Source organism: Furipterus horrens, unplaced genomic scaffold (genome assembly GCF_987537825.1).
Source record: "Furipterus horrens unplaced genomic scaffold, mFurHor1.1.pri manual_scaffold_5, whole genome shotgun sequence".
NCBI classification, from domain to species: domain Eukaryota; kingdom Metazoa; phylum Chordata; class Mammalia; order Chiroptera; family Furipteridae; genus Furipterus; species Furipterus horrens.
Window position 1 is genome coordinate 149,793,105 of NW_028327175.1, and position 133,416 is coordinate 149,926,520.

A 133,416-nucleotide genomic window follows, 5' to 3' on the forward strand; every position below is an offset into this window, starting at 1 on the left:
AAAGTGGAGCCAAGTAGTAGAAGAGATAAGATGAAAATGAATGAGACTCCCCCAAAAGACAAACATGTCCATTCAAATAAAAGTCATGCCAGGAAACTACACACTTGCCAAAAAGAGACAAACCATATGCCTGCTGGATGGCTGTGGTGGCTCTCCCTGTGCCTGACCCCTTTTTGTCCCCCTCACGATGCCCAGCCTCTGGATAATCTAGGCAGGAACTAGCTCAGCAGGACTAAGTGGGCTCTGTTGAAGACAAGGTTACTAGCTCACACAAGTGTGGGTTTGTGAACCCCCCAAACTATGGACATCAGGGCTCCAGATTCCCTTTTTTTAAACAAGGCCTCCTCTTGTGACCAGAAGACCAATCTTAGTCCATTCAGGCTGCTATAACAACATAGCACAGGCTGGATAGTTTATAAACAGGAATTTTTTCTCACAGTTCTGGAGGTTGGAAGTCCAAGGTTGGTGCCAACATGGTCAGGTTCTGGTGAGGGCTCACCTCTGGGATGCAGACTGCCAACTTTTCTCTGTGTCCTCACATAGGGGATGGGGTGAGCTAGCTCTCTGGGGCCTCTTTTATTCCGTTCTAATCCCATTCATGAGGGCTCAGTTCTCATGACCTAATCGCCTCCCAAAGGCCCCACCTCCTAAATACAACACTTCCTCAAATAGCATTGTTGCATTCAACGTTTTTCCTTACAACATTGACAAGCAAAAAATAGTTTCCCATCTGGAGTCAACATCTGTGTGGTGTTTGAATGATCTTCCCATGTCTACATGGGTTTTCTCTGGGACTATGGTTTCCTCTCACATCCCAAAGCTGTACATTTGAGGTGAACTGGCACATCCACACCGTCCCATCTGAGTCACTGTGGGTGTGGGTGCCTGGGCATCCCATCCAGGCTTGGTTCCACTTCGTGGCTTCCTAAGCTGCCAGGACAGATTCTGACCACCCCTGGCCCTGAACTGGAATAAGCAAGTTGGAGAATAATGATTTATTCAATTTTCTTAAATGTATGTATAACTCACATATATTCCAATGTTTACTATTAGCAGGATTTTGAGTCTTTCTTTAGAAGTTTGGTAATGGTTTTGTAACTATCAGTAAGCCCTAGGAATTTAAGTCTTGCTTATATCGATTAGCTTGTGGTAAAATTGGTTTCATTATATGTCCTTTCACTTAGAAGTCTCCATTTCTAAGAACCTATTGACGACATTAAGTAAAGACTTATATATTTAGTATAAATAACCCATGGACATGGACAACAGGGTGGGGAATGACTGTGGGAGAAGGCATGGACTGGATGGGGGGGAGAAATGGGGTGAAAAATGGGACAACTGTGATAGAAAAACATTAAAATGAAATTAAATTTTAAAAAAAGGCTTACTGTATTGTTACCGTGGGCATTAAATTTTTAACATATGAGTTTTGGAGGGGCACAAAATTCAGACCACAGTTATCCCCACACACATATGTAAAGTGATACAAAGGTGGCATTCTCCTCGTGAAGCACATTTCCAAGCGCCTCCAGCTGTGTCTAAACTGAGCACCCTATCACGTGAACTGACTTCTGTTAAACCTTCCCCAGAGAACCTCACTTTGTCACAAACCTTACCCTTTGTGTTTGTCCCAGACCTATGACATGACACTTATATGACAAAACTCAAGAGGAATTAAGTCTCCTCACTTTATGGTAGTTTTTATTCTAAATAAAGCCAGCCTTGAGGCAGAATGGTGGGGAAAGGAAAAGCCACAGTCTTCAGAGAGAGACAGATCTGAGATTCAGTCCTAGCAACGTGGACTCAATCTCCTTAGGCCGATCATACAACTTCTCACAGGTAAACTGGAGATAATAATGCCTATTTGTAGGTTTTCATGAGTTTTAACAAAACCCAATAAAGTCTATTTCCTTTCAACTTCCTCTTATTTAACTTTTACCCTTCAGTCTCCTTCTTCCCAGACTTACCAGACTTAATTTCAACTAAAGTTTGGCTATCGACAAAAGTCATTTTCATAGGATGAGCATTTATCACTATTGAGTTACAAAGAAAAAAATGCTTCATATTTTTAAGGTAATTCATAAGACTGTTTCTCAAAATACACCAAATAGCGGCAGTAATATTTACTGAAAGTTGTTTAAAGACTCCAAGGCAATACAGTAGTCCTTCTCTATATTGCGGTTCACTTATCACGGCCTCACTGTATCACGGGATTTTTTTAAATATTATGTTTAATTATTTATTACGAATTTTTCGCTATATCACGGGATTTTGTGGTACTGTATACGTATGTTGTTAAAGTTATGTAGGTTTAAGAGTGTAGAATATGTTTAAGAACATAAGTAGTGTTTATAAAAGTGTAGAAAAGGTTAATAAGGGAGTGGGAAAGGTAAATACTAAAATAAATGTAAGGTTCCTACTTCGCAGATTTTCACCTATCACAGGGTGGTTTAGAATGTAATACCCGCGATAAGTGAGGGAATACTGTACTCTGAAAATAATAATAGGCATTCTATGAGTTCTAGCCTATTGAAAAAAGAATTAAATGTATGACAATTGTCAGTCATGCTTGTTCATTTAAGCATCTGCTCTTTTGAAGTAGCAGTGCTCTGCCCTGTGAGAAAATGAGTAAGATTCAGTCTTTGTTTTCCTACCTAATTGATAGATATGTTTTGAGAATTAAAGTAAAATGACATATGAAGTATTTTGTAACAATCTAAATCAGCGGTTCTCAGCCTGTGGGTGGCGACCCCTTTGGGGGTCGAACGACCCTTTCACAGGTGTCGCCTAAGGCCATCGAAAAATACATATATAATTACATACTGTTTTTGTGATTAATCACTATGCTTTAACTATGTTCAATTTGTAACAATGAAAATGCATCCTGCATATCAGATATTTACATTACGCTTCATAACAGTAGCAAAATTACAGTTATGAAGTAGCAACGAAAATAATTTTATGGTTGGGGGTCACCACAACATGAGGAACTGTATTAAAGGGTCACAGCATTAAGAAGGTTGAGAATCACTGATCTAAATAAATAGGGGAAGTTATAGTCATGAATTTCTTAGTCACAAATGATACACCCAATTGGCTTAAACAAACAAACAAAAAGGGAGGGGACTTCTTGGCTGAAGCAATTGAAGTACAGGAATATTAAGCTTCAGAAATGGCTGAATCAAAATGCTCAAGTGATGTCATAACCTGTTTCTGTGTTTGTATGTGTGAATTCCATCCCAGCATTTTTCTTATATTGACTTCTTTTTCAGACAGGTCCTCCTATGTGCTAATTAGAGCCTTAGATTTAAGTCCTATAGTTGAACAACTGTGATGGAAAGAGAGCTTCTCTTTCCTATTACTTATAACAAAAGCCACAGATTGCATCTTATTAGTCTGGTATGACTCATGTGACTATTCATTAACCAATTACTGAGACCCAATAGATAGAATGCAAAAACACTGTAGAGTGTGAGAGTATTAGTTAATATTTTGTTAGAATGAACCAGAATAACCAAAAATCATAGTGGTTTAAACAAAAATAGAGGTTTATTTCTCTCACACATTCAAGAAGCCCAAAGGTAGTATGAACTGTTAAGGCAGAATATAAGAGATCCAGGCTCAATTATTGGTTGCTGCCCACTATGGGGTTTCCATTCTATTCTAAAGATCACCTCATAATCCAATATGGATGCTGCGGCTGCAGCTATCAGATCCTTATTCTACCCAACCAATAGAAGAAAGTATACAACATGCGGAGGTCCTTTCTACCTTTAAAAACAACTTCTATTTATACCCCATTAAGTGGAACATAGTTATTTGACCATATTTAGCTATGAAGAAGGCTGGAAAATATTATCTTTGTTCTGAGTAACCATGCAACACATCAAAAATTGGGGTTTAATATCACTATTTAAGATGGGGATGATGAATACTTGGGGAAAACTGAAAGTCTTTACCACCGAGATTTAAATAAAAATTTGTAATATAATACAAGTTATTAAGTGATAATAAGATGAAATAAGAAGATGATGTGTTTGACTTTATATATCTGGAATACTAATCAGCTAAAATTCAGATTGGTCTGCTGTTAACACTGCTAAACTAGGTAGCTATTGATCCAAAAAAATAATAAATAATAATAAAAGTAAAATTATGGCAGCTAAATTGTTTAGACACATCACTTGAATATCTTTAGGATACCGCTAAATAATGATAAAAGTAAAACTGAGGCAGCTAGAGTGAAGTGTTGAATATGGTCGGGGACGCAGAGATAATTCCAGCAAGCAAGATGAATGGCTAGTACGCAGAGAGGACTGTGGCTCACTCAGACCATCAGCGAAAGAGCTAGAGGTCACACTGTCCTTTTATTAGGATTTCAAAAGTTACTAGAACAGGGGGTGTGACTTTCCAGCCAACAATAAAAGAATTTTTACAAGTGAAAGAATTCTTACAAAGTATCATTAATATGTAAAATACAGCCAGGGTAACTTCTGGTTTAGATAACACCTAACAGGGATGCAAAGCAGATCCACTAATCATCAAGACCAGCCCCAATTTAAGACTTTACCTTCAAGGAGGCAGATGGAGTACTCGACAGACCTCTTTGTCCTCAGGATTCCATTACCCAGTGGCCTGAACAGCCTAAAGCCGCAGGCGGGGACAAGATGAGCTCATCATCTCCTGAGTCACAGGACACCTGGGTGGAGGGGCATGGGAATGCCCCTACTCAGAGATCTGTGTTCCTGCAACACTAGGGACTACAAGCACATCAAGTACATAGATTAGGCATTCACCAAAGACATAGTTTTGAGAAAAATAATGAGGTCATTTTTTAGACATTGGGAGAGTATCGTTTCTTATCTTCAAATCATGGCAATTTTGACAATAATATTAAGTAAATGTTTTTTCTGTTTTATTAGTAAGGAATCAAAGCCAAGACAATGAAGTATTTAAGAATAAAATGAAGAACTTTGTTTCAAAGATTCTTACCATTATGGATCCAGCTTCCATTTCCAGGATTCCCTCCTAGAGATTCCCAGCATAACCACACCTTCATTCTGCACTGTTCTATGTTTTCAGTGCAAGCTATTGGTGATGCTGGATACTCTCAGTGAACCTCCCTAAAAACATTTCTTCTTAATGAAATCCCACCCTTCTTTTTACAGTTGCAAATGACTAAAGGAGAACAGATGAACACAGCAGGAGAGAGAAATAATAACTAAAATGAAGCTCCCCTCTCAAAATAAGAATGCACTCCAAATGCCACAATAATTGAAAAAAATCTAATCAAGCCAAAATGTAAATGCAATCAATTTCTGTAATTGTTTGAAAAGACCAAAATAAGTATAAGATGCTCATCAAAATAAATGGGAAAATCTTTATCCTATAAAGAACAACTATAATTACAAAATTATGTTATAGACTTATAACATAATCCTCTAATAAACTGATATAACAAGCAGACAAGATTGTCTTCATTTATTCTTCAAAGACATTCTATCAAAGACATGAACAATAAACATCAAATCAACATATTAAACATATTAAATGTATTAATTATATATTGAAACACACAAACACATACAGAGCCAATAAGGAATATATGCTTTTTGGATACTCATGCAACATCTAAAAAAAATAAACCATTTTGGGTCCTTGGAATAATCTCAATAAATGCCAAAAGATTAATATAAAATTCAGGCTATTTGCTCCAACTGTATTTCAATAAAATTAGAAATTAACACCACAAATATAGCTATTAAGACATTTCAAATGTTTGGGAAACAAGTAACATATGTCCAAACAACCCATAGGATTCAAAATAAATCCCAAAGGAAAATAAGTTCTATGTAGTACTGAATACAAATGAAACACAGTTCGTGTAAAAATTTGTTTGACGTACTAATACAGTACTTAGGAAAAAATTATTGTTTTACATGCAGTTATTAGAAATTAAGAAAGGTTAAAAATAGACATGCTTACTATTCTTTTTCTTATCTCTTTGGATGTGCTTTGTTAGTCATTTTCAACTTATTGTTGAATGACTAATAAGTACATGAAAAAACATGCTCAACGTCATTAGTATTCAGAGATAAATGAAAACAATGACATAAAAGACTGGTTTGTTATATGTGCCTGCATAGTCCAAAATGGCTGTTACTATAGTATTTCATTCCAGCTGTCAGAAAAAGGCTTATGTGAGCTTTTTTGAACTCTCACACTTCTATGAGGGATCCAGCCCCCTAGTATGTTCTCGATTGTTCATTTTGTTGTGAAAAAAAGTCTTCGCTGCCCAAGATTTGGAATTTCAGAAATAGGCCAAAAATAGCTTAGAATGAAAAAAAAATATTCATGCAAACTTTTCTTTAAGAAACTGTTGTTAAGCCCTGGCTGCTGTGGTTCAGTGGATTGAGCGTCGGCCTGGGAGCCAAGTGTCGCTGGTTCGATTCCCAGTCAGGGCACATGACTAGGTTGCACGTCAGGTCCCCAGTTGGGGGCGTGAGTAAGAGGCAACCACACAGTGATGTTTCTCTCCCTCTCTTTCTCCTTTCCCCTCTCTCTAAAAATAAAATAAATAAACAAGTAAATACATTATTTTTTTTAAAAAAGAAACTGTTGTTAACTTTATTTAGTCTAGTATTTAATTAATTGAAACATTTAAAGCATGTACCTTTTACGGAGTTTTTGAAGTGATGCTATCTGTGACCTTATAAAGTGGAAGTGATAGTTCAAACCCTGGGGGTTGATGGCAGCCAAGTACTTATAGTTAAAAATCAGACTATTTACATTTCTGTTTATGATATTCCATGCTTTACTAATATTTTATCTTTTCAATTCTTTACACATTAAATAACTATAAGCAATAAACTATAAAAAAGAGGCTGAACATAAACCTTCCTGAATGCAGTGACAAGGATTTTTAATACCTCTTTCATCTATCAAGAACACCATCTCTGGAAAATAAATGGGCATTTGACAAATCAATTAATTTTTAATTGAATTCAAAGTAGAATATTTTATTTGGAAGAGGTGACTCCTCCCAACAGATAAAATGCCATAATTTCTTCTCACAGAATAGTTTCAGTTATTTTCTGAGAAACAAGATGACCCAGAGTTATCAATTTACAAAAGCCTGATTTCTTTATTCAGAAATATTTTAGTCTCCAACCTTTAAGCCCAAATCTTAAGATTCAGTCAAACACTGAATGAATGAAGAGACCTGTTGACACCTATGATTTGTGACAGATAAGAGTAACCAGAAAAATGAGAATGAATGGGGAGAAAAGTAAAGCCAAGGGAGGGAGAGTTGTGACAAAAGGCTAAGAGCTGTTATGCTTTCAGTGCCTGTATTAGAGTTCAAGGTCATTATAATCACTCCAAAGTTAATCGGGTCCAAGATCCTCACCACATTGCCTGAAAAGGGATGAAATACCACTTTCTACTATACCTTTTCTCTGCAACCTCCCCCCACCCCAACAACTCACAGAAATGTAGTAAAATCAATCTAAAAATCTATATTTGTTCAGGAAAATATATAAAAGGGAGAGGAATATAGGAAGTGACAACACTATGTCTTTACTGCGATGCCCTGGGATGCCTGCCAGTTAATGCCCAGTCCTAGATTAGGAACTTATTAGGCTGTATAGATGGATCTAAATATAGTCAGTGGAAATTCACTTCTTTCAGATGACACATGTACTTACCTGGGTCCCAAGCTCTGAAATGTGTGCTTGTGTGCATGCATTTCCTGAGGTTCCAGTCTTGCACTGTTGAGTGATGGTAGTTTCAGGACCAAGGACAGAGCCAATGTCCCTCTCCCATACATTATTTTCTATCTGCGCCTGCAGGAATGGTATGATCTGATTTCCCCCAGTCACAGGTTAAGTCAGATCTTTCACACATCACTCTAAGAAAGAAATACTAACGGTAAAATAATAGAAGCAATACAGGTATTATTTTATTTAATTCTCATAACAACCCTGTAAGGTTGGTATTTTTATTATCCCCAGCATATAGTTGAGAAACAAATTTAGAAGGAGATCAAGTAGTTTGTCCAAGGTCACAGATAGGAAAAATCAGAGTCAGAATTGTAATCTAAATTCAGCATTTATTACTCTTATTCACTTTTACATCTCTAAGTACACAACTTTTGGCCAAAATTGTCTCTCTGAGTAATTTTTCTTTAATAAAGCACAATTTTCTAGTTACACTATCAGAATTACATGCATTTCACCATATGGATGCTGTTTGTTGAAATGTAATTAATCTTGAGACATTGAGCTCCCATGTAGCCAGGTCCCCAGCAAGGAGTCATACTTTGAGACTAAGTCCGGATCCCCCATTTAACCATTACTTTCAGTCTTAGCTTGTGAGTCACTGCCACCAATCAGGAGGAATCCAGGAGAGCAATGAGAGTCATGGAATACTATCTTTCAGGGACTTTTCTAGGCATTTTGGCAATATTTTGAAATTTAATACTTTAAAAAATAAAGTTTATTACAGCTTTTTTCATTATAAATACCTACTAGAGAGAAAAATAAAGCCAAAAAGCACTTGTTTTTCATTCCCAAAGATAATCAGTCTTTCTACTTGTGTTTATTTAACCACAGTCTTTTCTTTACAGAGCTAATTTCAGCAAGCGTGGGAGCAAGTGGGCCAAGATCTTGACCCCTCACCCCTACTTCAAACAAAGTTGTTAAGCATTAAACAGCTATATTGGGGCTCCAAGTACTCTCATTTGGATAAAATACGTCATTTTTTTAAATTAAGCCTTTAAAATTTTATCAGGTGAAGATTTTAGATAAACTTGTGGATATTTTCAAGTTGCACTTCAATTGTAAACCATAAGCATTTATAGCTGATCGAGTGAGCCCATAGAAAGAATCTCAAGTCTGAGGATTTCAGATATCAGCTTGCTATCTACTTAAACAACACTAGGTGGTACTACATGATTTTTCTTTTCTCTTCAAGCAGTAAAATAATTGTGTGTCACTGTTTTCCTCCCTCAGGCCTGTTAAGAATAGTGGGGAAAAAAAATGCAAATAGGCTGCAGGGAAATTGGGGGCCAGGGGGTGGGGGGAAGTGAGAGAAAAGTTAAAACTGGATTGTGATGATGGCTCACAAATTTAAATCACAAATTTACTAAAAAGCCTTGAATTATACCTGAATAAAAGTGTAAGAAAAAATGCTAAAATTAATTTTTCCATACATGGTATATCTTGAGAGCATTCTTATACTTTATTCAGAAGAAAGATCTTTGCTTAGCTACAAGTTAAATTTTTAAATTCATTTATAGAATCTGAAATGCTTCAACCACTGTACTTTTATTCCTTTAATCTGTGTCTTTTCAAAGTTGTCTTACAACATCAGAAAACCACCATAATGCTGTAAGTAACTAATTAACCAGTATAATGATCACACACTTAAAATCTTTTCCTGGGTTATGCAGTACTATAGAAAGAGCAACAACCCAATTTTTAGTTCTGGTCTTTCAACATCTCCTTTAATGTAGAACACCTTCATGAAGAGTAAGAGTAAAGCTACCTTTTTAATTTGGATAATATTTCCAATATTCAGTTTGATTATAGATGTTTCTCTACAATTTTACTACATGGTACAACATGTTCGCACTAATCCAGACGTCCCTTGTTTGGGAGGTTAGAGCACTGGGAAATAAGCAAATCTAGTGTGGTAGTTTAGCACCTTGGCCTCTTAGACCTAGCATGAACTTGTAATAAAGCTCTATTAACTTGGACAAATTACTTAACCTCTCTGGGCCTTTACCTAATCTCTAAATTTGGAATTATGTAAACATTCTCATAGAGATTTTGTGAGGATTAACTGAGTTTGACACCAGTAACATAGAAGAAAAAAATGTTACTAAAACTACCATAGCAATTATGCTTCTAAAAGAGTGGCTATCATAATTCATCTCAGTAAAACTAAATCTCCCTTTGCTACTTACAGATACTATTGGGAAAGAGGAAACCAAGTCAGAAAGCCTTGGCCAGTGATGTTAAAGTTACAATCTGAAGCAGGCAAATAGCCTCTTATTTTTAATAAACACTCAGATATAGAAATATTAAAATTTTTATTAACTGGGGTGGAGGGACTAAAGCACTGAAGTTTAAGACAAAAATGTTTAATGTTCTATTCTAATTTGTTTGTGTTATGGCACTGTAGCCAAGTTTTTCATTCCCAAGCCTCCTATAAAGCCTGGTATAAAACAAAAGCCCTGTGTGAGTAGTTTGAGAGAAAATTAAGGCAAAGGAGCTGAGTCCCATCCCTGGCTTTATATGGAGCAGACAGTAGCTTCAGGACCAACAAGACCAAAGTCTTAGGAGGAAGATGAACTTGGAGCTGGTTCTTTTTGAACACAAGCCTCTAGGATTTCACAGAAGTCTTGGGAAGTACATTAAATTTTTAATATAGGATGTGGGATAGATGGATTTGATCAGTTATGTTTAGACCCCAAACTAAAAGAATTGGGTTATAGATGGAATCATATATAAATTATTGATACGGTGGCTGGTAACACACACACACTATATCTAAACAGTCGAGCCTAATTATTCATGGAGTCTATATTTGGTAATTACCTACTCACTGAAATTCATCTGTAGCCGCAAACAATATTGATGAAATTTCTGCAGTCATTTGCAGACATTCACAGAGCAGCAAAAACTTTGAGTCACCCAACGCATATATTCCCAGCTGAGGCTGACCATGGCAAAACTCCACCTTCTTGTTTCAGTTCTCATAAAATGTGTCTCTTGCAGTTTATTTAGTGCTACATTTTTCACATTCTTGTGCTTTTTTGGGCTGTCTGTTTAAAATGCCCCCCACCCCCAAGCACAGTGCTGAACTGTTGTCAAGTGTACTTAAAAAGGCTTGACGAAGAAAATATATGTATCATCTAAGCCTTGCTCAGTTATGAGTTACAGTGCCCTTGGCCATAGTTTCAGTGTTAATAGAGCAACTATATATATTAACTAAGGTATCTTTAAACAGAGACACACATTAAGGTACTGCGATACATGTCTGTCACACACCACCCAGGGTTAGTGTCGGACTCCAAAGGTTAAACGGCACAGTCCCCAGCAACACAGCCATTACTTCAGACACTAGCCACGAATTTGGGAGGCTCCAGGCCATCCACACTTCTGACCAACTAGCTACAAATTTAGGGGTTCCAGTGACCCCCTCAGGTTCAATACTTCACTAGAATGACAGAACTCAGGAAAGCACTAAGATATGATTAGTTTTATTATAAAGAGACACATAGGGCAAGGTCTGGATGCGTGTGCATGGGAGGAAGAGGAAGCCTAATTGGAGTGGGTTTACAGAGACTAGGAGAACTGGAGATAAATTGAGCAATTTGCTGAATAGGGACTAAGGGAAGGGGCAGTAGCTGAAGGGGCAAGGAGGAAGTCAGTATAAGATGTTTAAGAAGGTCTAATACACATATGGCTGATATACTGATGAAAATAATACAGGAAAGAGGGACAAATTCAAGTTTCAGAGACACAACTGCACCACTGATGTTTTTTAATATGTGAGAGTGTATCAAAGCTGAAGGCAACAATAGAAGAGTCGACTTCATAGAGAAATTCAAAACGTTCATCCACTATAACATAGAGAAGAAAAACGTGTGAGTCTAGAAGGAGGTAGATTGATTGATAAATTTGAGGGGGAAATGATGTGAATTTCTTTTCATTGCTACCACTTTCTTAGTGTACAAGAAAATTCATGAACTAAGAATTGAGGGAGGCGGCATGGTGATCAGCTGTCTGGAAGAATGGTGGAGAACTGACTTGGGAATTGTACGATTGCCTCAACAATATCGAGATCACTTGGAGTTAGAAGTCGCAAATTTCAAATGGCACCAGTTTGATAGCTGTACTTACTGTATTCTTCCTTAACCATTTTTAGCTCTAAGGTACAGATATTGAGCTGGTGGAAACACTGAAGGTAACTGGTGCTGGGAATTTGTCAGGTAAATATGATAGAGGGAATTAGAATGTCCATCTCCTATACTTTAATGGTTAATTTAAATGGTTTTGTTTAGTTATACTAGTTGTGTTTAATTTGTTTGGGCTAGATACAGCTCAAAGCGGTCATTTATATGAAATCTTCTAGGTGTAAACTAGATGCTTTATGTTTAAACTACGCTTTGGATTATCCAAGCGCACTTTCCAGTACGCTTACCTTGTTACGACTTATCTCCTCTAGTACATGTGATGGTGTGTTAGTTGGAGTTTGTTAACTATCGTGGGTAATCGAGGAGGGTGACGGGCAGTGTGTGTGTGCTTTATGGCCCTTTTCAACTAAGCACTCTATTCTTAGTTTACTGCTAAATCCACCTTTAGGACTTGATTTCACAAGGGCTTTCGTTTTGGGGAAACCTGTCAGTCAGGGAATGTAGTCCATTACTTTCCAACCCATGAGCTACACCTTGACCGAACGTTTTTATGTAGTATATTTAAGCTTACTGTTTTCCCTTTTTTGGGTTTGCTGAGGATGGCGGTATATAGGCGGAATTGGCCAGGGTTGGTGAGGTTTATTGGGGTTTATCAATTATAAAACAGGCTCCTCTAGAGGGATGTAAAGCACCGCCAAGTCCTTTGAGTTGCAGGCTTCAGCTAGTAGTACTCTGGCGAATAGTTTTGATCATTATAACGTCTTGGGTTTAGGACTAAGCATAGTGGGGTATCTAATCCCAGTTTGGATCTTAGGTGTCATGGGGTCAGTATATTTTAAAGCTATTTTCGTTAAGGGTCTTATTGTAACTAAGACTTTTTACAGATTAGTTATAATTCAGCTTTATTGTTAAAGTTATTCTTAAACACCCTTTACGCCGTAGTTTTATTAGTTTGGGTTAATCATATGGCCGCGGTGGCTGGCACAAAATTTACCAACCCTGAGTAGCATAATGTGGTCAAACTTTCGTTCATGGCCTATTTTTTATCACTGCTGTCTCCCGTGGGGGCGTGGCTAAGCAAGGTGTAGTGAGCTGCTGTGGCGTGCTTGATACCTGCTCCTTTTTGTCACATTGTGATTTGGAGGGCATTTTCACTGGGATGCGGATACTTGTATGTGTAACCTTGCTAATAATTAATAAAAAGGCTGGGACCAAACCTATTTGTTTATGGAGTTTATTAACTCATCTAAGCATTTTCAGTGCTTTGCTTTAATTGTTAAGCTACATTAACGGTAAAAAGAAAGCTAAGGGATTTATGACTGATCTAGAGGATTAGCTAAGGAAAATTAATTCCTTAAAGTAGTAGCGATCGGTTATTAATTTATTCAATAGGCTGATCATGAGGTTGTTTTGGGTTTATATAGTTTAGGCTTTGATCTGCTTTGTATCTGTTCTGTTTTGGGGGTTTGGCAGGATGTATAGATATTGAGCATAGGGGATTAACGAGGGTAAGGGGGTTTATCGACCTAATAAAGCTATATACTTAACGCATGTACGTGTACGTGTACGCGGATGGGGAGTCTGTGTGGCTGGGGAGACCATTATGAAGGGTTCTAGAATCCAAGTTGTGTAAGGATGAAAATGAGGACGTGAATATGATGGACAAGGCAGTTAGGGTTAATGCACCAGAGCTCCTAGAGGAGGAAAACACACACACACATTGACCTAAAGGTAGTAGAGAGAGGAAACTCTTAAGCATAGGAGGTAGTCAGAGTGGGATAGTAATGAGTAATGTCTAGGGTATGCCCACAGCAATGAGTGGTAGCTGAAGTGGGGGTGGAAAACATAATCATAATGAAGTAGTCAGGGATTGAGAGGGCAGGGTATTGGGAAAATCACCTATGTGCCCATGGAAATAACCAAGAATAACTTCAAAAAACTCAGGTGGACACTGATTGTAAGCTAGGTGCCGTATTTGACATCACTGGAGGGACAGTGAAGAGATGACTGCAATAAGGAAAGCAGGTAGTTATAGGTGCTTGCTTTTGCTTTGTTTTGTTTTGCTTAGTGAGGGAGGCAGGACTGATAACCATTCTGAAAGCAGCTACAGAACACCTATCACCTCCTGGTCTAAAGTTATTTAGGTATGGGGAAAAAACAATCACCACTTACCTTCAGTATCCTCTCTTGAAAATATTAGGCTGGCAAAAAAGTTAATTTGGTTTTTTCCCTAAGATGGCTCTAGTAGTGCTTAGTTGTTTTTATCTTCATTCAAAACAGTTCTGTTAAATCGTATTGTGACAGCTGTTATATCAACATGCGTTAAAAAAAAACTTGTAATTGGAGAACTTTTGTGTAGCTATTTTAATATTGAAGATGAAGACATTTTGGGCATATTATGCTTTATTATTTCAAGAAAGGTAAAAACACAAGTGAAACACACACAAAAAGATTTGTGCAGTGTATGGAGAAGTTGCTGTGACTGATTGAACATGTCAAAAATGGTTTGCAAAGTTTCATGCTGGAGATTCCTCACTGAATGATGATGGTCCACAGTCAGGGAGTCCAGTTGACATTAATTGAGAACAATCAACTTACATCATGTGGGAGATAGCCAACATACTCAAAATATCCAAGTCAATCAAGTTATTTGTGAAAATGAAAAATGTGTCTTTTATTCTATAGAAAAGGCCACAAAAAGCTTTTTGGCCAACCCAATGTAAGGAATTATGCAATGCCATTTGGAAAGGCAACTATGAACAGTTTAAAAACACCATGTTACTTGAAGTCATTTATAGATTTTATGTGGAAGCTCCTAATATTGTTAGTTATGGCTTAATTCAAAAGTTTATAAATGTATTCAAACAGTCAAATACTTGAACCCTTTTGTAAAAGCAAGGTCTCTACAAAAACTATAAAAAATTAAAATTAAACAGCCAGGAAGTTATAGCATATACTTGTGAAGTTACTCAGCACATGTCTGATTAATCATCCTACTTGAGGTTAGATTTACTATAGAGATAGAAACGAGAAATTAGGAATTAACCCACTGACTGCTTTGGATAAGTTAAGTCCAGCATGCTAGATGTTTTCATTCTTAAAAAATTTACCATTTTATTTTCCCCAAGAAATATATTCAGAACAAATTAGAAAAGTAAAAAACATAATAGTATCCCCTCTAGGGAAAATGGATGGGAAATGCATAGGAAAGGGAAATTATGAAGTAAACAGACGATCTTCCTAAGAATTTTTACCCTCACTGGTATATTGTATACTAATAATAGAAAAAAATAGTAGGGAGAAAAACAATTTATAAATTAATGTGAAATTCTGACTTAGAGAAACTAAAACCCAGCTGGCAATTAAACTGCACATTCAAGTTCAAATGGCATTTTAGAATTAAGTAGCCCTTGTACCTAAAAATTGAGCCAAAACTAGTCCAATGAAGAAAAAAAATTAACATCAATTGGTGAACTTGTATCTATAATTCATAGTAAAAAGTATCTGGTTTTGGATAATTTTTGTCATAGCATAAATTTGTACACACTTGGAAGAAAGTCAACTTTAAATGAAATTATCACCAAGGAAGCGCATGAATAAGACAAGATGGCTTAAAATATCACACCATTCCCAAGATTATAACAACACAGTAATATAAATTAAAGATGGCAACACTGTACAACTACCCAGTCAGTTCTACCTAGAAAAGGAGAGGGATAGAAACATTCATGAAACGTTTCAAAAGATAAATAATGAGATTTTTAATTTGCCTATGCTGCTTGTCCTGCTACATCTGTTCTAATCAGCTGAATTAAATATCCACATTGTTTCACTTGATCTGATATCGCTGCCTGATAAAACCATGCCCACGGTGCGGCACGCCAAGACCCAATTTTCTGGTGCCCTGGGTGAGTCGGTCTGAGATTGGAGACCAGCGTCCAGCACCCTTGCCCCCACTCGGCTGGCCTGAGTAAGTCCAGCCCAAAGCAGCAGAACCACCCAAGTGACTTTGGGGTGTTATGCAGCATTCACTGCTGACAGAGCAGTCAGTCTAGCCCATTACTTAGACTGCCATCTCTGCCTCTGGCATAATCTAAATGGGTTAGGGTCAACCATAATTGGGAGTGGAAAATGAAAGCTAAGACTGATGACAACTAAAGTTATGGTATGGCTTTTTCACAAATTACCGTAACAATATTCTTCGAACTGGACCCAAGCCATACAAGCTATAAATTAAGCCTATTTACCTAAGTTTACAACCTTCAAGATGCATGAGGTGACACTGCTTATTCTTTCAGACTAACAAGTATCCACATGATACTTCTATAGATTTGACTTAAAACATTTCAGAGTATCCAAACCAATTATACCATTTATGCCTAACGCATCTCTTCAGAATTTTGTTAGAAGGCAAGTACAGCAAAATTAACAAGCGCGTGCAGAACGTTTTCTTCAGTTGGCAAAGTAATCATCACTCACACACACAAAGGCCAATGGCAAAAATAATTTAAAAGACAACTCTATTATTATAGGATTTTTGAAAAATTGTCCTTCCAACTGAGAATAGTTAGATTATCTTGAGCCATTTGCTGGCTGTACTTCCTCACATTCTAAACCCATTTCTTTCTCAGCATTCTCTCCTGGCTTTCAAACAGCTCTGCTTGCTTGTATCAAAGTGATCCATGTTCTACTGTGAACTCTAACCCCAAAGAACTTTTTAAAAATCTTGCTTCTCAAAGGGTGGTCCACAGACAAGGAGCATCTCAGACTCCATCGAGGCCTACTGAATTGGAACCTTTTTTTTTTTTTTTAACAAAATCCCCAAGTGATTTTCACTTTTTATTTCATTTCAGCTTTTATTTAGTTCTCACAATTGTAACTTGGAGACTATGGCAGTGGGAGTCCCTGCTACTTTCAGCAAATAGGAAGCCAGTCTTGAAGAGAAAAAAAAAAAAAAAAAAAAAGAACCGGCTTCACACAATACTCCTCTCCAGTGCACAGCAGCAGGCACAAAAGCTGTATGACCTTCTGGAGCCTGACTCACAACTGTTATAAGGCTATGAACCACACATTCTCTTCTTCCTCTTTTTTTTTTTTTAATTTATTTTTTTTAGAGGGGAAGAGAGGGAGAAGAGGGAGAGAAGCATCAATGTGCAAGAAACATACTGATTGGTTGCATCCCACATGTCCCCAACCAGGGACATGCAAACCAGGCACATGCCCTGACCAGGAACCAAACTGCTGACCTTTCGGTTCACAGGTCAGCACTCAATTCACTAAGCCACACCAGCCACGGCTCTTCTTCCTCTTGTATGCATCAAACTGACTCTCCTATTTCACACAATGCTACATGCTGATAAATTGATAAATCAATCATAGCCCCAATAACATTTTATACCACATTTACGTTTTTTCCGTACCAGTCAGTACGCATCTCAAGTACAGCTACTTAATCTCTTAATCAACTTTCTAAAATCCCCAAAGCCAAATACAGTGCCCAATAAAAGGGAGGATTACAAGTGCCCTCTCCCCCACCTTTTTTTTGTTGTTATAAAATTAGCTATGAGACTATTTCAGTTTATTATACTTTTTAAGGTTTTTTGTTGTTGTTTTTCAATTACAGTTGTCCCATTTTCCCATTTCTCCCTTTTAAAAAAAGATTTTATTTATTTTTAAAGAGAGGGTAAGGGACGGAGAAAGAGAAACATCACTGTGTGGTTGCCTCTCACGCACTGCCAACTGGGGACCTGGCCTGCAACCCAGGCATGTGCCCTGACTGGGAATCAAACCAGCAACCCTTTGGTTCACAGGCCGGCGCTCAATTCACTAAGCTACACCAGCCAGGGAGTGCCCTCTCTTTTTAATGAATGAAAAGAATAACTTGGTTACGGATTAATCAATTCATGAAATTTCAAATACATGCAAAAATGTCTTACCTACTTCTTCAGTTTTAAAGTTATAGTATATATTTTCACAGCCAAGTGAATCTGTTTCTCCTATAGTCCATTTCTATCGGGTTGGTTCTAAAGATTTTGGTCCATATGACAGAAAAATAAACAAATATTCATGTAAAGGTTTACATACTTTTTCATTTCCAATACACATGCTTCTATTAACATCCTGTCTTAATCATCTTTGAATCCTAATGATTTTTTAGCTTCTAGTACCTAATATGCACTCAAATATTTGAATGAATAAGTTATTTTTAAACTACCATGAGTCTGTTAATATATTACAATTAAAGAAAAAAGAGCTCCAATGCAAAACATTTTAATAGGTTGTCAAATATACAGTATTAGAATTATCTAAATATTACTTATAAAAATTGGTATATCACATTAGATGATTTTATAAAATAAAATCACACATTGACAATAACCCCTGCAGTCCAAGAAAAACCCCCCATTAATAGTACAAATTAAAAACACATTTAAAAAGAGACATTAAACCAAAGTAACTTTGACTAAATACATTCATTCATCAAGTACAATAAACTTAGCATAATCACTAATAATACAATTTCAGGTGCAATTTCACATGCTTTCATAAATCTTCCAGTACAGCTCCCACAGTAAAGTGTCTTTGTGCACGCCACTTTCATATGCAGGTGCATCATCATACTTAAGACTATTTCACTTCATAACTAAACTTGTTAATATTTAAGTGAACACCAGGCCAAAATTCAACCCCAATGATGAAAAAGTTCAACAATTAAAAAGAATTCTTGAGTATATTTTAATTTGTTTAATTTCATTACTATTATTTCCTCTTACTAGATGCTATCAAAACAATAATTTAAACATCAACTCCCCCCAAATGGAAACTAACCTTCCTTAAGAATTAACTAGCATTTTAAGTAATAATAAAGTAATTCAGTAAGTCAAAAAGTAATTTCATATTCATTGCCAAATTTAAAATACCAGTGATCTGAAGATTGAGGCCAAAAGCATTTGTACTAAATTATAAAATACAATGTAAGAATGTGCAGTAATTTGCTTGTGAAAATATAATGGAACATTTTTCACAGTAATGTTATGTTAAACACTACTCTAAATGAACAGTGTAAGTAAACGTACCTTTACCAGCAAGAAAATGGTAAAATTAAGGCCTTTTTATGCTATTTATAATCACTACCTGAACTAAAAGTCAGTTTAAAATGCTGTGAAGTATTTTCAACCTCTCTAACATTGTTAGTTGCTTCATTTCAACTCAATAATTACTACCTTATCTTTACACAAGCTGAAATGCTAGTTAATTTTATCATCTTGAAGTTAATATTTCTCTATACTATCTTTATTTTAATTCAGCCCGAACCCCAACCCATCTAGACAGAATTCTGGAAATAGGGCTTTGTCTGATTGGTTCACGACTGTATATTCAGGGGCTAAAAATGCTTGGTACATGGCAGATACCCAGTAAATATTTTTGAATTAACTAAGAAGCCTGGCCTCCATAGGCTACTCTACTTGTTTTCCCAAAGCAATAATAGACTAAAATGACAATTTTTAAGAAGAAACTAATGTCCCCACTATGATAAAACAAAGAATGTAATGGAAGGACAACTGAGGTTACACATACATCAAATCAAGGTTAAAGGCACTGGATCAGAAAGATTATTACAAAGCATTGTAAACAATTTTTAAAGCAAATCAAGTTTTAAAGTATCAAATGTCGAACTGCTATGAGAAAATGGCACTAAAATAATGACGATGCTTTAAAATAGTGGACAAAATTTCTGTAATTTCACAAATAAAATTTTTCATTGTTTTACCATTTTCTTTTATCCTATGTCTTCTACAATATTCCAATTCCTAGAAACAAATGTTTTCAGGTGCATGAAACAAGAAAAATGCAACCGAAATATCTCTGAGAATTAATTCCTTTTTCTTAAGTCATGTTATAAATTTGATAGATGTTATAGAGATATGAAGAACTTGAAAATCATAAAACAGTAAATTATACTCAATCAAAATCAAGAAAAAAGTTCTTACTTAGTTAACACGATCTAAAGCCCCATGACAGCAAATTGTAGTGTAAGAGACATATATAATAAGTACAATCTTTCCAGACACATAAAGAATAATGAATACTGAGTTGAAATTCCATAAGCTCCATGTTAGAGCTATTTAATATACACATTTTCACAACTGTTTCTTGAAAAACTATTTAGATAAAATATTTAGTAGTTATCAATTTTGTTTGAATCTATGCAACTTCCATCTGTATTAAAATATCAATTAATGTAAATACTTTATTATAAAACTATTATACAATTTTAATTTTTATTAGAGAAATGTATTATTCCCTCATAATTTCTTTAAGTTCTTTTTATGAGTGCATTCCATAAGAAATACATTAAAACCATTATTTGTGTTTCCTAGTGGAAAAAGTTTGACAATCTTATTAACCCAAACTATATCCTTATTATGCGTATTTCTTAAACATTTACATGTTTAAATGATTAGTGATCATTCTATTCCCACAGTGGTAAATTTCAGCCTAATGCTACATGACTGGACTACATAGTAAAACAGTCACATGTAGATTATATAAACAGATATTTATTCTGTTATACATAAGTTTACTTATAAAGCAACATAAAATCAGCACTGGGTAACAGTAATAAAAAATGTAAACAAACAGAATTAAATGTTAATCCCTTCCCTGAAAAACAAAAGATAAAAGAGCTTGTTTTATTAAAATAAAACAAAACATGACTTTACAAAACTATATTTCCAAATATGGATATAGAAAATCTAGAACAGCTGACTCATACTTTATTGAGCTAAAATGTGCAAAAAAACCTGCTAATACTTAAATGTATTAAATTCATTTTACACAGGCTGATACCATTCCTTACCAAAAAAACAATAAAAAAAGCGCCTCTTGTTTATTTTGGATTCAAAATAGTGTCTATCTGAACTGAACCACTCTCCAAATAACAACAACAACAAAAGTCTATATTATAGGAGAAATCAAGTAAAACTAGAAAACTTCTTACTATTAATTATGACTTGAAATTCATCCCTACAAAAAAAACAAAAGCCAATACCCATTTAGGCAGTAGAGAAAAATATGAAGTCCCTATAGAAAACTTAAAATGACTCTGAATAAAAAATTAAAAGCAATCAAATTTTGCTATAACAAAATGCATATGAATTTTAAACTTATCCAGGTTTAATAGATTAATTAAACATAGAATTCACAGTGCACTTGGTACTTCTGTTTGTGCTCAGATATTTGCAAAGTGACCTCAGAGAGGGTTGGGATGGTGACATATAATCATAAAATTGTGATACCTTCTTCCACGTCAGAAAGAGGTAAATTTAAAAGTTTTAATTCTAGAGGGGTGGGGGCAACAATTCCCAACTCTAAAACATTTTCCAAGAATATGAATTCTGAGAAACAGCGTTTTTAGCAACATATATTTACACTACTGGTTAACTAAATGGGCACATAATTTTTTTTTTTAATTCAAAAGTTATTTATTTAAAGGATAAATAAAGACAAACCTTCGATCACCCACATTTTGAAGTTGCAGTTAAAACTTATTATACAGTTTATAATACTTTCCACAATATAGTAAATATATATTCTAATTTGCTCATAAATGAAACATTTTAAAGGAAAAACATGTTCTTTGCAAGTAACATCACTCGTCTTGCCCTGGCAAGAATAATTATTAGGGTGCTTAATTTCAAGATTTTTGTTGTTGTTGTCTGTCTCAATTATCTTTTTCATGAAATATAGCATGTTGCAATATGAACATAAATAAAAATTAAAGGGAAAATCTGCTTTTGGAATGCAATAATTCAAAATCATCTCATTAAGAAGCACCTTTTAATATGCTGGTCTAAACTTTAACATAAAACCTAAACAGTACTTATTTCTGAAGTAGAATTTTCTCCAGTTTTAATAACTTCATGCAGTAATACTAAGGACATCAACCTGTGCTTCCTAGATTTTTGAAAGTGTTCTCATAATGTAATGAGTTCAGGTATGGCTCATTGTTAAGGTTGGGTGGACAGAGATTTCATGATAAACTGGCTACAAAAAACTAAACTCTTAATGACTAAATAATGGTTTGCATTTTGCTTGAGCCAAATAGATGTTTAAACCATGTACCACCACGTTCCCTGCTTAACATTCCAAAGTTTCTTTATTCTTCATAGTTTTCTAACGAACAAATAATTAGTTTTCCTGAGTAAGATTATAAAAAAGTTAACCCTTCTACCAAAAGTATAAAGACAAATAAAATGTAGACTCACAATACAAACTTTTTACATAGCATTACAAGTGCTGAGATAGACTGCTGCTATTCACAATGATTGCCCCACCCCTTAAAAGGACTGCAGCAAAGGGTTCATTTGTCTAAAATACTCTGCAGTACAGTAATTAAATGCTTCAGCCCATAAACATATCCCTCATCTATTGTGTTGCTAGGGAAAACATGAGCAAAATCTATCATTCGCACTTCTACATCCTCAATCTCTTGGCAACCAGTGGGAAGGTGATAGAAAACTTTTTCCAGTTGGGAAAGTACATTTCCGTTTAAATGTTCCTGTGACAAGCTTTTCCACCCATTGTCTTGTTCTATATTTTCACCTTTCAGTGAAATCTGACTGTGATGCTTTTTTGAATACATTTTTCTGTGACGAGCATACATCTTGGACAAGCTTTTGCCTACTGAAGCCTCTATTTTTCCATTCGTTTTGGAATTTAACACTCGAAAGTTATTATTATACTCCAGTACATCTGTGTCTGAAAGCTGCCCTTTGGACAAAAACTTTTCTGCCAAAGTTCTGTCATTTGATTTTGTAGTAGTTGGCTGAGATGAACCTTCATAAACAAACAGTAATGAGCTTGCATAAAAGTTAAGCTGCTTCTGGCTTTCAAACCACTGCAGAATACTCTCAACCTTCTGAATACTGGCAGCAATAGCATCTTTTCTTAAGCAGAATCCATTATGAAAAAATCTGGAAACTCCTATAAAAAGGAAAATATAAAAACACTGTAATATTTTATTATGACTATAATATCATTACAAACAGTTACCACTCGGGAACTAAACTCAGATACAATTCTTCAATTTTTCCCATCATCCCTTGCAATTAACTGAACAGGTAAGAATTGTAGTCAGACATAGAAACCTGGACCTCAACTTAATTTCTGGTGAAGATGCTCTTACTAGAAAACATTTAAGTGACACTTATGTAAAGTGAAATATCATATTTAGACAAAAGTATTTATTACAGATAGACTGGTAGTATAGTTCTCTCTACTTATATTCTCTTAAGGAATGTATTCCAAGATTTGCTTCATTCACTATGAATGATTTTATAGAAAGCTTACTTGGTTGTTAAGAGTCACATTTAAGAGCTAAACTAAAACTTGGAGCCATATCATAAACATTTTGAATGGTGTCAATGGCCCATTACCAAAATACCTAATCATAGCTGTACTAAATTTTTCTGTTCCTAACACTAAGTACGTCTTTTCACAAAAGTTAAGTTTCCTTTTGGGCTTAGCACTATTCCAGTTTGAGTGTATTATCCAAAATTGAGATTTTGAAATATTTTAATCTATCAGATTATTAGGCCACTTTTAAAATTATTTATGTTCCCCACTATGGGACAGAAACTGCTAAAAAGTATATTCAGATTAGCTTGGGAAATATTTTAATAAAGAGCCAATCTTCATATTATCTTGCTATTGGCCAAAGCAAATATTAATTAAGAGCACACTGTGGGATGTCTGTTTTCTACACATAAAACAAAAATTCTTCTTTAAACTTTTTACACTACATATAACCTGTTCCCCACCTTAGGCAGAGCTAAGAATAAACTTCCAGTAGAATAGTATTTCCAGAAATCTAGGATATCATTGCTTTTATCTTGTTCATAAATATTTTTAGAAGAATATGCTAATAGATTTATTTAAACTACTTTTAATGCCACCTGTTTACTCATAATGTAGTTCTAGAAGCTAGTAATACATAGCTCACTATAAAAGGGAAATTTCAATAAAAATAAATTACATGCTACAACACACTTTAAAGTCTCTTATGTAACAAGCAGTTTCAATATACTATGATCTATATACTATGATTTTAAAGACAACTTCTAGTTCCAGTGCTTAGACTACACAATTGTTTCACAGATGTTCATTTTTATTTAAGTATATTAATAAATTAATGAAAGTGTAAGAGGACCATTCATGACTCAGTGGGATTATGATGTCAATTCCGTGAATCTAAGGTTCATTTTTTTAAAGATTTACTGTGAAGTGAATCATACCAAAAGAGAATTAAAATAAAAATCACTAAAGAATTATTTTTGATAACTGTGCAGTAATAAAGGCATTGAAATGTGGTTTTTCAATCCTTACCATCCTTTAGAGTTTCTTTTGTTAAGCTTCTTCCATAGTGCTGGTTTTGTGTCTCATAGCTATCAGAATGAACATGATAAACCTGTCAGAAAAAGCAGTGAATACTAAAAATGAATATTCCTTGACCTAGTGGATTTGATTTCAGCAATGGTTAATGACAGAAAGATATATTCATATGAGTCATTCTAACGGATTTTTTAAAAAACATGTCATCATTTCAATAGATTCTGAAAAGGCATTTAACAAATTTAAATCCACTATCAATGAAAGCTCTTTAAAAAAGAACAGGTGAACATTTCCAATGTGAAAAATTATATACCTCAATCTACCAAAGGTTAGCCTCAAGTTTAAAGTGAAAATAAAGAAGCACCTGACCTAAAATAAAAGAAGCTTCCAAAAAAAGTATTCTACCACAATGTCTCTTATCACTACTATCCAATATTATTCTAGAGTCTCTAGCAAATGCAAACAGGCAAGAGAAAAAAGTTAGAAATATAATCACTTGGAAAGGAGGTGATAAAAATGTTATTCTTTATAGACAATGGCTATATATACTGAAAAATCAGCTGCAAAACTAATATAAACAATAAAAACTTGAAATGGTGACTGAATACAAATTAGTAAACAGAGCCTTAACTGGTGTGGCTCAGTGGGTTGGGTGTCATCCCACATACAAATTAGTAAACAGAGCCTTGACTGGTGTGGCTCAGTGGGTTGGGTGTCATCCCACAAACAGAAAGGTCGCCTGTTTGATTCCCGGTCAGGTCCGAGCACTTGTCTGGGTTGCAGACCAGGTCCCTGGTTGGGGGGATGTGAGAGGCAATTGATAAACATTTCTCTCCTTCCCTTTCTCCCTCCCTTCCCCTATCTCTAAAAAATAAATCAATAAAATCTAAAAGAATAAAAGAAAAGAAAAAGAAAAGCAAATCTTTACCTTTAAAAAAAAGTAGTAAAGACTTCCCGGCCAAGATGGAGGCATAGACAGACACGCTGCGTCTCCCTCCACAACTAAGAAGGAATACAACTACCTCAAAACTAGAAATAACCAGAAGTTCCAGAAAATCAAAGTGCATGGAAGTCCAGCAAACAAAGATAAAAAGAAGAAATACTCATCCAGACAGGTAGGAGGGGCGGAGCCGGGACAGAGAGGACACGGTGTGGTGGTGGCAGCAGCGGCAACAGCAACAGGCAGGCGGAAAGCAAAGTTACACGTTTTAAAAAATCAGGAGGTGTGGACACCTGGGAAGCGTTCCCAGCTCCTCACCAGACTGCACAGCTCACAGTCCCAGCACCAGGGAAAATCAAGCCTCATTGCTTTTGACTGTGCAAACCAGTGGGGGTTGGGACGGAGACAGAAACTGCTGGTCTCTCAGCAGAGTCCGCTTGTTTAAAGGGCCCCCACGGACCTAGAACATCCGCAGACCCACCCACTCTGGGAATGACGGCCAGGGCAACAGCTAGAGGGGTGGCAGTCCAGTGTGGAAGTGGGAGAAGTGCCTGGAAAGGGGGTGAGCACTGGGCAAGCAGCATTGTTCCTCCTCAGATGCCTCCCCCACATACAGCGTCACAACGTGCTGAAACAGGTCACCCGTTACTGACGAATCCCTAAGGCTCTGCCCCTTACAACGTACCAGGAGCGACAGCTCTGCCTGGGACATGGAAGCAAACAAACATAGGAGACTTCCAGCTGAGATGGAGGCCTAGACTGACACACTCCGTCTCCCTCCACAGCTAAGAAGAAATACAACTACAGCAAAACCAGAAATAACCATAAGTTCCAGAAAATAAATGGAAGTCCAACGTATGAAGTTATAAAGAAGTGGTGCTTGTCCGGACAGGTAGGAGGGGTGAAGCCGGGGAGGAGAGGTCAAGCTGTGCTTGCAGCGGCAGCTGTGGTGATGGTGGCAGGACAGCAGTAAGCACAGACACCTGTATTTAAGGGGAGGTGAGAAGAGCCTGGGGAGCACCCCCAGCTGCAGACTAGACCCCTCAGCTTGCAATTCCAAAGCCGGGAAAGGCAGACCTCCAATCGCCTTGGACTGTGAGGCTCGGAGTGGGTGGGGACGGAGGAGGAGGTTCCTGGTCTCTCAGTGGAGAGTGAACTGCAGGAATCCATCTTGGACCCCACCCCCACAGAAAACGCCAGAGGGTGGTGAGAAGGGTCACCGGGCTTGTGACGAGTGCACGGGGCTCCACCCCCTATAGGGTAGAAGGTGTGACAGCCCCGCCCAGGAAGCAAAGGTAAACACAAAACTGTCAGGATGGCACAGATCATGATAGAGATCCCGGTGACGCAACTGACCAGACAGCAAATATCTAACCTAAGGGACCAGCAGATAGATAATCTTTCTGAGGCTCAGTTCATAGCTTTGGTTATAAAAATGCTTACAGACCTAACAGATCTTAAACAAGACGGGGAAGGAATGAAGGCTAGTCCTGCTGAAATGAACAAAAACACATACGAAACTAGTGGTGAGGGCAAGAAAATCAGGGATCAAATCAACAAATCAGAACATAAGGAAGGAACAAACAGTCAACCAGTGCAGAAAGAGGAAATAGGAAGTGAGGAAAATGAGGAGAGGCTCAGAAACTTATCGGACAGTTATAAGCTGGCCAACATTCGAATCACAGGGTTGCCAGAAGGCGAAGAAGATGAACTAGAAATTGAAAAATTATGTGAAAAAATAATGAAGCAGAACTTCCCTAACTTGGGAAAAGAAATAAGACTTACAGGTCCAGGAAGCACAGAGTTCCAAAACAACTGGACCCAGAGAGAACCAAGACACATTATAATCAAAATGTCAAAAATTACAGATAAAGAGAGAATCTTAAAAGCAGAAAGAGAGAAGAGAATTATGTACAAAGTGGTCCCAATAAGACTATCAGCAGATTTTGCAAAAGAAACTCTGCAGGCAAGAAGGGACTGGCAAGAAATATTCAAAGTAATGAAAAGCAAAAACCTACAATCATGACTACTTTATCCAGCGAAGCTGTCATTCAGAATAGAAGGGCAGAGAAAGCGCTTCCAAGACAAAGTAAAACCGAAGGAGTTCATCAGATCCAAACCACTATTATATGAATTGTTAAAGGGACTTGTTAGGAGAAAGAGGATCAAAACTATGAACATTAAATGAAAACTATATCACAACAACCAACAACAGAAGCTAGGGAACCAAAACAAAGGCAAACTAGGCAATGAGAGTGGGAAAAGAATTATAGGTATGGGGAACATTATGGGGGGAGGTCAGCTGGGAGGGGAAGGGGGAGAGGGAGGGAGATGGTACAGGAATTAAGAAGCATAGTAGGAGGGAGTGGAGTAGACAGGAAGATGTTGAGAAGAACTATATGCACAATCAATGGGCATGGACTAAGGGGAGGGGATAACTGGAGGGAGGGATATCACTGGGTGGGGGGAACAAAGGGAAAAGAAATTGGGACAACTGTAACAGCATAATCAATAAAGTGTATTAAAAAAATAGTAAAACGGAAAATAAGCTCTATACTAATATATACTAGTATATAGAAATATATATATTAAGTATATATAGAAGAAAATACTAACATATATACTAATAACTGGTTAGTAACATTAAATAAAGGCTTCATTTACAAATGTAACAAAAAAGAAACAAAATGTAGAATACACTAAATAAAGGTATAATCTATACAGGCAAGAAGAATGTCAAATGCCTTGCAACTGAATGTCTTTTCAATAAGACAGTCTTACAGATGTAGAGACTTGTTTGTGGGTTATGTTACATAAATTAACATGTGTTTTCTGTTTTCAAAGGGCATAAGCCTATGATCTCATTACCTGAGTGATTGTCCTGTCTGCATTGCTGCCTCCTGAGACTCAACAGTGTGGCTGAACTAAGTGGCTGGGTTGGTGAAGTATGGGGTGGTCTGTGGGCTTCACTTTAAAACTGGTTTCTCTTTTCTATCTTAATGGCTTGGACAGAAAGGGCCCAGAAGTCTGAGAGGGGGGAAAACCTAAGATATTTCCCTCAGCCCAAACTAAGTATAATGGGCAAAAGGGTTTTGGACAGGTGAGATGTGCCTGGCACACCTTCCTCCAAAGAAGCCCTTCAATGTGGGACATTGAAAAATTAATACCTGCCTTTTGTCATTTAGTGGTTATGGACTGAATGTCTTTTAACCCTGTTGCCAAATCTGTTGCCCCCAGAATAAAACAAGGATGCCAGCCTATTAAACCAAGCATACCATTGTCCGGGGACAGCCAACTGACCTGAAGTCAGTTGGGATTGTTATTTTTTATTGTTAAAATAATTAAAAAATTTTTTAAAAGAAGAATATATTAAAGGATGAAGCAGGAGAGCTTGTATGTACGACCCATGGGCATGGACTTGGTGGGGGGATTGCTGGAGGAGGGGCGGTGCTGGGTGGAGGGGAGCAAAGGGGAAAAAATTGGAACTACTGTAACAATATAATCAATAAAATATTTTTAATAAAAAAGGTATAATCTATATAAAGACATTTTTAACAAATTCCTAAAACCTATACAAAAACACACACCATGGTCTGAGAGAGGAAGACTCAACATAAAAGATATTAATTCTACTTAAATTAATCCACAACTAAAATGAAAGTATAATGAAACATCAACAATTTGTATAACCACATAAGCTGATCTAAAGTTCATATAGAAAAGCAAGAGTAGCCAGGAATAATCAAAATGAGATTAATAAGGAGGGACTAACCTTGCCATCCTTCTAGATATTAAAACATACTTCATCTATATTTTTCCAACTTAACTATGGAATAAATGACAATTATAATTGTACATATTTAAGGGTACAATGTATATTGTGGAAAGCTTACCAAGATCAAGATACTTAACGCACCTCTCGCATCACATGGTTTATGTGTGTTTGTATGGTGAGAACGCTCTGGATCTACTCTCAGCCAATTTCAAGTACACAATACTGTATTATTAATTATAGTCACCATGCTGTACATCTTATAACTGAAAGTTTGTATCCTTTGACCTATAGCTCCCATTTCTTCCTCCCCCAAGTCCTTGGAAACCACCTTTCTAATCTGTTTCTACGAAATCAGCTTGTTTTCTTTCTTTATTTTATTCCATATACAGGTAATATCATACAGTATTTGTTGTTCTTTGTCTGACTTATTGTACTTAGAATAATGCCATCAAGGATCATCCATGTTGTCTCAGATGGCAAGATTTCAAATGCTAATAGGTATAGCATTTCTTTTGAGGGTGAAAAAAATGTTCTGAAGTTGAATATGGTGATGGTTGCTCAACTCTATAAATATGCTAAAACCAATGAATTGTACACTTTAAATGAGTGAACTGAATGCTATGTAAATCATATCTCAATGTTATTTTATTTTTAAAGTATATTTTATTGATTATGCTATTATAATTGCCTCAATTTTTTCCTTTGCCCCCCTTCACCTGGTACCCCCTTTCTCTCCAGCAGTCCCCCCCACCCTTAATTCACGTACATGGGTTGTGCATGTAAGTTCTTTGGCTTCTCTATTTCCTTTACAATTCTTAACAGCCCCCCACCCCCGTCTATTTTATATCTTTCCCCCCATTCCCCTCCTCGCTAATAACCCTCTACATGATCTCCATATCTATAATTTTATTCCTGTTCTAGTTGTTTGCTTAGTTTGTTTTTGTCTTTTTAGATTTAGTTGTTGATAGTTACGAGTTTTCAATGTTATTTTAAATAATACAGTATTCCCTCATTCATCGCGGATATTACATTCTAGAACCCCTGCGATAGATGAAAATGCATAGGAAAGGGAAATTAAGTAGGAACCTTACATTTATTTTAGTATTTATATATATTTTAAGGCTTTATAAACCCTTCCCACACACTTATAAACTGTTCCCAGTCCCTTATTAACCTTTTCCACACTTTTATAAACACTACTTAAGTTCTTAAACATATTCTACCCTCTTAAACCTACCTAACTTTAACAATATATGTATACAGTACCGCAAAATCCCGCGATATAGCGAAAAATCTGCGATAATTAAATATAATATTTTAAAAATCCCGTGATACAGTGAGGCCACGATAAGAGAATTGAGATATAGAGAGGGACTACTGTATATCAAACAGAGGAACCTCTATTTGCAGAAACAACAGATGCGGTGCCTTATTTATTTATCCTGTGTATGTAACCTAAGACAACAGAAACCCAGTGAAGAGTTTTTCTTTTAAATACTCATCACTTTTTAAAAAGATGTTATTTATTTATTTTTAGAGAGAGAGGAAGGAAGAGAAAAAGAAGGAGAGAAACATCAACGTGTGCTTGCCTCCTGCACACCACCAACTGGGTACCTGGCCCTCAACCCAGCATGTGCTCTGAAGGGGAATCAAACCTGTGACCCTTTGATTCCCAGGCCGGTGATCAATCCACTGAGCCACACCCCAGGGCCCAGTGAAGAGTTTCTAATAGGTGATGCCATGATTATGTTGCAATGTTTGGAAAACAGATTTGAGGGAAAAAAAAACTGAACTTGAGAGATCAATTAACAAACGAGTCTGGAGAAGGATAATGATGATAAAGGGATTTTAGATGCTTGGGAATTAAGATCAATAGGTTTGATGGATGGCTCTGAGAGGAAAATGGCAACTACACGGTATCTAGTTTGTAAAATTAGTGATGCCATTTATTGAAATAAGGAATAACAGAGATTTGTTGCTATTGTTTTAGTTGGTTGTGAGACAGATGAGTGCATCACTTTTTTATTATTAGTTCTAGACGTTTTTAAGTTATCCAAGTAAAATTCCTAGTAGAATCTTAGCTATACAGATTAGGAGACCAATGAAAAAGCTGAGACTAAAGCTATGCCCTTGGGAGTTATCAGTGTAAGTGAAACTGAACCAAAAGAACAAAGGAAGAACTAGAAAAGAGGGAGGCAGTAAAATGGAATAGTGTAAAATACTTAAACATTTAAAGAGTAAACAGAAAATAAATGAGCTGTCAAAGAAAACTACAAAGTAATCTTTGGAAAAAAACAGGAGAGGGCATAGTGTCATGGACACCAAGAGGAATGTTTTGAGGAAGACCTAGTCAGCCTTGAAGCTGCTTTTCAAAGTGGAGTAAGGTGAGTAATGAAAATGCCATTTGCATTTAGTAGCATGAAGATGTCTTTAGGGACCTTAGTAAGAAGCCAATCTGGATGAGGGAGCAAAAGCCAGCTGGAGGTTGAAAATACTAAGTGGGAAGTAAGGTTATGGAAATAACTAGTTTGGTTGTGAAGAGGAGGCAAGTTAAAAGTGGATTTTGAGGAGTTTTGTTTTTCTTTAATTGAGTGATCTGTACATACATAAAACAAAAGGAAAAGAGTCAGGAAAGAGAGCTAGAAGTTGAAGATTTAACACAAGAGAGAATCAGTACTATTAGATTTCTGAAGAGGTAGAAGGGAATGAGATCCAGAAGGCATAGGGAAGGGCTGTCCTTAGGATGGAAAATTCTTCAATGTGACAGGAAGGAATAAAGAGGGAATGAACGCACTTGCAGGTTGTGTTTGTATATTTGTTGGCAGGAAATTAAAGGAATTCCTGTCTGATGGCTTTAATTTTTTCTGAAGCAAGAAGCAAAGTCCTCTGCTAAAAGTGAGGAAGAAATTGGGAGGGTAAGATTTGAAAACAGTGAAGGTTTAATTAGTTGCCCAGTCAAATTCCCGTGGGGTGTTTATTTCTTGTTTAACATTATACCATTAACCTTTTTCCCTTTTACTATATACCCACTGCATCAACAATTTCTTTGATCAGAATGCCAAGTTCGACTGTGCTGTTATAACCATCACATTATCAATCCATCTATAACGCTTCCTATTAAAAACTCCAAAGATCCATTTATTGTCTTTTATGATGAATTTTAAAACTATCCCATCATGCTTATATAGGTACACAATCATGAATCAATTTAACTTCCTCACGTCTAGAAGATATACTGAATACCATTTGTTTAGAGAATTTTGTTCTACATTACTTCTTAAAAAAAAAAAAAAAAAATCCTCACCCTAGAATATGTTTCGCTGATTTCAGAGGGAGAGAAAGGGAGAGAGAGACATCAATGTGACAGAGAAACAACAATCAGTTGCCTCCCATATGCACCCCAATCAAGGATCAAACCTGCAATCCAAATACATGCCCTGACTGGGGGACTGAATCTGCAACCCTTTGGTTTATGGGATAACACTCCAATCAAATAAGCTACCCAGCCACAGCTCTACATCTTAATTATGGCTTATTGTTGGCAAAGATGGCCTCAACAATCCTTCTCATCTTTATGCACACTGCCATTTGTATTGTGACTTCCCTATTCCCACTATCAGAAGTGGAGTCTATTTCTCCTCCCTACCAATAATATGGACTGACCCTGTGCTATACTTTGACCTATAAAATTCTGGAAAGTAACTTCCTAACCTAGATTTCAAGAGCCCTTGTAGTTCCACTTGCCCTCTTGGATGTGGTACATGAAGAAGTTCCAGCTAGCCTCCTGCAGAATGAGACCACATGGAAAAAGGCCCAGACTCAAGCGTGAAGTCATTTTTGACCATCTAGCCTCAGCCAAGCCATCAGATGAGTGCAGCCACATGAGAGACCCCAGGTGAGGTCAGCAGAACTGTTTACTTGAGATCAGCTCCAATTGCCAACCCACAGAATCATGAGCAAATTAAACTGCTTTTAAACCACAGTCTGAAACAGTGACCTAATTTTAGTTTTCCTTTTCTATTTTAAAAATATAGAAAAATTACTGAATATATAAACTTAGCACTTTTCTTATGGGAAAATCATAAATAACATTTACATATCAGGTTATTTAATGTTACAGTTAAACTTAAAGCTTCTTTAAAACAAAATTACCAGAGTTGGAGTCTTGAGGGTCAATCATTCATAATATTATTTATTAGTCAAATACTAAGTGTCACAATCATTCCAGACACTGACAATATATCAGTGAACAAGAGATAAAAAATCTCTGCCCACACTGGGGAGTTATAGACAACTGAATTCCAAAATATATCATTTTCTGATATATCAGGATTATAATGACATCCAGAATTTTCAAGAAAAGAACATGTAAAGAAAATGTGTGTATCATTACTAATAATCACTCTTACCCGCATGCCAAGCACCAAGAACCCAATCTCTTCCATTAATGGGTACTTGCTGACCTGTTGCTGAATCTTCTCAGATGAGGCAAAAGGATCATAGCTTTTTCGCCCTATCTTTACATCCATTATACAGGGCTTCTTAAATTTATGGGTCACATCTTCCAGTTTTAGGTATAAATCTGTTATTAAAGAAAAACTTTCATTAGTAATAGGCAAACATATTACTACTCAAGTAACTTCTAGGGAAACAAAATGAGGAAAACTTAAAACTGAGAAAAATATTTAAGCAACTCCAGACTCAACAATTAGTATAAATATCAGAGAGAAACTCTTGCAGGAGGTGTTTAAATAATATTCAACCATAAACAAAAGGTATTAAGTAGATATAAGGTCTCCAAGGGCATTAAAAAAAGGCAATGAGATTACTTCAAAAGCTGTTCCAGAATGAATTCCCTTTTTAAATACAATTTATGTCATGTTTGCCTCAGCAGATCTCTTAGCATTTTAGTAATTTTTTTTAAAGCTTATTCTTCATTTAAAATTAGTAATAGGAATAAATCCTTCCCACAGAATATACAATAGAATTATGGGTTAAGAAAACTAAATCAGCCCTGACTGGTATGGCTCAGTGGGTTGGGCGACATCTCGCAAACCAAAAGGTTGCTGGTTCAATTCCCAGTCAGGGCACATGCTTGGATTGTGGGCCAGGTCTCCAGTTGGGGATGAGAGGCAATGAGTTGATGTTTCTCTCCCTCCCTTTCCTTCTCTTTAAAAAATAAATAAATAAGATCTTTAATAAAGTAAATCAATCCAATAATGGCCACTGTCAAAAAACTCTCCACTCTCACTAGTCTCAAAAGAAAAACAAGTAACTTGCTTTTTAGAATACAAATATCCTCAATCCTCAAATTCATTTATAAACCACTTTGCTAACCTGCCTACATCTTACTACAGAAAATTACAAACAGCTATTCAAGTAAAAAATTATAAAATCCTCAGTTATCACACTAGCTGAACTATTCACAGTGTTGGCTTGAAAGGAAGAGTCCAAGTACACAGAGAAAAGGAAGGAAAGAAATTCTTCCTCCGTTTCCTGGGTGAAAGAATCTTCCCAAAGTTCTGAATGATAATGCAATCTTAAGTTATAAATACAACAAAAAATATTTTTCCTAAAAGCTTTCCTCGAAGACAAGAGATTATATCTGCTTTTGATCAAAGTAACATATAAAGTTAGAGAAGATGTATATTTTCTACAAATTAAATAAAAGAATACCAGGAAGAAAAGAGAAGAATTACCCTCTACCTTTTCCACTGTCCCACTATAGACTTGTAATTATTGTTTTACAAACCACCTATATTTTTATTTATTTGTTCTAAATCAATATTTTTTCCAATTATAGTTTACATTCAATATTATTCTGTATGTTTCAGATGTACAGCATCTGAAAGAGTATGATGTTTCAGATGTACAGCAAAGTGGCAGAAATCATGTACTTTAAAGCCCCCCATGCCTCAAGCACCCATCCACCTGAACTCGCGGTCATCACAACACTACTGACCATACTCCCTGTGTTGTAATCCACATCCCTGTGACTATTCTGTAACTACCAATTTATAGTGCTTAATCCTTTCATTGTTTTCACCCAGCCCCCATAATCCCTCCCATTTGACAACTGTCAGTCTATTCTCTGTATCTATGAGTCTGTTTCTCTTTAATTTTGTTCATTAGATTCCACATATAAGTGAAATTATGGTATTTGTCTTTCTCTGACTTATTTCACTTAACATAATACTCCCTAGGTCCATCAATGCTGTTGCAAAAAGCAAGATTTCATTCTTTTTTATGGTTGAGTAGGATTCCACTGTGTATATGTACCACAGCTCTTGTTATCTACTCATCTATTGATGGGCCAATAAAACATATGAAAAGTTGCTCAGCATCACTAATCATCAGAGAAATGAAAATCAAAACCACAATGAGATATCACCTCACACCTGTTAGAATGGCCATCATCAATAAATCAACAGCCCTGGCTGGTGTGGCTCTGTTGGTTGGTCGTCCTCCCGCAAATCAAAAGGTCGGGGGTCCGATTCCCAATCAGAGCACAGGCCTGGGTTGCAGGTTCCATCCCTGGTTGGGGCACATGAAAGGCAACCAATCAATGTTTCCCTCTCTTTCTTTCTCTCACCCTTCCCCTCTCTCTAAAAAAAAAAAAAATCAATAAACATGCCCTTGGATGAGGATTAAATAAATAAAATCAACAAACAAATGCTGGCGAGAATGTGGAGAAAAGGGAACCTTGGTGCACTGTTGGTGGGAATGCAGATTGGGACAGCCACAAAATAGTGTGGAGGTCCCAAATAAATTAAAAACGGAATTGTCGTATGACCCAGTGATACCACTTCTGGGAAGACATCTGAAGAAACCCGAAATGCTAATTTGAAAGAATATATATATATATGCACCCCTTTGTTGATTGTAGCATTATTTATAATAGCCAAGATATGGAAGCAACCCAAGTGCCCATCAAGAGACTTGTAATTTAATAACTAAAACTAGCAGTTATTAAATTATAAGAAGGAAGTCAGTGCTGAACCAAAAGTGAGAACAACCTTGGTAGGGGTTTGAGAAAGCTTTAAACCCCTTAGCTTTAAGAAATGAATTTAAGGATAAGAAATAAAGAGATAAACTGTATCCCTTAGCCAAAGGAAGACTCGGCAGAGGGTGAGGGGGTGGGGGGGTATGACTATGCAGAAAGAACTAGGTGCAGTCAAGTTCAAATATGACAAAAAAGGAACTGCAGCCTAAGGGACCAGCACTGGCATATAAGAAGGAACCTTTCACATTTTAAAGAAAGGAGCTCACAAACAGACATCTTCAGCAGGATAAGAGATGACAAAAGGTCTGGGCACAGATATGAAACTGCTAACAGTGAAAGGTAATGGCACAAGTGGGAATATACCACTCAAGGAAATGGAAAACCCCTCACCCCAGCTTCTGTGCTTTAAAAACTCATCACAGATTGGATGAGAAGATAGGAAGGGAAGCAGCACAGGACAGTCCCCTTCAGATTCTCTCCTCCCATCTCCAACAACCTTAAGCAAAAGGGAAACTGATTCATCCTCTCTCTATAGCTGTATAAAAATTTCAGTAATAAGGCTTTTATTTCAAATATTGGGAAAGACTAATTAGATCCTAATACAATAGATAACTGCATTCAAAAATTTATCATCACTAATATCCCTAACTCATGAGACCCTAAAAGTATTAATGAGGGGAGGCTCACTAATGAGAGTATAAAGAAAGTGAGTGAAGACCTGGCAGCTGTGGCTCAGTGGATTGAGCGTCAGCCTGTGAGTCAAGTGTCGCTAGTTCAATTCACAGTCAGGGCACATGCCTGGGTTGTGGGCCAGGTCCCCAGTTGGGGGCGCGAGTGAGAGGCAACCACACAGTGAAGTCTCTCTCCCTCTCTTTCTCCTTTCCCCTCTCTCTAAAAACAAAACAAAAAAAAAACAATAATAAAAAAATAAATAAATTGTTTTTTTTTTAAAAGAGAGTGAGCGAACCTAGCTGACTATCACAGCATCTATATCTCAGTATAGGGTCATTATCTTCTACTTGCCAATTTGGTAGTGATTAAAAATAAACACTAAACTTGTTTTTTTACAATGAGATAGAAATGACAGAAGCTACAGTAGAGTAGAGCAAATCTGAATATAAAATCCTTCTTCCTTTTCTCCTTGGGAAGAAGGAAAATGCAAATGCCAACTCTATAGATGAGGACGGACCCCCCAAAAACAGAATTTATTTATAAAAAATTGTGCATTTATTCTTACATGTTTAAACTTCAGCCATCTTCAAAGTATTCTCCATTTAATGAAATACACCTATCGAGACCTTTTTTCCACTGCTCAAAACAGTTTTTGAACTCGTAGATTTTGATGCCTTTTAGTGCTTCTGCTATTTTTTGTTTCACCTATTCCACACTGGCAAAACATTTCCCTTTGAGGACTTTCTTCATCCCGGGAAACAAAATGAAGTTGCTCATGTAAGATTGGGTGAACAGGGAGGGTGGAGTATGCGGGTCATGCCATTTTGGGTCAAAAACTGCTGAACACTCAGCGCAGTGTCATAAATCACCCATCATGAAATGAGCAAACATGTTGAAAGAGTCTTAAAAAAAAATTCACTGAAGCTGAGCACAGCCTCTCACAAGAATGCCAGCTGATACACACTAATACAGACAGGTTCCTAGCAGGGTAAGCCTGTACAAGGGGCCCGCCCTCCAGAAGATATTCCTGGTTGTTTGGGATCCTCCCTTGTACAGCAGGGATACAATATAGTACGTTCACTAAGTGAACGTTTGCCCTTCTCATTCCTACTGCCCAATAGGACTCTGGACTTGGCCTTCCTCACACGGTAATAAACTGAGTCATTCCTTCAGTAAATAAGCCTGAGTGGTTTATTTAACATTTATTTTGACTAGCCAAATGTGTTTTTCTTTACCTCACTTTTGGGTTCTTCCTATGTTTTATGTGATTAGAATTCCTAAAAACTGCTAGATTATAGATTAATAGCCTTCAGTAAATGATTCTTAGGTTAAGGCCTACTGAGAGTTGGTTTAGTGTTTCCTTTTAGATCTCTGACTTCTATTTTTTTTAAGTGAAAAGTAAAAATTTCAGATTCTCATTTCTATCTTACCCTCTAGGTTATACACATCAAAAGCTTTGGAGATGCAGAGTTTTTAAGAAGAAAGAGTATGATGTTACAATGCATCTAGCAGCTTGCCACAAGTGCTTTTACATGAAATAGGTAAATAGGAAAATGGCGTATGATCTGAGCATTGAGATCTTTGCTGATTTTTCTACAGGTCATCATCTCTAGAAATAAATATGAACACTAATTCACTCTGAAAACTGCTAATTGCAAATTATCTCTCTAGAATAGAGTTTAAGGCATTTTACTATAAGGAAGCCTCACAAGGCAATACCACACACTGGATAACAAGGGACACATTTTAGCTAGGCCTCTCTGGGCATATATTGTTATAGCATTTTTCATTTTTAGGCAAACAGAAAATAAGTTCTAAAACTCATCCAAAAAGTCTGATGGACTAAGAATAAATATTCTATCTGGAATAGTTGAGGTTCATTCTGACTGAAGTCATGGAAACAAATTAATTATTCTGATTTTCTGGAAAACATCTTAGAAAATAATTATGATATTCATTATTTGATATGATGTAACTTACATGTAGATAGAATTCTGAATATTAAATGAAGAGAGCTGATTTTTACATATATACATATATGTATTTATGTGTGTGTATATATAAATCATAAAGATAGAGAGTATTATAACTAGATTTAGTTTTTCAAATTCTGGAAAGCTCTATTTAGGACAACAGATTCCGATGAAGCTAGTCTGTCAGAGATCCAACGACTGGCTTTTGTGAACCTTAGATCTAAGAGGGCTATTCTATAATATTCCATAGGATTAGACTTGGCATTTGTATAATAAATAAAAGCACATTTACTTTTTATATATACATGGAGTATTACAAGAGATTACATTGACTAGAAATAGAGTTAAGTTTAAGAGCTTATGGATTTAAGAGATAAATCTATTATTTATCTGTTAACTTATGGAAAGTATGTAGAGAATCTCCATAGTTTCTTAATTTTTTGAGGTTAAAAATCATGAAAATAACTACCAGGTATGGCAAAATACACCACTTCATGCTGTTATAAGCAGACTATTAAGTAAGATTTCTCAGTGGCTTTACCAATGCCATGGTTACCATGCTCAAAATATTTATATACTTCATGCTGTTGATGACAGTGTAAGATTACATATTACTAAAAATGAAGGAAGCTTGTATATTTTAAACGTATTTTCTATTTATAATTATCGTAAATATAAATTAAATACAGGGTGAGGCAAGAGTAGGTTTATAGTTGTTCATATGAAAATAATGCAATAATTAATAATACAAGAATAAATTGTGTTTAGTGTACTCACAATTATAAACCTACTTTTTTCCCACCCTGTATAGTACTGATATTGTTTTATAACATATTAAGCATAAAAAAATTCCTATAGCAAATTTTCTACTGTCGGAATACAGTCCTGACACTGAGAAGCGGACAATTTCCCAGTATTCAAGGATGAAAAAATGTAAACATTTGAAACATTATGGAAAAATCCAAAGTGAAAAAATGTAAATATTTGAAATATTGTGGAAAAATCAAAAGAACTACAAATAACTACATAGAAAAGATGAGATAACTAGTTCCTTTAAAGAAAAGACAAGGAAGAGGGCACACAGAGAGTTGAAGAAGGCTTATTTAGCTCTTCTTAATGAGTATTTTTGATTGTATAAATTATGAGAATATGAGTCCCGAGTTAATCAAGCTCTTCCCACCATAACTAGAAAGTGTATTAGGCATTGACCATCATCTTCATTTCTACACCTCCCCCAAAGAAAAAGGCCAGGAGGGAAACCCCTGCCAACTATGGAGCCAAATGGAAAAATAGAAAACCTTGCTTCTGCTTTCCACATCAATCATCAGCCAATTCTGAAAGCAGCAGCAGATGAAAGGAGAATTAAAAGTAGACACTGAGCCTCCAAATTTGGGGTAAAGAGGGAGGGAGGGAACAAACGTGTGGGCCAGCTTATGTCAAATACATGCTTCCTGAAACTTGACTAGTAATTGGATCCAGAAACCTACGTAGCAATGAGGCTGGACATTCTATTTGAGAACTCTCAATCTGCTCAAACCAGCTTGAACAAATAGTTTTTCTAGCCTTCCAAATAACTGTCAACAATTATATTTATAGTACAATTCTATAAATATACTACAAACTACTAACTTGTATACTTTAAATGGGTGAGTTTTGCCCTAACTGGTGTAGTTTAGTGGGTTGGGCATTGTCCCACAAACTGAAAGGTCGCCAGTTCAATTCCTGGTCAGGGCACTGGTTGCAAGTGAGGTCCCTGGTTGAGGATACGTGAGAGGGAACCTGTGGATGTTTCTCTTCCTCTTTTTTACCCTCCCTTCTACCGTCTCTCAATTAAAATCTTTTTTTTTTTTTTTTTATAGGGGGTGAGTTTTATGGTATGTGAATTTTATCTCAATAAAACGGTCAAAATTTTTTAAAACAAAGTATTGTAAGCACATTCTTATGTTTCTCTCAGGTTACAATAATTTACTCAGCAAATTGGTAGGTACTTTCAATATTTTACTACTTTGGATTTAGGAATTATATCAAGCTTTACAAAACTCTACCCTCAGCACATTAGATGCCCAAATAAAAATAAAAGACCAGTAAATAAATTATGTCATTAATTTAATACTATGTAAAGTACAGTAATACAAACCACAGTATCCAACTAAAATCGAATTAGATATTGTTGACCCATGAACAACAGGGGTTGGAAGTGTGCAGGTCAATCCACTTCTTAGACTTTTTCAATAAATAATGTAAACATACTTTCTCTTCCTTATGATTTTCTTAACATTTTCTTTCCTCTAGCTTACTTTATCGTAAGAATACAGTATATAATACATATACAAAATAAGTGTTACATTATTAGTAAGGCTTCTAGTCAACAGAAGACAATTAGTAGTTAAGTTTTGGGGAGTCAACAATGTTATACATGAATTTTTGGCTGTGTGGGAAGGTGGGGGGCTGGGGTCAGCACTCCTAAGCTTTACATTGTTCAAGGGTTAACTCTATTTTCATGATCCTGTAGGCTAAACATGTATAAAGGTTTCTGATCTTATATTTGTTTCATTTATAATCAGAAGGATAAAAACAGAAAGATGATTCCATTAACTCTCCAACAAAATGAAACAAACAACCTGCATGGTACAACAGTTTTGTCCAACTTCTTCCAGAGCTAACAAAGTACGAAAGGAACAGGAAATCCCGAGACAACTGTTGTTATATTGAACCACTCTATACATGTATACTTCCTATTCCCTGTCCTTTTTCCCTTTCTATTTCCATTTTCTCCCATCATTTTCCTCACCTCGTCTTCTCATTTCAGTAGCACCAATATTTCCAGTTATATTCAAATAAGAGTATTAGTTTGCAAAGCACTCTCACATAACATAACCTGCCATTTTCACAACTCTATGTGGTATTATTCAATTTGTAAATGAAAAAGGTAAATCTCAAACAGGTTAACAAATTAGCCATGTTCACAAAATCTGGAAATAAGAAATAAGCCAAGTTTTTTACTTTATAAAGTTACTGCTCTTTCTGTATTAGCACAAAGGTTCCTCAAGGTTATTTAGTATTAAAGACGAAAAAGGTTGTTGACTGCCACTGCCAATGAGCCTCTGATGTTTAACTTATGTGCTAGTAATCCTAAACAATAAAATGTGATTTTTAATAAAACTACTTCTCTTATCCACATTCTTTCTGTATACTCTGCTTTTCAAAATACAGTAATGATGTTTGCTCAGTTATTCTACCCCTGAGCATTTAATTATCTTGATATCTAATCTAATGCTATCAGTGGCAACGTTTCTTAAATCTTCAATGACACTTTCTTGAGGAATAATGATTTGCTCTAAGTTAAACATCAATCAGTTGCAAAATAAATTGAAATTTAAGTATCTTACACGACAATGGAAATCCCTATGATCATAATGATTTGTAAAATAATTTAAGCAACCTGCTGATCTGAATCAGAAACTTGTATCTGGGACTAAGACAAGAGGTAGGGAGGGGAAGGGAGAGGAGGAGAGGGGGAGGAAGAGGAGGGGAGAGGAGGGGAGAGGAGGGGATGAGGGAGAAGGGAAGGGGAGAAGGTGGAAAGAAAGGGGAGGGAGGCTTGGCTCACTTGTTTTTTCCTCCATACAACTAAAGTACAGGAGAATCCTAAATACCCAGGGGAACCATGGATTTAGTATTACCTGAGGATATTTGCAGGGAGATACCATGATTCCCTATTAATGAAACTTGACACACAGTCAATGAGTCAAAGGAAGACAAAGAACTGAGGAAAAGAATAAGCTCAAACTGGAGCTCCCTTCTTTCCAGTTATCAAAATGTGGTTCAAATACTATCTACATTTAAAAAGCGTATAGCTTTTATTTAAGCATATCACTGAACTCCAGCATAAATGTGCATTATCAAAATGTCTGAGCAGTGAGCCTATTAATTTGTATTTTAACAAGACTATGGGTTATTCTTCAACTTAGTCAAGTTTGAAACTCTTATCACATTCATGAACCTTCACTAGTTACATAGTCAAGCTGTTTGTTAAATTCTGTCTATTCAGTCAAAGGCCCTAAAGTGGTAAATACTACTTCAAGTATTAACTAATATTGAGAGACAAATGCTGTGCCCTTACATAGATCACAATTTGTCCTCTGTGAAACGTACTGGTATTTTTTTTAAATACTGCAAACTAAAGCCCATGGTAGGGGATGAAGGAGTGGAATAGGAGACAAGGAGGAATGTATGTAAAGAAAATATAATTTATGATGTTTTTTCCTATTCAAAATGCAAAAAAGAAAATTGCTCACAAAGTAGGAAAAAAGAACATCTGTAAATTAATACAGTATTAAGTACTAGTATACATTATTTTCATTTAATTATAACAAACTGATCAATAATTTATATATGCCAGTTAATAAACTGGTTATGAAGAGCGAAAGTAGAGGATGATAAAAAAAGGAAAACACACACATATTCTGTTTTTATACTAGGCTTACTTTTATACAAAGCCTTTTAAAAAGCCACTCTCCTGAGTTAAAACTAAAAGATAAATTGTTAGGAAAAGAAATTACCATTTGGTGCAGTGGGAGGTGACCAGATGCCATAATATTTTGGCAAATATTTTCGTAGCTCTAAAAGAACACCATCAGTACAATCAGCAGCATAAACCTGAAATAAGAAAATAAAACTTGCATGTTAGTTTCTTATAACGCTCTATAATTACCCTATACATTTCTCAACTGAAATAATACTGTTATTCATAATTTATCTGGCATGAGTTTCAACTGGAAGTACATTTGGAATAAGAAAAAAAGAGTACTGTGTTTCCAATGAAAAACTATGTATTGTTTAGAGGACGTTCTTGATTATCTAATTCTAGCCTTTCATTGTCCTTGAACTATTTCACGACAAAAGAAGCTGTAAATAACTCTTAGCAAGTGCAAAATAATTCTTGTACATTTATCTGCAAATGAATTCCGGCCAGAGAAGGTTCAATGGACTTCCCTTCACCCTCTATGGTAGGAGGGAGTTTAGTGTCTGTATGTAAATTCATTTCAACTTCCCTTTAGTTCAGTGGTTCTCAACCTTCCTAATGCCACAACCCTTTAATATAGTTCCTCATGTTGTGGTGACCCCCAACCATAAAATTACTTTCGTTGCTACTTCGTAACTGTAATTTGCTACTGTTAGGAATCGTACTGTATCTGATATGCAGGATGTATTTTCATTGTTACAAATTGAACATAGTTAAAGCATAGTGATTAATCACAAAAACAATATGCAATTGTATGTGTTTTCCGATGGTCTTAGGCGACCCCTGTGAAAGGGTCGTTCGACCCCCAAAGGGGTCGCGACCCACAGGTTGAGAACCGCTGCTTTAGTTTATGTAAATTTTTGCTTCTTTGACTTTTCTATTGAACAAGTTTTAACATCTGCCTGGTTCCCTCATTAAATAGTAAGTTTAATAAAATCTTTCACACACTCTTATTTTATGTCTGTAAGGGAACTGTGATTTTACCTTTAAAAAAATATATCCTTTGGCTCAATGTATTGTAAATCTAATCACTGCTCATCTAATTCCTTGATTTATAAGTAATAATTCTAGAAAATACTAGAAATGTCTAGCTATCCTAGAACTAGATTCTTAATTTTGTTCCTTGAAGAAAATATTTTTGTTTTAAAAACTTGTAAGATATTTAATTATTTCAGATATGGTTTATCTAAAACCATTAAAGTTCACTGCTATAAAATGCTAATGAAATCCTAGTATTAGAGTTCTTTTATATATATGAAACCATATTCATGTTAAGTGGTTACATATAAAACAGTTCTACAGAATATAACTCAGGTGTGTCAGAGATTCACCAAATATTCATGTGATACACTGTATTTTCCAGCCTCCCCTGTAGAAATGTGAGCAGAAGTGATAGCAGTCACTTCCAGGCCAAGATAATTAAGAGCAGGGTGTACATTATTATCCCTCTGGTTCCTAGCACAATGGCAGTGAGGGCAATGTTCATGATGCAACAAGATGGAAGACCCAAGTACATCCCTATGTACTGACCTAAAGAAGTTCATGATACATTTATTAAGTGAAAAACATAAAAGAATTAAGGAGTCCTCGGCGTCTGCTCGCGGAACCTTTCGCGGGAGTCCTCGGGCCCACCAGGAAGAGCACCGGAAAGCACTTGTGAGAACGATTTAGAAAGGAAAGCGGACCGATAAACCATGGCGTCTGTGGTTGCTCTTTGCAGTGGCCCAGGGAGGAAAAAGCTGATGCACTTCTTAACGGCCGCTGTCAGCCTCCCACATCCCGGAACTCACGCCGTGCTATGGAAAAGTTGTTCACAGTATCAGCGGGTAACCAGCAATGAGGACCTGCCTGTTCCAATGGAAAATCCTTATAAAGAGCCTCTTAAAAAATGCATTTTGTGTGGAAAACGTGTAGATTATAAGAACATACAGCTTTTGTCTCAGTTTATTTCACCATTTACTGGATGCATTCATGGAAGGCACATAACAGGTCTTTGTGGGAAGAAACAAAAAGAAATCACAAAAGCAATTAAGAGAGCTCAAGTAATGGGGTTTATGCCCGTTTCATACAAGGATCCTGCATATCTCAAAGACCCTAAAGTTTGTAACATCAAATATTGGGAGTAAATTGTATAAAGTTATCAATAAACTTATTTTAAAATAAAAAAAATAAAATAAAATAAAAGAATTAGAAGAGCAATGAAGTAAACTTTCTCTTCTTTTTAAATATTTTTTTACAGTAGTAGAACTGGCATTTACTATATGCCAGACAAGATAACCTAAAAACCTTTCTAGTTAGAAATGTAGGATAAAATAAAACAAATATTTTTTAAATGCACAACTGAGCTCTCAAGGAAAGAAAAGGACATTCCTAGGCATCTAAAATAAAGAGAATACCAAATGTTAAGCTGAGCAGCTGTATTTGGCTTTCACAGAGGTCCACACTTAAGACTTAAAGCAAAGGGTCTCTGAACTTCAGGTCCAGGCAGAGATGAGGACAGCTATACTGAAACAGGGAGATCACATAAAAGTCTAAATACTGAATAGTTAAAAATCTTGGCATCCACCCTGGCCAGGTAGTTCAGTGGTTTGGAGTGTCATCCCCATATACTAAAAGGTTGTGAGTTTGATCCACAGGGAGGCAACCAATCGATGTTTTTCTCTCTCTCCCCTTTCTTCCTCTCTCTCTAAAATCAATTTAAAAAACAAAAAAACACATCTTCTGGTGAGGATTAAAAAAAAACAAAAACAAAAAACCTTGTCCTGGCCAGTGTAGCTCAGTGGATTGAGCGCCAGCCTGCGAACCAAAGGATCACTGGTTTGATTCCCAGTCAGGGCACATGCCTGGGTTGTGGTCCAGGTCCCCAGCTGGGGGTTTGCAAGAGGCCACCACACATTGATGTTTCTCTCCCGCTCTTTCTCCCTCTTTTTGCCCCTCTCTAAAAACAAATAAATAAAATCTTTAAATTAAAGAAGAAAGGAGATCCAAGATGGCGGAAGAGTAAGTGGAAGCTACACTAACCTCCTCCCAGGACCAGTCTGGATTTACAACTTAATTTTGGAGAAATCATCTGGAATAACCAACGGAACACTAGCTGGAAAGAAGTCTTATAACCACGGAGAGACAGAAAAGGCCGCTACATCACAACGTGACCGGTAGGGAGTGCGGAGACGCGGAAGGGCTGGCTGGGCTCACACGGGTGGCTGCTGAAGGGACTGAGAAACAGCTCAGCAGCCGGGGATTCCCCCTGAGAAGGGCAGGGTCTAAACCCCCAGCTGGGCTTCCCAGCCTACAGCGACAGAGTGGAAAGTAAAATAGTATCAGCTGTGAAAAGCGAAAAGCCACAGGCTTTCTTGCTAGCCGGAGAGAAACAGCAGGAGAAAAAGAGCTCTTAAGTGGATCACATACGAAAATATTTTGGCCACCACTTACCCTGGGCTCAAGCAGAGGGAAGGCAGAGAGGACTGGAGACACTTGGGGAGAATTTGGCACGGTGGCTTTGAGGGGAGAACTGGAGGAGCAGCTGACTGGGTCCCAGTGCTGACTCATCCCCAGTACTGCGGGTAGACCATTCCCCTCCAAGTGGCGTCAGCCTGAGGGGAAGCAAAAGCCCTGCCCACAGGAATTAAGCTGCCACACCCACAGTCCTTAAGCCTGACAGCTAATCACAGATTGAATAGATTAACAATCAAAGAAGACAGACAACAGCAGTAGATCCCTGGAAGTCTCCAACAGGCTGCCTAGGGCCAGACTGGTACAGGATCTGACGCCACCAGAGGCAGATCCAGGAAGTGCAGATCATTCCAAAAAGCACCAACAAACAATAGGAGTCAAAAAAATGGGGAGACAGAGAAACAACCTCCCATCAAAAGGAAAGGTAGAATCCCCAAAAAGAGTGCTAAATGAAATAGAGGGGAGCGAACTATCAGATATGGAATTCAAAACATGGATTATGGAGAAGCTGAATGAGCTCAGCGGAAACTTCAAAGAACTCCAGAAAAACTACAAGGAACTCACAGAAAATTACGTGAGCATGAAAAAGGACATAGAAGCTATCAATAAGAGCCAGGAGGAAATGAAAAATACGATCTCTGAATTGAAGAACACAGTAGAAGGAATTAAAAGCAGGCTAGAGGAAGCAGAAGATCGGATCAGCGAGCTGGAGGACAACCTACACAAAAACTCCCAGACAATGCAACAAAATGAAAAAAGACTGAACAAGACTGAAGAGGTTCTAAGACAGCTGCAGGACAACATGAAACGTAATAATATCCGTATCATAGGAATTCCAGAAGGAGAAGAAGAAGAGGAAGGGATAGAAAACCTCTTTGAAAAACTAATGACAGAAAACTTTCCTAACATGACGAGAGAAAGAGTCACGCAAGTCCAGGAAGCACAGAGGGTCCCAATGAAGATGAACCCCAACAGGCCCACCTCAAGACACATCATAATTAAAATGGCAACATTCAAAGACAAAGAGAGAATCCTAAAAGCAGCAAGAGAGAAACAACTAATAACATACAAGGGTACTCCAATAAGGCTATCATCAGATTTCTCAGCAGAAACACTACAAGCCAGAAGGGAATGGCAAAAAGTATTCCAAGCAATGAAAAACAAAGGCCTACAACCTAGAATACTATACCCAGCAAAGCTCTCATTCAAAATGGAGGGTGAAATAAGGAGCTTCCAAGACAAAAGAAGGCTAAAAGAATACATCTCCACCAAACCAGCAATGCAAGAGATGCTAAAAGGTCTGCTCTAAGAAGATAAAGAAACAGAGAGAGACAGAGAAGAACACGAGTACAAAGGGGAAAAATGACAATGAATAAGTACTTATCGGTAATAACCTTAAATGTAAATGGATTAAACGCTCCAATTAAAAGACATAGGGTAGCTGAATGGATTAGAAAGAATGACCCACATATATGCTGTCTACAAGAGACCCACCTTAGAACAAAAGATCTACACAGACTGAAAGTAAAGGGATGGAAAAATGTATTCCAAGCAAATGGACATGAAAAAAAAGCTGGGGTAGCAATACTTATATCAGACAAAACAGATTTCACAGCAAAGTCCATAAAAAGAGACAAAGAAGGGCATTTCATAATACTTAAGGGAAAAATCCATCAAGAAGATATAACCCTTATAAATATATATGCACCAAACTTAGGAGCACCCAAATATGTAAGGAAACTTTTGAAAGACTCCAAGAAAGATATAGACAACAACACACTCATAGTAGGGGACTTTAACACCCCATTGTCAACAATGGACAGATCTTCGAAGCAAAGAAACACCAAAGATATGGAGGCACTGAACAACACTCTAGATCAAATGGACTTAGTCGATATATATAGAAGTTTTCACCCCAAAGAAGCAAAATATACATACTTCTCAAGTGCACATGGAACATTTTCAAAGATAGACCACATGGTAGGACACAAAACAAGCCTTAACAAATTCAAGAAAACTATGTAGCAGAAAGAAAGAAGGAACTTCTACCATTTGCAACAACATGGATGGAACTAGAGAGAATTATGCTTAGCGAAATAAGCCAGGCAACGAAAGAAAAATACGTTATGCTGTCACCTATTACAGGAAACTAATGAACAACACAAACAAATGAGCAAAATTGAACCAGAGGTATGTAAACAAGGAGTAGACTAACAGTAACAAGGGGGGAGGGGGGAGGGAGAAAAGGGGGTAAGAAGGGGAAGTGTAAAATCAAAGAACATGTATAAATGACCCACAGACATGAGCAACTGAGTGGGGACTGAATGTGGGGGAAAGGAGGGGCAGGATACAGGGAAGCAAGAGGGGAAAAAAAAAAATAAAAGTGAGACAACTGTAATGGAAAAACAAACAAAAAAATTTTTTTTAGTGGGGGAAAATGAAAATATGAAGAATGGAAATGCCAGTTCGGTGAATATTAGGACAAAGATTTTCCTTCACGTTGTATATTTTTCTCCCTATTTGATCTCTCCAGAGTTTGGCATTCTAAACAAGTAAGTAATGACTTAAGTTTCTTTGCATGGACCTAATAAGACCAGTTGTTAATAGAGGTTCCTTTTTCTGAACAAGCCTTTGACTGGAATGTCAAGCCTAAAGGAGACATGCTTGGGCTCATGTTGTTACCAAAAAGCCCTAAGGAACTGGGAATGACTTTCAAAGGTAATAAAAGCCCGCGAAATAAAAGGCCTGCTGCCATGGTTGGTTGTGCGGTCCACAGCAATCTCTCCAGGGAAGGAACGAAGGTTGTTTTCCTGAAAGATGGCTAGAAGGGACCTTAAGGCACAATGGAAAACCAGAAAGACTTGGAAAGGACAGGTGTGTACAGGCAAGGATGAATGCCAGGTATGTGGCCCAGCTTCTGTGCACTGAAGAGCAGACTGAGGGCCACCCTAAATGTTCCTTGGGTAAGTTCCAGCAAAACAGAACTAAAGATCATAAGTGATCATTTGCTGCTCTTGTTATGCTTATGCAAATGAACAGGATAAATTAAAAATGGACTTAATGTAGTCCCTTTAAAGACAAGGAGAGTAATCTTAAGGAGAAAAATCAGTATTCAAGGAAAATCACAATGATCAGTGGCAGACTGTAAAGTAGGGCAGCTAACCGTCTTAAAAGTTTCTTCTCATTTAAAAAAAGGTTTCACTTGAAAATTAAACCATATCTGTGATATCACCAAAGAGATTCAAGTTGCAGGCAAGTAGAAGGTCAAGTGCCTTGCAACTGTATGTCTTCCCAATAAGACAGTCTTACAGATTTAGAGACTTTTTTGTTGGTTATGTTACATAAATTAACATGTGTTTTCTGTTTTCAAAGGGCATAAGCCTATGACCGCATTACCTGAGTGATTGTCTGTACGCATAAGCCTCACTTAATCCTCTCTGCAGCGCTGCCTCCGGAGACTCAACAGTTTGGCTGAACTAAATGGCTGAGTTGGTGAAGAATGGGGTGGTCTGTGGGCTTCACTTTAAAACTGAATTCTCTTTTCTATCCTAATGGCTTGGACAGAAAGGGCCCAGAGGTCTGAGAGGGGGGAAACATAAACTATTTCCCTCAGCCCAAACTAAATAAAATGGGCAAAAGGGTTTTGGACAGGAGAGATGTGCCTAGCACACCTTCCTCCAAAGAAGCCCTTTTTTTTTTTTTTTTTTTTTTTTTTTTTTTCTCCTAATGTGGAACATTGAAAAATTAATCCCTGCCTTTTGCCACCTAGTAGTTATGGATTGAATGATGCTTTTTAACCCTTTTTGCCAAATCTGTTGCCCCCAGAACACAACAAGGATGCCAGCCTGCTAAACCAAGCACGCCGTTGTCCGGAGACAGCCAACTGACCTGGAGTCTGCACAATCCTTCCCCATGTGGGAAGGCCACCCTCCCCTCCACACCCCCACTGTTATTAGGGATTTCTGGACCCAAGGGTAGGTAGGACGACGACCATGTCCAGCTTGAAGCAGCTAGAGGAGCTTGAGACCTTCGCCCATTGTCCTTTACAAGATTACAAAGGGTCTTAATATCTGAGAGGGAGGGATAGTTATTTTTTACGAACCATGGGTATGGACTTGGTGGGGGATGCTGGGGGAGGGAGATACTGGGTGGAGGGGAGTAAAGGGGAAAAAATTGGAACTACTGTAACAACATAATCAATAAAATATACTTTAAAAAAAAAATAAAATAAAATAAAGAAGAAAAAAACCCTGGCATCTTCTCCCTTCCCATACCACCACATTGCAACAAAGCTGGTGGCCAAGCTGATTGGGAGAAAGAGAGGAAGCAAATAAACAATATGAGGAATAAAAAGAATCACAACTAGATACAGCAGATATTTTTAAAAATACTATAAAAAACTTTATCAACTGGGAAACTTTGTATAAAAATCTAATTAACTATGTTTTTACTATCACATTAAAAACAACAACAAAAAAATCAGGACATTTAAGAAACTGAATCGCTGGTTAAAAATATATCCCTTTCTAGGAACAGAGAAAAGAATGAAAGGGAAAAAGAAGGATGGAAAGAACAAAAGGAATAAAGAGAGACAGGAATAGGCAAAAGGCTCTGATGAATTTATAGGTAAGTTCTATCAAGCCTTTAAGAAACAAAATTCTTACATAATAGAATAAGAAATGCTCAACTCATTTATGAAGCTAAAAGAAACTGAATATAAAAACCAAACAAGGACAACAGTTTAATCTCATTTATGAAGCACAGCTATACAAAATTTGAAATAAAACACTAGCAAACAAAATTTAATAATGCATATTATTAAAAATAAAGATATATCCTCACTGGTTTTATTCCAAAAATGAAAGGTGATATAACATTAGATTATCTATAATGGCACTTATGACATTAATAAAGGAGGAAACACGTACCATCATTTCAACAGGTATAAAAAAGGTAGCTGAAATACTTTCAATACCTAGACATATTTTAAATTGTTACCTGAAATGAATATATAAAGGATGCTGTATGTCTTCTCTTTTCCACCTCCACAATATTCTACCCAAGAAGCTGACCTGAATCAAGGCCACCTTGCCCTCTTGTCATTGTCTCTTACTGGTGCAAGAGAGTGGAGGGTAGAAGAGTTGAAGTCAGGCTATTTAGTTCTCTAGTTCCCTCTTTATCAATCCATATCTTCTCATAAAGTTACCTTCCTTGAGTTCCAGTAACCACTCCCTCTCTTTGCCCTTACAGGCCTAGGGATTGTATAGCATTCTCTCTTTCTGGTGACCTTAAACTCTGGTGACGCCTTTGTCAACAACCCCTTTACTAAATTGACAAAGTACATCATTTGTTTCTTAAGAGAACCTTGACTCAAACAAAAGGCAATTTCCTTAACCTAGTGAGAAGTATCTACCAAAACCTTACAGAGAGGCATACTTTAACACGGAAAAGTTAAAAGCACTTTTGTTATACGAGAGGAGGATACCCCCATTATAGCTTCTACAGAGCCCTGAACTGGAAGTCCTTGAAGAAGTATATGGATTCAAAAGGGACAAACAAAACTTCCAATCACAAAAGATATAATTGTTTATATCAAGAATTATCAAAATTGTTAGAGTTTCAGATAAATACAAGTTAAAAATAGTTCAGCAAGATTACTAGACATAAGGACACTAGACAAATATCTATTTCATTCTTATATTTTAGCAATTATTGGAAAACTTAATTTAAAAAATACTGTTTATAATTGAAACCAAATATAAGGTACCTAGAATTAATCCAACAAATTATGTATAAGACTTTTACAGAGTAAATATAAAATACTTTCTTCGAAAAAGAGGCAGTATGCAGCAGTTACAAGCATATATTCTAGAGCTAGATTTTCTGTGTTCATCCTGAGATTACCATTTACTTTCGCATGATCATGATCAAATTATTTAAATTAATTATGCCTTAGTGTGCACATGTATAAAATGAGGAAAATACCAGTATCTAGCCCATGGGTAGTTGTGAGGCTTAAATGAGTTAATATTGGTAAAGCATTTATAACAGTACTTGTATTTTTACTTTAGCTTGTATTTTTTTACTTGTACCTAAACTTCAGAGCTCAAGTCATAAAATTTAGATGAAAACATAAGCATATTTATAACTTTAGATATGACATCAAAGCACAAGCAACAAAAGAAATAACAGATACACTGAGCTTCAATATTTAAAAACATTTCTGCTTTGAAAAACATATGAAAAAAGTGAAGAGACAACCCAAAGAATGGCAAAAATATCTGCAACTCATAAAACTGATAAGGGACTTGTATCTAGAATATGTACAGAACTCCTACAACTAAATAAAAGACAACCCAATGAAGAAATGAACAAAGGATCCAAACAGACATTACTCCAGAGAAGATTTACATATGGTCAGTAAGTACATGAAAAGATGTCCCACATCATTAGCCATTAGAGAAATACACTCACTCGGATGGCCATTAAGGGAAAAAAACACAAAACAAAAAACTAACAAGTGTTGACGAAGATGTAGAGAAATTGTAACCCTCTTACATTGCTGGTAGAAATATGAAATGGTACAACCAGTTTGGGAAACACTTTGGCAGTCCCTCAAAAAGATAATAAATTACTGCAATACAGAATTACTGCAGGACCTGCCAATTCCAGTCCTAGATATATACCCCCCAAAATTGGAAAAAAGTACTCAAATACTTGTACGTGAATGTTCAAAGCAGCTCTACTTACAAAAGACAAAACCTGGGAACAACACAAAGGTCATTAATGGATGAATGGATAAACAAAGTGTGGTATGTAAGTATAATGGAATAGTACTCGGCCATAAAAAGGAACAAACTATAAATGTATATTACAATGCAGATGTAGCTTAAAAAATTACACTATAAAGAAGCTAGACACAAAAGGTCACATATTGTCACATAAGCAGATGGGTGGGTGACAGGGACTGGGAAGACTGACAAACCAGAGGGCATCATGCCTTCAGAGTAACAGGGTTTTCTTTCAAAGAAAATCTTTCAAATGAAAATCTTTTGTAATGATCGCAAAATATTGTGAATGTACTAAAAAGTGTCCCTAGTCATGTCATATGTTTAATTAGATATTATGTCTGCCCCACCAGAAAACTGAGAAACACTTTGAATACAACAGAACAAACCTTACCTCACTTACCATATTATAGAATTCTAGCTCTCTTGGACCCCTTGGAGGTGGCTGTAGCTGTTTCAAAACTGTGCCATCTGGATGTTGCAAAATACCTAAGAATGAAAATTGGGTATTTGTTAATGCTTTAATAATAGTGTTTCTTGCATCCTAGGATAGATTTAGATTTGTTCCTGAAGTTACAGGTAAACCACTCTCATAAATTTAAGAGTTTCCTCTTACTTATTTCAGAAATTTTAACATTCAATCAACATGTTCAGTGCTTATTATATGCAAAGCACCAGAACACAAATTCGAAATAGCTTGGTTTTATTGTCTCCAATTATTTCCCTTATAGCCACTCAGACTTTCTAATAAATGCATAAATTTTTATAGAAATTCTTAAGTAATACTTTTCAAGAGATGTTATAGTTAAACAAGAAGCAAGTTAAAAGTAGCAAAAATTGATCTCACTTTTATAAAGACAGAAAAATGTTAACAGTAGTCTTATATGAATCTTCTACTTGTAGTTTCTTATGTTTCTTTTATCTGTTGTAAGAAATCAAATAAACGTTCTTCCTGATTGAGTTGCACTGTGTACAGTTGTAGAGACAGAATGAGGGCGCCTAGCCAATGGGAAAAGTGGGGGCATCAAATCTGAAGCAGGAAGGGGCACTTTTGTGTAATCTGACCACTCAAATAAGGAGCCTTTTCCTGAAGTCATTATGGACGTACTAGGAATGGCCTTGTCCCTATACCATAAAGATGCATTCCCAATTTTATGTTAAAATCTTAAATTTTCATATATTGTGTTTTCACAAAATCACGCTAGTTATAACACGATAAGGCTCAAATAAATCTATATTCAACTTTGATAAAATATGCCACTTAAGTTTCTATGCTGTTGACAAGTGTCTGAATTTGTTTTCCTTCCTTTTTTAAATTGAACTTATTGAGGTGACACTGGCTAATAAAATTACAGGCTTCAGGTGCACAATTCCACAACACATCATCTGTACACTGTATTTGTATTCATCACCCAAGTCAAGTCTCCTTAAATCACCATTTATACTCCTCCACCTCCCTACTTTTGAAGTGTGAGAAATTTTTAATCACGACAAAAATGGAGAATTTAATCAACAGAAGCAGAGTCTCAATTTAAGAATATAATCATCAACTTATTTGTTTTAACACCTAGGTTTAGGATAGGTAAATATTAATCCATATGGATAAGGTTGGTTAGTAAGCAGTCAAAGGATTGGGAGACTTCAAGAAGTAGTCTAGTATAACTAAAAATTAGTGAAGAAAAATTCTACGCCCACGGTAAAAGATAATTTCTATGGGCTACAGGAGAGTGGTAGATGAAAAGAAACCTTGATGAACTTAATTCTAAAAGGTGGGGAACATGGAGAATTCATAGATAAGGAGAGAACCATGGCAGCTTCTCTACCTTGGCGCAGGCACCTAGTTTACATACAGGCGCACCTGCCATTAAACAAACACATTTTATCAGGCAAGCAAAAATCAGCTCAATATGGGGTGGCAGGATGGATTAGAGACAACAGTCCTAACAGACTGCGTGATCCAGCAATTTTCCCGCACTATTCACTCTGCAACACACCCCACCTAACTTTTCAGAAAAAGTAGCCATGGAAGAGAATGTGGTAACCAGGCATTCTCCTTGTGAAATGAATTCCAGGATCCAAAAGTAAATGAACAGTGTCTTACTTAAACTGCAGACAAATTCCTCCCAGATGAAAAACTGTTTAAAAAAAAGCATCTTGGAAACTGAGCCAGTAACAGATATATTGAGTAAGACTTCAGCCCAGCAACAGCTTAACTAAATTCTAGAAGGAATATGATTTATCAGCCTGTTACCCTAAGAAAGAACTTATACTCTCTGTGGAACAAAACAAAAAATAATACAGTTCATTCCCCACTGTTCTTTAAATTAAATGTAAAAACTCCAATAAAAAATAAGACATATCCAAAAAAATCAACAAAATATGATGCATAATCTAGAGAAAAGTCAACTGACGAACATAGAAGCTGACAATCAAGTAATTTTCTTTGATCAAGTAATTTTAATTAGCAAACAAGGATGTTAAAACAATTATAAACGTAAAAAATAATCGAAAAAAATGGATATAAATGCTGAATAGATGAGGTATTTCAAGAAAGAAGCAGAAATTCTTAAGCAAAGCATTAAACAGGAATATTGAAAAAAAGCCCGCTGGCAAATCAGCCTCATTCTAAACATAAGATTACAACAGAGAAACTCCAAGCCCATGGTGCACTACAGGCTTATCAGTCTGCTCGGGCTTCCATAACAAAATTCCATAGACATGTGGCTTAAACAACAAATACTTATTTTCTCACAGTTCTAGAAGCTACAAGTCCCAGATCAAGGTGCCAGCCAATTTGGTGACAGCTGTCTTTCTAGCTTGTAGCCTTCTTACTTTGTCCTCACATTGTGAGGGGAGGAAGGAAATGAGTGAAGGAGGGAGTGGGGGAGGGAGAGAACAGCAGGAGAGGGACAGGGCGAGAACATCATCACATCTGTCACATCTCTTTTTATAAGAACACTAATCCTATTGGATCATGTCCCAAACTTGTGACCTCATTAATCTTAATTACCTCCACAAAGGCCTTATCTCCAAATACAATCATACTTGGGGCTGTTGTTTTTTTTAACATATGAATTTTAAGGGACACAACATTCAGACCATAACAGAAGGTAACCACAACAATAACAAAATTCAAACTTGGCTCTACTCCTGACTACATTGGTTCAATCACCAATATTAACAGCCTAGCAGAGAGGCCTATTAATTTCACGCAAAAATACTGTTTTGGGGTAAGTTGCTTCATCCTATACATCATGTCCAGAATTTAATTAAAACTTACAAGACATATAAAAAAGCAAGGGGAAAAAAGTCACTGTCAAGAGATAATGCAATGGATAGAATAGTTTGACATGACACTGATATTATAATTACCGGAGTTTAAAATAAGCATGATTAATATTTTAAAGGTTATAACAGAAAAGGTAAAATAAAATGCATGAAAAGATGGGGAATTACAGCAGACAGAAAATTTGAGAGTCAAATGGGCTATTAGAAATAAAAAACAAGGTAACAGAGTCAAAAAATGCTTTCTATGGGCTCACCAGTAAACAAAATAGCAGAGGTAGTAATCAGTGAATTTGGTATCAAGTCAACAACAATTACCCAAATTGAAACACAATGAGGAAAAAAAAGAGTGGAAAAAGTCCTAAGCAAGCATCCAAGATCTGTGGAGCAACAGTCTGAGAAAACTATCATTTGAAACCCCCCCCCCCCAAAGAGTTACACCCCTGTTCTTTGCAGCCACTATTCATAATAGCCAAGAGGTGGAAGCAATCTATATGTCCACCAATAGATGAAATGAATTCTTTTAAGTGGTATATAATTTACTAGAATATTATTCAGCCTTAAAGAAGAAAATTATTTTATATGTTACAACAGGATGAACCTTGAGGACATATGCTAAGTGAAACAAGCCAAACACAGAAGTACAAACACACTTAGGAACAGCAATTACAATGCTGTTTCCAGGGGCTGGGAGGACAAGGTGGAAAGAGATTTGTTGTACAATGATTATAGTTTCAGTTTTGTAAGATGAAAAGAGTTCTAGAAATATATTGCACAAAAATGTGCAACTTAAAAATGGTTAGAATGGCAACAATAAAAATAAAGATAAAAAAGAATTTAATGGTTAGAATGGTAAATTTTGTTGTTTTTTGCCACAATAAAAAACTTGTGTGGCTTCTGGCTAAGATGGAGGCATAGACAGACACGCTGCGTCTCCCTCCACAACTAAGAAGGAACACAACTACCTCAAAACTAGAGACAACCACAGTTCCAGAAAACCGAGCTGCATGGAAGTCCCACAAACAAAAATATAAAGAAGAAATACTCATCCAGACAGGTAGGAGAGGCAGACCCGGGGCAGAGAGGATGCAGTGTGGTGGTGGCAGCAGCAGGCTGCTGGAAAGTGCAGTCACATGTTTTAAAAAGTCAGGAGGGACACCTGGGGAGCACTCCCAGCACCAGACCAGACTGCCCAGCTCAAGGTCCCAGAGCCGGGGAAAATAAAGTCTCATTGCTTTTGATTGTGCAAACCAGTGGGGGTTGGAGCGGAGGAAGAAACTGCCAGTCTCTCAGTAGAGTCCGCTTGTTTAAAGGGCACCCACGGTCCTAGAACTTCTGCAGACCGACCCACTCTAGGGGACAATGGCCAGGACAACAGCTAGAGAGGCACCAGTCCCATACGGAAGTGGGAGAGGTGCCTGGAAAAGGGGAGAGAGCTGAGCAGGCAGAATTGTTCCCTCTCGAACCCCTCCCCCACACACAGCACCACAACGTGGTGAAACGGGTAGCCCTCTACTGACGAATACCTAAGGCTCCGCCCCTGAAACGTAACAGGAGCAACAGCTCTACCAAAAACACAGACGCAAACAAACACAGGAACCTGTCAAGATAAGGAGACAGCGAAGTATGGCCCAAAAGAGAGAACGGATCAAGGTTCCAGTGGGAGAACTAAGTGACAAGGAGATAGCCAACCTAACAGACGCAGAGTACAAAATACTGGTGATACAGATGCTCACAGACTTGATGGATATCCTTAAGTATGGCAAATGCATAAGGGAAGAAGTGAAGGCTATGCTAAATGAAACAAAGAAAAATACACACAAAACCAATGGTGAAGGGATGGAAACTGGGGTTCAAATCAATGATTTGGAACGTAAGGAAGAAAAAAACAGGTCAACCAGTACAGAATGAGGAAACAAGAATTGAAAAAAAGTGAGGAGAGGCTTAAGAACCTCTGGGACAACTTTAAATGTGCCAACATCCAAACCATAGGGGTGCTAGAAAGAGAAGAGGAAGAGCAAGAAATTGAAAACTTATATGAGAAAATAATGAAGGAAAACTCCCCAAATTTGGCAAAGGAAATAGACATACAAGACCAGGAAGCACACAGTCCCAAACAAGTTAGACCCAAAATGGACCATACTAAGACACATCATAATTAAAATGCCAAATGTTCAAGATAAAGAGAGAATCTTAAAAGCAGCAAGAGAAAAGAAGTTACCTACAAAGGGGTACCTATAAGACTATCAGTTGATTTCTCAAAAGAAACTTTGCAGGCAAGAAGGAACTGGCAAGAAGTATTCAAAGTGATGAAAAGCAAGGACCTACAACCAAGACTACTCTATCCAGCAAAGCTATCATTTAGAGTGGAAGGGTAGATAAAGCGCTTCCCAGACAGGGTAAAGCTAAAGGAGCTCATCATCCCCAAGTCATTATTATATGAAATGTCAAAGGGACGTTTTTAAGAAATATAAGATCAAAATTATGAACCTTAAAATGACAACAAACTCACAACTAACAACAACTGAATCTAAAAAAGTAAAAACAAAATCCAGCTAAGCAAACCAGAATAGGAACAGAATCATAGGTATGGGGATGATTTGGAGGGTTATCAGCTGGGTGGGGGAAGGGGGAGAAATGGGGAAATGGTGCAGGGATTAACAAAATAGACAGGGAGGAGTTAAGAATAACATAGAAAAGGGTGATGCCAAAGACTTATGTACGACACATGGACATGAACTAAGGGGTTGGGACTGCGGGAGGGAAGGGGGATACTGGACAGAGGGGAGCAAAGGGGGAGGAAAATCGGGACTACTATAACAACATAATCAACAAAATACACTTAAAAAAACTTGTGTATTAATTAAATAGGATTACAAATATGAAGAATAAATGCATTTTAAAATCTCTATCTGTGGATGGAACATTCTGGTTAGGTTTTACTTATATTTTTGGTAACTTTTTCCAGAAATTTCTGTAATAAACATACACTGCTTTTATTATTAAATACATGACATAGGAAAATACATAAATGCAAAAATGATTAAATATTCTCTAAAATCTAAATTATGTAAACAAGTTATTAAAAAATACTGAAAAAGTTTTAATTAAATAAAGGGTTTGAGGAAATACTTAAGACAATGGTTGAGATGTTCTAAAGTTAATGAAAAACATTAAAATACAGAGCCAAGAAGCTCAGAGAATCCCAAATAAAATAGGAAAAGAAAAATATAATCCCTCCTAGATATTTTACATATAAAGACACAGATGGGTTAAAAATAAAAGGGGAAAGAAAGCTATACTAGCAAGTACTATTCATAAGAAAGTTATGTTAATCTCATATATCAGACTATATTAATATCACACCAGACTTCAAGAATGTTATATGTAAAGAGGAACATTTCATGTTAAGAAGGTCAATTCATTAAGAGAAAATGATCCTAAATGTGTGTACCTATAACAGTTTCCAAATACATGAAACAAAAACTGAGAGGACTGAAAAGCTAGACAAATCCACAATTACTCTCCATAACTGATAAACAACTATATAGAATATTAGTAACGATATATAAAACTTGAACAAGAGTATCAAACAACTGACACAGAATGGTATATCCAACAAATTATATGATTTTTCCTGTACAAATAGAACATCTACCAAGACTGAGCAACCATGTAGTGAAACATAAAAAGCAAGACTAAAATCAAAAAGAATTAAAATCACACAGAATATTTTCTGACCATAATGGAAGTAACAGTAAGATATTTGGGGGAATATCAAATAGATGGAAGTTAAGCCTACTTCTGTTTAATCCATGGAAAACATTCAGAAGGAAAATTAGAAAATATTTTCAGCTAATGATGATAACTCAACATATCAAAATTTGTGGATTGCAGCTAAAGTACCACTAGTACTTTGAGGAGAATGTGTTGTTTTAAGTACTTGTATTATAAAAGTAAAAAGAAGGTTCCAAACTAGATGCCAAAAAACGAACACATTAAGCCCAAATAAGCTGAAAAAAAAATTAAAAAATCGATGAAATAAGAATGGGCAGAGAAATGTCAATGAAACTAAAAGATTCTCTGATGAACCTCTAGGTAAATATATCAAGAATGGTAATTTAATAAATTACCATTTTTAGGAATAAATGTAAAATGAGATATCGGTATAAATCCTACAGACATTAAAAGCATAAGAATTATGAACATCACACTAATAAATCTGACAACTTAGGTAAAATAAATTCCATTTGACACTAATTATTAAAATACAAAAAGAAACAAATAATCTGAATTGTCCTATGTCTACAAAAAATATTGATTCATAATTTTAAAAACCCTGAGGCAAACATAGGCTGAAATGTTTCACTAATAAATTCTATCAAATATTTGCAGGAAAAAAAAAACAATCTTAACAAATTTATTCAGAAAACAAGAGGAGAAAACATTTCCCCACACATTTTTAAAATATATTTTATTGATTATGCTACTACAGTTGGCCCAATTTTACCCTTTTAGTCCCCCTTTGCCCGGTACCTCCATTCCTTCCAGCAATTCCCCCCCTTAGTTCACGTCCATGGGTTGTGCATAGAAGTTCTTTGGCTTCTCCATATCCTATGGTATTCTTAACATGCCCCTGTCTATTTTGTACCAACCAATTATGCTTCTTAATCCCTGCACCATTTCCTCCATTCTCCCTCCCAGTTTATAACCCTCCAAATGATCTCCAAATCTATGATTCTGTTTCTGTTCTGGGTGTTTCTTTAGTTTGTTTTTTGGATTCAGTTGTTGATATTGGTGAGTTTGTTGCCATTTTAATGTTCATAGTTTTGATTTTCTTCTTTTTCTTAAGTAAGTCCTTTTAACATTTCATGTAATACTGGCTTCATGATGATAAACTCCTCTAGCTTTACCTTGTCTGGGAAGCACTTTATCTGCCCTTCCATTCTAAATGATAGCTTTGCTGGATAGAGTAATCTTGGTTGTAGGTCCTTGCTTTTCATCACATTGAATGTTCTTGCCAGTCCCTTCTTGCCTGCAGTTTCTTTTGAGAAATCAGCTGACAGTCTTATGGGAACTCCTTTATAGGTAATTCTCTGCTTTCCTCCTGCTGCTTTTAAGATTATCTCTTTATCTTTAACCTTTGGGATTTTAATTATGATGTGTCTTGGTGTGGTCCTTTCTTGGTGTAGTTTGTTTGGGACTCTATACTTTCTAGACTTGTATGTCTATTTCCTTCGCCAAATTAGGAAAGTTTTCCTTCACTATTTTTTCAACTAAGTTTTCAATTTCTTGCTCTTCGTCTTCTCCTTCTGGCATCCCTATGATTCGGATATTGGTGCGTTTGGAGATTTCCCAGAGGCTCCTTATACTATCCTCAGTTTTTAAAAAATTCTTTTTCTTTCTCTCTGTTCTGTTTAAATACTGATTTCTTCCTTAAGTTCTAAACTATTGATTTGATTCTTGACTTCATCCCCTCCGTGTAGATTTTTCTTTATGTCACTTTGCTTAATCTTCATTTCTTCCTGAGTCTTTTTTATTTTGTTGCATCTGATAGGTTAGTTATCTCAGTTTCATTTAGTTCTTTTTTTAGGGTTCTGTTCTGTTCTTTCATCTGGGCCATATTTCTTTGCTTCCTCAATTTGGCAGCCTTCCTGTGTTTGTTTCTGTGTACTAAGTAGAGCTGGTTTGACTCCCTGTCCTAGTATCATGGCCTATTGTAGAAAAGGCACCTGTCTGGATGAATGTGGCTTCTTTAAATCCTTGGTTGTCAGACTTCCATATAGCTTAATTTCCTGACAGTTCTGGGTTTTATTTGTTCTGAGGTCTAGTTGTAATTCTTTTTGTGGTTGTGTGAGGAGGCAAAGTGTGTTTACGTACACCTCCATCTTGACCAGAAGTTCCCCCACATTCACATTTTATGAAGCCAGAATATTCTTGATTTTTAAATACCCGAACAAAGGCTTAAAAGAAAATTACAGACCATTATCTCAAATGACTACAGTCACAGAAATATTTAACACTAGTAAACCTAATCCAGCAATATATATATATATATATATAGAGTTATTTAACACAACCATGTGGACTTTATTCCAGGAATGCAAGGTTCTTTTAAGTATTTCAAAATGAGTAAATACATTGATGTTTTAAGGAGACAGGGTTCTCAGTGAGAAAAAAGGGAGATACAAAAACAGATATAGGAGAAGCAAAGAACCCTATGGTGTTAGCTTAAATTGTAAGTATAAGCCCAAATTTTTAAGAATATAGAATTATGTATTTCTTAGTCCAATCTGTTGAGAGGACAAACAGAAACCGCATGCAAAAAGTAATAGCATATCTAGTGTTCGGATCTTGATTTTTAAACACCATTTCCCCCCTAAAAGAACCAAGTTCTTGAAGAAATAAATGGCTCATTCCAGGGCTGGGACAGGGAAAGTATAAGATGAACATTGAACATCTTTTTATTGCAGAAAGTGAGAAAATGCTTTAAAAGAAAAAAATGGGAAATGTTTAGAAGACACAGGAGCCAGCTTGATAAAGCCCCCACTGCCCAAATCTGGGACAACATAAGTATCAGAATAAGCAGCAACTATAATGGCTAAGATCCATATATGGAAGTTTGAAAATTCCATTAGTCAAACTTAGGAATGAATGAATGAACAAATGAATGAATCAAAGAAAGAAATAGGAGAGAGAAAAAGAGAGAAGGAAAACTATTCCTTAAAGGAGAATACCAAGTAACAAATGTAACAGGAATGACAGTTTGAATAATACCATTTTGCAACTACCATGGCAATAAGTGAAATGGTCAAATATTGTCAATGAATGCTTTTAACACTGAGTGAAAACTTTGACAAGAAACAGTATATTTAACAGTCTGAAAATACTCCTCTAAATTACTCAATCACAATAGGAAAAAAGATGACTTTACAGTGGAAAATCTGGCAGACATCACTTAACCAGGAAATCAAAGTTACATCACCAGTAATGTAACTGATATTCTGTGTCTTATATGATGCTCCAAGAACACAACATAACTAATATAGTATTTTACCAAAAAATGCATGCATCTGAATCCAGTCATCTTAAGGGATATTCTAAAAACCCATATGCTTATTATATTCTTCAACTATTCATGGTTATGGAAAATAAAGATGAAAAATTGCTCCAAAAGATAGGCAACTAAGGAGTCATAACAACTACATGCAGTGTGTAGTCAGGGATGGGGAAAAATTGCTATAAAAAGATGTTGTAGCCCTGGCTGGTGTGGCACAGTTAGATAGGCATCAGCCCACAAAGCAAAAAGTGGCTGGTTCAATTCCCAGTCAGGACACATGCCTGGGTTGTGGGCCAGGACCCCAGTTGGGGGCATGCAGGAAGCGGCCAATCTATATTTCTCTTCCTCTTTCTCCCTCCCTTCCCCTGTCTCTACAAATAAATAAATAAAATATTTAATATATATTATAGTATAATGGCAAAAGCCAAAATGTTAAATATTCTGAATTTGATCATTTTACCATGATTAAGAAAACATTCTTAATTTTAGGAGATAAATACTTAATAATTTAGAGGAAAGGAATCATGATGCTTATAATTTAGTCTTAAATGGTTCTGCAAAACCATTATCATATACCACAGAGAATGATAAACTAAGTGTTTTAAGGCTTATTTTAAGGCAAAATATTAGTAATAGGTAAATCCAGATAAATAGTACATTCATTGTACTATTTCTGCAACAATTCTGTAAGTCTGAAATTTTTCCACAAACAAAAACAAAAAAACCTTCTTTAAAAAAGCAGTACAATTCCCAGTAGGGAAAATCTAACGAATACTATATAAGACCTCTACACTGAAAACTATGAGTAAGAGAAATTAAAGAAGGCTTAAATAAATGGAGATATATATACCACATTCAAGTATTGGAAGACTAAGTATTATTAAAAAATTAATTTTCACCAAAGCAATATATAGATTCAAAACAGATACAAAATCTTATCATGTTTCTTGAGAAAAATGACATGTTGATTTAAAATCTATATGGAAATGCAAAGGGCCAGAAAAATTCAAGACAATCTTGAAAAACAAAGTGTAATGCTTACTCTTCAGTACATCAAGACTTATTTTAAATCAACATGAATTAAAACTGTGAGGTATTATTGCTAGGATAAGCAAATAAACCAGTGAAAATAAACAGAAGTCCAAAAGCAAATCCAGAGAACTGACTGAAAAAACGGGGTATATATGAATAATGGAGTACAACTAAGTTGTACAAAAGATGGCAAAGCTCCCCATGAACTGCCATTACTGACTTCTAGGACATAGTGTTAGTTTAAAAAGCAAAACACAAAACAGTATATATAGCACACTGCTTTCTGAAACAGAACTGAAAACTCAAAAAAACAATAACACTGGTTACCTACAAGGGATGCTAAGGGAAGGTGTATAAGTGGTAGGGAATGTTGTGCCACTTCTGGTATACCTTTCTGTAAAGTTTGACTTCTTTATAGGCAGTCAAAAATATCTAGCTAAATAAAAATGAAGGAAGGGAACTAATTTTAAACAGAAACCAATGACTCCAACTGTACTTCATAAGAATATTGTCAGAGAACAGGGGTAAAAATACCCCCCCAAAAGCCCTTATCCAAATAACTTTTTAAGAACTTGCAACCACAAACCCTCAGTGTAAAGGAATCTCATCTTGAATTCCTTATCTTGGTTTGTTTTCTGCAGCAGTATGGTTTAGAATCTCTAAAAATTAAAGGATTGAGCAAGAAATATATATATGTTAACACTGCTGAGAGCCAGGGTTCTTACTGAGATAGATGGAAAATACAAATTTAGAATCAGAACAGAAAGATCTCTGGAGTTAGAATAAAATTGAAAATATCAGTATGAAATTATAACTTTAAAATATTACACATACTTTTTAGTTACAGCCATGCAAAGATCTAGAAGCAATGACAATCCAATGGCACTGAGCACACCTAGCACCCAGATCTTGATTTCTAAATACCATTTCCCACCCAAAATGAACTAGAACCTTTGGAGAACTGGTTTGTTCTAGAGTTGGGAAGAGATGAGTCTAAAATAACTTGAGACAGAAAGGAAGTGCCACTGACCAAATCTGGAACAATTTGAACAGTAAAATAAATAAGTTCTAATAGGTTACAACACTTTATAAAGTAAGAATCCATGAGTCCAAATTGATCACATATAAGGCCATACATCCATAGGAGTACAGTAGTCCCTCTCTATATCGCAGTTCACTTATCACGGCGTCACTGTACCACAGGATTTTAAAAAATACTATATTTAATTATTTATCACGGATTTTTCGCTATATCGTGGGATTTTGCAGTACTGTATATATTTGTTGTTAAAGTTATGTAGGTTTAAGAGTGTGGAATATGTTTAAGGACATAAGTAGTGTCTATAAAAGTGTGGAAAAGGTAAATAAGGGAGTGGGAAAGGTTAATAAGGGACTGGGAACGGTTTATAAGTGTGTGGGAAGGGTTTATAGAGCCTTAAAAAATATATAAATACTAAAATAAATGTAAGGTTCCTACTTCGCAGATTTTCACCTATGGCAGGGGAGTCTAGGACATAATACCTGCGATAAGTGAGGGAATATTGTAAAGGGGAGGCTATTTCTTCTAACATAATGCTGATTGTTAAAATAGGAAGAGTGGTAGAATTGTAAGAAAATCATAACTTTTCAACTATCAGAGTAAAGACGATCTTGGGCAAGAATCATCAATAGATGCCAAATCTAGGGATGAAGTATAATGAGGATCCAGATATCTGTATAATCTTAAAATTAAAATGTCTCCCCTCAGATGCTTAATAGTTGCAGGGGGGAAAATATTAACTATATATTGGAGAAGCCCAACCTCACTTGGGCCAGATAAACAAAATTGATAATGGGCACACAAACATTGTGCGCCTCCAGATGTGACACCTTAAGTAGGGACACAGTTGTATAACTTTCCAACCAAAAATTTATTACCTGAATTTCATCATAAGAACCCATCAGAATTCCAAATTAAAAAACATCTCATAAAATAACTAGCATGTATTCTTCAAAAATGACAAGGCTGTAGGAGACAAAGAAAGGCTGAGGCACCAGCCCTGGCTGGTGTGGCTCAGTGGATTGAGTGCCAGCCTGCAAATGAAAGGGTCACAGGTTCAATTCCCAGTCAGGGCACATGCCTGGGTTGCAGGCCAAGTCCACAGTTGGGGGCACGCAAGAGGCAACCACACGTTGATGTTTCTCTCCCTCTCTTTTTCTCTTCCTTTGCCTCTCTCTAAAAAATAAATGAAATCTTTTTTAAAAAAGTAATACAAATAACACAATTTTGTAAAGTGGGGGTGGTGCAGTAAATAACAAGCAGAAATAAATGTATTTTTTTTTAAATGGCTGAGGAACTGAAACAAATTAGGATTCTAAAAGACATGACAACTAAATGCAATAAATGACCCTAAACTAGATCCTGTGGCAAGAAAAACAAGTATGATACATTATTGGAACAGGTGACTAAATTAGAATATGAAGTATAGATTCACAGTTACAAATTTATCACTCTTAAATTTCCCACATTTTATGAATGTGCTGTGGTTACAGAAATATACACTTAAGTATTAATGTGTAAAGGGGCATGCAACCTATTCTCAAATAGTTCAGGAAAAATATAAATTTATAATCAAAAATTCAGAAAGATGTTAAGTTCTCTGCATTGTTCTCACAACTTTTCTATAAGTCTGAAATTATTTTAAGTCAATTAGTTTCAGAGGATAGCTAATAAAATAGACTAGTAAACCAAAAAGTTGTGGGTTTTTCCCCAAAAACAGTTATTAGTTTAAATTCCTTTTCCCTATAGATTACCTCACTCTAAAGCCTAAATTGGATCGGGATACAAATACCAGATTTCAACTATTTGTCTAAATCTTCAAGGACTTTTGAAAGAAATTAATGGTACATATTAAATATTAAAACAAAAGGGATTTTATGCTAATTTTGGTGAGTTCTGGCAATTTAATTGCTAGCAATAACACTTTTAAACATTCCTATAGAAAAAGTTACACAATGTGCAAAGTATACTGTAATAAACAAGAATGTTCAATACACAACATAATAGCAAAATTGATAAAAATCTAAAAATCCAACATTAAAGGAATAAATTATGGTATTACATTCATACAATAGTTTTCTTTAATTAAGTATATCCTAAGTACAAAAATATGGATATACTACATGATATAATACAGATGGAAACAAAAAGTTGCTGATATACATATTTGTAAGAAAAATCAGAATTGTGTTATGTGTTTATGTATGTGCCCAGAAACAAAGGCTTGAAAGGATACACCCAACAGTTACCAGCTATTGCCCTTGGGAGACAACAAGCAGGGGGAAGGGCACTACTATACGCTTTACTCTTTGAGTTTTTTTCCTTAATGGTCATGTACTAGTTTTACAATTGAAAAAGGGGGGAGTGGGGCTTTGTATTGTTAGAAATATGATTTCAGTGAAGACCATAAAATACAATCGATATCAGAACTATAACATTTTTGTCACTTAATTATAAGATCTATTTTTCTGTTCAAGTACTGTTATACTATTGGTTCTGTTTTTTAATTTCTGACAAAGGTAATGTTGATGTAAGAAACAACCAAATCTGTAGGGAATTTTTATAAGTTTATTTCAGCCCAAACTGAGGACAATTGCCAGGAAGCAAGATCTCAAATGCCCCGCAGAATGGCAGTTTGCAGTTTCTTCTACACATTTGAAATTAAGGAAGACTACCTGAAGGTGGAAGAAAGCTAGGGCAGAACTGAATTACAGGATAGCAAACACGATTATGTGCTCTCTAGAAATTGGTTATTCCAAAGACACGTTAATCTTAGATGCAAAAAACAATGAACAGGGCTTGCTTAAGGCAAAGATAAATCTTTTACTGAAGTTATATGCCTACCATGACTTGCCCAGTTAGGAATTTATGATCAGATCACCCTGTGAGGTTACTTTCCAGAATCCTTTTTCCGTCCATACCAACAACTCCTTTTTGGAAGTAGGTAAGATATGAATACTAAATCAAAAAACCCTGATTAATGATAGTAACAAAAAATTTTAAGAACAAAACAAAAACAAATATCCACATAATGTTTTTAAGAAAGCTTATTCTGAGAATTTCACTTGACAGCCAAACCAAACTGTGACCTATGAATACATAAGGTACTTTAGAACTATAAGTGGTTTATTATACTGGAGAGACATAACTTCTTGAACTCTGAATTACTGTCTTGTTATCCATTCTATGAACAGGGAAATTATCATCATTCAGTGTCCTTTCACTAACAATATAAGCAAGACTATGTAAATAACTGAGAATTAAATTCATCAAATATATATTAAATTGCTAGCACAGTATGTTTGAGGCACTGTGCACTGGTGATACACAGTCCCTTAGTCTTACAAAAAATTTTTTTTTAAAGTTTATTATAAACTGAATGCAATGAATTTAGGACTCCTTCCTCTAGAATCTAAACTACTCCCTTAATTAGGTAATATGGGCGACAAATTCTTTCAGCCTGTGCAATGCAGTTTTAAGTCACATTCAAGGTACATTTGTAGTTGAGTCAGAGATAACTCACTGAAAAGGCTATTACATACTTGATAAGCAGTAATTACACTCTAAAGTGACAATCATTGATTCTGTGTTTGAGATTTTTCCTCTCTTCTCCTTTATACACAAGTCAATCTTGATGGACCCTTAGAATAGTATTAGGAATATTATCACTACAATTCATCAATGTAAATCAATAGGTATGCACAGAAATCTATTAACAGTAAATAATTCCTTAGGTACTCTCAAATTCTCATTTCCTCAAGTGACACACAAGAAGGTCTACGCTAAGCATCTTGAGAACGTTGTTTTCTTACATTATGCTAAACACCTTGAGAATATGTGTTTCCTTATCTGGTGTACTAAAGGAATGGTCAATTTTCACTCTTCCACTCCTTCCCGAGTTTAACTGAGCCCCATGTACAAGGCTGCAGGCAATAATAGATCAGGTCTGGAACCTGGAGGGACTCACCATTTGGTGGGGAGAATCACACATAACTACATGACAACATCATTAAGGCCTCACTTGCAACAAAAGGAGGTAAAGATCAAAGTAGTGGGAAATGCTGCTCTTCGGGAAGTAACACAGTACATTCAAACAAGCTCTCATCCATTTTCAAAAATCTTTGACTTATCCTCAAGCACAATACAAGGCGGAAGAATGGTGCACTGAAGCAGGACCCTTGGTGTCCTGATTCTAACACACGGCAACTGCGCGACTTAAGGCTTGTCACTTAACTACACTTGGCTTCAGTTACTTCGTCTAAAAATGTCAGTACGTACTATCTAACCAGCCTAAACTCAAATCATCTTACCAGCAAAAGCCAAATTGTCTCTAGTGGTTTTCCGGTCTCAGATCTATCTGTTTTACTCACCCACTCATCCATCAGACTCCTCAAGGAATCACGACCCAGGTAACCAGAGCGGTAAGCTAAGTGCCTTAGTTTCTAAAGAGAACGGTACATCACCAAGATAATAAACTGAGATAGGCCCTGTATCGTGCTTTAAACGTTGTGAGCTCATAAAAAAAAAAAAAAAAAAAAATGTATTGCACAGGCCACGATAATCTTCTATAAAGATGGGTCAAGAATGATTGAATGTCCTGTCTGTGTAACATTCTAGTACAACAGCAGGGTGTTGTTTCCTACCAGGAATCCGAGTTTCTGCTACCGGAACCACGCCTCCCGAAGAAATCCACCAGACATCAGGAAAACCTCTCAAAAGGCAGGGAGGGATCTCAGATAAGACCAGACAAGCTCTCAGATAAAGGGAGGTGGGGGGGGTGGGCTATGTTTTTTCCTCCCCTGAGGCTAAGCACTGAAAAAGAGGCACTAGATTAGCATCATCTGTACTTCATTCCAGCTCTTTTGCAATAGCTACACTGTAATAAACAAACCTCGTGCTCGGGGGAGAATTTACTTCCCCGTCCAGTAAAAATGAAGTTCCTTATTTTCACTAACAACGCTGTCTCCAATCAACACCCTCCCTCCCTGGGGAAGAGACCAGGCACTCCTCTCCCTGCCACCTCCTGCTGCAAGCCTGACGCCCCACACCCTAGAATCGCCCCACTTTTCGACACCCTGATGCACTGGTCGCGAGGCTCTGGGGGAGAGCGGAAGAGGCCCGCGTGCGGACCAGAGGGGCGTCCGGCCGGTGGGAGCCAGGCTGCCTCCGCCGGCCGGGAATTCGCGGAGCCGAAAGGGGTGCGGCGAGCCCCGCGCCACCCCCACTTACCCACTTTGTCCTTCCCGTACTTGTGCCCGGCCACCTGATGCGAGAGGGGCACGCAGCCGTTGAGGAAGCGGAGCCTGCCGCCCGCCGGTTTCGGGGTGCTTTCGGAAACGGCCTCGCTCGCCGGTGGGATCCGCATTTCTAGGCGGCCAGGCGCCTCGAGCCGGAAGGGGGATGGCGGCTCCGTTGCCATAGCCGAGAGCTGAAGCGGTAGCGGCGGCGAAGGCAGGGGGTGGAAAAAAATAGGGCGGAGGGAGAGTGAGCCGGAGAACCCTGGGGTCGCTCAGACTCGGCCTCGAGGAGGCCCGGGGGTTCCCGCGGCTGGTGCCCGCTGGGGCCCGGGGAGGGGGCCCATGACGCCGCGGAGGCGAGGGCGCTGCCCTGCCCAACTCCCGGCGGAGCACGGATCCCGCGTCCCACTGCCCGGCCGCCGCGGCTGCGAGCCCCGGCGCAGCCCAGAGACGGAACCAAGCCGAGGCGCTCCCTAGGGCCCTGACGGAGACGGCAGCCCCACCTCCCGCACTCCCGCCCCTCCCCCTCCCACCGTCCTCCAGTCCCCGCCGCTGCCGCGCGCGCGTCAGCACTGCCTGCACAGCCGCCGCCTCGAGCTTCCGACTGCGCGACCCGCAGCGGCGGCCGCCTACTGAGCATGCCCACGGGCCGCCCGGCGGGACCCCCTGGGGCGGGGCGGGGTGGGCTCGGGGCGAAGGACCGTGACCTGGTTGGGGCGAGCACGTTCTCTGTCGTTCACTTCCCACCCGCCCCCACCCCCGGCCAGCGTTAGCGGACGTCAGAGCTGTTGTGCTTTCATTCATTCAGTGCGCGTTACAGTGGGGCTTCTAGTTGTGAGGTCAGTCACGTGTTAAGAGAGTTAGGAGGCAGCTGCAGCGCCAAGGGTGGCCTGGGAGGCTACCCCTTCCTTAACTGCAATCAACTGCCTCAAACTCCCACACAACGCAGAAACGACAAAGGAAAACCAGGCAGCTTCTTAGAATATGCGCCTTCAAAACACCATTCAAGTTCATCCTAGCCTCTCCCTAAACTGGTGCCCCTAAACGGCTCTTATAAAAAAAAATTTAAAAATGTTTGAAACAGAGCGGATAACCTTAATTCTTTTTTTTTTTTTTTTTAAGGGAGCACATATTTTGAAGAAATTAGCCCTTTTTTCCCCCTCTCTCCCACTCGACCCTTAGCGCAGGTCCCTAGGTTCTCAACCGATGACTAACTGGGTCAAAGGCAGAGAAAGGAATGCACACCAGGAGCAAGGAGAGATTCCGGAATGGGACTCCACGCTTGATTTGTGTCTGCCACTAGCATTTTATATGAAACCTAGACCTGGCCTTGAAGGTACTGGACTGGACAAGATATTTTTAGGTAAAAACTTAGGTATCTGATTATGGCAACTGTACTTCTAACACCTGTCCAATGTCTCAAGAAACCCCACACACCTGGGAAAGACATAAAATCTGGCCTGGATTTCCTATTCCCAAAGCCCTGCCTTGGGGCTCCAGGACCCCGCCCCTCAAGATTGCGCAAACTCAGTTGCTACCTCTCTAAGTCTCTTCCTCCTCCCACCTCCTGCAGCTGTCAAAATCCGGAATGTGCACTTCCTTGAAGCCCGGGACGCAGCTCTGCGCATGCTCAGCATAAGCTAGGGTGGATAATACGCACGTGCTTACGGACTGCAGTGGCGCCTGCGCTGTAGTTGCCTAGAGTCGGTGCTCTTAGGCCGCCTTTCGCACCTTGACTCCGTCTGTCGGCGCTAGCCCGTTTGTGTTCAGTGTCCTGTGCACACGCCTTGCAAGCGACGGCGCCATGAGTCTGACTTCCAACGTACGAGGTGAAGTGGGGCCTGGGAGCGGGTGAGGCTGGCGGCCTGCGTACCAGTTGCAGCTCCGTCAGCACCTCTCTGGGCTGTTGCCGCTGCTCTGCGCGCCCTCTGGTCCTGTAACCTTGAGATGTAGGAGGGCACGCTCTTGGCCGATCTGCGGGCTCCCTGGGCGGAACCGGGAAAGTGGTGTGGATTGGTGTTATCCCCGGGCATAATTGGCGTGGGGGCCACACACGCATCTACCCAGGTCTGGATCACGTTTCCGCTAACTAACGAAACCCTAAAACCTAATGATCCCTATGCTAGCTTTCTTGTTTTCTCTCGAGAGCCCCTTGTGTTCTGAAGTCATAGGGCTTGGAAAAAAGGAAAGGAAAAAAAAAAAAAAAACTGTTCCCCTTTCTCACGCTTAAATCACTGTGTAGTTAGTGTGTACGCCAGCAACCCTGAAGAGATGCGTGACTAATCACACTTTAGTTTTGCACCTTTTTTAAGAGAAGAAACCAAATTTGAGGTCTTAAGTTTTCCCAGTTTTTCATTATGCCTCTGGCATCTGGCGCTTCGTGGCTGTTTTCCAATAGAGAGGATTGAAAACCGAGCTCATTGAGCCTTCAGTTTTTTCAGCCTTGCTTCCCTTGTGCTGGTACCTAGCGTTTGGAAATGCCACTTAACAGAAGGTCAAATAAAATTGAGACTTTCTAAAAGTCAATTAATGTGAACTTCATTTCATAAAAATTCGTGGCGATAGTATGATTAGTAATATAATACCAGCTACGTGATAACATGTGATCTCTGCCCAATATAAAACGCCACACCTCAAGGTTTGGTCACCTGTAACAGTAGTTAAGTATAAAGGTAAAGAGATTGTCCAGAAGTTCATAAAAAATAGCCCCATTGATTTATTTAGTAAATATTGAGCATCAAGAGTGCCAGGATCTGTAAAAAGATTCCTACTAATATGAGCCCTAATTTTGTAGTAGATTCTATAAATTGGAGGATTCCATGTCTGTTGTCAAAAGTTACCTGGCAGAGTGAGGGTGACGACCCATGACATCTTTAAGTTACTAATAAGGTATGTAGGAGGTGATCATTTGCAAAAGTTATTTCAAAGAATACTCAATTTGAGTCTCAAAGGCACCTTGGTATATTTAAAGTAGAGAATGATTTTTGTTTGTGTTTTGTTTTTTAAAAATCCAAACCTGTACTTTCTCAGGAATAAGACTATTGTGTAAAATGAGATATCCATGTGACTTGAGCCACTAATCATTTTATAGGAAGACAGTTTGCACTTGTGTGATATTGGTGGAAAGGTTCCAAATGTGTCTTTAAAATGTGGAGTCATTTTGTTTAAGTGGGCATTAAACTCTATGTAGGTGGCATACTATTGAAATATGAAATAGCCGAACCGTAAGGCTTCTTAATACAAACTACAGGCTAATCACCACAGATTTGTTTTTTGGATTTAAATCTAACCATAGGGGACTCCAAAGATGACTTTCCTCTTAGTTTGCAATTTTCTACAGATTAGGAAATTTCTTGGTGAAGAGGGTTATTAATCTTACTCAACTTTGTTATGAGAAGCAACTACTTTTTATTTCACCTAAAAGCATAAAGGTTGTTGTGAGGACTGTGGTGAGTCTTTGTAAATCTCTTCTGCCAGCACCTTCTTTCTCAAATATAGTCATGTGGCACAGTAGGGACAGACATTGTCTTGGGAATCCACCTTGTAATGATTGGAGTTCAAATTACTCTCTCAATTTTAAAGCCAAACCTATTGGTTTATACAGATTGAAAATCATTTTAGATCATTTGATTTTGGGGAAGATGACCATATCTCTACTTAGTTAAGTAAATCAATAATTATAAAGTGCTTAGGCCCTGACTGGTATGGCTCCATGGGTCGGGCATTGTACTACAGACCAAAAGGTCACTGGTTCGGTTCCTGGTTAGGACACATGCCTAAGTTGCAGGCCAGGTCCCTGATTGGGGACAACTGATCAATGTTTCTCTCCCTCTTTTTCTCCCTCCCTTTCCCTCTCTCTAAAATTAAATAAAATCTTTTTAAAAAAATTTTAATAAAGGGCTTAGAATGGTATTTGATAATGGTAACCACTGTATATGTTAGATAAAAAAATAAAAGGGTATGTTGTACAAACACAATTCTTGTTTATATTCAGAAGAAAAAAAATCCACCTTAACGAAATATTTTAGAAGGCATTCCTTAATCTGCTGCCCACTCAAATCACTTTTATTTTTCATAGTTTGCTTTATCCTCAGGTTACAAAATAGGTGTTCATCTATCTACCTTGTGCTTTATTATTCATCCCAAACCTTGAACACTATAGCTTCAAGGTTTGGGTATGTAACCAAAACTAAATTTCATAAATTCTTATTCTCTGACTTTTATATCCTTGTCTATTTTTTTAAAACTAATTCATTTGGGTTCAATAAATGCATTGAGTCATTTAAAGTAACTGTTTCAGGGTTTGGTTTTTTGAAAAAGAATGTGCAGATCTGACTGAATAAAGAAGAAGTTTCTATACGTTATAAACAAATAACTGGGGGCAGGGATTGGGGGGAACATAGAGGAAACAAGACTGGTGGTGAGTTGATACTTCTTGGAGCTGGGTAAATGGGAGTTCAGTAGAGTATTCCCTGCCTATGTCTGAAATGTTTCATAATGAAGTTTTATTTTTAATCTCAGTAAATATTTAAATTTCACATTTTGATACAAGAGGTTAAGATGAGGCCAAAGATAAGTTATTTGGTGTAAGAGCAATGTGTTGGTCTGATAGGCAGGTGGAGCTATAAATTAAAATTAATAATCTATTATTTCTTTTTACTCAGTTTTTATTAAATACTAACTGTATGCCAGGCGTTGAGAGAAAACATTGCCAGGCACAGCCTACCAATCTGGGGAAGATCTAAAGGAGGGAAAGATTTAAACACAGCTCCCTTCCCCCTCTCCTGAGATGAAAGGAACATTCTGACTTTGTGGCAGTTGGCACTGGCTGGAGAGGACAGTTTGGGGCAGAACTGTGGCTAAAGGAAAAGAAGCAGGGTGAGATTAGCAAAATTCCCACACTAGAGGAAAGCAGAGGAATGGATTATAAACAAGAATGTAAGATTTGGGAACAAGCTGATATTTTCTCTCTCTCTGAATAATTCTAATTGAGAAAACCAGAAATTATATAGTAGTAGGCCAAGGGAAGAGTAAGAAAGGGAGGGATTATTTAGGAATGTATTTTCTGTACTTTGTTCTTTTCGTTGGCTTATTCATGGTATTTGTGTAGCTAGAAAGCATTGTTAAGTAAGGTTGGATAAGCCAGGGTTTGATCTAACTAGAGGAATATTGTGCCTTGAGAGATGTCTAAAGAAAATGGAAGTGATTATAAACCAGAAGAGACAGAAATAATGATTAGGATTTTTCTGTACTCCAGAATGTCTGAAAGTTAGTTGTCAACTGAATTATCTTTAAAAATTGGGTCTTGGTAAAGTCCCTGTTGCCTCTGAGATTCTTAATAGGCATATATACTATCAAGGACTAAATGTTACTTGGGTGTTCAATTCTTTTTCTATTCTAATTGTTAACTTTTGAATCTACCATCATTCTTATCTGCCTTCATACTGTTTCCTTTTCCTTCTTTCCCCTAGTTGTCAGTGGCATCCACAGCTCTTTGCCAGAAATGACTGATAGAGGCTGTAGTAATGAAATGATAAACAGCATTTTTCTTATTTTGGGGAATTTTACCTTTGTCGCTAATAAAATTAGAGAATTAGAATTTGGGAAGGGGAAAAAGAAGAAACAAAAATTCTTAAGATTTTCTCTTACACTGTAATTTTTAAAACTCACTGGAGCAAATACAAAACCATTTTTCTAGCACATGTGTGTGTGCACACGCGTGTGTGTGTGTGAGAGAGACATTTATGTAGGGTCATAGGTGACCCTTGTTAGGAAGTAGGGTCACTGCATGTTTTGATTCCCCATGGGGCAGTTGCTCGGATGATATCTAGAGTCAATTGCCATTTTTTTCATTTGCTGTTGCCTCTTTTTGGTGTCAGTTATTCTGTTATTTCTTCCCCCATCAAAAAATACAAGGGAGGTAAATGTTTTTGTTTTTGTTTTAAAAAAGCTTACCATACCATGTGGATTCAGTTGGTAATATGAGAAAAGAGAATAGAAGAATGTTTTAATGGATAAGGAGGATTTTTTAAAGTTTCAGATAGAAATTTCTACTGGATTCTTTTTTTATATCTTGAGACAAATTAATACCAGCCAATTGGAGTTGTTCTTTGGGTCTCAGGCTTTTTTGTAATATGTGGACACCATTAAAATAAATCTGTCAGATTGCCTTATAATTCACCTAAAAAGTAAGGTGTAACTAAGATCAACAGTATTTAAGGAATTGTGTTATTTTAGTCCTTAGGGATATTCCTCCTTTCAAACTTTTTCTAAAGATAATAGTCAGCAAACATAATTGAGCATATACTATACAAAGCAATACTGTAGCCCATTTTATGATAAGTACATTAACTAATCAAAGTGACTTTCCATTAGTGAAGAAGTGAATTGCCATAGCTTCTGACATAGAATATTTTCTCAAGGGAGTTCCGTGGTAAATAATACATCAAAAAGGAAGATCATGAGTCAAACTAAAAATCAGCAAAGTTTCAGCCCTGCTTGGAATTGCCATAGGCAAATACCATGAAGCAGTACTAAAATTCAAGACTAATCTCCACAAAATGTGCAGTTAAAAAACATCCTTCAGTGAGGCCAAAGGTTTGAAGCTGTCAGATGACTTAATAACTTGTTTTCTCAGTCATGCAGCACCTGGGAAGGACAAGTGTTAATGTTTATTTTATGGGATTATAACAAGGGGAAATGGAAATGTTGGGGGAAGGAGAACAAACTAAATTACTTTGTAGAGAAAAATACTGTGGTTGAAAATAGAATCCAAGGAACATGCTAATTAGAAACTTGATAAAAACTAAATTATTAAATAAGCTAAGAGAAGCCCAAGATAAAAGAAGTGTGAGAACACTTGTTTCTTTCCTTTAGAGTTCGTAAGATGAGATCCAATTTTATGTAAGGCACTGTTGGGTATAGTGGTTAATCACAGTAGTGTAATAAGAAATCTGCTTCAATATTGCAAACTAAGCCATACAGTTAATTATTTGTTATATGTTTTTATTTGGCCTTGGAATGTGTTTTTTATACTTATTCTCCAGGGCTTTATTTGATACTCTGGGAACTTATCTCAAACACTGTGAAGATCTGACTGGAAGTGCTGGGAAGCAGTCCAGAGTGTTTATCCTGACCCCTGTTTAACTTTTTCCTGCAGTCCACTCCGTGCTTGGAATAGACAACTCTCCTCTGAGGCTGAGGCTAAGCAGACTATGCAGAACTTTCTCCTCTTCAACAGTCTCTGGAAATGGGGTAGTTGTGAAGTGCTTGGGTTTCTAAGGACTCTTTGAAAAGCTATGTTGAAAGAATAAAGAGGTGGCCTGTTAGTCAGGCAAATAATTGAGTAGAAAAATGTCATTAAATTTATTTTTTATTTTTCAGTTATAGTTGACATTCAGTATTATATTAGTTTCAGGTGTACAGCTTAGTGGTTAGATATTTATGTAATATATGAAGTGATATCCCCCTCCCCGATAATTCTAGTACTCGCTTGCACCATATATAGTTATTATAGTATTATTGACTGTATTCTTTATGCTGTGTTTACATCTCTGTGACTCTTTTGTAAATACCAATTTGTACTTCTTAATCCCTTCACTTTCACCCATCCCGCAAACTCCCAAAATGTCATTACATTTAAAATGAAGTTTGTTGGGAATTCAGATAATCATCCACTGATAGATGATGGAAATTTAGAATTTATAAAATGAGAATATAACTGTAATTATATCAATCATATTTAATGTGAAATTAGTACATTCTGATTTTTATTTTATTTTAATGAGACAGCACTTTGAAATTTTAAAATATATAAAACAATTTTGAATGACTTTGAAGCACAGAATCATGCTGGATATGTCCCTTTGAATGTTTCATGTTAAGGGTGATTTTGTTTTATTTGTATTTTTATGCTTTTTTTCTTTGGATACCAATTCTGTTTGTGGTTTTGCATTTTAAAACCGCTAAAGGACATACTGTTTAAATAAACTCTGAGTCACTTTGTTAACATAATCACCACCTGACTTGGGGGGGGGGTAGTCTGTAGTTTTTTAAGCAATAGGTATCTGCAGGCTCATGTGTTTTTTGTTTTTGTTTTTAAGATTTTATTTCTTTTTAAAGAGAGGGTAATGGAGCGAGGAAGAGAGGGAGAGAAACGTCAATCAGTTGCCTCTCGCATGTGCCCTGACCTGAACCAAACCTGCAACCCAGTCATGTGCCCTGACCAGTTTCCTGTGACCTTCCACTTTGCAGGACAATGCCGAACCAACTGAGCCACACCGATAGGGGCTCAGATGTTATTTTAAATCTTTTTATGAACACTTAAAGATATTATTAAGTCTTGTTTTTCTTTCTCCATCCGTGAAATGATTTTTAAGTTTCCCTCTCCTATCTTAATTTAGCTATCATCTCTCAATAGAAAATACACAATTGCCTAACTATGGGCTGGGGAAAGTCCTCACAAAGTCTTACACCATTGAGTTCTGATCATTCAGTTAACATTAAAAACCAACTGACTATTGGGATGCTTAATACTCAAAAACTGGGTTTCCTGTACATCAGTGTTATATTATTAGCATATGTTTTGGTTTTTATAATTATTCCTGTTTTTCTTTCCTGCTCTAGTTGAATGGATCGCAGCAGTTACGATTGCTGCTGGGACAGCCGCAATTGGTTATCTAGCTTACAAAAGATTTTATGTTAAAGATCATCGCAACAAATCTATGGTTAATCTTAACATTCAGAAAGACAACCCCAAGGTCGTACATGCTTTTGACATGGAGGATTTGGGAGATAAAGCTGTGTACTGCCGTTGTTGGAGGTCCAAAAAGGTGAGGAAAACAGGTCCTTTATATTAGTACCATCTTTAAAGTAATATTTCTTTTTAAACTATTCTATCAAACTGGTATCGCCAGATACTGTTAAGATATACCTTTTTCTCTTTTTTAAATAGGTCCTGTTCTCTGTTTTCATGTACTCTTCGGGAATATAGTTACTAAAATGTATAGCCACTGTACAGTGAAATTACATCATATTCTCATTGAGTTCAGGTGAATGTAACCACATTCTTAGCCAAAGAAGAGAGAAATCTCTTTACTCTTAAGTCTCCCCCGCCCCCAAGTGGGTCTTAGCCTTCCACTATCCCATGAAAGGGAGTATGTGGCATAAACAGAGAAACAGAAGAGGTAAATTCATTTCTTGAGCTTTTAAGCTCCTGGATTCTAGGACAAGATTTAGAAATTTCAAGAGAACGTTTTGGAAAATTAGCCTTGAAAATTTTTTATCTGGTAAACACTGATTCTGTATTCTAAACTTTCTTTAAGCAGCAGCTTCTGTAGTTAAACTATAACATTGGAGTTGTAAAAATCTTTTTTTCTTTTGTGAGAATTGCATTTCATAAAGTTCTGTTTGGAAGTGTCATTTTTGATACCCACAGCTTTTAGACAGTGATGACAGATACTGATCTAAAGATGGTAAAATGTTCTTCTAAGGGCATCTTGAAAAGCTTCATACACTGAATGACTTCAGAATTTCTAGTGTATGGTGAAAATTATGTATTGCTACTATTAGCATTTAAATAAAATGGATTTCACTAAAGACGATTTTATAAGGCCTAAGAAAATAGACAATACTAATGATGTATCTAGCCCTGGCCAGATGGCTCAGTTGGTTAGAGCATTTTCCCATGCACCAAAAGGGTTGTGGGTTCGATTTCAGGTCAGGGCACATGCTTCGGTTGCAGGTTTGATCCCCAGTTGGAGCACGTACCAGAGGCAATTGATTGGTGTTTCTCACACCAGTGTTTCTCTCTCTCTCTCTCTCTCTCTCTCTCTCTCTCTCTCTCTCTCTCTCTCTCTCTCTCTCTTTCTTTCTCGCTCCCCCCTACTCTCTCTCCCCTCCCTCACCCCCCTGTGTCCCCCAACCACCACTTCCTCTCTCTAAAATCAGTAAGCATTTCCTCGGGTGAGGTTTGTTTTTTTTTTTTTTTAAGATGTATCTATTTCTGGAAGCACATTATATGAGGTTGGAAAGTACATTATGTGAGGAACCCCTTCTTACAGTGGAGAGCCACTCTCACAAATCAACGTATCACATACTAGGCACTGGGAAGCATATTCTACTAATCTCTTCTCCCAGTACAGTTGATTATAATCCAGTGATACAATATTTGGATTATATCATTGTGTCTAAAAATGCTTGATGAATGTATGGAATGTGAACCAAAAGTTAATAGTGCCATTACAACAAGTTATATCTTAAGAAGAATACTGTTCATTAGGAACATGGATTTGTTCAGAAATACTAGCAGGGTTGCTAGAAAGTAATCCTCAGTGATGTTCTGTATACTAGCTCTGGTTTGTTTTTTTAAATTATGCCTGTAGTACATTTCATTCTCTTGTTGCTCACCAAAATATACAAAGTAATACCTTTATAAATTAGAGAATTTCTAAGTCAGAGTTGTAATAGTTCTTTAGTCAGATTGTGTTTATTTTTTATTGTTATTATTTTAATCTTCACCTGAGGATGTATTTATAAGTTTTAGAGAAAGAGGAAGGGAAAGAGAGAGAAAGAAAGAGAAACATGGATCAGTTACTTCCCATACACACCCTGACTGGGGATTGAACCCGCAACCTAAGTGTGTGCCCTGACCATAGATCAAACCCACAGTCTCTTGGTGCATAGGATAATGCTCCAACCAACTAAGCCACCAAGGCAGGGCTAGTCAGTGATGTTAATTAATTCATTTCATGTCCACTATATATACATGCATGACAAAAGTTAAGTAGTAAAATAGGTGGTATCATAGATGTGTTTAGTGGATACAGTACCAGGGCTTTAAATAAGAGTTTACACTATGGGCAAGAACTTTCTGGGAAGGCATAGCATGGTGCTATACGTGGAAGTTAAATTGTCCCAGAAAGATTGATAGCATTTGAATAAACTAGCAAGTATTAGAGACTTTCTCAAAATCTGGAAAAGACTTAATATGAGCAAAGGTGAGATCAATGAAGAATCTAGTCTGGTCCTAGCACCTGTCTCCCCGAAGAAACAAGTCCGAATTGAAGAGTCTTGAGTATACCATTGTGAGGAGTTTGTGCCTCCAGACCTGGGGGGAGCTTCTTGTTAGGGATTTCAAACATAAAGTTATGATACTTATAGCAGGCTGTTAGCTGGGAGGATGGAGGACAATGAATAGATGCATGAAACATTGAGGAAAGGATCAGCCAAATGCAGTGGCTGATTTGTGTGGAAGATTGGGGGAGAAAAAGTGACGCTCATGGAACTATCTAAGTCTGTAGGATTAGAAGAGGTGGCACCATTAACAGACATAAGGAATTCGGGGTGAAAGCAGATTTCCTAGGACAGTGATAAGGTTTTTAATTTCAAAGAGTGAATTAAAGGTGAAATTTGAATAGAAATGCACAGCAGACAATCTGAAATGTGGGACTAAAGTTGAGAAATCAAAGTTAGAGATAGAGATTAGCAAAACTGATGAGTCAAGCATAGGAGTGAAACCAAAAGATCCTTGATAAAGATAAAAAATCAAGGGCTAACTATGAACTCTTAGAGAATTTCTACGTTTTGGAAAGAGGAATAAGCTAACAAAGGAGATGAAATAAGACTATCGTGTCTTTACAGTGGAAAGGGGGAGAGTTTCAAAGATTTGGTTGTCAGCATCAGCTTGTGTAAAGGTGAATAGACTGTTATAGTAAGACTACTAGAGTAAACAACTAGTTGACTTCTTGGTGTCATTTCAACAGAATAATTAGAATAGAAGCTGTGTCCAAGTGGATTAAAATGTGAGCTACTAATAAAGAAATGCTAGAAATCTGAGTATATGTCAAATTTCCAGTAAATGTGACAGTGATTGGAAAGAAAAAGAAAAAAGATAACACCTTTAGTGAACTGCAATGCTTAGTTTTGAGGTCAAGTAAAGTATGTTTACCTTGGTTGGGTATTCCCAGAAGGTAAAGGGTCAATAAAGTAAATATGTTCTTCCATGAGTTAAGATCTCAAGTATTTGAGGAAGAAACACAAATGTACAGAAGCTAGTGATTTAAATGTTTATTAGACTTTATAGTTCAGCATAACATTGCAGGATTATTCTTGCATGATACAATTTAGAATTTCCAGATGCTTAAACTAGGGATTGGCCCTGGCTGGTTTAGCTCAGTGGATTGAGCGTCGGCCTGCGAGCTAAGTGTCGCTGGTTCGATCTTCCAGTCAGGGTACATCAGAGAAGGAAAACTCTGACTCCAAAAAACCTCCGCTGCCTTGCGGCATACCTCTTCAGGGGAAAGGCTAAGGGAGTAAACCCCGACAGAAAACCCGGAGCCGGAGTCCCTAAGGCGGTTTGATGTTGTAGTCAACACCGGCAACTCCTGCGGCGCACCTGAAGCCAAGCTGTATTGACTCCGTCTTTCCCTTGGACCCTTCAGCTGCGAAGAGAGGGGGTGTCTGCTGCATGGGCAACAGCAGACCCTCCATATCACCCTGCCCAGGCTCTGTAGCTTCAGCGTCATCGCAAGATGTCGATTCAACACGGGAGGAGACAGATACGATGTCACTCCCGAGTCGGACTGCACAGCCATTCTCGGCGGTGCAGATAGACTCTTAAGAAGCTACACCATCGTCTCTCGAGACGGACGGCTGCCGACGACGACGACGACGACGAAACTAGGGATTACATTTCCCATAGATAGACTTTAAGGACAGGAGTGGCAGCCCAATCATTTATTTTCAATTTTATTAGTTTTTGTTTTTAAGTATATTAATTATGCTGTTACAGTGTCCCAGTTTTTCCCCTTTGCTGTCCTCCACCCAGCAACCCCTTCCCTCCAGGAATTCCCCCTTGGTTCACAAGTGTTTTGAACTCTGGATGTTATAGGTTGGCTATCTCCATTTCAATTAATTCTTTTTCTGGGGTTTTGTTCTGTTCTTTCATTTGGGCCATATTTCTTTGTCTCTTCAATTTGGCAGCCTCCCTGTGTTTGTTTCTGTGTATTAGATACAGCTGCTTTTACTCCCTATTTTAGTAACTTGGCCTATGTAGCAAAAACACCTTTAAATGTTGTGGGGCAGGGCTACCCGCTTCACCGCTTTCTGACTCTTTGTGGTAGGGGACTCAGAGAGGAGACATTGCTGCTGCCTGGCTTCTGGGGATTTTCCCAGATCTTGCCCCATTTTCAGTCACTTCACCCTCTTCCTGTTTGTGATTGTCACCCTTTCAGTTGCTGCCCTGAGTTCGCATAGGTTCTAAGACCATGCAGGCCTTTTAAGCAGCGAAAATCTGGCAGTTTCTTCTGCCGCCCCAACCACTACTTGTTTTTACAGCAAGAGGTAATGAGGGTTTATCTTCCCAGTGCTGGAACCCTGGGCTGTGCAGTGGCTGGGGGCTGAAATCACCTGCTGCTAGGTTATCCGTCCCAGTTTGTATCCACTACAGGTGAATGTGGGACCATCTGTTCCACCGCCGCCGCCGCCTCTTCTTGTTTTAGCCACGCCACCACTCTGCCCTGTGTCTGCTACTCCACGCCTCCTACCAATCTGGATAAATGTGGCTTCTTGAAATCCTTGGTTATCGGACTTCCATACAACCCAATTTTCTGACAGTTCTGGTGGCTATTTGTTTCTGAGATCTGTTGTAATTCTTTCTATGGTTGTGCAAGGAGGTGAAGCATGTCTACCTACACCTCCCTCTTGACTGGAAGTTTTGTCTTTTTATTTACTTACCTTTTATGCCATTAGTGATCCTCTTTGCATCAGAGATTTGTCACTTCTGAATTTTCACTGAATCTTGGGTACGTTTTATTCCCAAAGTTAATTAAGAGTTCACTTTGAATATTATTCTAGTTAATGGACGTTCTTATTCTTCAGGCTTTTTTGGAAGCTCCCCACATTCTTGAAGTTCTTAAGGTGCCAAGTCACACACTTACATGTCAGTGCACAGAAGACTTGTAGTTAATACCTTTGATTAGATAGCTGTATCAAGTTTATATTTAGTAATGTTTCCTTATACAACCCAGTTGTGTTTATAATAAAATGTAAATGTCTCTTTTACCTATTTCCAAAAAATGTTATATCCAATATAAACTTTATTTTAATCCTAATTCACTGTTAAGGTACAATTGCTGGTTTGTTGTGTGCATCTAACAGGAGCAATTTTCCCAGACCTAATAAATCAGATCTCTTAGTAACATGTAGAAATTCATTTTTTAACTACACCTCACTCCCCCTCTTCCGCCTGGATTGATATGTCCTCTGCTGTTTCAGAAATTTGCTTGTTTCATATTTCACAAAAGGCTATGTGTAAAGTGAGAAGGAAAGGATCCAGTAGAGAGGAAATGATTATAGCCACTACAGGGAAAGATACTAGGTGAGACTTTGAGACAGTGGTTTCTTGAAAGAGGGTGAAAGGAAATGAGACTAAGCACAGATGTGAAACTCAGCCTTAAAAAGGAAGAAAGATAGTCTTACTTTTGAAACAAGAAGATAAAAGGAACGTTGATGTAAGAGAGAAGAGTATGCAACATAGTCTTGCTAGATTTCTCCCCCTCCCGCACCAACTTCAGGTAGGGTATATCATTTGCTAAGTTGTATTGTGGCCATCTGGAAGGCAGGAGAGACTGAACAGGACAGGAGAAGAATGCAGACTAAGAAATTAGAAATAGAGGAAAGCCATTCCAGTTAACATCAGGAGCTCAACTGAAATTGAAATGAAATGTAACTGCACATACTATGTAGAATCATTTCCTTTTATTTACAATTTAAGGGATTGAGTTAGGCTTTTTTTGTTAGTGGTGGACTTATTTTTGTTTTGGGGTACATGTGTTATAGAAAGTCTCCATCCTATTAATGGTTTGGAAGTGGGTTGCACTGAATCCATTTTTCATAGTAACAATACTTAACAAACATAATAGGTCCCAATACACCAAGGCTGCAGGTTTGATCCCTGGTCAGGGCACATACAAGAGTCAACCAATGAATGGATAAATAAGTGGAACAACAAATCAAGGTCTCTCTCTGTCTCTCTCTCTCTCTCTCTCTCTCCCCGCCTCTCCCCCTCTGCTACTATCCCTGTCCCTCTCCCTCTCTCTCCCACTTCCCCCTTCTTACCTTCTCCCCCTTCCTGTCTTTGTAAAAAATAAATAAATAAAAAAATAAAAATTTTTTAAACACATAATAGGGTATTTTCTAAGTGTTGATCTATCCACATAAGGATAATCTTGTAAAATCTTAATTTCTGTTTATACATATTCCTATTATATCTACTATCTTACAATTTACCAAAGTAAGTACATAAAAATGGTATAAAATGTCTTATTCTCTCAGGAAATTCAAATGTCTCACTGCTTTTGTTTTCTTTCTTAACCAAAGCAATCATGTTTCAGAGTGGTTTATGATAATGAGCCAGAATGTCCCCAGGCAACTTCCTTGGGAAATATAATCCTAACTCTCATTAAAAATATAAAGTTTGGAGAAAGAAGATAAAAAATTTTCTTTAGTTGTTGCAGATACAAGAAATAATTCAAGGAGAAAGGTATTTATTTCCATTTTGAATCACCCTGAAAACAGAAACATCGTAATTTGAGATATGGGGCCGTTAAAAAGAAACAAATCTTGAATTTTTATGAAGACCCTGATAATGTTGCTAGCTTTCCAAGTGGAAAAAAAGGATCCTCGTGTTTTTCTGCTCCCAAACATTTATTTCAGCTTCTTCTCTATAATTTTCTCTTCCCTAGTTTTAAAGACATTTGAGATTAGTAGATTTTTAATTGGCTTAACAAACAGAATATTTTCTGGACATACAGGAAATTCAGCCAATTTAATTTACAAACTTTTCTCCAGGATATATTAATAAACAAAGACTGGCACCTCAGAACAAATTTTAGAATCAACTAGGAGCTGAACTTTTTTCATCAATTATTTTATCTTTAAGTATTGATATTACATGAACTGATTTCAATATACCCTTTGCATTTTTATAATTTAAGCTCTTGGCTTGACAAATTTAACAGATTTCAATATTTTAAATGAAAGAAATTTAATAAAATTTTCATGTTTTCATTACATTATTATTTAATGCAAAACTACTAGACTTAGATTATGTTTGAAAGTATTTATGACTCATTTTCTTTCTCCTAAACAAAGAAGTTAAAATGAGACACTTTCTGAAAAACATACTGTTACACAATTTACTATTTGAATTTTAATGCCAATTAATTACCATTCGTTTATTTTTACTATTTTAAGGATCATGAAGTAATTACAGTAAATATATCCCACTGACATGTACAAAGCATTCCTAAGAACTTGCTAATCTTATTTTAAAATAACTCAGTTTGGCTTTTCATTGGAAATAAAGTGTTTGGTTGTTTCATAACTTAAAATGAGAAATCCCTAATGTGTAAATATAATGAGAATACTTAATCTTCTCAAAGTTTGGGAGATGATTCTGACAAGTCAATAATTTCTTGTGGTTAAGCAATAATAGTACAGTAGTCCCTCTATATCGCGGTTCACTATTCGTGGCCTCACTGTATTGCAGGATTTTTTAAGATATTTAATTATTTATCACGGATTTTTTGCTATATTGTGGGATTTTGCGGTACTGTATACATATGTTGTTAAAGTTATGTAGGTTTAAGAGTGTAGAATATGTTTAAGAACATAAGTAGTGTTTATAGAAGTGTGGAAAAGATTAATAAGGGACTGGGAATGGTTTATAAGTGTGTGGGAAAGGTTTATAAAGCCTTAAAATATATATAAATACTAAATAAATGTAAGGTTCCTACTTCGCGGATTTTTACTTATCGTGGGGGGTTCTAGAACGTAATACCCACGATAAATGAGAGAATACTGTATTATTAATATTACAAGGTATCAGTGCCTCTGAACAAAATGATTTTTAATACCTAATTTACATTTTAAAGACATAAAAGCTTTATACACTTTAAGCATGAAAGTTCCTTAATAAATAGGATCTATTTACTCACTACTTTTCAAAGAAATATTTATTTTTTACTTGTTTACTTTTAAGAACATGATGAAATGTGAATTTCAGTTTTTAGGCAGAAACAGATTATTATAAAAATTATATTCTAATTTTTGATGTATGGCTTTGTTAATCTTTTATAAGATTTTCTTTATTTCTCTAGGGATTTCTCTGTCATTCTTGATTCTTTGTATGGAGGAAAATAATTTGAGAAAATTAAATAGTTTCTAGTATTTTTAACAATGAGATTAAAAAAATAAAAGTGAAGCATGCTACATCAATACATTCTTTTTTTTTTTAAGATTTTATTTATTTATTTTTAGAGTAAGGGGAAGAGGGAAAGAGAAGGAGAGAAACATCAATGTGTGGTTGCCTCTCACACGCCCGCATCTGGGGACCTGACCTACAGCTCAGGCATGTGCCCTGACTGGGAATCAAACTGTTGATCCTTTGGTTCACAGGCCAGTGCTCAATCCACTGAACCACCCCAGCCAGGGCCAGTACATTCTTTGAGGCTTTTTAATTTACAGATATTTCATTTTCTAGAAATACATTTTATAACCTATGTGCATAAAACCTTACAATGATATCTTTTAAGTAGGCTATTTATAAAAATGGAGTGTTCTACAATGTAAACTTTTATTCTCACTGTAAAATCATCTGTTTGTTTATAAAACATGTCACTTTGAAATGCTCTTCTTTGCTGTAGGATACATTTTAGCTTGATTTTTTTTTTTTTTAATGGCCTCTTTCTTGATCTATGCCAAAAAACTGAAAGCTTGGTTTTATGTTTTTAATATGAATAAACTTGTAACATATCTTATTGACCTAAAAAAAAAAAAGAGCATAAGCTTTATATACATTACATTTATATTGCCCTCTACACAAGATGGAATTTATAGCTCTATATATAAGATATTCTGAAAACCATGAGGTTGTCTGTAATTTTTAACTAAGAATAATATATAAATAGTAAAAATAAAATTGAATTTCTTTAACATCAAATATTATTTTTAAGCATATTTTATTGATTATGTTGTTACAGTAGTCCTGATTTTTTTTCCCCCTTTGTTCCCCTCTGCCCAGTACCCCACTTCCCTCCAGCAATCCCAACCCCTTAGTTCATGTCCATGGGTCGTGCATATATGTTCTTTGGCTTCTCCCTTTCCTATGTTATTCTTAACTTCCCCCTGTCTGTTTTGTATCTACCAATTATGCTTCTTAATTCCTGCACCACTTCCCGATTTCTTCTCATTCCCCTCCCAGCTGATAACCCTCCAAATGATCCCCATACCTATAACTTTGTTTCTGTTCTGGTTTGCTTAGTTCAATTTTGTTTTTATTTTTTAGATTCAGTTGTTGATAGTTGTGAGTTTGTTGTCTTTTTAATGTTCATAGTTTTGACCTTCTTTTTCTTAAATAAGTCCCTTTAACATTTCATATAATAATGGCTTGGTGATGATGAGCTCCTTTAGCTTTTCCTTGTCTGGGAAGCACTTTATCTGGCCTTCCATTCTAAATGATAGCTTTGCTGGATAGAGTAATCTAGGTTGTAGGTCCTTGCTTTTCATCACATTGAATACTTCTTGTCAGTCCCTTCTTGCCTGCAAAGCTTCTTTTGAGAAATCAGCTGATAGTCTTATAGGCACTCCTTTGTAGTTAACTCTCTTCTTTTCTCTTGCTGCTTTTAAGATTCTCTTTTTATCTTTAACCTTTGGCATTTTAATTATGATGTGTCTTGGTGTGGTCCTCTTTGGGTCTAGCTTGTTTGGGACTCTCTGTGCTTCCTGGACTTATATGTCTATATCCTTCACCAAATTTGGGAAGTTTTCCTTCATTATTTTTTTACATAAGCTTTCAATTTCTTGCTTTTCCTCTTCTTCTGGCACCCCTCTGATTTCAATGTTGGCATATTTAAAGTTGTCCCAGAGGTTCCTAAGCCTCTCCTCATTTTTTTCAATTTTGTTTCCTCATTCTGTACTGGTTGTTCTTTTCTTCCTTATATTCCAGGTCATTGATTTGAACCCTGGTTTCCTTCCCTTTACCATTGATTTTGTGTGGATTTTCTTTCGTTTCATTTAGCATAGTCTTTACTTCTTCCTTTATGTGTTTGCCATACTTAACACGTTAAGTGCCAAGCCTGTTTTATTTTCCTTTCCATTTAGTATAGTGTTAGTCACTGGTGACTGACATGGCATTTAACGTGTTAAGCATATCTGTCAAACCTGTGAGCATCTTTATCACCAGTGTTTTGAACTCTTATGTCTGTTAGGTTGGCTATTTCCTTGTCTGTTAGGTTGGCTATCTCCTCATCACTTAGTTCCCCTACTGGAACCTTGATTTGTTCCATCTTTTGGTCCATACTTCTCAGTCTTCTCTTCTTGACAGGCTCCCGTGTTTGTTTGCCTCTGCGTCTTGGGTAGAGCTGTCACTCCTGTTATGTTGTAAGGGGTGGAGCCTTAGGTATTCTTCAGTACAGGGCAACCCATTTCACCATGTTGTGGTGCTGTATGTGGAGGAGGGGTCTGAGTGAACAATGCCGCTTGCTCAGCACTCACCCCTTTTCCAGGCACTTTTCCCACTTCCATATGGGACCGGCACCTCTCTAGCTGTTTCCCTGGCCATCATTCCCAGAGTAGGTGGGTCTGCGGACCATGTAGGACAGTGGGGGCCCTTTAAGCAAGCGAACTCTACTGAGACGGGCAATTTCTGCCTCCGCCCCAGCCCCCACTAGTTTGCACCATCAGAAGCAATGAGGCTTTATTTTCCCCAGTGCTGGAAATGTGAGCTGTGCAGTCTGGTCTGGTGTTGGGAGCGCTCCCCAGGTGTGACTGTGCTTTCCATTTGCCTGTCACTGCCACTGCTGCTACTGCCATCACACCACATCCTCTCTGCCCCTCCTACCTGTCTGGATGAGTATTTCTTTTTTATATCTTTGTTTGTTGGACTCCCATGTAGCTCAATTTTTTGGAACTTCCAGTTGTCTTTAGTTTTGAGATAGTTGTATTTCTTCTTAGTTGTGGAAAGAGATGCAGTGTGTCTCTCTAAGCTTCCATCTTGGCCGGAAGTCCTAACATCAAATATTATTTTAATTTTAGAGTAGACACTTCTGATACCAAGGTTTAAGATTATGTACCATCATTATCTAGTTTCAGGTATCTAAAATTATACTGCCCTTCATTGTGAGTAATGATGCAATTTTACTCTTAAGGCTATGACTCTTGTTACTTTAGTCTTGTAGACTCTTTCATAGCAATAGTGTACCTTATACTAAACATGAAACTCTAGATTCTAGAATGTCGGTGCATTTCAGACATCAAAAATAAAACAAAGGTTCTAGCTATCATCATTTGACATGAAATAGAAATAAAAGCTATGCATGTAGAAAGAAACAAATACTTTACTAATAATTGGACATTCTAAGTGTAAAATCCCAAGGAGACACCTAAAACACTGTTAAATTCTTATTTTTATTTAACAACAGAAAGGTTATATTTGCCAAAACCAATAATATATATGAGGTCTGCCCCAAAAAAGTCCAACTATTGTTAAAATAATGAGAACGATTCGTCTGACATCAATGTAACCTGGTAACCAAGGAGGGTGGACTGAAATATGCATGCATGAACAATGACGACTTCACTGTACTAGTCAGTGGAGGCAGTAGGTGCCATTGAGTGAGCATGTGTACTGTGTGACCATCACATTCAAAATGACTGAGCAAGTAGAGCAGCGAATCTGTATCAAATTTTGTGTTGAGCTTGAACATTCCCCCACAGAGACTATTAGGATGATTCAGAAGGCCACAGCTATGGGCAACAGGTGATTGGTGGCTTCATCATGACAGCACGCCCGCTCATATGTCACATCTCATGCAGAGTTTTTTTGGAAACATCAAATCATTCAGGTGGCTCAGACCCACTACAGCCCAGATTTGGTGCCCTGAGACTTCTGGGTTTTCCCAAAACTAAAATCGCCTTTGAAAAGGAAGAGATTTCAGACTGTCAATGAGATTCAAGAAGATACAATGGGGCAGCTAATGGCACTTGGAAGAATTGTACTACTTTGAGGGAGACTAAGGCATCATTGACCTATATACAATGTTTCTTGTATCTTCCTCAATAAGTATCTATTTTTCACAGTGCGTGGCTGGATACTTTCTGAACATATACCTCATATATAGAAAGGTCACATATGAAAATATACCTAATTATAATACCTGAAGAAATAAGACAGAAATAATCTTGTCAGAATATGCATGAAACCTGAGAACAAAAACTAAGAGAAATAAAATAGGATTTGGCAAAAAAAATTCTCATGTTTATCTGGAAGACTAAATGGGTAAAGAATAAATAGGAAAGGTTTAGTAAAGAAGGAAAACTAGTCCAATTTTAAGCATATTTTAAACACAGTTATTATCCCAGTGGAGTAGGTTGACAAATATGATAATCTAGAAACTATATACAGGCATTTAAATTTTATTTTGATAAAATTATGAAGAAAGGTTCAACAGTTTAGGAAGCAACCTCTAATATTGAAGCAACAGGGTCTAAAACAGCATTTTGCAGTGTATACTCCAGAGGACATTGTGATAGTAGGTAAAGTTAAGTGTCCGTAATCTAGTCAGCTTAGGAGAGTTTGGGTTAAAATAAAGAGTTTTTCTGTAACAGGACCTTTGTAAAATAATAATGTATTTTGTGAAACAAAACAGCCATGTATTTTTTTTTAAACACATAATGAAACTATATCAGAATACATTGCAGCACTTAACTTCTTTGGAGAGTACTCTGGGAAACACTGTTAAAAATTTCATTTTGTCCCTTTACACTGGACATAAAATGTCGGTTATATCTAAAATGTGAACTCATGAAAAGAAATGTAAATCTAAAAGGAGTCTCCATGAAGGATGTTAAAAAGAGAAGTGTATGAAAGAAAATCTATAATATTAAAAAGGCCTGTTTGTATGGAAGTGGAGGAATTAAGGGTATGAAAAAATAAGCAAAACAAAAGGGTTAGGGAAAAAATTGTACCAAGATAATGAACACAGGATAATATACAAATTGATTTTAAACAAATGAACTTAGACTCTTACACATAAATAGGCAGTGGACATAGCCAGTTCACTAGAAAGGATAACTAGTGTATAAACATGGAAAAGGTTTTCAAAATCCATAATCAAATATCACAAAAGGAAATGCTATTTTATATTGTTACCATATTATATATGTGAATTAAATGTCACCCCCTCCCTGCCAAACATAATACTAATTTTGTGATTAGACATTTCATATTCTCTTTCTCTCTTCCTAGTTCCCGTTCTGTGACGGAGCTCACACAAAACACAATGAAGAGACTGGAGACAACGTGGGACCTCTGATCATTAAGAGAAAAGAAACTTAAATCAGCAGTTTTGATGCTACAAACCAACTTGTCCTTATTGTTTAATTAGAATGACTACCACTTCTATCTAATTTACCTTCTCTGGGTTCTAGATGTGATACATTGCAAACTGCTGCTTTCATATTCATGGCATTTGCCTTACTTGTTGAACTTCCCCGGTGCACATTTGTTTAAACAAACAAAAAAAAGGGGGGCAGGTGGAGTGAAACCAACATCATGGCCTATGGGTTATTTTGGTCTTGGAAGGATCCGTTTCTTTTCAGTATAATTACGTTAGAATGTCGTTGTATGTTGAAGTTAAAGTAATAAATTATTATCAAAATCATGAGTATGCAGATTTACTTATAATTTTCAAGGAAAATTATCTTTTATTAGTTAACCTAGCAAGTAAATTGGGTGTGATTAATCTCCATACAACCTAGGAAAAACCAGTTATGTCCTTGATTTTCTTCTTGACATTGATAATGACCCTGAGTAAATACAGCTTCTGTGTTTTCCCAGTTCTTAATTAAAATGAACTTTGAATGTTATTCTGCTTATTTAGAAGTGGGCCAGGTCAATAATAAAGGGGTGGTCACTTCTTTGTACTCATCTTCATGGATAGTTACTCGATCCATTAAAGTAACCAATAGTGGCTATTTAGATCACAGAGAGAATAGATGTAAAGTAGTCATGAAGGGTACCTTATAATGTAATGTTCCAGAATTCTAGCTCAAGGAGTGGCAAGCACTGGTACGGGCACATTTAACTGGAGCACATAATATAAAATCTCTTGAATGCAAAGCCACACATCCTTGACAAATGGTGGTCACAGGGCAGGATGAAAGGTGTAAACATTCTTATTTCCCAAAGACTCAGCCCAGAAACATTACATTCATTACTAATTAAGAAAAATGAAAATGTGAAAACTTAAGTAATTAGCAATAAAAGAAGAAAGGAGTAAACATTTTTTAAATAGAATTTTTGATTTTATGGGTTAGCCAAAAATATGACAATATATATGTAATATAGGCAAACAATTTGAAATTGACAAAATAACAAACATTCTCATCATTTCTTTTAGTATACTTTAATTCTTAGTAGTAGTAAATCACAAGCTTTTACTTAACTAAAATCCAGAATTACTTTGGAAGTTAGAGGAATCAGTGAAACCAAACATCAGCATTCTTATGTGACCACTGATACTTTTTAAATGTACAGTTTTGTGTATAAAGGTATATAAAGTTGATACCCAGATTGTATAGACTGGTTTTCAGTATCCCATGCGACTTACTTGGACATGTCCTAAAAGCACATCTTCAGCACAAAATCTAAAATATCACAAACCCGGATTCTGCCTATCAGTTTCTTAGGGTAAAATTTTCTCCATGCCCTTACCCCCTTTCAAAATAAGTATAAATGGGTCAGCAAAAAGAGCATCATGCTTTTAAAAGGTTGCTTCAAAGAAAAAAGATCCATGAACTCCCAAAGCTTCTGATAAAGGGACTTTTTTAATAGATTAAACTTTAATTAATTTTGAATTTGAAATTATATTATTAGTCATGCATTTTTATAGTTAGTAGAGGGGGGGAAAAAAACTAGTACCAATTCTGAAAACTATTTTTCAAAGGTATAGGATCATGTAAGTGTGTGTGTTTATGGTGAAATTAGAAATGGTCACCTTACTATGAAATGTAGACCTACCATAGCATCAAGTCCAAAATAATTAGGTCAATTTATTTTTAGGATCACATTAAAATTGTATTACATGCTCTTGAACTAGAATTTCTTTGGATACTAAAACTTTTTCATGTTACTTAATCTAAAAAGTCAAATGGGTGTGGTTAAGTTAATGTGAGATGTTTTCACACACAAGTCATGTGTAATTACTGTTCTCATTTAAGCATCCTAGAGCTTCTCATTGCTTTTTCATTTGATTGGGAAATCAGGCAAGTGGAGCTTCCCCACACCACCACCATCTTTTTATCCTCTCTGTCATTTACGTTCCAGTGATTTTCAAAATAAGGTTTTAGGCTAGGTTGCGAAGTTTCTAATGTTATGAAGAAACTTGTTTGCAGTCATTTAGAATGACATTAGTCTCACCAGACATGAATTAAGCTTATAGACTATGTAATTGAGAATGAAACATTTGGAGAATTAAAAGCTCACAGTTTAGATCATATCATTTCTTACATAGATTATATAACTTAGGATCTGGTGTTATTTTCCTTGACAAATTATAACAGATATAGTCATGTATACAGTCTTTTACTACGTAGGTGGGTTTATTTGATTTTGCATTAGATTTTGTGTTAGTTTTTTTAAGATAAGCATCAATTAAAGTTCTGTATTCACAACATGTTTAGCACTTGGGTATTTGTGAGGGCAGACTAACTGTCTTCTAGAAGCGATGCTTTCTCTCCCTGATTTTAAAACTGATTTCAGGTAAAGCCACTCACCTCTCAGCCTTTCAATTGAAGTAGTTGGACTAAATGGCATTTAAGCAATTGTTCCCAGATTCTAGGCCAAGACTAAATTTTCAGCATCCACAAAAGGAAAAACAAAAACGCTGATAGAAGGTTACCAACTAAAGTTTAATTTTATTGTATTATTATGTGTGGGAGTAACTAAGCCAAGGTCCTATCTATAGTTCTCAGACTTACTGTTTTATTAAGATATTAAAACAACATGGTTTGATTTTGATACTTAGCTTTCATATATGAAAATTTTTATATGTGATTATTAGCACAATGCATTGAGACTTCATGCAAAATTAGTAATATTAAAAATGGTTTTTAATTCCATTTACCATCATGGATCCAAACTAAGGATAATGCCAATCCATTCTAATCCCTTCACAACCTATAACTTGAACATGGAGATTTGCAAAGGATGATTGTTAACAACATATCTACGTTTCCTGTGAAAGAAAAGGCTATATTTTTTCTGGAGTTAAGTGAAGTATTTCATAAAAAGAGTTGCCTACATTAACTGAAGTTGCCAAAAATCCTGCTAAAGGGGAAAGACTGGCGATAGAATTTTAGTGCATCAATCAGTGAATATGATTAAGATATAAATTAGGAGTATTGGTAGGGTGTCACTCCTTAGGTCTGTAAACAACAAAAAAGACAATTCATTCTCAACTGTGGAACAAAAAAGTGCCAAATTAAGAATGTTTCAGGTAAGCGTGTAAATTAGGTCTTCTTTGCCTTCAGTAATAAAATAACTGAGGATAGTCAATTTCTTCCTAGTTCTTCCAACCTGTCATAGATAAGCAGAAGTCAATTTCTGTCAAGACTTGGGTCTTCAAGTTCTACTTAAAAAGTTTTCATTTGTAAGTATACAGAGTTGTATAGATTCCCAGATTTATGTTACATTTAAAATAATTTTGAACATCGACCACCTGCCTACATGTCATTAACAGATAAATTTTTTTGTTCTTTTTTCCTTTTCACCAATAACTATTGATTTGGATATTTTAACCCTTTGAGTGCCATGTGTAATTCGAAATTTGGGTCAACATGAGAAAAAAGTATCAATATATAACCTGAGGTACAAAAAAAGAACAAAACATAAAATATGAATTATTCCACTGTTACTTACATTTATAGCCATCGCAAAAAAGAGTCGTTGGGAGCAACGCTGGCACTTTTGGGAAAATTTGTCAGCATCACTCACAGCAACATTGGCACTCAAAAGGTTAAGTATGTAGTCTATCCCCTGCCATTGGCTTCTAGTGGGTAGAGGCCAGGGGTGCTGCTAAACATTCAATGCATAAGTTAGCTCCACAGCAAAGAATTATTTGGCCAAAATGTCAGTAGTACCAAGAAACTTCGCAAACCACTTCTGATCATTCAATCAGTCACTGCACCTTCTCCAAATACTGCACAGATCTTTTGCATTTCAGTTGTGTTTTCACCTTGAAATAATAAAGCATAATACACCAGAAATATTGCATTTTTTTCCATCTTCAATATTAAAATGGCTGCACAAAAATTCACCAATTTGCTAAGTTTGATTATGCTGGTATAGTTGCCCCAATTTCTTTTCCCTTTGCTCCCCTCTGCCCCGTACCCCTCTTTCCTCCAGTAAATCCAACCCCTCTTAGTTGATGCCAATGGGTAGTGCATGTTAAGTTCTTTGGCTTCTCCATTTCCTGCACTGTTCCTAACATCCCCCTGTCTATTTTTTACCTACCAATGTATGCTTCTTAATCCCCATACCTTTTCCCCCTTTCTCCCCCTTTCCTTTCCTAGCTAATAACCCTCCAAATGATCTCCGTATCTATGATTCTGTTTTCTTGTTGTTTGCTTAGTTTGGTTTTTTTCTTTAGATTCCATTGTTGGTACATTTGGAGATGTCCCGGAGTTTCCTTAGACTATCCTTGTTTTTGTTTTCATTTTTTTAATTCTTTTTTTCTTCTGGCTGTTCTGATTGAAGCTTTTTTCTAACGTTCCAAATTGTTGATTTGAATCTCAGCTACATCCCCTCCATTGTGGGGTCCCTGTAGATTTTTCTGTATTCCCCTTAACATAAGCTTCATTTCTGCCTGGGTCTTTTTTATGCTGTTGTTGTACTCAATGAGTTCTTTGAGCATCCTGATAACCAGTGTTTTTTGAACTCTGCATCTGATAGGTTGGTTATCTCTGTCTCATTTAGTTCTTTTTCCGGAGTTTTGTTCTGTTCTTACATTTAAGCCTTTTTTTTCTTTTTTCTTTTTTGTCTCAAATTTGGCAGCCTCCCTGTGTTTGTTTCTGTGTATTAGGTAGAGCTGCTTTGACTCCGTCTTAGTAGCATGGCCTATTGTGTTTGTGTGTGTGTTTGCCAATAATACTGCCAACCAACATTTTCATTGTTGGCTTAAGCAGTGGCTCATTTAACTCTATTTACAACATAGATATGAGAGATGATGTCTCCTATGGCTCTATTATCCATTAAACTTAGCTAAATTTGTTAAATTTATTTCAAAATCTCCCAACTGTGAAAGTTAAGAGTTCCATTTATGTACTCCATTTGCAGAGCAATCCTCTTTATTTATCATAAACTTGCTTATTAACATAGGCTTCCTTCCCTCATTCTAGACAATAAGGCTGTGTGTTCCCCTCAATACTATTAAGATTCTACTTAAAATTTCTCAGCCTTGCCCTGACTGGTGTGGCTCACTTGGTTGGGCATCGACCTGCAAAGTAAAAGGTTGGTTCAATTCCAGGTCAAAACACATGCCTTGGTTGCGGGTTTGGACTCCAGACATGGCACCTACGAAAGGCAACAGATAGATGTTTCTCTCCCTCTCTTTCTCCCTCCTGTCCTCTCTCTAAAAATAAATACATAAAATCTTTAAAATAAAATTACTCAGCCTTTATCTTTCTAATTTGCAGTCTGCCCTATAGCTATCACATGAACCTTTTCCTTATCTCTTCACCTCCGAATCCATTTCAAGAGCACTTTAGTCATCACTTAAAGCAACTGCATCCCTTTCTTTTAGGTTCCCCAGGGAAGCTGCTTATAGCACAGAAGGTAATGTTCGCTGGTTACTATTTCTATCCTGACCATGGGCGCCACCTAGTGTAGAGTCTCTGATAATGAAATTATTAAGCCATAAATTACAGTTCTTGGTATGCACTTGAGTTAAGTTTCTGATCCTGAAGTACCTTGTACCTCCAAAAGTCTGATCACTTAACAGCAGTTTATAGCTTTCAGATCTCTGACTCCCTTGCGCTTATAGCACCTGGTTTGCCCAGTCATCGGTGATGCTACAGGACTCAATTTCTTTTTAATCCCTAAGAAAAAAATTTCAAATTTGGTCATTACAGTATATTCAGTACCCAGAATTGTTACAAATACGTAACAGATGCTCAATAAATACTTGTTTTAATTAAGAGATTTGAATGTAGTTTTATTTATATTTTTAAGATTTTATTTATTTTTAGAGAGAAGGGAAGGGAAGGAGAAAGCAAGGGAGAGAAACATCAATGTGTGGTTGCCCCTTACATGTCCCCAACCAGGAACCTGGCCCACAACCCAGGCCCGTGGCCTGATTGGGAATTGAACTGGCAACCCTTTGGTTCGCAGGCCAGTGCTCAATCCACTGAGCCACACCAGCCAGGGCTGTAATTTTATTTTTTTTTAATTATTTTTAGTTATTGATTTGAGAGAGAGACATCAGTTTGTCATTCCACTTATTTATGCATTTATTGGTCACTTTTTGTATGTGCCCTGACCAGAGATGGGATCTACAACCTTGGCACATTGGACGATGCCCTAACCAACTGGGCTACCAGCCAGGGCTTGAATGTAATTTTAAAAGAATACAAAAGTAATTGCCAAAAAAGTGCTTTTGTCTTGTTTTGCCTCCAAGCCCTGATTATCTGCTTTTCAAGTTTGTTCCTTTATGTCCAGTATTACAGACTTTTGAACATGCCTATTCAGAAAAGTTACTGTATAACTATCCTATCTTGACAAGATTGTTTATAATTTAGTCTAATACTTCTGTGCCTAAACTTCCAGTGCAAAAGCAGCAAACAAATACTACTACTGTCCAGGTCAGTATGCACATGATATATTATACCTAGGGTGGGGGAGGAAACGTAGCCTTTGGGATGTTTAAAATTTGTCCACACTGCTTTGGGAGAAGAGAAAGCTGCTATGAAAAACACTAAAAAGCCTTGACATTTGTCAATCTGGAAGGCTTTCTAATTTATTACCTCTCTGGGAGCAGTAGCTACTGGTGCAACAGTCATGGGCTTCTAAATCATGCTTCCGTTCAAATCCCTGTTCTGCCAATAATTAGTCAAGACCTCAAAGAAATAATTTTCTCTGGGCCTCTGGTGCTCAATTTTATGTGAACTTGACTGGATCATAGAGAGCCTAGATGTTTGAGCAAACATTTTTTCAAATGTATCTATGAGGGTGTTTTCAAATAAGATTAACATTTAAATCAATAGACTAAGCAAAGCAGATTGTCTTCCCTAATGTGGGTGGGCCTCATGCAATCAGTTGATGGCCTGAAACAAAAAGGCTGACCCTTTTCAGATTAAGAAAGAATTCTTGCTGCCTCACTGCCTTTGAACTGAAATATCCACTCTTCCAGGGTCTCGAGTCTGCCAGTCTTCAGACTGGAACTACATCAGATCTTTTGGGTCTCCAGCTTGCTGAGTTGGTTACCCTGCAGAGCTTAGGACTTGTTAGCCTCCATAACCTCAGGAGCCAATTTCTTGTAACAAATCTCACCACCACCACATCTCTCTCTCTTGCTATATATATATGTATACATATATATATAGCGAGAGAGATTTCCATATAAATATAGACCCACAAAATATATATACACTTTGCTATTGCCCTGGCTGGTTTAGCTCAGTGGATTGAGCGTCGGCCTGCGAGCTAAGTGTCGCTGGTTCGATCTTCCAGTCAGGGTACATCAGAGAAGGAAAACTCTGACTCCAAAAAACCTCCGCTGCCTTGCGGCATACCTCTTTAGGGGAAAGGCTAAGGGAGTAAACCCCGACAGAAAATCCGGAGCCGGAGTCCCTAAGACGGTTTGATGTTGTGGTCAACACCGGCAACTCCTTCGGCGCACCTGAACCCAAGCTGTATCGACTCCGTCTTTCCCTTGGACCCTTCAGCTGCGAAGAGAGGGGGGGTCTGCTGCATGGGCAACAGCGGACCCTCCATATCACCCTGCCCAGGCTCTGTAGCTTCAGCTTCACTGGAGAGGACACTCCAGCTGTTACAGAACCCCTGGGCTGCTCCAGTTGAAAACAAACCCACGGGCTCTTTAGTTAGGGGCCCGATTGCCCGCCGCCAAAATTATAACTCTCAATACCAGAGTTTGGTGAAAAGAAAAAAGAATTGTTTATTTAACAGTTATATAGATTTAGTTACTTGCGGATTTCTGTTATTAAGTCTTATGCTCTTTAAAACACCCACAAACACATATCCTTGCCTCCCCCCCCTTCCAAACCAGGCTAGTTTTAGGGAAGTCACAGAAACCGTTTCCCTACTTTCCAAACACAGTTCAGTTTTACCAGCAGCTGCCAATCATTCAATCTGATTGGGGAGGTCCTTTCTGTGCTGTGGTGCCCTCCAGCTCTCAATGCAGGATCGCCTGGATTCTCAGCCTCCTTGCAAACTGCCTTCTTCCTGCAAACCGCGTGGATCTTCTCTCCTTCTCAGAACTGCATGGCGAGAGCCTCTTAAAGCAGCCTGGAGACTCCTTCTCCAAGCCACATGGAGCAGGCCCCTTCACCAAGCCACGTGGAGGGAGCACACGAGAGAGCAAGAGAGCGAGAGCGCCCGAGAGCTAGAGTCTCAGAGTGAGAGCACGAGCGAAAGCCAGAGAGAGTCCCAGAGTGCCAGAGCGAGAGCGAGAGTCTGAGAGAGTCTGAGAGAGTCAGAGCGCCAGAGCGAGAGCCAGAGTGCCAGTGAGAGCCAGAGCCCGAACGAGAGCTTGAGAGACAGTCCCAGAGAGTCTGAGCTAAAATGTCTGCAGCTGCTTATATATCCCTGATGCGTCATCTGACGCAGTGGGCGTTGCAAACAGTTCTGACCATTCACAGACCCTTACGTAGGCTCTGTGTGCTTTCCATACTGTCCCCTGGTTCAAGACTCCTCCCATCTGCCTGAGGCTTTGGATGCATTAAAACCATTTGCATAAGAAAGACAGTAGCCACCAGCCTCAGGCATGTGGAAGCATTTGAAAAGCTGCTTACTTCTCCCCATCCCCCAGCAGCAAACTCTGGGGATTTTTGGACTCCCCTGTTTCTGTAACACAGCGTCATCGCAAGATGTCGATTCAACACGGGGGAGGAGACAGATACTGTGTCACTCCCGAGTCGGACTGCACAGCCATTCTCGGCGGTGCAGATGGACTCTTAAGAAGCTACACCATCGTCTCTCGAGACGGACGGCTGCCGACGACGATGCTATTGCTCTGTTGATTCCTGACTAATACAGACCCTTTTATAATTTTTTTAGACATGTAAAAAAGGGATTATACTACCTTGAGAGGGTTAGAGATAGTAAATTTAAGCAACCATCTATCATGGAATCTTATATATAACACAAATTAACTTGGGTTCTTGACCCTAATATTATGTCCCATGTTAAAAGTAGTACAGAAAGGGATTCAGAGTTGTTTTCTACATAAATAATATAGACAGATTATTGGACATTGATATATTAATTTTGTTAACATTCCCAAGATTTTTTTCAATGTCTCTTATTTTTCTGCACGAAGGGGGAAAGCAATTTTTAAAATTGAAGGGTCTTTCTGCAGCAATTTCTAAAAATAATTATTGAGCCCCTACTGTTTGCCATTCTGTGAGTAACAAGACTGAAATAGTCCGTGCCCTTGGGAGTTTATTAACCCCCACTTCTTAGTAGAGGGGAATGTTAGTGCTAGAAACAAGTAATAAGACTATTACTAATTAATATGATTAGAGAGATCAGGCAAGGGAGATAAGTTCAAACGCATAAGAATACAAGGGGCCCAAATCCAGAGTCAGAGGTGTGAGAAACGCTCACAATAAAAACTGGGACACAGGACTTGAGCAGTAAAACGAGGCCTTTATTCACGAGTCTGCAGAGCCGGGCGCACCCTCACAGCCAGGAGAATGTGCGCCCCAAGTAGACAAAGGAAACTGGTTTTATAGTCTTAGCTTCCCCACCCTGAAATTGCCACCCTAAAGTGATTATCTTTTCCATCCTGAAATTGCCACCCTAAAGTGATTATCTTTTCCATCCTGAAATTGCCACCCTAAAGTGATTATCTTCTTTGCCCTAAAGTGAGAGCAATTAGCTTCCCCGCCCTAACGCAATTAGCTCCCCCTCCCCGCTCCTTCTTCCCCGTTTCTCCATTACTGGTTACTCCGGAGTTACAATCTAACATGGTTATCTAAATGCCCCTTCTGTGGTTTGTAGATATGCCAGTGATGTCAGCTCCCTTCTCAGAGACCCTCTAATTACATTTGCCCTTAAGACCCTTTAATTACATTTGCCCTTTGTTACTAATGACTTTTCACTGGTTTGAGAGTCACTATGTCCTTGTTTCTAACAATTCCCCCCTGTCTCTTTTGGAAAATTGACTACTCAAACCATTCTATTTATCCCTTCAAATTTAAGGAGGATTTCTCAACTTTCTTCCTTATAGTTAGGATTCCCTTTGGTCTCTTGGGGGAGGAGATTATGAAAAGTTGCTGGCATTTGTTTAGTTAGTGCAGTCTCAATTAGCCTTTGAACCAAACCTCTGACGCATGGAATAATACAACAGCCTAAAGCTGTTCGGACACCTGCTACCACTATGAGGGATACCAGAGCTGATGAGATCATTCCTTTCCAGTTGCCAAACCAGTTTTCTAACCATCCTGTTATGGGATTATCAATGCCTGAGTTTTCCGCCAGCTCATTTGCTAAGGTAGTTAGTCCCTGCAGGGTCTTAGTGATAGATCCATCAGGGGCTGTATTATTAGGGATAAAGGTGCAACACTGCCCCCCAAGCATTACACATACACCTCCCTTTTCTGCCAGCATCATATCCAGTGCCATCCTGTTCTCCCAAGCCACTCAACTGGTGGCATCTAATTGTTGAGCGATTCCTTCTATAGTATTCCTAGTATAATTGATAAACCTCTGTTGGTTATAATAAATATAGTTTATCTAATCAACAGAAGAGCACTGACTCAAACCCTGCTGCTATCTGATTTCTAGGTTTAAACTCATCTGGAACTCCTCTGGGGACTCCAATGGTGTCACTATAGATATGAGGATTATAGGATTCACCAGGCGCCACTGACCTTTTTTTTTTTTTTTCCTAACAGGGGCAGTCTGAATCGGTTTTGGAAATGCTAGGGTAAATGGGATAGCCAATTGAACAGGGCACAGGTTCCACTCCACCTGTTAGGCAGGATTTTCCAGAGACTCCTCTGCCCACAATACCACCAGACATCTGTTCTGGGGATTCAGAGGGGAATATAGTTGCCGGCCCCACTGTAAAGCTGTCTCGCATTTCTGGTATGAGTGCATATTAGGAGTTCTTCCACAGGGGTACCCAAATTCGCTTCCCACCTAGAGAGGCAAGAAGAGTAATTCATGGGCCCCACTGAGTATGAAGGGAGTGACTGAGTTCCATTACTCCTTATAGAGGGAAAGAGGAGAGACAAGCTTCTGCAAGTCTCATTTCCCCATGCATTCTCATCCTGGTAGAGAGCGAGCATACAGGCCATTCCCGAGGGGTCAGAGTCCCAGCCTAGTGGAAATGGTACAACCTGTGCCTGGGGTCTTCCTGTGGTACAAGCATAACAGTTGCTTTTATTCAGGGATTTAACGGTAAATTTGACCCATTCTACCCAAGCATTTGCATCCCTGTATCCAGTCTCTATCTCTAAGGTCTGTCTGAGGTTTAATACCTTAAAAACTTTTACCTTGGCTGGATTATTCTGGGGTCTTTTCTGAGGTGTTTCTGAGATCTAGCTGAGAGAAGTTAGATTTTCTAGGGAAGGAAGAGTTGTCACTAAGTGAAGACCTAGCCATCCTACTGGATCTATGCCAGATACATCCACTCCTAAGCCATAAACTCTGGTAGCCACATGGGGTTTCTGACTTAAGGCCTGTGGCTGGTTAAGTGTTAGAAGAGGGTTGCACTGGAGAGGCTGGCAGTTTGGGGGAGGAGCTTCTTTGCTTAAAGTTATTTTAGGCAAAGGAGACCAGTTTTAAAATGAAGCCCATTGACCAACCCATACTTCGCCAACCCAACCACTTAGTTCAGCCAAACTGTTGAGTCTCAGGAGGCAGCAATGCAGATGGGCTTCTTAAGTGTGGCTTGTATGTACAGACAACCACTCAGGAAATTAGATCATAGGCTTATGCCTTATGAAAACAGAAAGACACACATGTTAATTCACACAACACAATTCACAAACCAGTCTTTAAATTTGCAAGACTGTCTTATTGGGAAGATATCCAGTTGCAAGGCATTTGATATTCTTCTTGCCTGTAAATTAAGCATTATTGATAATGTCACAGACCTGGTTTAACTTTTGAATGAAAACAAACTTTTAATTAAAATAAACTTTATAGACACAGCTGCACTAGTTTATAGTCTACCACTGATCATTGTGATTTTCCTCAAATCACGATTTTTCTCCCTAAGATTACCCTCCTCGTTATTAAAGGGACTGCATTAAGTCCAGTTTTAATTTACCCTGTTCATTTGCATAAATACAACAAGAGCAGCAATTGATAGCATAAATCTTTTAAGTCTGCTTTGCTGGAACTTACACAAGGAACCTTCAGGATTACCTTTAGTCTGCCCTCTGGGCACAGAAGCTGAGCCACATACCTGCCATCTGGCCTTGCCTGTAAAACCCATGCTTTTTACAAATTCTTCAAGCTTTCCATTGTGCCTAAAGTTTCCTCCTAGCCATTTATCAGGGAAGCAACCTTTGTTTCTTCCCTAGAAAGATTGCCATGGACCGCACAACCACCCAAGGTGCTAGGCCTTTCCCTCATGGGCTTGCATTAGCCTAGGCATGCCTCCTTCAGGCATGACATTCCAGTCAAAGCCTCGGCTGACAAAAACCACCATTAGCAACTGGTCTTATTAGTTTTATGCAAAGGAACCTTATGTCACTTCTTACTTCTTTACAATGCCAAATACTGGAGGGTTCCGGTAGGGAGAAAAATATAAAGGCGTGAAGGAAAATCCTTGTCCTTCAAAACTGCATTTCCATGCATTATACCTTCTATTACTAAAACCATACAATTTCTTCTCAAAACCTTTATAAATTTCTAACAAATTTTTCACTTACATGCTTTACACTTCTTTTGGTTCCCTTTCTTTCATGTGAAGTTTTAAAATTTCCCTGGGAAACCTCAATTTTTCCTTTCAGAGCATAAACAGAACACAAGCAGCTGAGGTTTTCTTTTCCCAGGTTTAAAGCTTCCATAACTTTCTTTCTTTTTTATAATTACAACTTTCCTCAGACCTTCTGCAACATTCACAAACTTTCTAAATACCCTTTACTGCTTTAGATTTAACCATAACATGCTTCCAATCCTTGTTCTTTTCCACACGGCGAAGAACTGTACTTAAACTTAGTATCTGGCAGCTAAAAGTTCCTAGATTTGCAGAGATATTCTGCAGCTTTTTGAAGTTCCTGCTTCTCCTCCTCTCTTCTAACATACGCTTTCTGAGCTTTCCTAAGGAGTTTTTCAGTTGCTTTATTTGGCCCATTCATTTACTTTTTGCAATTTCTTACAAATATTTGGCCAGTTTCTGTTACAATGGTGACTTTTAAGAGTCCCTGTCCCACAGCATTCTCTGGATTTAGACCAGAATACTTCCTCATTTTGTCCCTGAGCTTCTGCAGGGATCTGATGGAGCTGTATTTCGAATGCCTTGGAGACATTCTGTGCATGGGGAACGGACTCCTTGATTTCCCTGATGACGAAGCTCCTAAGGTCTTTCATTTGAGCCCTAGCCTCCGGCCTGTTATCCCAATCAGGGTCTATACTGGGAAACTTCTCTTAGGCCGGGACAATTTCCTGACCAGGGGGATGTTCCCTTTCCCATATCCTCATAGCAGCCCGTCTGATCACTCCCTTCTCTTCCCCACTGAAGATGTCTAGTATAGACATTAATTCTGTCCACATGTATATGCTGGGTCCGGGGAACTGATCTAATTATTCTGCCAGTCCAAGGGGGTCCTTTACCAAGCGCTTCATATTGCGTTTGAAGTTTCTAACTTCAGTGCTTGTTGAAGGAGCATTTGACATATCTAATATGTCCTGGACCCATGGAGACCTCCCTAAGGGGAAACCGGCTGCTCTGAGGGAACGGGGAAGTTCTTTAGGTCTTGATTACATTGTTTCAATTCCTTTCTTAATTTAGATAAGTTGCCACCAGCGCCGTAGGTGTCATGGGGGCGGATACTGGTGGGGTATCTGCTAGGTGTTCCTGGCCTCTTCCGTCTGTACTGTCCGTCCACGGTGCCTCTGCCCAGTTGGCTGCCGGCTGGCCAGGGCTATAAGGCAATGGGAGACAGGACAGAGGGTCCCAGGCCTTATCTTTTTCTTTTTTACAGGGAAGAGACCTGCGGATCTGCTGGTAGGTGGTGATCAGCAGAGAGTATATTCCCTCTCTTCCTTAAAGGCTGATGCCTGGCCCTGGCTGTTGTGACCCAGTGGACCAAGCACCAGCCCGCGAACCAAGCGTCGCCGGTTCAACTCCCAGTCAGGGCACACGACCAGGCCACACGCCAGGTCCCCAACTGGGGGCACAAGCGAGAGGCAACCACACAGCGATGCCCCTCTCTTCTTTCTCCAAAAACAAACAAACAAACAAACAATCCAAAAAAGCTGAACACACATATAAGACCAGGGCTTGACAAACCCAACATTCATCAGACCCAAATCGGGGCTAGGAGACAGATTTCCCCTAAATGGGTTCCTTTGGCCAAAGGAAACAACAATAATTTACCATTGTCTGCTCTTCCTTACTTTTGGTCCCCACCCCTAGGCCTAAAATTTCCATTTCCCATCCTCAGCTGATTCTCGTGGCTGAATCCGGCTGTGTTCTCAACCTAACGGACCCAGCGGAGGGGCACTCCACACTCGCTTACTTGCACACAGACCGAGATGCTTCGTTCATCTCCGGCCGCTTCCCTTACAGGACAATGGACCCAGCGGAGGTGCACTCCGGCCGTTCCCTCACGGGAGAACGGACCCAGCGGAGGTGCACTCCGGCCATTTCCTCACAGGACAACGGACCCAGCGGAGGAGCACTCCGGCCGTTCCCTCACAGGAGAACGGACCCAGCGGAGGTGCACTCCAGCCGTTTCCTTCACGGGACGACGGACCCAGCGGAGGTGCATTCCGGCCATTCCCTAACGGGAGAACGGACCCAGCGGAGTAGCACTCCGGCCGTTTCCCTCACGGGAGGACGGACCCAGCGGAGATGCACTCCGGCCGTTTCCCTCACGGGACGACGGACCCAGCGGAGGTGCACTCCGGCCGTCTCCCTCACGGGACAGCGGACCCAGCGGAGAGGCACTCCACACTCGTACCAGCCACACACACACAACTCGTACCAGCCACACGCACAACTCGTACCAGCCACACACACAATCAGCTTCCCGAGGATGCCCAACCACCAAGGCAGTACTTAAGTCCAATTTTCCTACCTTGGCCCGTGCACGAGGTTGCCTGGTTGCCACGGTGTTTGCTTTTGTTTCCCCCTGCGTCGATCCACTGCTGTCCCAACAAGAAGTCTCGGGTCGTTTCCGGACACTGAGGCGGGTGGGCCCTGGGTCAAGCGGGCCACCCAAAAGCGGGTAGGACGCGTCTCCCCACCTTGGCTCAGAGCCCTTCCCTCACACAGGCGGAGGATCCCGGACGAGCCCCCAAATTGTGAGAAACGCTCACAATAAAAACTGGGACACAGGACTTGAGCAGTAAAACGAGGCCTTTATTCACGAGTCTGCAGAGCCGGGCGCACCCTCACAGCCAGGAGAATGTGCGCCCCAAGTAGACAAAGGAAACTGGTTTTATAGTCTTAGCTTCCCCACCCTGAAATTGCCACCCTAAAGTGATTATCTTTTCCATCCTGAAATTGCCACCCTAAAGTGATTATCTTTTCCATCCTGAAATTGCCACCCTAAAGTGATTATCTTCTTTGCCCTAAAGTGAGAGCAATTAGCTTCCCCGCCCTAACGCAATTAGCTCCCCCTCCCCGCTCCTTCTTCCCCGTTTCTCCATTACTGGTTACTCCGGAGTTACAATCTAACATGGTTATCTAAATGCCCCTTCTGTGGTTTGTAGATATGCCAGTGATGTCAGCTCCCTTCTCAGAGACCCTCTAATTACATTTGCCCTTAAGACCCTTTAATTACATTTGCCCTTTGTTACTAATGACTTTTCACTGGTTTGAGAGTCACTATGTCCTTGTTTCTAACAGAGGTCAGAGCAGTAAGAGCTGAAGAGTGAGCAAATGTTTGAAGGAGAAGAGGAGCAAGCAAGTGTCACGTTTCTGATCTTACAGACCAGTTTAGAGCAATCCACCTTGTCCTCTCCTCTGACATGGCCCTGATTTGTCCTACCACTTGTTAGATCTGCAGTGAACCTTCCTGTGAAATGATCCATTAATAGTATTTTTTCCCCTGACTCTGAATGTGTAAGATGGAATTCAGTTGTCATCCCTGCCTCATCAGGTGAAAGCAGAGCCAACTCTAGGATTAAACCCAGGTAGAAAAGGCGGGACCTTACTGCTTTAGCCAAAACTTAAAAGGTCTTTTATTCAACCTTCATCACTTCATCAGGGAGGCTAAGAAGGTAAAATCAATGGTGTTAAGTATTGTTGTCATTGCCTAAGGAGGAAATGCCTGATCTGGATGGAAATGTTTTGTGATCTCAGTTTAGATAGTGATATTTTAAATTAAGCTACACTATAATGTAATTTTGAAGAGGGTTAAGAGGTATATATACAAAAACCATCCTCAAAATTCACTGCCCATCAATGTGCACCCTGGACAGTCCCTAACAAAGCAAAGAGCTAAGGACTTTGCCTTTTCCACTGTGTGACCTTGGCCAGTTCCCTTAACCTATTTGAGCCCCTATAAAACAGGGATACTAGGACTGACTGTCTCACAGGGCTGTCATGAAAGAAGAAATGCACATGAAGCACTCTACATTGTGCCCAACACCTGATAAGTATGCTCACTTATTCATTATTGCCCATTATTGTTCAGCTGTTTAACAGCATATCAGAGTGCTGTAGGAATTATCGCTACTGCATGGACATGACCATTACAATTCAAGGGAACTCTTTACTTGATCAGAAACTATAGCTTGGTTAGAACTATAGTCAACCAACTATAGCTGGTTTGAGTATAAAGTTGCTTTGATTGTTATATCCTTTAATCAACACTGTCTAAAGACCCAGAAGAAACTGGAAAAGAACAGAAGCAATCAATACACTGTAACAGAACCCCTGGGCTCTCCAACTCTAACAGAACCCACAGGCTGTTTTGTTAGGGGCCTGGTTGCCCGCCGCCAGAATTATAACTCTCAATACCAGAGTTTAGTGAAAAGAAAAAGAACTGTTTATTTAATAGTTATATTGATTTAGATTATTTGCAGATTTCTGCCGTTAAGTCTTACTTTCTTTAAAACACCCACAAACACATATTTTTGCCACCCCCTACCAAACCAGGCTAGTTTTAGAAAAGTTAGAGATACCATTTCCCTACTTCCTAGACACAGTTCAGCTTTACAGGTAGCTGCCAATCATTCAATTCTGATTGGGGGGGGCCTTTCTGTGTTGTGGTGCTCACCAACTTTTAGTCCAGAACCACGTGGATTTCCCAGTCTCCTTGTAAATTGCATGGAGTTATCCCTTCTCAAAGCCTCATGGTGTACTCTCCTTCTCAAAGCCGCATGGTGTGTGCAGTTAAAATGTCTGCAGCTTATTTTTAAATCCCTGACTGCATTCTGTGACACAGTGGGCACAGTATCCAGTTCTGACGATTCACAGAACCTCACGCAGGCTCTGTGTGCTCTTTCCATATCATCCCCCGGTTCAAGACCCCTCCCATCTTCTTGGGCCTTGAAAGTATCAAATCAATTTGCATAACAAAGACACTAGCCACTAGCCCCAGAATGTGAAGGCATCCTGAAAGCTGCTTCCTTTTCCCCATTCCCCAGCCGCAAGCTCTGGGGGTTTTTGGACAACCCCATTCTGTAACAACACCGCACTAAGATGGCAAGACTGTAAATATAAAGTGAGAGAAGTAACCCAACCATTCCCACATTTTTCTCCTTCCCTGTTAATTCTTTGGCCTCTTCTATTAATATCTGCTCTATAGGATGAAAGTCTTGTGAGAAATACAAGAAATTCCCATGTACCTGTTACCATGCCCACCAGGGGGAGTCCTGGCCACACCTATGGCAAGGTAATAGGTATAGTGGAACAAAGTCCTTTTTTGTAAAGTTTTTCATTAACATTTAGTCAAGATTAGAAATACTGCAGTACTGTTGACTAATGGGAGAGTGCCACTTGATTCAAGAAGCAGTTTCAACCAGCTATACTTATTAGTGTCCTAAGGTGGGAAAAATAGAAGAAGGAGAGAATAAAAACCCTAAGGGCAGAATCAAACTCCAGGTAGTAAGCAGTTCAAAGCGAGAAGGCCTCAGAATATTATTTTTATCAGTACACACAGAAAAAATGCACACTTGCAAGGTAAGAGCTCCAAGGGGCTCCACATTTAAATAAAAGTTTCAATCTCTCATGGCCGTCAAATACTATGTCTTAAATGATATGAAATATTTAAAATGATACACTTTGAGTGAAGCACGTTTCTCTAGCCTTAATCTAATTTTCCAAAAAGTAAAGAAATTTTTTTTCTTGGTAAGAAAAATGCCATAACTATTCCTATTTATTTGGGAGGATAAAACGAAGCGTCAACTATATATATTTATGATGTCTTACAAGTATCAACAACAAGCCAAAAAGTCACTTACAAGCATATCAAAGTATAAAGTATTCGATTACAAAAGGAGTAGACATGTCTTTGGAGATTATATTTTGGAAGATGTACCAACAGAAAGTCTAGAAGGATTTAGAAAAAAGAAAGAAGCCCTTTGGGTTTCAACAGTTGGTCAAGACTTCATGGACTGGGTCTTAAAATATACACAATACAGAAAAACAGACCTGTCACAGATGTCTGTTCAACTGCACTAGCTAGCACAAATAAACAAATAACCCCACTCTCTCAAAAATGTTTCAACACAAGTCAAAATGTTACAGAGCGAAAGGGGGGTTCTTTCACATGGTGCCTTGGTGTAAAACCCAACAACTAGTGTTAAGAAAACAGGTCTTTATTTATAATATTCCAACCTGGGGAGAGCAGTGAGCACTTCAGCTCAGAGCCCTGTTCTCCCATGGGTCCCAACACTTCCCTTGCTCCCCAAAAGGCTAGAAGCCAAAAACATGCCCAGAAGTTCCCCATCCCTTATCTGTCAGCTGTCTCCTTCAGGATCTGGGGTACTGTTACAGAAACAGAGGAGTCCAAAAATCCCTGGAGTTTGAGGCTGGGGGATGGGGAGAAGGAAGCAGCTTTCAGAATGCCTCCACATGCCTGAGGCTGATGGCTGGTGTCTTTCATTATGTAAAATTGCTTGGATGCTTCCAAGGCCTCAGATGGATGGGAGGAGTCTTGAACCAGGGGATGGTATGGAAAGCACACAGAGCTGTTGGTCAGAACTGTTGGCAACACCCACTGTGTCAGAGGACGCAGTCAGGGATATATAAGCAGCTGCGAACACTTGAGGGGGGCGAGCTCTGGGGCTGTCTCCCTCGCTGGTGGGTGTTCGCAGAGATGCTCTGGAGAAGGAGAGGAGATCCACGCAGTATACAGAAAGAAGACAGTTTGCAAGGAGGCTGAGAATCCAGGCGGTCCTGCATTGAGAGCTGGAGGGCACCACAGCACAGAAAGGACCTCCCCAATCAGATCGAGTGATTGGCAGCTACTGGTAAAGCTGAACTGTGCCTAGGAAGTAGGGAAACAGTGTTTCTGACCTTCCTAAAACTGGCTAGGTTCGGTAGAGGGGAGGCAAGGATATGTGTAACTGTTAAATAAACAATTTTCTTTTCACTCAACTATACTATTCAGAGTTGTAATTCTGGCGGCGGGCAATCGGACCCCTAACTAAAGAGCCCGTGGGTTTGTTTTCAAGTGGAACAGCCCAGGGGTTCTGTAACAGTACGATGTCATCAGCCTCCATATAACAGTCCAGGAAAACATGTGCCTTGTTGCACTGGATCACACATGGTTCTCTCTTTGCCCTTTCAAAGACGTATGAATCTCTTTCCTTCTAAAAACACATATTGCTCTCTTTCTACCTCCATGCAAACCGTGTGGATTTTTCCCTCCCTACAAAATGGCTGCAGCCTTATTTTTAAATCCCTGACCATGGCCTGTGATGCAGTGGGCAGAGTAAATTGTTCTGACCATTCACAGAACCTTGCACAGGCCCTGTATGCTCTTTCCTCACCATTCTATAGTCAAAACCCCTCCCATCTCCTTTGGGGCCTTGGAAGAACCAAAGCCATTTGCATAATGAAGACACTAACTACCAGCCATAGTCATGCAAAAGTATCATGAAAACTGTTTCCTTCCCCCATCCTCCAACCACAGGCTCTGGGGAATTTTGGGGGACCCCACTCTGCAAAAAAAGCAGTGGAAGAAGAGCTAGTGTAAAGTGGAATTTCATGACAATCTTCCTCCCATGCAAATGCCATCAAATTTTTTTTTTTATCCCCACTAATCACTTGGGCAATCATTTTAACCCAAATGGGTTAATAAGAGATTGTGTCTTTGCTCTTGCTATGCTGTTTGCATAACATGCCCTCCCTCACTCTTTTTTGTGTCTAATTTTATTTATTCTCCACCTTCAGTTCAAATGCTACTTTCTCCAAGAAGTCCCTGACAATTTCTTCTTCCTTTTGCACTTTCAAAACACTAATATGCAGATATTTCTTCATTCAAGGAACAAGTAAGAAATACCTTACAGATCCTTTTGATAAAAAGGTGAACTTTAAAACAATTCCAGCCTAGCTGGGAAGCTAATAATGATAACTATAAAACAAATGATCAGAGCTAAAGTAAAAATGTGCACAAAGTACAGTGGTTCAGTCAATTGCAATTCTGTTCTTTCAGGTTCTAGAGAAGTTGAGATCATATTTCCAGAGAAAATGGCATTTGAACTGATACATAAGGATGAATAACATTTTCCTACTCAAAGAATAAGAAGAAAAAAATCAAACTGTGGAGGTTGAGGTAGGAAGGCATTGGGAAAAGAGTGGAGGCATTAGGTTGCGTAGCATGCTAGTGTTGCATAAAGTTATTCAATGCTGTCGTTCATGACCAAGCCTATCTACCGGCATCATCACTCATCATTCCCAACCTATAGTCTAGAAATCAACTGGTCCACTCTAACTTAAATCCCATATCAAGCACTCTCTCATCTTAGAATGTTTCCCCAAACTTTTTTTTAATCCAACTTCCTCAAGAATCAAAAATTCAATATTGCCTCCTCAGATAAGCTGTCCTTTCCCTGTTCCTACTCTCCCAGTTAGAATTGGGTGCCCCTTCTTTGCAGTCCACAAAACTCTGCTTATTTTTTGTCTGAGTCCTTATTGCACATATTGCAAGTCTTTTCACTTAAGCTATGAAGTATTTTCTGGTTCCCTGCTATCTAATGTCTGTTCATTGAATGAAGTATCAGAACCTCCAGTAGGCTGGGAGAGAGGGAGTGAAATAAAACATAATTATTGCTTTTAAGGAGTTTACAGACCAGCTAAGGCATAAGTGGTGTGACAGTGACTGATGTTGGAGGGAGATGAAGCAGACATTGAGTTGTAGGAGCCATTGGCTATGCTAGAGGGAGTTGACAATGAGACAGATTTCTTTTCTGTGTTCCCAGCACCTACTAGCACAAAGACTGAAAACTGGGAGGCCGAAAAAACCACAGGCAGGTTTTGTTTGTCCCTATAAACTAACATTGAACAATCAGAAGATTTTAGATAATAGGATGGATTTCTGGCTTCATTTCAGTAATCTGATAACATGGAATTGCATTCTCAGAACTGAGGAACAACTGCCTTTTTCAGATGGGGCACTTTTTCACATTTACCAATTTTTATATTGAGTAAACTTATTTCAGTTAAAAACTGAACCACTTTAAAGGAAAACATAGGTAAATAACTGTACAGACAGTACTTGGGTATTGCCTTAAAAGGGAAGGTGGCACTTACATAATGATTCAAGGCCATGGAAAACAAGACAAGGTTTCCAGGTTCTCTACCACTGCCCACCCCCATCCTCACCTGCAACTTCCAACAATTTTTGTCAAATTGTACATATAAGCTAGGCATATCTGTAAGATCTTCATGATATATTGAATACTTTATAAAATGTTATCTTTGTTTAATATTTTCCAGAATTTAATCTCATTTAATCAAATGAGATATTAATGTCACTTGATACTAATATCACAAGCTCTACTTTCTTTTATTTGTGTTTACCCAGAATGTATTTATTTATCCTTTTATTTTAAAATTTTTTGAGTAATTTCAATTTAGTGTTTTTTATGTATGGAGTATACAATGCAGAATGTTCTTTTTAAATAATTCAACCATAATATTTATTCATTTATTTATTGTTTATTTCTTTTTTTTAATTTTATTTTTCACCCTGGCTGGTGTGGCTCAGTGGATTGAACGCTGGCCTACAGACCACAGAGTTGCTGGTTCAATTCCGGTTGTGGCACATACCTGGGTTGTGGCCAGGACCCCATCTGGGGATGTGCGAGAGACAACCAGTCAATGTTTCTCTCATACATGGATGTTTCGCTTCCTCTCTTTCTCCCTCCCTTCCCCTCTCTCTAAAAATAAATAAATAAAATCTTTAAAAAATTTTTTATTTTTCAGTGACAGTTTACATTACATATTATTTTGTATTAGCTTCAGGTGTACAGCATAGTGGTTAGATAATCATATACATTACAAAGTGTTCTCCCCAATATTTTCAATACCTACCTGGCACTGTACATAGTTATTACAATATTATTGACTGTATTACCTGTGCTGTAAATTACATCCCCATGACCATCCTGTAACTACTAATTTGTACTTCTTAATGCCTTCACCTTTTTCACCCAGTCCCCAAACCCTTCTCCCTTTTGGCAACCGTCTCTCTGTTCTCTGTGCAGAATCCTTTCTTGAGATAGATAGGTTTTAGAATATCTATGTCTGTGGATATAATAGTTACATGAGTCTTACTTTTATCATTTTTTAATTATTTCTTTCTTATTTTTAGCTTTTTAAAAATAAATTTTCAGCCCTGACTGGTATGGGTAGTTTGGCTGGAGCATCATCTCATAACTGAAAGGTTTTCAATTCCTGGTTAGGGCACATACCTAGATTGAGAGTTTGATCCCTGATCTGGGCACATATGATCCCCAGTCCGGAAGCATGCAGAGGACAACCAAGTGATGCTTCTCTCTTGCATTGAAGTTTCTCTGTCTCCTTTCTTCTCTTTCTTCCTCTCTCTCTAAAAGCAATGAAAAATGTCCATGGGAGAGGATTAACTAACTAAATAAATAAATTTTCACTGTGTGTTCTATACTTGTCTCGTGTTGGTATGTGTGTTTCTTCTGACAATCGAAGACGTTTGCATTTTTGTTACTACCTTTATTATGAAATATAACCTACTTTCTATTTGTTTTAAATTGTGTCTAGTTACTACCTATTCAGAAATTATGACAACGTGTATTTGCACTTCTTTCTTCCTTTCTTCTTTCTGCCACCAACCTAAATAGATATCAGAGAGAAGCAAATTGTGGGTGGCAGAACAGCAAGTGTGAAGACCTGGGGTAAATTATGCTAAGATTTTTTGTTTACATGTTTGTTTCAAGAAGAGCAAGGAGGTGCCCTGGCTGGGTAGCTCAGTTGGTTAGAGTATTGTCCCAATATACCAAAGCTGTGGCTTCGATCCCAGGTCAAACCTCTCTCTCTCTCTCTCTTTCTCTCTCTCTCTCCCCCACCCCTCCATCCCGCCTTCCCTTCTTCTCTCTCTAAAATAAAAAAGAAAGCCTTGGCCAGTGTGGCTCAGTTGGCTGGAGTCTTGTCCTGTAAACCGAAAGCTCATGTGTTCTATTCCCAATCAGGGCACATACCTAGGTTGCAGGTTGAGTCCCCGGTAGGGACACAGATGAGAGGCAACCGATTGATGTTTCTCTCTCACATCGATCTTTCCTTTCCTTCCTTTCTCCCTCCCTTCCCTTCTCTCTAAAATAAATAAGCATGTCTTCAGGTGAGGAGTAATAATAATGATAATGAAAATAAAATAAAGAAAAAAAAACATAAAAAATATAGCAAAGAGGCCTCTGGGGCTGGAGGTAGAGGGAAGACATAAGGTCAGTGAAGTCATTATGACTGTGTATTTGTCTTTTACTCTAACATCTAAAACTGCTGGGGAGTTTTGAGCAGGAGGATGACACCTGATTTACATATAACCCACGCCTCTGTTTGAAGACTAAGTGTAGAAACACCAAGCACAGAAGCAAGAAATCGTGGGAGACTATTGTGATAATCCAGGCAAGGGAAATAATGGCAGCTTCTTCTAAGATGAAGTGATAGAAAAGTATTCAGATTCAGAATACATTTTGAAGGTAGAATAGATTGAATTTGCTGATGTATTGGATGTGGTATGTGAGAGAAAGAGAATTACTGCAAGGCTTTTGACCTGAGCATTTACTGAGATGTTCTCCGGATTGCTGCAGGAAGAGAGCAAAACCTGTTATTAAACCCCAAATTAGCAACCTCAGATAGTTGAACCTATTATTAAACTACAATAATAATTGAGATGATGTGATAATGGAGCATGAATTTACAACAAATATATATGAAAAAGAATAGAAGCTTAGAAAGGACCTTAACACTAACAAGAATTTAAAATAAAAGTGGCATTTCTATCACAAAAAAAAAGGATAAATAATTTGAAGTATTGTGCAGAAACAACTAAATAGTCAACTGGAAAGAATAATGTTGAATACCTACCACTGCCTGATACCTGGCAATGATTGATAATCATCCCCAAAAGTAGAGACGGTAAAGTTCTAGAAGAAAAGATAGGACGATATTTTTTAACTCTTGAAGTGGGAAATATTTTTATAGCACAAAACACAGAAGCCACTTTTGACTTTATTGTAAAAATTAATAACTTCTGCATGACAAACACCCATTAATTATCAAAAGATAAACAAGAAATTGGGGTGGGGCTGTATTTGTAAGTATCACAGACATATATGATGTTATTTGTCAACTCTTCTATATTAATAAAAATTTATTTTAAAATATCATAATAAAATATTAAAAAGAAAAATCAAATTCTACAGAGATTCAGGAGCTGGGGTAACTGAATGCAGGGTAAGGGGTATGGCACTTTCTAGAAAAAATCAATGTATTTCAGGAAGTTCTCCTAGGTCCACACTGCCCGCAGGGCACGCCAAATGGATTTTATACACTTATCCTAACTAGGCTATTCTCACTGGTTACTGCCTGCATATTTAGGGGGTGGACTCAACACTATCCGATTAGAGATGATGATGCCACAACTGTGGTAAAGAAACCACAACTGAGTCCAGCTCAAGATGGGGGCATAGGTAGACATGCTTCACCTCCTTGCACCACCGTAAGAAGGATCACAACTAACTTCAAAACAAAAAACACCCAGACTTCCAGAAAATCAAACTGTATGGAAATCCAACAACCAAGGATTTAAAGAAGCCATATTCATCCAGACAAGTGGGGGGGGGGGATGGAGACGGGGATCCAGGGGGCAGAAAAGACGCACTGTGATTGTGGCAAGATGGTGGTGGCAGCTAGTGGAACAGGGGTCCCATATTCACGTGTGGTGGATAAAAATTGGGAGGGATACCTTGGGAGCAAGCAATCCTAATCCCACACCAGACCATGCAGCCCAAGGTTCCAATACCAGGAAAATAAAGCCTCATAACTTCTGACTATAAAAACCAGTGGGGGTTGGAGCAGTGGAAGAAACTGCTGGTCTCTCAGGAGAGTCAATTTAAAAAGTGCTTGCACAGTGCTAAACATATGCAAACCCATCTACCATAGGATCCACCACCAGGGCAGCAACTAGAAGGGTGCCAGTTGCATATGGGAAGGGGGCGAAGTGAATGGAAATGGGGCAATGCCAAATAAGCCTCCAGCAGTCAAGCTGCAGCAGTGTCTCCTCTCTGACCATCCCCCACATACAGAAACACGAAGTGGTAAAGTAGGTGTGACCCACTTTGGCAAATACCTAAGGTTCCACCCCTTACAACTTAACAGTTATGCTGAGACAGGGAGTCAAAGCAGCTTTACCTAATACACAGAGACAACACAGGGAGACTGCCAAATTGAGGAGACAAAGAAATATGGCCCAAGTGAAAGAACAAAACAAGGCCCCAGGAAAAGAACTAAATGAAATGGAGGTAGCTAACCTGTCAGATGCAGAGTTTCAAAAACTGGTGATATGGATGCTCAGAGAACTCATTGAGTACAGCAACAACATAAAGAAAGAAATGAAGGGTACACTAATTGAAATTAAGGAAAATCCACAGGGAATCAATGATGAAGGGAAGGAAGCCAGTGTTCAAATCAAAGATTTGGAACTTAAAGAAGAAATAAACATTTAACCAGAACAGAATGAAGAAACAAGAATTCCAAAAATCAAGGAGAGACTAAGAAGACTCTGGGCTATCTCCAGAAGTGCCAACATCCAGATCATAGGTATGCCAGAAGGAGAAAAGGAAGAGCAAGAAATTGAAAACTTAATTGAAAAAATAATAAAAGGAAACTCCCCTAATGTGGTGAAAGAAATAAGACATACAAATCCAGGAAACACAGAGAGTCCCAAATAAGTTGGACCCAAAAAGACCACACCAAGACATATGATAATTAAAAAGCCAAAGGTTCAAGATAAAGAGAGAATCTTAAAAGCAGGAAGAGAAAAGCAGAGTTACCTACAAAGGAGTTCCCATAAGACTGTCAGCTGATTTCTCAAAATAAACTTTATAGCAAAGAAGGGACTGGCAAGAAGTATTCAAAGTGATGAAAAGCAAGGACCTACAATGAATATTACTTTATCCAGCAAAGCTATCACTTAGAATGGAAGGGCAGATAAAGTGCTTCCCGGACAAGGTAAAGCTAAAGGAGTTCATCACCACCAAGCCCTTATATGAAATGTTAAAAGCACTTATTTAAGAAAAAGAAGAAGATCAAAACTATGAACAGTAAAATGATAACAAACTCACAGCTATCAACAAGTGAATCTAAAAAACAAAAACAAAAACAAACTAAGCAAACTAGAACAGGAAGAGATCATAGATATGGAGATCATTTGGAGGATTATCAGCAGGGAGGGGGGGGAGAATGGAGGGAAATGTACAAGGATTAAGCATAATTAGTAGGTACAAAATACACAGAATAGTATAGGGAATGGAGAAGCCAAAGAACTTGTAAGCATGACCAAAGGACATCAACTAATGGCGGGGGGAGGGGGAGATTGCTGGAGGGAATGGGCATACTGGTTGGAGGAGGGCAAAGGGGAAATATTTGGACAACTGTAATAGAATAATCAATAAAATATATTTTAAAGAAAGAAACCAATAACTGGAATTATTCCCTATTTCCACATTCCTTTATGGATTGAATCAGACCAAGGCACTTTTTTTAATAGCAGAGACAGATCACCTGTTTGCAAAAATTCTGGGATACTCCTTAAATTTCATACTCCATACCATCCTTAATTATCAGGGCAGGTGGGACAGAAAAATATGAACATAAGAATGACTTTAGAAAGGATGTCAAGAAACCAGATGTTAATGATCAGGAGCTCTGCTCTTGGCCCTTATAAAAAGATCCAGAATACCATAAATAGGAAATATTGGGTCAAAGCCTTAATTTTTTTTTTTTAATTTTCGATTTGGGAGAGAGAATGAAAGAGATTAATTTTTAGTTCCACTTAGTTATATATTTATTGGCTGATTTTTTTATGTACTCTGACTGGGAATTGAATCTGCTACCTTGGTCTATCAGGACAACACTCCAACCAACTGAGCTACCCCGCCAGGGTGCATTAACTCCTTTTGAAATAGTATTTGGACACTCAATGCCTACTAGCATCTCTAAAACTTCTATTAAGCAAACATGAAAATTTAAGTGAACAATTTGATGTCATGACTAGCTATATACAAGAACTAACTAGTATGCTTGAATCATATCACCAACAGGTAAAAGAGGCATGGCAAGCCTTGCCTTCCTTTTGACCAGGAAACTGGCTGCACATTAAGGTCTTTGAAAGAAAACATGTGCTGTAGCCTTGACAGGAAAGACCTTATGAGGCACTTCTAGCCACCTAAACTGCCATCAACATTTTTAAAAGATCTTCCTGGATCCATGCAAGCCATGTCAAAATAGATCCATACCATAGCTCTCAAGACAACTGGGAGATAGACCCTACAGGTGACCTTAAACTAAGGATTTCCAGGGCTAATTCTCAGGCCCCAGTAGCAAACAGCACTGCGAATCACCTAATTCTCTCCAACCTAGGCGCTGCATGTATGACTCTCTAAATAAAGACATTTTAAAAACCCCACTCACACCTCCTCTTATTGATGAACATTTTCCTCCCACAATTTATTAATCTTCTATTTTTTTTATAAAGCTGACTGGAGAGTGTTCATTCCTATCTACTTTTCTGTTACTCTCTCTAAGCTTCCACTGTAGGTTCTGCTTCAACCTGTATCTTGCTCTTACTAACTCTTTTTCAACAGGTCAGGCCCAGACTGAACACCTCTTTATACCAGTTTACCATATGCTGCCTACGTCAACTAATCAATCTGACTGTTTGTTATATCAATATCTAGGTAGTGCGAAAGAGCCTGAAGTGATCTTTGCTCCAGTCAGTGAGAACACATGTGGATCGAGTATGGAAAATGGATGAGCAGCAGAGTATGGTACCCACAACAAGACAGACATCAGTCTGCTTCTCCTGATGAGTCACTTGGGCCCCAGAAATGCTCTATAGAAGCTCAAGGACTGTCCCTTGCCCAATAAAGACAAGTGACAGTCCTTTGCATTGAAAACAGACAGAACATTTGACCTTCCTGAATGATATATCAGGACAATATTGCAATCAAACTCTGTGGTTTGATTCCACAGAAGGTATTTTTAAATCTCTCAAGGAAATTGTGACTCCAGCACTAGTGTTTTTGGCACAAATGTCTGCCAAAAAATGTTCTGAATGGCTCACAAGCCACCTTGTTCAACTTGGGGTATTGCAGATGCCCTACTGCCCATCCCCGATGATTAAGTTGCCCAATACCACAAACTATATATGCATGGACCAAAAACCTGGACTTACTTGGTTAGGTGACAGATCTGAGCTTTACCACTGCCAAAACCAGACCACAGGCCTCCTGTGCCAGCTATTTCACAATCTGTTCTGTGCTCACAGATTGACAGGAGCACATGGGAAATGGAAGTGTATGAATGCTAACAGTACTAGTAGCAAAGGCCAGGGAATACTCCAGAGCTTAGGAATTACGGATTCTTCTTTCACCTTGTCTGTAAACCACACTGGTCTTTTCATTTTATGTGGTGACAAAATATACAAAGCTTTCCACCTAAATAGTCAGGACGATGTGGACTTGGATACCTTGCTCCTTCTGCCACCAAATATTCCATCCTAAATGGCAGCCAAATTACAAACTAGGACTTCTTTGTTCATGAAGTTGTGCCACATAAACATGTAAAACAAGAATTTGTAAAGAATGTGCTTATGTATCACAACTCCAAGTTCTTTGAAGATTACAATTTTTTTTTTTAAATAGCAATCTTAAACGTTTCCATGGTGATGGAACGAGAGTTCGGTACCACTATGTAAACTTTGAAGATACTCGAGTCAGAAGTGAGCAGCTTAGCCTCTGTGGTTCTCCAAAACCATTGTGTCCTGGATACAGTGACTGCCCAACCAGGAGGAGCTTGAGCACTTACTGGTGAATGTTGCTTCTATGTAAACCAAACAGGATAAGTAGTGTCTAACTTAAATCTGTTAAAAGAAAGGATTATCTTTCTCTGACTAGCTTATTCCACTTAGCATAATATTCTCCAGGTCTATCCATACTGTCACAAAAGGTAAAATTTTCTTCTTCACAGCCGAGTAGTATTTCATTGTGTAAATGTCCCATAGTTATTTAATCCACTCATCTACTGATGGACACTTGAGCTGCTTCTATATTTTGGCAATTGTAAATAATGCTGCAATGAATGTAGGGGTACTTATGTTCTTTTAAATTAGTGTTTTGGATTCCTTTGGAAAGACAAATATCACATGACTTCACTTATATATGAAATCTAATGAACTAACTGAACTAACAACCAAAATAAAGACAGACTCATAGATGGAGAGCAGGATGACAGCTAAAGTTGGGGGAGGTTAGTGGGTAGAGGGATTGAGCAAAAAGGAAAAAGGACTCAAGGACATGGACAACAATGTGATGATTGGTAGGGGGCAGGGTAAGGTGCATATAAGGGGACTAAATGGTAATGGAAAAAATACAATAATTTTTTAAAAAGAAATGATTGATATTTTCCATCAGGTAAATGAAGCAAAGGCATTTCATTGGACTGAGTTATTCCCAGGAATGGGAGACTGGTTTAAATGGGTTGTGGAGATATGCTCTGATTTGTTTTTTTGTTTGTTTGTTTATCCTCCTGCTAATCTATGTTCTTTTCTCTCTTTACAATCTCTTACCACTCAGTTACTAACTCATTTTTCTCTCCACAGCCATCAGCTCCTATTCTGATATGTGAAACTTCTAGGAAACTTGCAGTAGAGGGAACTGTGGGGGTCAGGAGGGTCTCCCCAGAATGTGCCACAGTGGCATGTAGGTTATTTTGAGCTAAAAACAACGCCCAACAAACTCAGGAAGAGGTTTCTTTTAGGTTTGTTGTTTGTTTGTTTTTTAACTCCCTTCTTTCCTGCCTAAAGAGATTTAGACAGAAAACCCTGCTTCAGGAAGAAAAGCTTAGAATAGTCACTATAGCACATATGAATTAACTGTGGCAGACAGAAGAGATATATGCAAAAATCTGTTCACTAGATTCCCCTTTGTGTCACATCGTTTCTGGGTGGGACAACAAGAATTTGTTTACTGTATGCTTGCTTCTTCTTATCTATCTATGTATTGCTTACCCCCTCGCCTTAGTCCAAAATGACACACACCTGAGTTTGCCTCACTGCCTTTGGAATTCCATGCTTATGTGATTTTCCCTTGTGCATGTATTAAAATTTGATTTTCTGTTAATTTGCTGTATGTCTTTTGATTTATTCAACCAACTGGAAAAAATGAAAAGAGTAAGGGGAAAGTTTTCCTAGTCCTGATACTTTGCTAAACCTCATATGGAAAATGAATATAATAAAACCTACCACAAGAGGTTGTTGTGATGATAGAATCAAATGTCACAGGAGAAACTGCCTGTACTAGTATCTGACATATGTGAGTTTCAGATGTGCGTTGAGTAATTGCACAGAGTAATTTGCAGGAAGTCATTAGTGTATCTTTATTGTGATAACATAAGGTTAAAAAAAAAAAGAAATCAAATCTAGAAGTAATTTTCAAAGGTAATCAACGTGGTGGTCAAATATCTTGTACATCTAACATTCAGAGCAGATTATTTTGTAGTTGTTTTTGACAACTGCCCCACATTCAATATGACAAAGTTAATTTCAGTAATAATCATAAAACTGAATGAATAATAATTATGGCCAGGAATGAAATGCAGGTGGAGAAAATTTGCCTTTATTTAACTTCATATATATAAAAGAAAAAGAAAATTTTAAATATTTTATTAAAATAAAGGAAAGCCTCAGTGTTTTGCAAATACATAGATGTATTTTTTGAAAGAAGGGGTAAATACATGTTGGTCTGTGATAGAAATGAATAACATTATACTTTCTGTTTTTGAGTGTTAACTTAGAAAAATGTGTCAATGACTTCATCGAATTTGACTTTCATGTCTTCAGATTCAATAGATGGTATAGACAGATTTGTTGCTATACTTCAGAGCAAGCAACATGTTTTAATAATTTTAACTTGGAAAAGTTTCTTTCACACAAAAGCAATAGACATATAAAGAGTTAGGGGAAGTATTAAACATGAGGATAAAATTGGCAGAGTCATAAAAATCAAATTTAACAAGAAATTTCAGAAATTTCAATACTCTTCATATCTGTCTTCAGGATTGATTCTAGACTTTCAAATGTCTCCACACACATACAAAATGCTATTAGTATGTTATCTTTAACAGAAATTACATTTTTCTGTAATTTAATAAAATATTCCAAGGATTTTTATTTAAAAAATAAATCTGAGAAAATTTCTGAACAATAGTAAATATTGTCATTTTCTAATCCTTGCTTTAAAATCATGTCCAGTGTTTGAAATCCAGACATTGACTTTTGATTTCTTCTAGCAAGTTAAGGTCTGCATCTTTCATGGTTTATCCTAGCATTGGTCTTTGAACCTTTATTGTTCTTTTTAATGTAAATGTTCCATTTCCTTACATTTTGTTGTCATATAACCTTCTCTTCAATTTCTGTGTACAGATCTTCAGGAAACAATTTTAAAGGTTGGTGTTTTACCAGATATTATTCAAGTCTGATTCTAGCTATTTGTAAATATAATTAACTTCATCTAAAAATTTCATACAAGGAAAAAATGTAACTAAAAAAATTTGCTTACATGTATGACTGTTTATTTTGAATCTATTGTTTAAAGATAAGAATACATAAATTACAAGAGTTGGAGGCAAAAACTGCCCAATGACCTAAAACAATTCTAGATCATTATGAAGTTGCTTGCAAAACAAATGCATGTAGTTGACTTAATTCCAATGGGTCAGAGACCAAAAGTATAAGTGGAAATGCTCCAGATTAACTTCTATGTAGTATGCAAAGCTATTAAAGGATTGGTAATGAAAATGTGTTATTTAGAAGCTTATGTACAAATGACTAAACCCTACAGGTGATGGAAATGTTCAAAATTTAGATTGTGATAATGACTGTGCAACACTATGAATATACTAAAATCCAAAGAACTTTATACTTAAATAGGTGAATTTTATAGTATATGAATTATATCACAATAAAGGTGGAAAAAAAAGTTAAGAATAACTGCAGGGATAGTTTAGAACTTAACCAATGGATGAATTTGGAGTAGTAGTATTTAATCACCGACATTGTTTAGAATTACTGGCAGTTTTATATTATTCTTAATTCTTTCCTATGAGCCCCATATAGTTTGTACCCAGGGCAAACAGCACCCTTGGCAAACAGCACCCTTGGCTTATCACTGGATCAACATGAGTGTCCATAATTCTATGTAATATAGTTGTTATTAAATTTTACTCCTTTAGGCCCTCAACTCAGAGGCAGCTACATCAGGCCGCCCTGATGCTAAACCACACAGTAATCCAGGGGATATTGGAATCTAGCCTTAAATGACGCACTCAGGGGTGACTGCATTTTCCCGGCCTCTGATACTGAATTTTCTGTTACATTTCCTGTCTCTCTCTCTCTTTCTTCCTTTCCCCTCCCTAGCATTCTGTGTTAGAAATATCTGCAAATTATTCTAAGAGGCTTAATGTTCTTAAACCTGTCAGTTGCCTGAGACTTTTTTAAACATTAGCAGAATAAGGTGATTTTTCTTTTTTAAGGTATGAAGTCTACAGCAGCTGTGTAGCTACAACACCTACATTCACACTAATTCCATTTCATTCTCCTGTTAAGGCAAGAGAAACTTCAATCCAGTTTTGAGGTTGGGGGGATGTTAATGTTAAGGTGTGACTCATTTGTTTCCCATTGCCACCAGGGTGGTGGGCTGGAGAGACTTACGAAATTCACAACATATCAGTCACTTATGTAAGTGCATCCTTTATGGGATGTTTTTGTCAAAACCTAGAAACCCTGGCTTTCTTTATCTTTCCTATTCACTTGCCTCCTCCCTGTTTCCCAACAGTCAAGCATCAAAACATCCAGCAGAGGGCCTCTGCCCAAAGTTACGGACTTTTTTTCCTGGTCAAATATACTTTCTCCTCACAGTTTCCAGGCAGCTGTACTCGTTTTACTTTCAAGTTTTACAAAGTGGACTGACCCACTCATTTTCCATCTCTTCTCTTTTCTTGCATTTCCCCCAGGACAGCAATGGATGGAGTTATCTGACAAATAAAAGCCAGAGAGACAGATGTGCAAAGGGACTGCCTCAGAGTCGAGAGTTCAATGGCCCACTGTATTTCCCTAATTGAAAGGCAGATGTTTTTATGTTTTAATGTTTATGAATTTAGGCTATGTGACAATTTGTGCAGTTTTATTTACATGTATACTGGTACTTATCCCCTAGGGTTGTTATGAGGACAAAAGATGATCTTGTGTGTAAAGTGCACTTCACTGGTAGAAATTCTTTCATGACAGACATTTTCTCTTTGAGAAGGCAGAGGAGGCTGCTAGACTCTGTGGGCACATGAGATTTTATTTTTATTTTGGGGGAATGTGGGTTTGTGTCTGTGTATGGATTTATTTTATTCACAGAGCTCAGATGTGATAGCTCACCTCTGTTCTGAGGAGCACCTGTTGTGACAGCTTGAATAGGATGGAAGTGGGGGGAGGGCATAGAATCTGCTTCCAAGATGGCTTGCGTATGTGGGGCATGGTGTTATTTTTAATATTTATTTTACTGAGGTATAACTTACATACTATAAAAATTGACCAATTTAAAATGTATATTTCAAAGATTTTTAGTGAATTTATCAAGTACAACCATCAACATTTTCATCACTTTCAAAAAAGTTCATTTGTGCTTGTTTACAGTTAATCCTTAGTTGCATTCCCAGGCCTAAGCAACCACTGATCTGCTAGATTTTGGTCTGTATGAATTTATCTTTGCTTGACAGTTTACGTAAATGGAGTATTATTATATGGAAGTCTTTTGCACCTAGCTTTTTTCACTGAGCATAATGTTTTTGAAGTTCAGCCATGTTGCAGCATGTCAGTAGTTTGTTCCTTTTTATTGCTTTCATGTTTTATTGTATGAACATACCACATTCAGTTTATTCACCAGTTGATGGGCATTTAGCTTGTGTCCAATTTTTAAGCCTCATGAATAATTGCTGGGTCATATGAGTAAAGTTTATGTTTTTTTTAAGAAACCATAAAATATTTTTCCAAAGTGGCTATACCAATTTATATTCTCACCAGCAGCGTACAAGGCTTATGGTTTGTCCACATCCTTTCCCACCCTTGTTTGTCTTTAATAAGACTCGCGCTTTTTAAATTGTCATGTAAAAAAAGCCCATGTAAAATTTACCATCTTACCCATTCCTAAATGTACAGTTCAGTAGTGTTAAGTACATTGACATTGCGCAATCTCCAGAACGTTTTCATCTTGCAAAACTGAAACTTCATCTGCATTAAACAACTCCGTGTTCTCCCCTCCCCCTATCTCCTAGAAATCACCATTGTACTTTCTGTTTCTATGAATTTGACGACTCTAGAGACCTCATATAAATGGAGTCACATACAATTTGTCTTTTTTGTGACTGGCTTATTTCACTTAGCATAATGTCCTCAAGATTCATCCATCTTGTAGCATGTGCCTGAATTTTCTTCTTTTTTAAGATTGAAGACACACAGGTTTGCTGAAGTAATTGTGGTGTTAGAAATGTATTAGCCTCAGAGGCTAAAGAGGTGGTCCATTCTGTCCTAGCACAGTGAAAAAAAAAAATTGAAGGCACGGGTTTTTAAAGGCTACAAATGCTGCATTTATCATCCTTAGAGTTAAACAAAGTCCCTCTTGCAGTCTTAGGTACAGGAGGGAAAGAAAAAGAAAAAGGAAAGAAAATGGGAGAAGAATACTGGAGAGAAAAGGTTTTGAAAAGGAAAAGGCATACAGATAGGAATTAGGAATACACACTTTATTATTTGCCTTTTGGCAGTAAAAAGTAACCACTTGCGATTTTTGGCCAAGATGGAGGCATAGATAGACACGCTGCATCTCCCTCCATAACTAAGAAGGAATACAACTACAGTAGTCCCTCGCTATATCGTGGTTCACTTATCAAGGCCTCACTGTATTGCGGGATTTTTAAAAAATATTATTTTTAATTATTTATCGCAGATTTGTCGCTATATCGCAGAATTTTGTGGTCCTGTATACGTATGTTGTTAAAGTTACATAGGTTTAAGAGTATAGAATAAATGTAAGGTTCCTACTTCGCGGGGGAGGGGGGCAGAACGTAATACCTGTGATAAGTGAGGGAATACTGCAATCAGAAGTTCCAGAAAATCTAGCTGCATGGAAGTCCAACAAACAAAGCTATTAAGAAGAAATACTCATCCAGACGGGTAAGAGGGGTAGAGCTGGGGTGGAGAGGACACAGTGTGGTGGTGGTGGTGGAGGCAGCAGCAGTGGCAGGCCGGTGGAAAATGCAGTCACATATTAAAATAAGTAGCGAGGGGCACCTGGGGAGTACTCCCAGCACCAGACCAGACCATGCAGCTCACAGTTCCAGCACTGGGAGAAAAAAGCCGCATTGCTTCTGACTGTGAAAACCAGTGGGGTTTGGGGCAGAGGACAGACCTGCCAGTCTCTCATCTCAGAAGAATACGTTTGTTTAAAGGGCCTCCACAGTCCTAGAACATCAACAGACCCATCCACTCTGGGAACAATGGCCAGGGCAACAGCCAGAGGGGTGCTAGTTCCATACAGAAAGTGGGAGAAATGCCTAGAAAAGGGGTGAGTGCTAAGCAAGTGGCATAGTTCCCTCTCTGACCCCTCCCCAACAAACAGCACCACAGCACGGTGAAACGAGTTGCCCGTATTGACAAATACCTAAGGCTCCACCCCTTAAATGTAACAGGAGTGACAGCTCTACCTAAGACAGAGACAAACACAGAAGCCTGTCGAGTTGAGGAGACAGAGAAGTATGGTCTAAAAGAGAGAACAGATCAAGGTTCTAGTGGGAGAACTAAGAGATGAGGAGATAGACAACCTAACAGACACAGAGTTCAGAACACTGGTGATAAAGGTGCTCACACACTTGACAGAACCCCTTTGTAGGTAACTCTCTTCTCTTGCTGCTTTTAAGATTCTGAATCTTAAAAGAGAGTTACTTAAAAGAGAGTTACCTATAAAATTATCAGCTGATTTCTCAAAATAAACTTTGCAGGCAAGAAGGGACTGACAAGAAGTACTCAAAGTGATGAAAAACAGTGACCTACAACCAAGATTAACCTGTCCAACAAAGCTATCATTTAGAATGGAAGGGCAGATAAAGTGCTTCCCAGACAAGGTAAAGCTAAAGGAGCTCACCATCACCAAACCATTATTATATGAAATGTTAAAGCGACTTATTTAAGAAAAAGATCAAAACTATGAACATTAAAATGACAACAAACTCACAACCATCAACAGCAGAATCTAAAAAATAAAAACAAACTAAGCAACAACCAGAATAGAACAGAATCATAGGTATATTGATCATTTGCAGGGTTATCAGCTGGGAGGGGGGAGGGGGAGAAATGGGTAAATGGTGCAGCAACTAAGAAGCATAATTGGTTGGTACAAAAAAGACAAGCTCAAGTTAAGAATAATATAGGAAAGGGTGAGACCAAAGAACATATGCACGATTTATATGCATGGACATGAAATAAGGGGGGTGGGGTTGCTGGAGGGAAGGGGGATAGCGGAGTGGAGCAAAGGGAGGAGAAATAAAATCAATAAACTATACCAAAAAAAAAAAAAAGTAACCACTTGCCTTTTCACACACACACACACACTATATACATATATACATATATATATACATACACACACACACACACACACACACATATATATATATATATATATATATATATATATATATATATAATTAAGGTCCTCCTAGCAGATTGGGTTTTGGAGTCCTTGTCATTCTTAAATGATTATATAGTTGGTTCTGCATTTCCTGCCTATAATTAGATCCTGCTAGGCTTTACAGAAAAGCACATCCAGCCATGATTCAGGACACTTGAAATAAGTTTGTTAAAGGGCTGTATTATGTAGATGTATTTAGTGCCTTTTATAGAATTAACATGCTTAATATTGTTTAAACTGGGGGGAAAGTTGCACACATCTCTCTTTATCATTAAGTTGTCCTGGATTACTTAGAGAATTAAAAGAGTGGGTACTCATTTATTGCCTTTAAAGAATAGTCATTATTATAACATGGCAATATCAATTGGGTTGGCCAAAAAGTCCACTTAGTTTTTTTCATAAAATTTTTCATTTTCACCAAAACTTTATTGATATGGATATTTTGAGTATGTCAGCTATCTCCTGCTATTGGCTTCTAGTGGGTAGAGGCCAAAGGTGCTGCTAAACATCTTCCAATGCTATCAGCTTAGGAAAGCAACTCCCCAGAACAGCTGGTACCCACGCCCAGACTATTTTCCCCGTATTTACAAGGACACTCTTATGCACTCCCTCCTATAAAAAGGAAGGGCCGTGTAGGGGTTGGATCTCACTTTCTGAAGTACAAAAATAGTACATAAAACTAGCCCAAATATACCTCTCTATAGGATAAGACCTTGCTGGTGTATTTCAGAAGCCTCTTGACCCAAAAGTACTTCAAGCTTCTTACAGCTGATCGGATCATGGGTGGCCACCTTAAGCCAAGGGTTGTCTATCTGTAATTGGTTCACTAGCTGACAGTTTACAACTTGGAGTAAAATAATGAGTTGCATCAATGAGATTCTTCCTTTTTAGGGAGATGAAATGGGGGTACCAAAAGGCTTGGCCATTTAGCAGCAGGAGCAGTTGCTGGAAGAGAGTCAAAAAGTGGAGAAAGGGTGGTACAATCTAAAGCCACGTGTAAGAAGCTAAGGGGGTGCTGGAAAAGGAGGTTAAGCCAATAAGCAGAGAGAAGTGAGACTCTGTGAAGAGGAAAATAAGAAAGCAACCAGGCTCAAGATCTGTCATTGTCATTTTTCTCTTCTTTTATTTCTTTTATTATTATTATTATTAATTATTATTAGGTGGAGGGAATGGGAAACTTCCGAATTAAGTTTCAGATTCCATTGATTATTCTATCACTGTTTTGCTATTCTATTTCCCTGTATATTTCCTTTTAGGTTACATGAGTGGATTCTTTGTTTCTTGCTCTTTGTAACCATTTACAATGGTAGCTATTGTTTTGAGTTTCCTGGAAAGCTTTCCTCTATTCTCATTTTATAGTAATGGACTCCTATACCTGGAAGAAAGGTGAACATGTGCAGTAGGCTTTTGGATATATAGGGCTATAACAGAGGTGAGAGTTTTGCCTGAAAAGAGATTTCAAAGTCATCCTCACGTAAAGACAAATAAGGAAATAATTTATATAGAGCACTTTCAACATATTAGGTATTATGTTTGGCCCATTATATATATTAATGCCAGTTAACAACTTACAGTAATACATTTAGAGATTATTATCTCTACTGACAGATGATGAAACTGAGGTTTAGAGAGTTTAAGTGGCTTAGCGAGGGTCACCCAATGGGTGGCGTTCAGAGCTGGGATTCCATCTTAGGATAGTGGTCAACTACAAAACCCATGCTTCTCCAGCTGTCCTGGGTGGCCTTCCAGTTTATAGGAGGACACGAAGTCTCTCTTTTAGGAAGACACTGATGATGAGAGACCAAAGCTTAGAGTTCTGGGGCTCTCCAACTCTTAAGAAGAGGAGCTAGTGACAGAAAAGAGGAAGTCAGAAAAGTAGAAGACCCAACTAACTTGGTGTTATGGTGTCATTAAAAGCATACAGGTGGCCCACAAATAGTTCAAAAACAACACGGAGTATAAGCAGCAAATTGGATTGGTAATTAGAAAAGTTCAAGCGTCACACTGGTGAAAACCGATTCTGCTTGTGCTGAGAGCAGAAGCCAAGTGTTAATGAGCACACAAGTTCATAAGAATTGAGGGATTTAGGAGTGTGAGTGGACTACATTGAGCAGGTACTGCCAGTGGAAGGGAAGGAGCCAATGGTGAAGGTGAAGCTCAGGATTCAGAGTTCAAAGGAGAAGCAGACATGCGAGATTAGCATAGGATAGAGGAGGCGCCTTTGGCAATAGGAGCTAAGTAGGTATGAGTCTGCATGCGTGGAGGGTGAAAAATCAGAAGAGAGTGAAATCTGTAAAAATAACAAATCAACTATAGCAGATTAGAAATCCCTGTAAGGGCTTTACGAACTAATTTATTATCCCCATTTTACAGATTGGGAACTCCAGGTTCAGTAACTGGATCCAGATCA

General features: G+C 37.9%; 3 protein-coding genes, 1 long non-coding RNA gene and 1 pseudogene across 6 annotated transcripts; 4 read left to right on the forward strand and 1 right to left on the reverse strand.

The window, feature by feature from the left end:
* Positions 1-21,323: 21,323 nt before the first annotated feature.
* IPMK (inositol polyphosphate multikinase) lies at positions 21,324-71,317 on the reverse strand. 2 transcript variants are annotated; one of them, XM_090278048.1, is made up of 6 exons: positions 71,091-71,317; positions 53,849-53,934; positions 43,242-43,338; positions 33,495-33,613; positions 24,311-24,392; positions 21,324-22,909 (listed from the first exon to the last, which is right to left on the reverse strand). In XM_090278048.1, exons 1-6 carry the CDS (start codon positions 71,278-71,280, stop codon positions 22,287-22,289), a joined length of 1,197 nt encoding a protein of 398 aa, XP_090134174.1. In that variant the 5' UTR covers positions 71,281-71,317; the 3' UTR covers positions 21,324-22,286. The 2 variants fall into 2 exon arrangements, with proteins under 2 accessions (XP_090134174.1, XP_090134173.1); XM_090278047.1 differs by having other exon boundaries at positions 21,326-22,909; positions 33,441-33,613.
* On the forward strand, positions 44,816-45,367 carry LOC150010096 (small ribosomal subunit protein bS18m-like). Of its 2 annotated transcripts, XM_090279292.1 has the most exons (2): positions 44,816-45,054; positions 45,194-45,311. In XM_090279292.1, the coding sequence occupies exons 1-2, from the start codon at positions 44,899-44,901 to the stop codon at positions 45,248-45,250; spliced, it is 213 nt and encodes a 70-aa protein (XP_090135418.1). In that variant the 5' UTR covers positions 44,816-44,898; the 3' UTR covers positions 45,251-45,311. The 2 variants fall into 2 exon arrangements, with proteins under 2 accessions (XP_090135418.1, XP_090135417.1); XM_090279291.1 differs by having other exon boundaries at positions 44,841-45,367.
* Positions 71,318-72,724: 1,407 nt separating the features above from the next.
* On the forward strand, positions 72,725-93,819 carry CISD1 (CDGSH iron sulfur domain 1). Its single transcript, XM_090278049.1, has 3 exons — positions 72,725-72,927; positions 79,724-79,929; positions 93,405-93,819. The coding sequence occupies exons 1-3, from the start codon at positions 72,903-72,905 to the stop codon at positions 93,492-93,494; spliced, it is 321 nt and encodes a 106-aa protein (XP_090134175.1). The 5' UTR covers positions 72,725-72,902; the 3' UTR covers positions 93,495-93,819.
* Positions 72,936-78,317, forward strand: LOC150010098 (uncharacterized). Its single transcript, XR_016511222.1, has 3 exons — positions 72,936-73,165; positions 73,893-73,987; positions 78,258-78,317. It is a non-coding gene; the product is annotated as an uncharacterized LOC150010098 (long non-coding RNA).
* A 34,949-nt stretch (positions 93,820-128,768) lies between the features above and the next one.
* LOC150010099 (small nucleolar RNA SNORA66) lies at positions 128,769-128,862 on the forward strand (annotated as a pseudogene).
* The last annotated feature ends 4,554 nt before the right edge of the window (positions 128,863-133,416 follow it).

Excerpts from the sequence above, each read along its gene's own strand:
- LOC150010096 (XM_090279291.1), top strand. The coding sequence starts at position 44,899 with ATGGCGTCTGTGGTTGCTCTTTGCAGTGGCCCAGGGAGGAAAAAGCTG.
- IPMK (XM_090278047.1), bottom strand. The coding sequence starts at position 71,280 with ATGGCAACGGAGCCGCCATCCCCCTTCCGGCTCGAGGCGCCTGGCCGC. Across the intron at positions 53,935-71,090 it reads GTACGGGAAGGACAAAGTGG|GTATTTTGCAACATCCAGAT; the intron begins GTAAGTGGGGGT and ends TTTCATTCTTAG. Across the intron at positions 22,910-24,310 it reads AAAAGAAACTCTAAAGGATG|GAGTTTCCAGATTTTTTCAT; the intron begins GTAAGGATTGAA and ends TCCTTTTTATAG.
- CISD1 (XM_090278049.1), top strand. The coding sequence starts at position 72,903 with ATGAGTCTGACTTCCAACGTACGAG. Across the intron at positions 72,928-79,723 it reads TCTGACTTCCAACGTACGAG|TTGAATGGATCGCAGCAGTT; the intron begins GTGAAGTGGGGC and ends TTCCTGCTCTAG. Across the intron at positions 79,930-93,404 it reads GTTGTTGGAGGTCCAAAAAG|TTCCCGTTCTGTGACGGAGC; the intron begins GTGAGGAAAACA and ends CTCTCTTCCTAG.